Source organism: Apteryx mantelli, chromosome Z, assembly GCF_036417845.1.
Source record: "Apteryx mantelli isolate bAptMan1 chromosome Z, bAptMan1.hap1, whole genome shotgun sequence".
Classification (NCBI taxonomy): Eukaryota; Metazoa; Chordata; class Aves; order Apterygiformes; family Apterygidae; genus Apteryx; species Apteryx mantelli.
Window position 1 is genome coordinate 18,603,676 of NC_090020.1, and position 122,118 is coordinate 18,725,793.

At 37.7% G+C, this 122,118-nt stretch overlaps 2 protein-coding genes across 3 annotated transcripts; one reads left to right on the forward strand and one right to left on the reverse strand.

Annotated features, from left to right (window-relative positions):
• Positions 1–1,928: 1,928 nt before the first annotated feature.
• BRD10 (bromodomain containing 10) lies at positions 1,929–58,373 on the reverse strand. The gene is made up of 8 exons (XM_067316024.1): positions 57,787–58,373; positions 47,662–47,862; positions 39,415–40,844; positions 27,691–27,767; positions 21,491–21,580; positions 9,194–9,309; positions 6,632–6,819; positions 1,929–6,154 (listed from the first exon to the last, which is right to left on the reverse strand). Exons 1-8 carry the CDS (start codon positions 58,371–58,373, stop codon positions 2,541–2,543), a joined length of 6,303 nt encoding a protein of 2,100 aa, XP_067172125.1. The 3' UTR covers positions 1,929–2,540.
• Positions 58,374–75,297: 16,924 nt separating this feature from the next.
• On the forward strand, positions 75,298–96,253 carry LOC106496774 (uncharacterized). Of its 2 annotated transcripts, none has more exons than XM_013957531.2 (7): positions 75,298–75,374; positions 78,261–78,425; positions 80,921–81,043; positions 82,627–82,719; positions 84,311–84,399; positions 85,830–85,922; positions 93,456–96,253. In XM_013957531.2, exons 2-7 carry the CDS (start codon positions 78,314–78,316, stop codon positions 93,633–93,635), a joined length of 690 nt encoding a protein of 229 aa, XP_013812985.1. In that variant the 5' UTR covers positions 75,298–75,374; positions 78,261–78,313; the 3' UTR covers positions 93,636–96,253. The 2 variants fall into 2 exon arrangements, with proteins under 2 accessions (XP_013812985.1, XP_067171850.1); XM_067315749.1 differs by having other exon boundaries at positions 80,993–81,043.
• The last annotated feature ends 25,865 nt before the right edge of the window (positions 96,254–122,118 follow it).

Consider the following 122,118-nt stretch of genomic DNA (forward strand, 5'->3'; position numbering starts at 1 on the left):
GAGCTATATATAGCATAAATGTTCCTCTTGCATCAGCAGATGAAAAAATGTCATGCAAAATTTCTTTCTCCATCTGAGCAGCCTGCAATAGCAGAACCTATTTCTAAGCTTTCCAGACAAGGTAGGTATTCACTCTACCACAACACTGAAAGGTAAAAATCCATATCCTCAGAGAAAAATCCAAGAAAGTCAATCTCAAGATTCCACCAGGGAAATGGGAATAAAATCTGATTTTCTTGCACACATATAAAGTTTTAGAGAATCTAAAGTGTCTGTGAAGAAACTGCCACTTTAAATCTTCCTTTGTCTGTTCGGATAAGAAGTCACTTGTAACCTGTAGCATTTAACTGCAGAATGGAGACAGATTCAAAAAGCCTTAATACTGTAAACACTAGCATACAGACCTCATTTACTACTGGATATCTCCAAAATCAATTACATCAAGCCTGTAATGAAATGTAGGTAAAGCATAACAGGTAGTTGTTTTCTAAAATAAAAGCTCTTTTGTCCAAAAAGTGACAACTTTCCTTTTTTTCAGCCTTAAACTAAGATGGAGATTACTGATCCAGAAAGGGGTAACTCCCTAATTCAATTTTTTGCTTAGTTAGTGAAAAAATCTATGAAAGGTAACAAGCTTTCACTCTCCCCACCCCCACCTCTGGTTATCTAGTTACCAGATTACTTCTCCAAAAGATAGGCAGGGAAGGTGACACAGTGGGAGGAATCCATTGCTTTATTCCTCAATCCAAGATGTAAACCAAACTGTGTGTAGAGAATGAGTAGGGAAAGGAGAAAACTTGAGAGGATGAGGAGCAAAAGTTTAAGCCTCATCTCAATGAAAATCAAGCTCAGATTTCTGCTGAAGACAGATTATCTAAGCTCTTCAATCCCTTTGAAACCACAACTATTAGAACTAACATCCATGAATGCTTCTGAGATCTTCCTTTGGAGTTCCTAAAAAATTACAAAGATGTTCAGCCTCTGACTGGATCTTCCATGCAACTAACAAACTACAACATCAGATACTAAAACAACATTTCTAAAATTATCTTCTTCAAAGAAAACAGAAGTTGCTAGAAAGACACTTGTGCTTTATATGCTAAGGGTCCTGCGAAAATCTCCAAGATACCAGAAGACTTCTCCATTTCAGTAATCACTGCATCAGGCACCACCTGTAAAGTCAGATGACCTGCAGAAAATGACTCAAGGATTTTAGCAAATCAAAAGCTGAACCTACATCAACACATACTGCATACATTGAAAAATAAAGGGGGTGGGGTGGGAAGTTTTGTGTATGATGTGAATTACTCCCACTGAAAGGAATAATAAGGCCTCCTTTAGTACTCTATGGCGTTTTAGCACTATCCTTCCATTAAGATCCGGACCAATGGAAAGACTACCCCCAAAACAGATCTAGAAAACAAGACTGGTGGAAAAAAAATGGGTATGTTCTGACTCAACAGAAGACTGAAGAGACAGCTGGTTACAGTCTCCAAATATGTATAAACGCATGTAAGGCTGCAAAAAAAAGAGTATAATGAACTGTTCATCAGATATATGAGGTATACAACAAAACATGGTTGTCCTGAACAGCAGTCAGTGTGATTTAGGCTGGTGACTGGGAAACCATTCTTAGCCTTAGCCTGTCATTGAAGATTTTAGGCAATTTAAGCAAACATCTATTAGGAATGGATGAAACATGGGTCATCCTACCCTGTATCAGCAGGATCAACAAGACCTTCCTTCCAACACCTATTAAATCACATGAAATGTAAACTACATAGAACAGCACAAGAGATTAAATAATTTCATTTCACAAAATTCCACAAACTGGAATGCATCTGCATTAAATAGAAAGATGTGTGTGTGCGTGTGTGTATTCTGCTCTGGTTTAACAGACGTACACATTTTTTAACTATTGCCAACACAAAGCAGTACAGCAACTTGATTTATTATATGCAGATTTTTCTGCATTGTTGCTAAACAGTACACTGGTCCAGAGTTACTAAAATACTTAAAAAACTATACATTATGTAAACAAAACATAAATAAGACAGCATAGTTCTTTGTACATATAGTTTAGTACAGATTGTTAGGAATTCATGAATATGTACAATTTTATACCATAAACTGCATTTTTACAATGCATAAATATTTTTTACAGAAACAAATCAAACAAAAATAAGATTTGACAAATAAAAAGGAGACACATACTGTCATAAACACACTGCCAAACTGTCCATATTGTAAGATGGAACGTGCGCAAAAGCTAGATTTCTCTGAACTAACAACGTTTATGAACTCACTGGTCATCTTTGACCATTTTATCAAACAGCCCTCTGAAAGCATACCTCTGACTTAAACTGAATATATTGTTCCTCCTCATAAGCCCCACAAGTAAACAAAAAAGAACTATAAGAAGTAATTTTAAGTAAATCAACCATTTCAAACAATGTAAGAAATGATTTAACAGTTACAACAACAACTTCTTAAGCCAAAAGAATGCCCCAAAATTTCAAAGTGGCTCATTTGCTCTAAATTCAGGATGCAGCTTCGTCAGGTTTATCAAGGCAAGATGACTGAAGATTAGGGAATAGAGTGGTGGGATCTCTGCTTGTGGACACTACAGCAGGAGGCAGTGATGAAGAGAGGGAAGAAACTTTTGATGCTGGAGTATTTATAGCATTCAAAATGGCTCCCTCCGGACTGACCAACAATTTTTTTATAGATGTGTCTAAGTGAAACACTGAAGTGTTACTTGGTAACTGAGAGTTCCCAGTTTGAATGGCAGAAACCACAGAAGATGTAGCTAAAATGTTAGCAGATTTTATCACTGATGACATAGACACTGTTGTTGCAGGTGGTGGAGTAGATGAGCTAGCTGGAGTATTTAATATCTGGGGTGTTGCATGTACAGTTGGTAAAGCATCTGCAGACCCAAAGGAGTTTACAATTTTTGTAGAGCTTTTCAAAGGATGTTTTGATGTTTGCCAACTTAATAAATTACTTGGTGCTAGGGTGATCTTTGAGGGTACTTGATTAACAATTGGGGCACCTTGAGCCTCTTGACCATGGTTAATAGTTAAAGGAGGAATTGGTTTTGTATTACAAGAGAGAAAAAGAACATGGCTGCCAGCTCCAAGGCCTTGTGGTGGAACAACAAAACAAGTACCATTAATCATTATCTGAGTTCCGGGTGCCAAAGACACACAGGTGTTAATGACTATCTTCTGTTGAATACAAGGTTCATTCAGCTGACCTCCTGCCTTGCTTGTTACAGTTGGTAAAGCTGTAGATGTCTGAATGTTAGAAGAACAAGTTTGAGCATGAGTTTGTTTCACTGTACTGGGAGGCATCTGCTGGCATTGTAGGGAAGAAAAATTGGGAAAACTAATGACTTTGCCTGCATTTGGTGATGCAGGATGCAAGACAGTTTGAGGTTTTTGAATATTTGCATTACTTGGCACAGCAGCTGAAATTCCTGATGGTTGAAACTGAAGTAGTGTGGGTGGAGGAGGTACTGGAGGAGGAGCTGAAACTGCTGCCAGCTGAGGAACTGTAGGTAACACTTTAGCAGGGGTGACTACAGATCCAGGCAAGCTAATGACTGGAAACTGCAAAGCAGATGGTAAATTTTGAGGAGATACTGTTGGCTGTGTAGTTGAAATTAGCACAGATGAAGCAAGATGACCGGTTTTCACAGTTGATAAACCCATTGTATTTGATGTACATGGTCGATTACCCAGAATTGGCCTTATTCTTGAGGTATCATTTCCACCAACCAAAACAGTAGGCCATGTCCCAGAAGAAGTCCCACTTGGTGTTACTGAAACAGACTCCAGACATGCATTTGCTGATGTCACTGTAAAAGCAGTTGCAGCTTTTGTTGCAACACATACAGATTCATTAACGGACGTAACACTTTGATTCACAAAACTTGAACACACAGGAACCAAACTACCACTACTTGACAAAGACAAAGCCATGCCCTTTTTATCTTCTCCCTTAGAAATGGCAGACTGTAATAAATTAATTGGTGGAGCCTGTTGTGCATTGCCTTTAGTATTTACAATAGTCTGACCTATATTTAGTCCAATTTTCACATCTTTAACTTGAGCAACAGTAGGTGATGAATTTATTCTTATTGGTGTACCTACCGTAGATGGGATCAGAACCAACTGTGTTTGTTCTGTGGCACTAACAAAGGTTTTGCTTAGGGAAGAAGGAAGGCTATGTTTCAATGACTCTGCAACTAGATTAGTGTTTGATGGGCCATTGGCAATTTGAGTATTAATGAAAACGAATTTCTGGGCACTAACACCAGTGGACGCTGGAGAAGGTATAATATTGACCCCTGACACCCCACAGGGGGGCAAAATAGGTGGATTTGTGACTAACATAAGTTTTTGGATGGGATTACCACTGATCAGATCTCCATTTGTTGCTGAATTCAACTCAGATTGTATAACAGGCTGTTTTTTACTATCATCTTGTTGCTGCACTAAAGAATCTGGACTAATGACAGTGTTATTCTGTCCAATGCTAATTATATTAACAGGACTGCTTGGAGTTGCTGACAAAGTGCTAGCTGATGAAATGGAGGACAAAGGAGGAGAGGACACATGGCAGTTTTTCTCTATTACTTGACCCAAAGTGCCCCCATAAGTAGCCTGCTCTAATGTGAATTTGAGATTTTTCTCCATTGTCTGGTTTAAATCAGCAGGGAAAGCTGGAATGCTGATGGCTGAAACTGTTGAGGAGGCAAACCCAGAAACAGAGGACTGTCCAAAATGTGGGAGACCAGATGTGGCTGTTGCTACAGATGGAAGAGTAGAAGATGATAATGTGGATTTTGGCACCAAAAACGCCTGAAGTTGAGGTGCATAAGTGAAAACTGAACTAGGAGACAAACTATTAGGTGAAAATTGCTCTGGGTTTGTTTGCACTTTAACAATTCCTGTATTACCACCTCGTGTTGTGACCAGAATAGACTGTGATTCTCTTATACACATGGTTTTCAGTTCTTGCCTAATTTCAAGGGGGTCACTTGCCTGCTGTGATGTGAGATTATGAAAGGCAGAAGCAGTGTTTGTAGATCCACTTAATGTTGTTGCTGATATTAGAGACTGACTAGCTGTGGAAATAGTATGGGAAGTCAAAGATACAGGGAATGTGGCAGTTGAAACTGTAGTCTTGGTTTTGTCAGTTTCAGTTTGGCTCACCGTAATTGTTGATGATAATAAATTACTTGCTGAAGTTGTAGAGGGCAATGGTTGTGTTCTGTTCATAGGATCAGTCACTTGTGACAAGTGCGTGACGCTCTTGTTAAAAATTGCACTAGACAGCTGAGTGGTAGGATTTGTGGGTGCTGTTACCAGGACAGGCGTTAAAGAAACACTGACATTTGATGCTTGCGGGAAACTTGTACAGTGCAGCTCAGGAGACTTTTGTTGCAGTGACTGAATGTCTTTGGATACAGTTTTTCCATCTTTCTGCTGAATGAGAAAATTCTTAGGTAAAATAAGAACTTGTTGCATGACTTTTTCTCCAGTTTTAGGGTCAATCACAGGTTGCATTTGAATTTTCACAGAGCTGTTGTGAAGGTCTATTGGTACACAATGGCCATTTGGCATTTTGTATACCATTTGTAAAGGATTCTTTGAACTGGTCTGGCAGGGCAATGCTGGTTTTATTGATGACGATTCCAAAGGTGATACAACTGGCTTTTCAGAAGCGGATATATTAACGCTTGGGGGAGGTGACAGTTGATTTGTTAAGGTCACTTTGTTCCCAATATTCTTGGCAAGCAAGGCCTGGATGGGTTTGGTCCCTTTTGGAAAGTTTGATATTGATGTTGCAGGATCTGCCAGGGAAAATGATTCTGGAGGTGATGCTTCAAATTGTTTTGGCTCAGTCAAACAACTGTCTGTCTTTATGTTACCTTCTGAACTGTGGATCACAGCCTCACTAGTGCTCAGCTTAGCTTTCTTCCTTGGTGAAAGCTCATTAGTGCTTTGATCCAGACAACTGTTTTGCTTGGACTGTCGTTTAACAGATTTAGGCAGTGTCTTCTGTATTTCTTTAGCAGTTGAGTCTTTTTTCAGAAGTCTGCTTTTTCCTGCAGGTAAATTCATCTCTAACAGTTTCATTTCTTCTGCAAGTATATTAAAACAGAAATTGCGTTTTAGAAGGTTGCAACTGATACATCTGTATGATTGTGTTACAGCATTTAGCTAAAGGTGAAATGCTAGTTTGTAAGCATTTGTCATGACAACTATAAAGATTAGTCTCCAAGGTGATCACAGTGTTAATCACCTCTACTATGTCTTCATATTAATTTTTTTTAAACAACATAAGCCACTGCCAATTTTATGTAAATTCTGAGCAGGCCTACTATTATCACAGAAATAATCAACTACAAAAATGGCAAAAGCTTACTTTACACACATCAGAATTCTCATCTCGGTCATGTCTACCACCTTTAGCCTATATCTGCCAGTAGCGCATCACAAAATCTACCCTAATATTGTTACAGTGTTAGCTAAGGTAAAAACCAGGACACAGGCTCATGTGGAAAAACTGGCAGGCTCCTGAATCAAGTTTAGGCTATCAAATAACCATAAACACTTACCATTGTCTGGGTGATCTTTTGGAGGAATTTCCACATGTTCTGCAGACTCTGAACATTTACTGGTTACTACTGCAAAAGAATCTTTGCCAGAGTCACCTTCACTTTCATCATTACTCCACAACTCTCTGGTAAATTTATCAAGCTCTGGGTGTCTTTTAAAGTCATCATAATCCTTCTTCAGTCGAGACCTTGAAAATAACACAGCTAATTTTACTGAAGAGCAACACTCAATTTTTCATGCTTTTGCTTGTATTTGCTGCCACATTAAAAAAGCTGGCATTGAACTGCCCTTCAAAATGTTCAGGGTAGCTCTGCAAGTCTCTAAAATCCAGAAAATGTAAAGTGACAGCAACATCCCTTCCCTTACAAAATCAGATTCTATGCACTAAAGTCCTCTAACAATAAGCAACAAGACTTAGTCAAACCTGACCACCACTTTTTTCCTGCCTCCATTTTCTGCTTCTTCCTACACCCTTCATTGTGACAGATGTACCTATATGGATACAGGTATTAATTGCAACAAGTCTACAGTACTCTTTCCTCTGAAGACAGTTCAGTCTAAAGAAAGAAGTCGATCTTGTTTTCTGGAATGCATCATGTTTTTGGACCAGCTATTGGACCACAATGTACCTTTCTCCGCTAAGATAACTTTCTAATTTCAAGGCCATTAGAACAGGTGCCACTGCCATTTCCATAGGCTCATACTGTTAAGAATGCACATAAGAGAAATATATAGCTGCTTTACTCCATTTAAACACTCTTCAGAAACAGCATCAACAATAACAGCGTCCCTATCTTGATACTCCTGGGCTGCTACTTACTTCCACTGTCCCTTGCTCTATATCATTGTACAGAAAAGATCTAGGGATATTTTAGAATAAAAACACAGTGAACTGCAGGGTTCAGCCAGCAGTAACCAAACACAACATCCAGAAGAATTAATTACCAGAAGAATGAACAGATGCTAGTAATTAGAACCTTGTCTAGAACAGACTCGAGTCCCTAGTCTAGATCTAAACTCAACTCTTATGACAGTAAAAATAAGGTCTTCAACTTACCCATGCTTATGGGTTAAAGTAACAGTTCTTTGTGTCAGGGTGCAGTGAAGGTCATCTGCTCCCTATGGGGCAGGGAGTGGGGAGCTGAATGTGATAACACAGCCTGCAGGTCAGGCGCCGCACCGGACAGGACACCATCTCGCAGCACCAGAGCAAAGCCAGCAGGACTGGGGGAAGTAGCCAGGTTCAGCCAAGGGTCCAGATCAGCAGGCAAGCTCGTGGTGATGAAACAGGTCCGCAGTCAAGCCAGGAAGTCAATCCACAAGTCAGGACCAGGCCCAATGACGGTAATCAGGGTCAAACCCAGCCCAGTGATGGCTGGGTGACAGGTCAAATATCAGGCTAGGAGGTCAGTCTGCGTGTCAGGGTATGGATAAGGCCCGGTGAGGGTAATCAGGGTCAGACACAGCCCTGAAGTGACCTGACAAGTCCATCATGATGGGGTCAGGCTGAGGCTAAGGCTGAGTGGTCACCTGCAGATCAGGGTTGGCAGGGTCTGTGGCTGGGCAGAGGCAGGGCTAGAGTGGTGCACAGACTGATGGCCCTGAGCTGGTCTGAAATGGGGACCTGGGCCTGGGCAGGGTGGTAGGAGGCCCAGCGAGGTGGGCAGGGCCATTTATTGCACTCAGGGCCTTTACACATTGGTCTCTTACTGAATTGGATTACTGAGAGAAAACAACCTTGAAGATCGTGCGTGTGAAGATGTACTGTGGATGATACTTCTTCAACTCTATTGTTGGGATTTTGAACTTTAAGCTCAGGTAAGCAAGAATTGTAGAGGGACACGAGGCAAACGCTATTGCACTAGAGTTTCTGGATGGGAATTTCCTTTTTTCTTTTGACAAATTTGTGCTCAGGGTCTGATCAGTAGGTGCAAGCAACCGCTCCTTTCAAAACTTGCTGCTATTCAAATACCATTCAATGCTATGCTCCTTCACAATTTCAAAAGGACCTCTCAGAAGTAATACTTGTCCTCACTAGGTTTAACCCCGTCACTGCTATACTCATGTTTCTCTGACTTACCTCATCCCAGACACATACAAATTTATACAGCTAGAAAGATTCAAAACAACATTTTAATTACCAATTTAGCTGGTTTTAGATAGTACATAGCACAGTAGTCTGATTTAAAATGTCAAAAAAAGCCCTGGTATAGATTTCTAGATACAGCTTTTCAGATTTGCTCAATCAAACAGCAATATAAACCCTAGATAGACTGTGACATAACTATTGAGACAAGCATGCTTAAGGATTCTAAAGCATGTTAGGAAAAAAACCCCTCAAGGTTAAACCCAAGTTTAGTTAGAGTCACTAAGTTTGCAACATCAAATAACTCTTCAAACTAAAGCACTGCCAATACTTTATTCTAACTCTCACAGTATCTTCATTTGGCTTATTTCAGAAGTCAACTAAGATTGATTAGTTTTTTAAAGGTGTAGTAAGTTTTGTAATTTTGTTGTTTTTCCCATTTCATGAACTATTGTTAAGAAAAGCAGCTAATTACCTGTTTCTTTGAAATGCTTTCAATAGCTTTGGTTCCCATGGTAACAGTTCATTAAGCAGTCGTATCAATGTACCATGCAATTCTTTTACTGCTTGCTTCCGATGATACCATCTTCCCTGCAAACATAAATATAGTTTATTTATCACTGCATTACACCTGATTCTTGTTATACAGAACTAGTCCTACAGTAATCTTGATACATTTTAATACAACATAGAAAAATAATTACTAGACTCATATTTCATAATTATGTCTATCCTCAACCTTGTAAGGCAAACTAATACTCTACAATTTTTATACTACAGAGAGACAATGTCCTAATTAAAAAAGCCATACTAAAAAGATCTACACTTTTTACAGACTGCTACTGTTAAAACTGAAGTAGAATTCTTTGAACACATGATGTGTTTAAAATTACTTACAAGAGTACCTAACATATGTAGTAGTCCTTTCAGGTCAAGGAAACTGAATGTGTATGCAAACTTTTATTAGCTAATACTAAAATTTCTACACAAAAATCTCACAATGATTTCACTTAATATATATAAATTGTATCACCATTTACAAAAATAAAAGATTATTTACTAAAATTTTCAGGGAGAAAAACCCCACAATTTTTGGACTACATATTTGTTGGTATTTTATCCAAGTTCTACATACTTTTTTTTTTTTTTTAAATACAGGAAAGTTCTGTATATTGATCATTTATGAAGTAACAGACTATGGAGCAGGAGCAGTTTGTTAATGTAAAAACTTTACATATTTTAGTTTGGAAAAGAAAAACATTTTTAATTATATGATTGAGTTAAAATCTTAATCTTAATATTTCCCATGAAGAATTCATGTTTTGTTAAGTTTGAATAGGCTGGCTGAGGATAAAAGAAGTTGGGGAAAAAACAGAGCGTATCTACACAGCACAGTTTTCTTTGTTATTCACTTAAACAGGCAACATGCAATACTGAAAAAAAAATATGGTGGACATAATGCTGTGAAACTCTCTCTTAACACTCTTAGACACATATGTTTTACAAGTATTTGCTTCCAAAACTTTATTTTCAATTTACTTTCATAAAGGACAGAACAATGCATATGTATGAGTAGCTAAGAAAAGGGATGAGACGCTTTTGCCACTATACTAACTTAGTGTATTTTCCTTATGATTTTGTCTCATCTCTCATAAAGGACGCTAAGAGAGTAAAGACACTATGTCTCTACAGCAGAAAAAGAAGGAAGACTAAGGAACTTGCTTATATTTGATACACATCTTTAGCTTTGAGTATAGCTCATCTCCTTAACAGCTAGCTGCATTCCAACACACACAAAAAAATTTAGGGCAGGAGAAGCTGGATCAAGCTAGACAAAGCAGCCTTTCATCAGCAGTCTGCAATAATGATCCTTCTATGGATAGTGGAGTAATTCCTTTCTACTCATTCCAGCAGATCTTTCCATCGCACAGCAAGATCAGCTAGGCTGAATACTTGCTTGAAGACCAGACACATTTTTTATTTTTATGGCTTGTCTGTCACATGTTACACAACATGTAATTAATGGCTACTCCTTTAATCTTTAATTAAAATTACAAGAACAAAGCTTTTAAATAGGGAACTATGCCATATTACCATATAACAGTTAATATGGAGGTCACAGACTGGTCAGGAAATTGTGTTCTTAATTTCCTCTATTTGTGGCCATTCATATTGCATGTGTAATGTACTGCAGCAAAAAGGTGCTGTTGAGCACAGAGAATAGCCATGTGTACATTGTAGCCTAACAAGGCATTTGGTGTCACCTTTTAATGATAGTAGTAAACAAAATTAATTGCAAATGGGTAAAAAAACCTGCACAGATTTATTTTTCTCTTAAAGCATATATAACCTTTTTCAGTTTTAGAAGGATGAATTTATATGAAGTATAGTATTAGTGGAATGTATCAAAATAAAAATCAAAATGGCAAAAACCCAATGTCATTACTTTAAGGACACAGAAATGCAGAATATGTATTGGATTTAGGAAAGAATGGGATGTGTGAAAAAAAGAATAAAAAACATACAGAAAATGACTAGAGAGTAAAAGAGAGCAGTGAAAAAGTGAATTTGAGAGACTCATTTACCTCTAAATAAGGCTGAGATCTTGGTTTAGGTAGAAAAAACAGTATTTATGAGCTAGATAAATATGAGCTGAACCACTGAGCAAACTCTGAAGTAATAACTGTATCATGCGTTGAACAGCCAGACACAGGCAGAAGACTTAGTCAAGAACAGACTTCAGGACTTTATTGTATTCATTATCACTTCAAGAAAGAACAGAATGATTACAGGTCACTTTTCTCCTCCCTTAAAAAAAAACCCAAACCAAAAACCCGCAGAATTCTAGAGAGAATTTTTAAAGGAAATTAATGTCCTTCAGCTATAATCTCTGGAAAATTCAGATGTTGTCATAATTGCATATAAGTAATTGGGAAGCAAACAACAACATAATAATGATGAATTTGGAAATGAATTTCCTGTATCTAAACTACTCCTTTTTCTTTCCAGGGCTTAGTAGCTGGCAACAAATGTCAGTGGCAATACATAGAAATTTAAATCATGTGAAGAATTTCCCTTACACAGAAATAGTCAGGGCACAGAGCAAACATGGGCCAAAAATGCTGAAAAAAAGTTATCTTTATCTTTTTAATGATTGTGGTTCAGTTGGTTTTCTGTGCAAACATGAGACTTCTGCAAAGTCCAGATATTACATAAAATCTGCTATTTACCTTAAATATTTAAATAGTAAAAGAAGAGAAAAAAAATAATTATAACTTTGAGACATTGCTACAAATCCAGCATTACCTTATGCAATTTCATTCTCTAATATAGTCTTGTGCTCTTCTGGGAAAAAAAGCAAATCAATTATTGATAAGCCTATGATTTAACTCTCTACTTCAGCATTGCATAGTGGCCTATTAATGTCTATAGAACATAAACTTCCCTTTACAAATGACTGTGTTCCACACTCTTTTCTGTAACATCAGATGGTATCAAAGGAAAGCAGCCACAAATTGAAGCTCAGGAGGTTCAGTTTGGGCATTAGGAAACACATTTTCACTAGAAAGCTACAACATTAGAACAGGTTGCCCAAAAAAGCTGTGGAATTTCCATTCTTCCCAGTTCTCAAGACTCAGCTAGTCAGGCCACAGATGACCTGATACAGCACTGGCAACAGTCCTGCTTCAAGACAGGGAGACCTTCAAATGTCCCTTCCAACCAACAGTTGTAGGATTCCATGATACTCCTTAGAGCTGAAAAGATAAAATCTCTGAACATGACCTGACGTGGTACGGGATTTACAAATAAATGGAATTCAACATGTAAGGGTACAGGTGTTGACCACAGCAGAACAGTCACAACCCTTCTACTCAAAGTAATCAAAATATAGCTGTCCAGGAAACTCCACAAGGAGTGGTTTGGAAGAACACCAGGGTTAGCACAAAGGAATAGCTATTACAGCTCCATACTTCAGCCCATTCATCAGTAAAAGGATGCAGAGAGGGGGACTGGATGCACTGACTTCTAGTTCTGTTGTTGTTTTTTGATCCAATAGGGTTTTATTAGTAGACATGAAATGATGCAACTATGTCAAACCAAGATAGTGCTTCAGAGGTAAAAACACTCTTTCCATATCACTGAGTGAAAGGTTCAACACTTGCTCTTAAAAAATGTGTAAATAAATTGCTGCCTTTATATTTATTTGAGCTAATTCTAAGCCTGATAACATTTTAGAGCCTGCATTCCTAACTGCTAATTATTTTAACTGTGAATTAAACAGAAATATCCAGTACCTAACATGGCTGTGTGCAGAATTATATTCTTACATGGCCTGTAATTCACAATTCCAGTTCCACTGCTTTTATACCTTGGTCTGACTTCTAGTTACCGTCTTGTTTCAGGTAGTGACAAGCAAAACACTATTTTCTTCTGGAAATACAACATATGCTATTAAAAACAAAACAAAGGCCTAGATACAGAACAAGTATAAAAATGTGGCTTAGAGCTATGATGGTAAATTACAACTAAAATAAAATAAATGTAAATACATTTTAGAAATGTGCTGAGTGTTTCCATAAAACTGAAGAGAGACATTCAACACATTCTGAACTGAAAACTTACCTTTCAAAATAAGGTTTCTGACATCCAGAGCAGCCAGGGAATGCTGACTCCACTCTCCGTGATGCCCCAGCATACATTATTCTGGCATATGCATCATGGAACCCCAAAGCAGACTGGAGCCAGGATATGGACATATGGGGTAAGGACTAAACTTGATAGGGGAGTTTTTGTTTTGTTTTGTATTTAAATAAACACACACACACACAACCACAATATTATGCAGTTTTATAAGATTTTCTGTAATCTTTACTTTATATCCTAAGGACATAAAATAAAGAAAATTAGAAATCTTATAAAACCATGCAATATTGTTCAAAAGGGGTGGTGGTGGAGGGAGAAAACTTACCTTACCCTTAATAGGCCTGCTCCATTCTGCAGCGGGGTTCTGTGGTATGTGTGACATCACCAGTCTAGCGTTTTCTAGTGATGTCACACGGAGAGGGAGCTGGTGATCTGCAACTGCTTTGGACATCAGATACCTAAAGAAAAGAGACCGATAACTTTTCAATTCAGATATGGATTGAGATCGAACGTCCCTCTGAACCAGCTTACAGGCCAAATATTAAAATTTCAGACACTTACTCAAAGGCAGCTTTGCCTGAATAAGAATGTGTGATCAGATTACATAAGTGTACAGTATGACCACATCTATGCTTTGAACTGTCTTCATTTTGATAAAGCTTAGTCAGAAGTTACCTTTTACAGTAAAAATTCCTGCAAGTTGATGATTTGTATTTTACTGTCAGCAACATCATTTTGAATATTACAAGTGATCTATCAATAGCTAACCTCTGATATTATTTGAGGACTGGCACAAAACATAGTCAAGAGGAACGATTTGCAGTAATTATAAAACAAATTCACTTATGACCTCTCTTTATCAATTATATCCTTCAGAATTTACCTGTAACTAGTGAAAAGACTGGCAAATCATCTTATTTCAGCCCCCAAACTTTTGGTTTTTTGAACACCTTCAATTTGCACTTCATGACATACAGAGATCTGATCAAACCAAGCTATATCCAGAAATGGTACCCCAGACTCTATTAGCTATTGCAAAAAAAATGAGGTTAAAAAAAGCAATAAATTTCTTGCCACTAAGAGTGTCTATCTCACGATTTAGTTTATTACTATGAAATGACTCTTCAGACAGACATTTAGCCACATGTGCTCATTGTCTTTTGGCAATATAATTGCATAATCGTCACTGCATTGATTAATCTCCCACATTGACTTTAAAGTTATAAAACAAAAACATGGGAGAAAATTTATTATCAGCTAGATCTCACTACCTTTTCCAAACTAACTCAGAACAGTGAAATTATCCAGCACTGAACTGTCACATTTTACTCACCATTAGAGGAACTTTAAGGTATTAAATTACTTATACTACTATAACTCAGGAAGAAACTGGCTGTATGTGTTATGCTAAATTGTTTACAAACAGTTTGTTTTTCTTTTAAACTAATAAGGACCTCATTTAAGTCCATTCCATATAGCTGAATTTTTCATCTTCTTATTCCTGGATATACAATCATTTTTCTATTCTTTCTCTGAACATCTTAAAATTAGTTGTTTTATTATAACTGTGTCTGCTGTCTTGCCCGATTTTTCAAAATAATATATAAATTGACCAGAATCCAAGGCACTGTGAAATGTTCTGAATACACAGCATTATCTATATGATGAAAATATTACAGATTAAAGGTATGAATATGTATTCATGCCTTTGATGCAAAACCTGCACTTTCCCATTTGTAACTGTAAAAAAATAGAAGACAGGAGTGGCTTAAGGGAAGTGTCTTAACAAACATTTATAGTAGGGCTAGACTAAACATAAGGAAAGGCATAAAAGATAATGCAAAGTTTAGAGAAAATTTTTGACAAAAACAGTAGGGCTAAATATACAGAATAAAAGAGGAACTGGAAGAGCTAAGAAGAAACGAAGACTGGGACAAAAATATACAAACATAGTGAGAGCAACAGAAGATAGAAATAACAGAAGAACAACAAATCATTGTGGAGAAGATTTCAAATTTTGAAGCCTAAAGTTGACTTTATTCATTCTTACTAAACAATTAACTGGTTGGACTTCCAAAAGCTCCACATGCTCAAACCTTCCTCAGAACTACAGGAAAGTAGCAGTTACGGACTACACAGTAGTTATGAATGTAAATGTGAACTTACAAGCCTTATTTCAGACTCCAAATTCAACATTTTGGGGTCACACCAGCATTTTCAAAAGGTGAGGTAAAACAAAGGGAAACCAGAAAAAAGCAGTAACAAACTATGTGCAAATGACTAAAGTACAAATCAAATTTTAGGACAAAGAATGGAAAAAGAGCATGCTAGATACATTACAAAATATGATGCACAATGACATACAACCTAAACAATAAATGAAAATGAGTGTTATAGCTGTGTGACTACAAACAGGTCTACTAAAATCCTGTCATTCCAATACAGATTTAGGTCAAGGATCCTTTACTACATCTCCAGTTTAAACCAAAAGCAAGCCTAGATTTCACAGATTGTAATACCATTTGTTGGCATGTAGGTGCAGTAATATAGATGCAAAGAAATATAACAGACAACTCTTTGTATCTGGAAGTCTCAAGCATGATATATGTTTCACTAGTGAGGGAGGAGAGGGGCAGGGAAAGAGAAGTAGTCAACCTTGTGCTAAAAAGCAAAGATTTAACCCTCTAAAAATTAAGCTTCCACAGGGCCCAGATGAGAAAATCCAGTAAGTTTTTCTACATTATCAGTTGTAAAGCTAGTGTCTGATTCACAAAAATAGTAATAGACCTTATCTGTTTTTCAGGGGTGCATGAATTTCTGCTGACCATTTTTGGGAAGTCCCTGTACAGCCTTGCTCAAACACAGTTCCTGAATGAAACAATTTCCCATTTCTTTGCCATATGCAGAGGAAGTATTTTAGAAACCTATGTTTAATAAATGAGCAATTTTGCATTGTTTTTTGCCATATGTTAGTATTTTATTTTGTTAAGTAACATGCAGCAAATCAATAAAAAAAGAAAACAGTCCATTCTCTCTAATTTGGACACTTCCATTTCCTATGAACAAGTTTAACAACAGCCTGTTTGGAATATCACCACCCCCCCCCCCCAAAAAAAAAAAAAAAAAAAAAAACCACAGAGAAAACTTTATTATATTCCATCCTGGCTCAATGTATTCCTCTGGGCAACCTAAGCATTCCTACAAATGAATTTGTCTGCAGTCCTAAATATTTCTGACTTCAGCCTGTTGGTTTTTAACTCTGAATTTTGAGGTGCATTCCCAGATACAGATCTCTGCACTTGACATGGACTTAGGCTTGCAGAAAACCTTAGTTTGCCTTCAGCCCTCCTGAGATCCACCTGCTTACAGATAAATCTACCCACAGACAAAAATATTCACCTGACTTGTGACATACAAACCTTCAAGAACAACGTCAGAAAAGAGCAAAACACAAAGCTTATGTAAAGGAGTTTCTTATCTTTTTCTACTACTAAACCAAGAATACTAGAATGTCACAGATTTCTGCAAAACAATAAAATCTTAAATATATTCCTTCCAAAACATAGTTAGTTGTGAACTTGGTTGGTGTCCTTTGACTAGGCAACCCTCTTTCCTCTCCCCTTTGTTTTTCCTTTCTCTGCCTGCAGGGAGAGTCTGGTTTCCTACTCAAAATAATGTTCTTTATCCATTTTAACCTCGTTTGCTTCACTTGGGGAATCACAGGCTCCAGTTTTCCTTCTCCCTCCCCAGACATCTATGCACTTACCAGACTTGCAGGGAATGACTCAAATCCAACGGTGCTATCAAAATAACGTCTTGTACTTCAGTAAACAAGGAATCTTTCAATATTTATGCTCTCTCCAAGACAATTAGTACTCTAATATGATCGAGACGGTGTCTAGAATTAACCACCCTTGTCACAACCCAGTTGACTTTACAAAAAGCATACTCTCTACAAAGTCAGCTTAAAAAGTGGCATCTGCCAAAAAGCCCAGAGTTCACTATTTGACACAAGCATCTGCAATCCTGTCATAGTCTCCTAATACACAGTGGCAAGAAGAGATCAAAGAAAAATTGAAGTTCTGCTATGACATGGAACAGTTAAATACACACCACTCTATGGAACAGCTTAATTCACAGAGCGATTTGCTACAGTGCATCTCCGTGGCTGGGCAGGATGAAAAAAACATTAGGCTAACACAGGGCAAGAATTACATTACCCTTAAATACATAAAATTTTCTTCACAGCAAAATAAAAAGCCAGAGGGCTTCATCCTTCATTCTATTTTAAGGCAATCTCCCAGGGGTTGGCCTGCTATAACTCCATAGCTAAAAGAGCCATCATTGCATTCCACGGTGTCCAACACAGCAGCATTACAGAACAGGTTACTAGCCAGCCACCTAAATTGCTATTCTGACAACGTCGAGCGCTCAACGACAAGCCAGGGCAACAGATACACTACAGAGCCAAACACATCTATATTCCTGCAACAAACAAGACTACTTAACAGAAGCAGAGATAAAATGGTCTGCTATTTGAGTTCTGGAAGACTTTTGGCTCACCACTATACTCCGTTTCATTTGACTTTCTGAGGTAAGCTTTAAGATAAGATGTGTGCAGTCTGAGACATCCTCTTTGAGAATCACATGCAGAATGAGATAAAAAAATGGCTATATAACATTACTCTGTATACTTTCCTGCAGAGGCAGACTAAACTAAAGACTAAAATCTCCACTAGTCATAACAAACCCTTTACAACCTCAATAACATAAATAATTTCAGAAAGAAGAGTGGCAGATTCTTTGCCCTTTTTCCATTACTTTTGAAAAGGAACTGAACCTTCCCAAAAGGCTCCTCTAGAAGACTCCTCCCAAGTTACAGCATGCTATCTTCTCTTTGTCTCCCTTTCTACAGCTCCTGGCACAAAATGCATAGTGCAAGAAGAGGAAATTTTGAGGCTACCCTCAGCTTTCAAGTGGTCCCTGCCAGTGGTCTGGCAGCTAACATATGTCAGAGCTGCTCACAATGTTTTTTTTTTTTTAAACCTGGGTTAGGACAGAGAACCAGGAAGCTACAATTTCTAGCTTCTCCTCTAGCTTTAGCACATTCCTTAGGACACAGAAGCTACCCTCCATCCTTTTACTAGACAGTACACAGAGCTCAGACTTCCTCAGTTTGACTCAAGTCTCTCAAGTTCCCTTTCTGCATCTCTAGCTTTCTGACCTCCAGTCATCCACAAAATAAAAAAATACATCTGACTACCTGATCCTCTCCTAACCACCTACTACGTTTCAAGAGGGAGAGAAACTGCTTAGTAGATGAAGCAAGAGATAGAAAATTTCTTTCCAGGCTCAGATTGTAATTTGGTACACAATTTCAACTGCCACAAAACAACACTTTTCCTGACAAAAGCAGTTCTATTTTCTTCTGCCCTTAGATGTTCCCTGCTGCCCTTACAATGACCCCTCAAACTGCAGCAGCACAAGCACAAGTTACTTGTGCCACTGCATGGTAAACTGCACTAGGAAACTGATCTGGGTTAAAACTACCTCAGCAGTGGTTAGATTTATCCCAGACCATCTTCCTCATTCAGTTCACCATGCTGTTAAAGAATAAAGTTTGCTATCCTCTCTCATGGGGTGGCACAGAAAACGCAACAAGCTGCCAGGAACACAGACTGGGAACTATTTTTTGGCAGAAGCTTTGGCTTATGTCAGTTGAAAGCACATGTGAAATTGCAGCCTCACATCAGAACTGTGGCCAGGATTTGAAAGAGAAGCAGTCTGGGAAGAGGTAATACTAAGACTGATTTGAACTTTAGTTTAAAATTAAAGGATTGAGGTAAAATTACATGTTCTTCTCTAAATGGTTACTTTCAATGGCACTAAGGCAAATCTCATCATTTTTACAACAAACTCGCCAATAATCAAGTGAAAGTGCAAAATTTTTTTGGATGAATATTATTCATACCTAATTCAAAGGCATTACAATTATACAAAAGAATATGGGATCAAACTTTTTTATTCAGCCAGACAGTGAAAATCCCTTCTAATAAGTTTATTATATCATTGTTATAGGAGGAAGTGATAGAAATGCCTACATTTAAAATTACCCAAGGCTTTCCCTGTTCTAATTTGCTTGCAGCTTGCCAAACAAAGCTTGAGCCTGGGTCACTATTACTAACAAAGCCAAGAGTGATTCCATGAAGTAGTTAAGAAGAATATCATCTTTAGGTCAAAACAAAAGACAAGGTCATGAACAGCCTAAACATGAACATGAATTATCATATAAAAATGAACTTCCACACTAGGTCAGATTTCCATGGCTGAATTAAAACAGAACCTAATAGACTAGGTACTTCAGAGAAACCCAAAAAAACCCTGTTCTGGATTCTTCTGGAACAGCCACTGTCATTTCTGTTAGAGTTTATATGATAAAGAATGAAAACCTGCATCTCTTCTAGTTTTAAAATTATCTAACCTAAATACACGTGGTGTTACCAACATCAAAATACAACTCTGGTGAAACCTCATTTTATCAAGTCAAGTTTGTTGACTATTTATCTAGTTGAACTTTTTTATTTTATTTTATTTTTTTTAAGGGGAGCATGCAGTTTGCCTTCTTCATGACAATTTTTTTTTTATCAATACTTCACTGTTTCCTTACATTCACTTCTAAAGCAATTAATCCTAATCTTTTTTCTTCACATAACATTTCCATAACATAAATGTTCAGAGACCAAAAATCATGATCCGATATATTTATACAAGCACATAGGATGATTGTCCTTACCTCAGACAACTTCTGAATGTTGAATGAGTTGCATCTCAACTCCTCTGCACTTTTTTTTTTTTTAAAGACAGTATGTTTAGAACTAAACATAGTATTCCTGGTGAAGTCATGCAACTTATTTACATAATGACATTATCAGATTTCAGTCCAAAGAGCAATTATGACATATTTAGCATTTGTCTACCCTTGAAGAAGTCTTGTTGGTAGGGTTTTACTCACACTAAAAGTCTCATCTGTACTAAGATTATTGATATGCTTATGTATATACTTTTTTTGCTATTTTTTCCTCTATTGCCAACATAGCCTTTCTAATAACCTCTTTACAATCTTGTCATAAAACCAACCTGCACTTTAGCAGCTGCAAAATAATTTCAAGTGAGGTCCCTTATTACTACTTTGGATATTGTAACAAGTTTTAGGCTAAGTTTTTGCACTGAAATTGGTCTTTCAGAGTCCTAATTTGTATTTCTTTTCACCTACCACATATTTCTCCCTCATTAAAAAAAAAGTTGTTTCTGCATGAGACAAAAGACATTCACAGGAACTAGCAGCTTAATTTCAAGTATGGAAAAATGGACATTTTAAATTGTACTGTTTGTAGAAATGCCACAGAAATGCTAATCAAAGGTTTAATAAACAAGACTGGTATGAACAAGAATCAGTATTAAAAAGAGTTGGCTGCAGATGGCCATTTAAGTGAGTACTACTTTTTGTGTATTTAAAATCAGTCACCTCCTTGATGAGAATGACTCCCTCCTACAAATCCAAAATGCATTGGATTCTCTTGTCTAATGGTTATTATTTTGGGGTTTTCAGCTGCGGTATCACAGACAGGGTATATTAAGTAAAATTTGTATCTAAATCTTGGATCTAGCACCAGATAGCATGCTTTCCTGTAAGCAATTCTAATTACTTGCAAAGAAAATGGAGCTGGAATCATAACAGACAAAAGAATCTGCTCATGAGATCTGATCAGCACTGCATGCACAGATATGAGAACTCTGTCCCGTAACTGCTTGTTGGATCAAAGGTTGGCCTCAAGAAGGAACGTTCACATGATTAATAGAAATGCACTAACCCTTCTACAGTATTACCACTACCCAGGATTTACTTGGCAGTGAAAAGCTGATACAGAGCTACTGATATTATAACAAAACTGTGAACTGAGTAGTACATACAAAAAAAAAATAAAGATAAATATAGTCTTCAGGTATCAAACTTGCAAGGCTTCATACAATTACTGAAAAAGCACAAACCTTCAGGTCTAAAGAGGCCTCAGCAAATGACTGGGATAGTTTTACACCCATACAAGAGGAAGTTTTTAATGTCACATACCGATTTCTTTTTAATGTTCTCCAGATCTTTGAGTTCATTCTCAATCTTTGTGATTAAATCCCTGAGTTCATCAAGATTAGTGCAAATAAGCTAAAAAACAAATGAACACAAACATTTGGTAATATGTCACTTGGAAAACATACAAAAAAGTTAAATAAAATCTAGAGATACACACTATTACTTAATGACACCATTTGATTTTATTTTCTTATAGAAATTTTTATGTAAACACAAAAATAACCAGGACATTATGAAAGGAAATCTAATAAGAAAATACTTCACTCTTCTGATAAAACACATCTGCTTATCAGCTTCCATTTTGAAATGTAGGCATTTTCTTAAAACTGCAGTGAACACCACAGACTATCAAATTTGTTTTACATGTAGCAATGCCTCTGAACAAGTTTGAGTAGCAAGCAATTCCATGGTGAATCAATGCATGGTAGCTTTGTGCTACACTGTGTCTATAACAATTACAATTGCTAAAACTTCTACCTCAATTAAGTTTCATATGGTTACACTTACTATTCCAGAAACATAACCTAATAAATCCAGCCATTTTTATAAAATAATATGGTTTTAACAAGAGTACTATATTTAGTGTATTGCAGCTTCCTCCTATTCATGTCTTTAGAAAACATCTTTTTACATATTTCCTTTGAGAATGGACAAACAAATTTGCCAACAAATAAAAGTAATCTGTAAATTTTGGCTTACCATAATTTAGGGCAATTAAAGACTTCTTAAACTAGAAATTATTAAACTATTAGCTTTCATTCAGGTTATTGTACATTAAAACTTGTTTTTTTCTGAATAACCTTAAGTGGAAAGATTCTTTTATTACCACTGAAAACAACATTGAAATCACTTTAGAAAAATCAAATACAAACAGAACAAAACCAAAAATGCTATTATAATTTTTTTGTTAAATCAGTAATTCATAACAACATTTTTTTTTTTACTTCAATTGCACATTAAGTTTTAGATTTGGAAAAAACTCAAATAATAATAAAAAAAGATCAACCATGTTGTTTCATTATTAAAATACAGAACAGACACCTTTAGCAAAAGGCATGTATTTCAGAAACCTGTAATACATAAACGCAATTATTATTTTTCATAATGCTTGCGTATGTTTGACAGGATTGGGAAAGTGCAACAACACGAAATAAATGTTTACCCTTATCAAGTTTACAGTGTTTACATTTATCAAGCTTAAAATAGAGAATGAATGAGGAAGTTACCACCGTCTTGCTGTAGAAAATATGTGTAAAATCAACTGGCAAAAGATTTCTCTCTTGACCCAGAAAACTGTGTTACTATGTGTAACTCTCTTAGGTTCAATACTGGACCTCTGCCCTGTACACGTTCCAAATATATAAATGTAAACTGGAAGCCACATAATGGCTTGTCTTCTCCCATCTGGTCTGAAGAGAAATCTGTGATACCGTATTATTACACAAAAATGTGAACATTTGTCAGATCAAGCTCTTGACAAAAGCCAAGAAAGGCCCAGATTAAGTTCTCCCCTCTACAACTGTAATTCATCCTGTTGGCTATGTACTTGACAATTCAGTTTTTAATTGTATCACTGCTTTTTATTTTCTTCTGGAGGACCTGCTTAATTCAGTGTACCATGGATCAAAGATAAAGCAGAATTATGATGCTAAGAAGGATACTGCCCATAAAACTCTGTGCTACATGTGCTGCAGAGGTAGAAGTGGATGAACTAAGTAACGCAATAGATTGCAAGAAGGATCACTTCAGTATTACATTAGCTGAATGATGTCCTTGAAATACCAACTCTACCACAGAGCTCCTGCATGACATCAGACAACTCGTGCGGCAAAACTTTTCACAGGTCCCTGTCCTGTTTCATTTTCAGAATAGTCACTTGAGACAGGAGGATTGATCTGCAAAATTGTTTATTGTGTACCAATCCAAACTACAGCAATGGAAAAACAATATCAATATATAAAGCTAAGTTGTCTTGGGGCTGGGGGACAAAGAAAGGTAAACAAACCTCCAAGTCCCAACTTGGCATGAAAACAGGTGGATGTTTGAGCCTAATACCTGTGTGTTAATTCCTCACTGGTAAAACAAGGAAAACAGCAGCAGCTCAGCTAAGACAATTTGTTGTCAAAAGAAATTTAGTGTCTGAAACACATATTATACTGAGAGCATCCACAAAAAGGTCCAAGATAAAAAATTTGTATTTCTTCATTAACATTAGGACTTGAGATGAGGACCAATGATAACTTCTTCCCAATCAGTGTGTACCTCTGAAACTCCTTGCATTTTCCAAACATTTCCCATATTATTTATGGAAAAAAACAAGAATTTTAAGGAATGGATGAAAAGCATAGTTATTTAAAAGTGTATTGTATTTCATATGCAAAAGAGGAGTGAACAAACACAAGGATAAATAATTTAGGGATTTCCCAAATTTTAGAATCTTGACCTCGAAATTTTAACATTTTTGTGGCCAAGATTTTAGGCACAACTAAGACCTAAAAAGATCAATGAAGTTACTATCAATTTTTAAATCACTTTGGATGAAGAACAAATAACAGCTGAAACAGGCTGTTACTTTCTCACTTTGACAGGCTTAACTTATGACTTCATTTAATTTTCAATATATGGCAAAAGAATAAATAATCCCTTTATCATTTTAGGCAGAGAATTCAGAGACAATTTTTTCCCCCCTTTTAATTGTCTACTGATTTACAGTCAGTAACCACAGTAAAAGGAGATTAATTTTCTTCAGATCAATTTGATATGGAGTTTAGCAGCTGTTTCTCATAATGCGACTCCAATGTATGTTGCATACTGTTCTTTGCTCGCGGTTGTTAACTGGCTGAACTTAGATATTCAGTTTTCTGCAAGCAGTGTTGCCTAGACTCGTTTATATGTTTTACCAGGTAAGTTAACATGAATGCAAAAAGGAAGATGATAATGTCAGTTTAATCATTCTGTTGCATTCTGATAGCTCACTGCAGCTTCACATACTGCTCTTGAAGAAGATGCCTTCTAATTAACTATCATGAGAAAAAGAATCTGAAAAAGAAAAAGATGTTTCTTTTATGACTTACCAAAAGTAGTGACATAGTAGTTCCTGTCTCTAGAACACTGTGCAGTTGCTTAAAGTTCCAGGGTGTGAGTATTTCTGTTAAAGGCTATTCATGCATATGCTAACTTCAACACAGGTATTTTCAAATCAGGGTCAGAACTTACTACATATGAGTTAAATTTTCATAGGCACTAAGCGTTGTTTTTTTCAACAGAAAACAACGGAAGCTGCAGGTATTTAGTTTTCCAGTGAGTTTGAAAATTCAGTGTTCAACTTCTTCCACTAAGATGTAGTCTCAGATCTTGGTGACCTCTCAGATATCCTACTGATTACTAAAACCTTCAGGAGGAAAGACAGGAATAAGATATCTCCCCAGATTTTTGTAAGTTCCATTACAACTTGGGAGTCTCCAGTGATGTCTCAGAAATTATAAATAGACTCTTCACCACTATAAAAGAATCTAATTCTGTGGATCTATTCATAAATGCATACCTAACATACACTCCTCTAGATCACTGATGCTCCCTCTTTGGTCCCCTTCAACCAGCCAGAACTTCAGAAAAATTCTTTTTTAGCAATTTTCAGTAACTTTTATGCAATTCAGGTGAGTTATGTGCCTAAATTAGGTTATTTAGGCAATGAGTGTAAATTACTTTTATTTCCTTTTTTTTCCCCCCCCATGAACCTGCTTTATTTATTGCTGTTGTTTCCAACTGGAAAGTAATCATATATCCCCCTTTTGATATTTGTATTCATTATAGACCAGAGATTATAAAAAATGAAATTCTGCTATGACACAGATAAAAAAGCCAGAGATTTACCCCATTTCCTTAAAATGTGTATATTCTTTCTATACTTATCATACATGTAGATATATATAGCTGCATGTATATATTATGTACAGGGAAAAGAGGAAGATTTAGAAAGCACTTATTATCAAACACAAATATACTTTATTACCTGAAGTAAACTGTCTGTATAGCAGTAAATTACTGTAATTTCTTTAAGATACTAAAAAGCAACAAGAATTATAAACTTGGGACTCAGAATTTCTTAATAAATAAATAAATATAAAACAGCTAACTTGCAAAATCATGATCTATGAACCTGTCAAGTCACTTCTCAATCATTTGCATTTTCAAAATATTAAAATCATGTGTTTTTATTCTATAAAGATGACAATTTGCATCCTCAACTCTTCCCTTTTTTTTTAAAGCAGTGTTGAGCTAAGACCTTCATAAAGATTTGAAATCACATACAAATAGAGTGATGATCACCAATTTGTGTTTATTGCTTTGCTCCTGACATTCAAACTACAATAGCAGAAAAATCTGTTGTGTTCCCTCAAGCAGATCTTTACAAACAGCACTCTAAACTTTAGCATTAATTAGTACACTCACCTCTTGAATTTGTTTGTTAATAATTGATTTTAATGCAGAATTGGGGTCACTGCAGATATTAAAAGAGGTATAAATACTAATTTGCTCATCTTTAAAGTTTGATTTTGTTTTTTAGGTAAAAGATTTGTATGTAAGTATAGGATCTGTTCTTATGAAATCATGTGCATTATGGGTTTTAAAATGTGAGGATTTTTCATATTAATAGGCACAGGTATATAAAACAACTTACAGGTTTTCAAAAAGGTTTTGTTTATTAAAGAACTGGCATTTAAGAATGATTAACAGTATTCTTACAGTTATACTCCCTCTTGCATAACTCATAGGGCAAGTAAAGACTTGAGAAGCGTTATCAAATAGTTAAAATTATACTCTCACTCTCAAACAGTTACATAATTTATTAAATTTGGTCACCCAAGTATGTGGAGTAGTAAGCATAAAAAAAAGCATGCTTTATACTTCTCTAAAAGTTTTAGTAGTATTCCAAATACAAATGTTTTAATATTTGCAAATGCTTGCAACAGTCATATTAGTCTCCCCTGCCCTCTTGAAATTTATAGTTAGTAACCTCCTTAGTAAGACTGAACTGCTGGTACTAACAGATCTTAGCTTCACCTAAAACAGATCTAAAGCCCAACTCTTATCAAAAGAGGTTTTTAATCACATTTTAATTAACATAATACATAGGCTAGATATGTAACTGTGCAGTTAACACAGTTTAACTAAAAAGTGAGGCTAAGTTTTAGATATTTTTTTAGACAGAATATTCAGCAGTTTAATAATGTAAAGAAGAATTTATATCTATTAATTGTGAACATCCATGCAATGTAGTTAATGCACTGCGAAAAATACAAATTTTTAAACACTTCAACTATTTCCTGGAGTTGCCAGAAGCAGTTCTAGCACCTACCATGAGGTTATAGACAAAAGTCAATGTACGTTTAAATAGTGTCTAACCAGTTTTATCACCAGGAATTCTACTAGCTCCACCTGAAACACTACATTATCATAGAAGAAACAGATTCAGTTTGAGCATTTTACAGAATAGTTGTGATTTAATGATGGTCTACTGCAGACTGCTTTCTCAAAATAAGTTTTAAATAATCTTATAATCAAAGGAGAATTTCAATCCAAGTAAGCATACACACACAAATTGTGACAACTGAATTACTATAATACTTCTGTTATAGAATCATAAAAAAGAGATGATTTTGATAAGCACTCTCTTCTCTGGTCTAAAGGTCATGTGCAGATAAGAGGTAAAAGTTACAAACAAGATGAGCACATTAGTTTAGATTTTTTTTTTTTTTGCAAGGCCTTCAGTAAATTGAGCTAAATATTCTCAGTTCAAGGATCATAACATCACACCTCATGCAAAACCCTAATAATTTTATTCAGAAATGCATATATTTGGTAGTATCTACCTTATAAAACAGAAGAACCACTATTAGGTTTCCAAGTTTTGTGCTTTATCAAAGTCATTTGTGCTCTTAAATAATACTGGGAAATGCTATGTAAACTGCACGTAGTAAAAATGCTATAACATTCTCTACCAAGAAAAGGTGAAATGCACATTGAAGAGTATTCTAAGATTAAGCCTTTTGATCTGCTGTAACTGGAAAAAGGCAATTTGTCTTCTATTATGATTTCCAAGGTCTCTGCCAAAGACTGAAGGAGTTTAAAGACATTCAGATTTCAAGGGCTTAAAAACAGAAATCAAAAAAATCATTTACCTGAAATTCTGGTATGGTAGACTTTGTGACAGCCTTCCTCTTCTTTGTGATTGCTTTTTTAGATATCGATTTTTTTCCTTTTAAGATTAAAAGAAAAAAGCTTCATAATGTTGTTTATTGCACTTCATTAATAAAACCAAATTACATACAGCCTTGAAAGTTAAATTATAACTAACGGATGGCTGATGGCGAGTCACGTAAACATGATGAATCAGAACTAGACTCAGCAAAAGTAAACATTAAACTACAAACATATGTGCATGGCAGATTTTTTTTTTTAAACAAAAACCAAACCCATTATAATGCCCAAAACATACCACCTAAAAATTAAGACACTACTTCAAGAAATTTATCAAGTCGGAGAAGAAACATTCACACCACTGTTTTGGAAGGAGCAAAATCCAGAACTTATTCCATAAACTTAAGAAATATAGTATCTTACCTGCAAGATTTGTTCTCTGACAGTTCTGCAAGTTATCCACACACTAGGGCCTGGGACCTCTGTATGCTACAGTAAAACACACCCTCAAAGCAGAAGCAATTTCTAGAAATCCCCAAACGGATACATTGAAGTTACCAATGAAATCAGATTACCACTTCATTTATTCTGGCTGTGGCAGAACTTAACATTTCAGAAGAAAGTAAACGCCTTCCTGTAACGCCCTTTCCACCCAATTTTCTTCATATCTCAAGATACGTATCAATCATTAACTAAAACAGGAAAAAAAATCAAAATTCTTTTTTCAATTTATTACACTGTGAGGTTTTCTGAACATCTTACCTGAATCTGAAAATATCCACTTAAGAGATAGGGCACTGGGCTAGATGGACTGCTACTATGAATGTAGATCTGAAACTCCACATACTGAACACATAACAAAATTTAAAGGAGTCCCAAACTACCAAAAAAAACCCTCCCAAACCAAACCAAAACCCCTCACAGATAACAATTCTTGTAAAAGATTTTCAAAAGGGACAAAAACTATATAGGCACCAAAGCTATGTTGAAACTAAATAATTAGTAAATGAAACCAGCATGGAAGAATGTAGCATGCTATTTATCGGAAAATTTTCAAAGTACTCTCCTCAACCTATATGTAAACTCTGAACATGTAAGAGACCTAAAACTATTTGTACATTTCTTTATAGAATAGGGTTGTTTTACTTGCTTACATTTTAGAAAGATAATCCAGCCTTATATGAAGAAAAGTATCCCATTTAATTGACGTAATATTTTGATCCAGTAATTTCCTGCTTTCAACAGAAATCTATTTGAATAGATGTTCAATATTCAATAATGATACTTCAGTAGTAAATAACCTAGTTAAAAGCTTCAAACACTGTTAAAATACATACACACAAATACATTATAATCAGGTAAAATTATATTTGAAAGATCAACTGAGCATCAGCATAGGAGCTATCAACAGCATAAGAATACTGCTATATTTTTCAAGTCCTTTTCCTTAATAAAGGAGAGGTTTACAACAGGACTGAATAGCACATGTAACACTACTGTAACTACTCTGCATTTTGTAAGTTCTTGGTGGGTCATACTCTTTCCTTTCTTTACGTAAAGAGGATATGCTAGAGATGTTTTCATGCTACAGAAGAAGTGATAAAAATGTAGAAGCATGCATATTAAATCAGTGACCAAAACATTTTGATGATGTGTAAAAAAAATTTTGAAATTGTTCCATAATATCAACATTTCTATTATGTATTTCATGGATCCAGTAGGACTGAAAACTTATTTGCTAATATTGAGAACAGTGCTATCCATTAAATGGACTAAAGCACACATCTGGTATGACTTCTGACAAACCAACTCAAAAACAAGTCTGGTCATATGGTTTCTTGTTTTAACATGGTAAAAGAACTTTATCAGATAAGGATATAAAGTGTTAAAAAACAGTGGGGTTGCTAGACTGTCTAGCTTTATCTAAGAAAGATTTGAATACAATTAAAATGAAAACCATTTTTAGCATATCAGATGCTGTGTGATGCAATATACTTTGAAAAAATAGCAGTCAATGGACGTATAGTCTCTTTTTCTCAATATTCCCTTCTGAAAAACAGAAAATCAATTATTAAGAAGAATTAATTGAAAAAAGAAACATAATTCTGCCTTCACAGCAGCATCTGAACAGCATGCAGTAAGGAAGATATAGGGTAATAAAAAGAACAAGAAGAATAAAAAACTGAATAGAAGCACAAGGAAAATGAGTCTCACCTTCACTGTAAACTATATCAAGGAAAAAGTCTTTGAAAATATAATAGGACATCATAAAGGAAATTTACTAGATTACATATAGCAGAGGTCTTGCACAATTATTTCCCAGACTAACATCCTCCACAAGCTAAGAATATATCTGTACAGTGCAACATCATAATCTCTTTCCTACTTTGTGACTATACACAGCAAACATCCTATGGCACAGTCATATATCACATACTGAAGAAAGAAAACACTACAAATGTTTGCACAAAGGGACAGAATTAATGTATGCAGCAAACTAACTTTGACATTTCCTAGTTCTCAACTTCTAACTTAATATCTTTATAAAAGAACAGTTTTACATTCAAACAGAGTTGCAGCAACAGAATTAATAATCTCTTTATTTAAAAAATGTCATCTCTAGCTTCTTGTTAAATACAGAAATAATATTGCATATGTTTTCCAAGTTTTAAAGGAAATTTTTTCTTTAATAGCTTTTTAAAGAAAAATCACCAGAGATCATAAAGATGATGAAGAATGGGTTTAAAGAAATCTATTTGGTTCTTTCTGAGACAACGCAGCTGCACTGTAACACTGCACCTAAGTCCAGTTCCCAAATTGACTGAGTAATAATCTTTAATACCAAAAAATATTCAAGTTTATTTACCTTTAAAGGAAAATTCTTCAGATAAAAATCAACCAAGAATCAGATTTCTCCCTTAAAAATCTATCAAGATCTACTAGTTTAGATTCTCGAACCACAAGCAGACATGTACACCCAAAACAATCCAGGGTTAGGGATGTCATCCTCTCCTGCTGCCTGCTACTGTCTCTGCTGCATGTAGCATGGAACAAGTGGGCACCCTTTACTCATGCCACTGCAAAGCCTCGTCATTTAGCTTAAATTGCTGATGGGTTTAAGCTATACTTGCAGGCTGAGGATGGCACAGATTCTGCGTGGAGAGTAACGTTACTAAGGGGCTGAAAAAGTACCCTGAGTGGCAACTTCTAAAACCACTCCAGTGAGATCTCCTAGAGCTCTTTTGACTATTATCCTAGATGAAGGCTGTTTAAAGTGCCTTAAATCACTTCTGTCAACAAATGAAATAATGTTACGGACAGTAGCTAGAGGTATTTTGAATCATAGCACATAGTACCTTTTAGAACATACTCAGTGTACAAACACACTGAATGAATTGCTGAATTGCTGAGTGAAATTGCTGAATGAAAGCAATTAGAGCTAGAAAAACACATCTAAGAAATAATTAAAATAAACAAATTGATATGCATTATTTCTTCAAATCACCTATTCCTATCCAACATGCCCTGCTTATTTCCTACTTCTTAGTCCACAGCTTTTATTAGTCAAATTTTATAAGCTATTTAACAATAGTTTGACGCATAACGTTCCTTCCTCCCCCAAATCAGTCCAGTACAAAAACTCTCCTGGTATGGGGGGGAAATTAATAAATCTCCATCCTTAGAAGTTTTCAAGGCTTGACTAGACAAAGCCATAGCTGACCTGATATAGCATTTTTGACAGTCCCACTTCAAACAAGAGGTCAGACTAGATGACCTCTGAAAGTTCCTTCCAACCAACATTTCCTATCAAAACTGCTTTACACAGTAAACATACATTAAAAGTAAATAAATAAGAATCAGTAACTCAAGGCTGCACTACACAGATGCAAGATAAAATAGTTAATGCTTTTGCCCATTCTACTTGTTTATACCCCTCCTAACCATGAAGGAGGTAATGATTAAAACACTCCTCACCAAAACAAATTAAGACCTTCCCAAGCTAAAAAATAAAAAAGTAAAAAACAAACAAACAAAAACATAAAACAAAAAAACAAACCCCATGATCTTGAAATATCTGAAGAGGCCACTTCCTTCAATAGCTGCAGCTATATAAAAGCTGTTGTTAGGCCTACCTCCTTGAGACAGTTGCCCCTCTATCCAGCAAGAGCTACAACATTAGATTATTTTTTGCAGGATAGAGAAGTATTTATTTGGACAAGTGTTTGATAAACATTTTATAAATATTGATAAATACTGAATTATTCTGATTCTACTTTCCACTATAAAGCAATACTTGCAATTAAAGCTAAAATTTTACTTTTTTGATTTAAACTTTAATTTGAAATATAGTCAATACTTGCCAAAAAAACCCACAAACAAACAAAAAAACCCTCCCTCATCTCACTTGCCAGAATTATACAATAATGTTATTGTATAAAGAAAATAATTCTTTATTTAAAAATACACACAAAACTTGCTCATTCCTAATGATGTCTCCACACTGCCTTTTCCAACAGACTCCACACCTCACTTGGGTTTTGGGTCAGGAGGAAGAGGAATGAGGTATGAGACAGCTTACCTTGGACAGAAGTTGTGACTCTTACCTCTTTTTGTCTTCCATACTGCAGGAGAGTATTAGCTATCAGTATATTACCTTCAATACCAACAGAGAGCTGAGCTGTCCCTGAGACTGGGGAGGGGACAACTATAGCTATCTAACTCAAGAGCCCTTTTAGGGCTCAGTGAGCAAATCAGGACTGTGTAACAAATAAACAGTCCTTTTCATTCTCTGCCAGAAGATAAAGAGCACGCACACAATTATTTTTTTTCAAGCAAACTACAACAGATATGGTCATAAATTAAACTATAATTCAGTTATGTCTGGATATAGCACAAAAATTCTTCATGAATTTAACGCAATTTTCTTTCTCTCTGCAATAACATGCTACCAACTTGTACACAGAGTTCATAGCAGCATCAAGGACAAATAGTTTAATTTGTACATTTCCAGACTCACCTGCTGACACAAATCACTTGGATATTGATCTGAAACAAAAATACTGGTAAAACACACACCATCTGCAGTGAAAGACAGTGGTTATGCAGCATTTTTGCTACCATACCACTGCTTTTTCTGAATGGAGACAAACTCTGTCTCAGGGCAAGAATGCAGTATGATATGGGTCTTCCACAATTAATTAAATCAAGCAAACCCTTATTCATTTGTAGGGCAAGCTAGAAACTGTATTATGCAGGCACAAGTAACATTAACTTGGAGGATGTCCTGTCCCACCAGGTAACAGTGTTCAGTGACTGAAGAATGACGAAGAAGAAAACCTGCATGGTCAGTGTTAATATAAGCCAATAGCAGCAGTAACAGAAGGTATTAAAACGAATATGAAACAAAGACTGTTCTCAAAAAAGTCTGTTTCAAAGTATGTGAACGTTACATTGGAAGACAACTGAAATATTTCTGCTCATGTTTGAAGTAGGCTATTCAAGGTTTCATGTTTGACTCAGATCAAAGACAGTATTTTAAGTAACAAACCTAAACCAAAATAATCAAATAAACATAATTCAGATATGAATGTGTTTTACACCACTGCTGTTTAATTTTTAATGCTAAAAAGACAGCAGACACAACAGGTCAAGCAGAAGGAATCTGACTCCCCTGAATTAATTGTGTTTTGAGTTATGGACTGTTCTAGTGTCAACTCCTATGGGATTATTTTATCTCTTTGACTGGTATCTTTCACTGGTAGTTTTAAAAGCTGTGTGTTATCAATTTAATAAAAAATTAATAGTAGGTATTTATGATTATTATAAATCATTTGTTAAATTCTGCTGAGATTAAGAAAAAATCAGATCCATAGATCTTTCATATTTGTTCTTTTAAGTATTGACACAACCTTACATCTTATTGGAACACTTCTGTTCTAAGAGGTACTGAGTAGGAAAAAAACAAAACAAACCAAAACATTTTATTACCTAAGAGCTCTGAAAACAACCTCTTAGGTGTTATTTTGAACTTCAATAGGTCCAGAAGATGTTTAGCTACTGTAGTTTTTCCTTTCAAATCAAAACAAATTCCATAGATATTGTGACTGAATAGATTTTCAGGCAATTAATAAACTAACATAAAAAAACAGGGCTTCAATTCTAATTAAGAGTATCAAAAAAAAAAAAAATCCATCAGACAGATTCAGGGTAGATACAACTCAGAAAGAAGCCATCTTCAGAAACGGTTGGTTTTGCTATATGGGCTGAAGAAGGTAGAGGAAATAAGTGATCTTTCAGGTCTCTTCTATCCCTATCTCTCTATGTTTCTTTACCTCCAAAACAAAATAAAACAAAATACTAACCCACAGAAATATTCTTGACATTCATAAATTATCTGAGGGGCAATGTAACTCATTTATCAGTTATCAAAATGTAAATCATTTTGACCTGAAATCAGCAAAATTTCTGAAGATTTGGTAAAACTTTTTGTTATGAAGCATGAAACTTCAGACCTTTTACACTTCAATCTCTCCTTCAAATTACAAAGTGGTAAAATCATAGAGCATACCAATGCAATCTTTGCAGCTTATGCAACAAAGCCTCATTCCCATAGAGAAGGATGAAAAATGGTGTTTTTCCTTTTCATCATGGTAAAATAAAGTTATCTAGTCCTTCAAACTGCAAAAATTCCTGTATTTTCTCATGACTTTCTAGATGCAACTCCACTGTTTTTGAATAGAAAAGCTGACCCAAGCTTTTCTGTTCATTTGCAAGAAACATTTTATGACTTTCAAATGTTTTGCAGCTACAAAGCATGTCTTACTTTTATTTTATTCTCCTGATGTAGGTTTATCCTATCCTGATTCCAACAGTTCTTCCTTTAGAAAAACATACTGTGCAATAATCTGGAAAATGAAGTTGACAAAAGACTTCTGAAGCTTCCATACCGACACAGCATGCACTTGTTTATAGTCAAAACAGCAAAGCAGGTCTCAACAAGCGCATCAATAATGCTGACTTACAGAACAACATAGGCAAATCCAGTAAAACCTCAGTGGTACATGTTTTTGAAGACATTAATGTTGACTGACAAACACTGCATTGTGACGCACTGAGAACTTTGTTACTACTTGCAAAACAGAAGAAACCACAAGTGTTCGCAGAATACCTCATTTAATGCTTTCAACGTGGCTAATGGGCTGTTCCAAATCTAGGGGCTTAACAATACTATGGTAATAACATTTTTATAACTCTGAAGTCAAAGGTGAATATGAAACTCCCAAGGACAGTATAGCAGACACTGCTAAATTGTTGCCAGACTATAAAATTCATTCCTTTACATTCAAGCAATTCTTGATTTCATATACAGAAATAGAGAAAATATACTGTGAAATAGACTTAAAGCAGGTGGATTGCCATGAATCTTTTAGAGCATGAATATAGGGTATAAATTTTACACTGAGGTTCTTGTAGAGGAAATTGTGTCAAGAAATTATTTGAGTTCTGGCCAAGTATGCACGATATCAAAAAGGGTCTATGACACCAAACAGAGTAAGTGTTTCAATTTACAGTTACTTCAACTTCTGCTTCAGGGACATCACAATTATTTCAAGTAGCCTCTGGTCCCTCCTTCCTCCTCTCCCTAGCACCATGTATGTTTCAAACTCATCCAGTCACAAGTTCATTCATGCAGTCACAGAATTCTCACACTTTTACACTGCAATCCTTGCTGCACCTCATGATGTTGTACCTCATGATTTACCTCTGCACAGCTGTCTTTGTCCATATCCTGCAAGGCTATTACCACTGTCACAGTCCAAGTCAAGGATTTATAGCCTAATTTAACTAAAACCAGTAATAAATTACATTTAAAATGGATGCCTTGCACACTAGTTGTTTACCAAACTATTCTGCGAACTTGTCTTTTTGTCAAGGAACAATCAATTGTCAATCCTCTATAACTCATGACCATTTCGAAAGACGAGGATGCTTGCTGTGCAGATGTCTTTTCATATCTAATCTACAAGCACAGTAAAACATAAGTCAATTCAGCCCAGAATTTCATTATTTTCTGAGCGTGGAGACACGCAAGAAGCCAAAACTTACTTCACAGCACAGTTCACACTGAACTTAGATGTTCCATTACATTTATTACAACTCTGACCATTAACGCCGACACAGGACACTGTCACAGTAATAACCTTCAACTTGCTTCAAAGACAGAGATTCAATGAAAGGGTTATATCTTCCTTTTCATAACTTGTAAATCCATCTCACATCTTTGAGCAGGCCCACAACAGGGCAATGTTCTCCAGTAAGTTTTGCTCAGAATAGTTATGGGAAGTTTTCAGCTAAAAAACACACAAGCTGTCTATGTTCAAGAATGAGGTTTTTTTCAGGTACATTCTGGCCACTTTTAACAGCAATTCAGGAAGGTGCTAATCATCTTAACAGAAACATGAACAACTCAAAGTTGCATTTAGCTCCCTTACAGAACCCATAGGAAAAAAGTAATCTTGTTAAAAAAAATTAAAGAAAGGTGCTCACTTTTTACACTCCTGATGATGTCTTCTACCTCCTGTACTTTTAAGAAATGTAGTAAAAAGTGATTATGGCTATAATCAGCTTTAGATCAGCATCTCTGTGAATTTAAAACAGGTATTACCAAATCTCTTTCAGAGTTCTACAACACAGGGACATCTTTAAACTGAAGATGCAACTTAGAAAGAGCTCTATGAGAGTATTATTTAACCTTAAATATGACAAAACAGCGAGACTCAGTTTCTTTAGCATGTCATTAGCATGAAGTCATTCCACCAGTCCAAGCCTATCCATTTTAAGTAACAGCTACAGGACTAATGGAGATTTCACAAGCACAAGATGAAAAGCTCTTTCTCATAATACCGTAACGTTCTGGTGAAATCTTCCTCAGCAAGGACAAAATTTGCAGTGAAGAAGAGGTCAGAATAAGAAAAGTGATTTTCCAAAAAGTATTAACAGATAAAGGACAAGGGAGGACTAAAATAGGATCCTTTTTACAGCCCAGGACAACACTAATTCTACCTCTGCAGTGTTCTCCAATTATGAAAATACGTGTAATTAAAACCAAAGTTCACACAAACAATGACATTATTTCTCAGTAGGTACTGGTTTACAGTTACAGAAATATATTCTTAACACACCTATACAGTAATTATTTTCTACATTAAATCACCACTGACAACCTGAAGCTCCTCGTGATACAATATGCAAAGACAGGTATTCTACTGCTGGATTTACTATTCAGAAATGGAAAAACACAAATTACAACTGAAGTATTCTCACACAGGCAGAGTACTATTTTGTTACAGTAAGCTTTTGAAATATACTGGGTCCTAAAAATTCATGGGTCTAATAAAATTCAACATAAAGAATAAAGGACAATAAAAAACATATTAGCAATATCACCAAGTTTTAACCAGTTTCAACGCAGTATTCCCAAGACTCATGTAAACAAATCCAAACCTATATGCACTTCAGAAAATAAAATATGAATTTATTACAAGAAATCCCCAGAGATTTCTGTCTTCATTTTTAGTATCCAGTGCCTCATATATAAGATACAAAACTGAAAACTGACTGGAGGGAAGTTCCGTCTTGATTTCAGTTTTATTAATGAGCTTCATTTTTCTCCATGGTGTCAATTAAAAGACAGGAATTTTGAACCGAAAGAACTGCCTATATTTAGGTATTGATCTTCACCATATTACAGTGAGTGCTATTTCCACTAACAGTGCAAGATTAAGTCTTTGACCCTTCAAGACCAACAATTTTAGTCTTGAACAGATTAAAAATTAAATATTCAGAATATTAGAATTTTTTCTTCAAAATTACAATGATTTCTATAACTGCAGTTAATGATGCATTTCTCTAGAAGAGTTTAAATAACACTTAAGTATTTATGATTTAACAATACTTTAAAGTTTTTCTCTTCTCATTTTTAAAAACAGAACAATTCATAATTATAAAAAGATGATGTATTTTGAAAGATGTTATTAGGCATATAAAGTATAATGATGGAGGCTATAAAATACCTTTCCTAACTTTTATTTTGTTATTTTCATAAAATGACACACATTTTAAAAAAGCAATAATCACAATAAACATCATTCTTCCTATCAATTAACTTCAAAAGCTACTTCCAAATATTGCCATTCTGTTTTTTCTAAGCAGTAGTTATCTTTCAAAGCAATAATCTATTCAAAACTGAACACATTCTGCTGCATGAACATTGTCTATTTCATAGAAAGTAGATTTTTAAGCATGCATTGTTAAACTAGGGCTACAATTGAGATAACTACATAATTTAAATCCTTTCGCAGAAAAAATAATGAACACTGTCTTCAGTTTTTTTCAATAGTTCTTTAAATGGAGAGGCCCTTATTTTAGGCAAGGGTCATTATTCAATTTTTTTGTTGTTTTTTTCTTAAGACTGAAAATTGGTGATACTTTTGAAGAGTTAACAGTCACAAAACTGAATGTAAAATATGTCACATTACTTGTGCCGAATACCACATACATAAACTGTAGCTCTTAGTATTTATATTTGGATGTGGGCACAGAAATATTTTTGGAAAGAGGAGTTTACGACTCACAGGGTAAAAGAGATGTCTGAGTATTTTGCACAAATACTTGGGATCTAAAATTATTGTTTTATTAGCTACCACTCAAACTGTAGGTAAAATGTATTGGCAACAGTCCTCTGAATTCTTTTACCTTTTTAAAAGATGTTTTGTCACAGAGATTTTTGTTTTCAGCCTCTTGCTTTAAAATTTTGAAGGGATTTCTCCAATATTTACCTGTCAATCCACTCTGTTCTAAAATAAACCAGTTGTATCCTAACATGCACTGTTTGAAGCAGTCTGCTAAGACCTAACACATATACCTCAGCCTATGACTTAACAAGATGGCAGATCAAGTTTTAGGGTGCTTTATACAACATCAAAAAAATCCAGCAGCAACTGACAACTTGTACTGTCTTAAGCACTTTAAAATTATTTTAAAATTTTTCAGTAACTGGAAAACTTGCTGGATCAGGTATCACCTATCCGTGACCCTCAACTAGACACTGTCCACATCTGTGATAAAAAAATACCATCTGCTAAAATACTGTATTTGAGTTGTTTGACTAAGTTGGCTGAAACATGATCAGGCCCACAGTCAAAGCATTATTGTTTGGTGACCTAAGACTGAACAGTTCTAGTAAAAATGATTTTAGAATCATGACCTTATGCAATCACTCTGCATTCTCTGTAACTTGGATGAGGTAAATTATCAGAAAAAGGAGAAATATTTCCACAATTGCTATGAGAGCATGAAGCCACTTCAAGCCACACTCTCTGGAGCAGACTGGTGGGTCAGATTCATTCTCCCTAAGAATTTTTAAAAACAAACAAAAACTCCCCCAATGATTTATGTTCTCTCTAGATAAATTCTGCAAATCAGTCATGGTTTAATCAACCAATAAGCCTGTTTCATATACTTGTGTTATTGAATGGGAAACCTTTACATCAAAATTAATGTCAGAAAAGTGTAATGCAATAATGCTGTCCCATTTCACAATTTGAAACATGACCTAATCAGCTAAGGAGTCAATTTCAAGCACACAAACACATACAAAATCAGTATCTCACTAATTTTTAATATGAATAAAAATGTCAACTTACCAGATTTGTGCTTCTTGTGTTTTGCTTTCTTTTTGATGATAAACAACTTGTTCTGGATCTCAGATTTATAAGATTTGAATGAATGAAAATGAATCTCACGCTTTCTTTGTAAGTCATCAAGTTTTCTCTGTAGATTTTCATTCAAAATGTCTTTCAATTTCTTTTTTTTCTTTTTTTTCTTTTTTGCTCGCAACTTGTTAAGCTTTAGTTTCTTATTATTTCGCAGTGAGTTCTCCAACATTGTTTCTTTACTAAATTTGTGGCGATTCATGTCTGGATTGTCATTATGACTGCCATTAGTATGTATTTGGCAAGTTTTCAGGGTGTTCTCCTGGAATGAGCTGATCTCAGATTTCACTCTGGTAGCTTCAGCACAACTTTGTCCATTCTCTACAGCCCATATTTCTTCTGGGCTAAGGTGATCACCAACAGTTTCTCCTGAACTAATCAACTTCTCCAAGTTCTCTTTACAGCAAGCAGTTTTTTTGATGTCACAGACTCCTGAAGTTTTGATTTCACAGTTAAGTTTCATCTCTTCTGTGGTGACTGTAAACCTATCTGAGTGGATTTTTTTTTTTGGACAGCTAACAACGGAATCCACATTTTTGCCCAGTTCTGTCTTGGAACGAGCTATCAGCTCTTCTCTGCCACCAGAGCTGACGTCCCCATTGCTTTTGCTTATGTGTTTTACTCTCTCCAATTTGATCCGTGGTACTTTTTTTACTTTGATGGGAGGAGATGGAAATTCAGGAGCCTGAAAAGGTTTTTGTTTGTAAATCCGAACATCTGCACCACAGAACTGTGGAAAATGAACATATGCATTCTCCAGGTAGTCATAACCAAGAATTACTTCTCTGCATTCATGGATAGGCTGACCTAGCACAGCATCCTGAACATCTTTTTGTGTTTCATACACAAAGTCACAGAGACCTTTTAGTAGCCACACTTTTTGGTAGAATGGAAGTTCATGAAATGGTTTTTCCTGCAAGGGATTAACTTCTCCAAGAACTTTAAAAAACTGGGGACACAATCCAAGTTTTTCTGCACAGCTATTAGGATTGTCAGTCTGCCCTACAACAGTATACCAGTGTTGTACTTTCTGCCTAAGTGCTGCTTCCCAAGCTCTGTAAGGAAGTGTTGGTCTTCGATGTAAGGTAGATCTGCGATGAGGAGGACTTAACAAAGAAGTCATTATTTTAGATAAAAAAGCATTACACTGAGGCATTAAAAGACAACGTTCCAATTCATAGAACACTATTTCAGGTAAGTTTAAAATCTGCTGTGCTAAACAAAGGAAGTGACCAATAGCTGGAATCTCCCACATTGTCTCCATCCTTGTAGGTGCTGCTTGAGCTAAAAGTGCCTTTTCCCATTCTTCTACTTCTTTCTGACTAGCTTCTTCTGCTTCTTTTCTTTCTTGTTCTTTCAGCCTATCGAAAGAAAGTTCACGAATATTCAGATATCATGTGAACTAAAAGAAACAGTGATGGAAAAAATTAGGACTACAGCATGAAATACATACATATCTTAAAGTAACAAAGAACACAGCATAAAAAAAATGTAATTTTTGTCTTATTTTATATTACACAGTGCATCATAGCACCAAAACAGGAAATTAGATTCCCTTATTTCTCATCACAACTAGTTTAGGAAAGTGAAAACAGAAGAAAAACTTGACAGATACCAATAGTTTGGGGGTTTTGAGTTTTTTTTTTTTTTTTAATGTATGTTCCCCCACCCCCCCACCCCTACTTTTCAGCACTTATTCAATATTTTTACAGTCCTGAACCAAACAACAATGCTTTTGCTAATCAACTACCCATATGAATATCTCTTAAATAGCAGAGAAATCTCATTTTCAAACTGTTGTGTCACCTACCTGGTAACTCCCTTCTTTGCTACAAGTACACATGCCTAACTAAGTGCCTCACTTATTTACAAAAGCCCTTCCCCCTCCCACCCTTAGGTGGGTTACTAGTAAGTGCACAATGGTGGTCAAAAAGGAAACAAATTTTAGGATGCATGAAGAATGTGATGGAAAATAACACTAAAAATAAAATGTCATTACATTAATAAATGGTTTACCCTCACCTGGAAAACTGTATTCAGTTCTGGTCCCCCTATCTAAAAAAAGGATAGAGCAGAAATAGTGGATATTCAGAGAAAGATGTTATTAATAATCAGAGGCCTGTAAAAAATTCCACAGAAAGAGAGGTTGAGAAACCTGGACTCTAGACAAAACACTAGCAAGAGGAAACATGACAGCAGTATACAAAACTATCATGAAGAGGTATTTTAGACTGGGCACCTCAGTTTACTTTTTTAGTAAATTCATTGTAAAATTCAAAGGCAACATATTTAAGAGGTGGAAATGCTTCCACTTCAGATCAATCACCTTTAGCTTACTAGCTAACTTACTAGAATACAAGAAATGTTAAGTTAGCTCCAAAATGAAAAATGAGACATCTCTAAGGGTCACTAGAAATGGAATGGATTTTTCCTTAATGTTTCAAGGATAAACAAATATTTCTGCCTCAAGGAAAGAGCAGACAGGAAAATTTTTTCTGGAAAATTTTCACAGCTTCCCCCCCCCGAAGCTTCTACCAGTCACTGGTGTAGACAGATCACTGAGGTGATCTAATACTGGAAATCAGATTGCATTATTTTCAGATTTTCAAATTCTTTCTCTTCATCTATAAATAGCAAATAAATGCTATGTATCAATTCAAAGCATCAATGCTTTCAAATTCAGCCAAAAAATAAAATAATATTAAAATCTTTTGACAACATGAAGCTAAAAATGGCCTTCTAGCATGAAGAATGTGCATTTGAAAGTATAAAGTAATGTTTAGATATCTCAATAATATCAAAAAATGTGACAAAGCTAGCCTAAGCCACATTTCGGTACTGGTGCAGGAGAAATACTCCATGATCACAAACTATCATAATTTGCATCCTTTCTATGTGGGTAGTTAAGATGAGATATAGTAATAAGATCCCAGTGAGAGTTTCATCTGAAATAAATAATTAAAATAAAGTTCAAGTGGCTTGTTACCATATCTTGAACAAGAATTTTTAATATCATATATGTGCACGCTTGTTATTTATGTACCTAACAAGAACAGAAATACAGATTCATGCAAAATAATGCAAATACAAACAGGTCAGTCAATTCTCAAATCAACTCTCCCAATGCAACACTAATTTAACCGTATTATGACTGTGATCTAAGGACAAAAATCCCATTTGCCAACATCCCATTTGAACAATCCAGTAAAGTCAACAGGACTACTTGCATAGGTAAAGTGAGCAATTCTTTTATTCTGACTTTTGTCCTACTTTCCAATGTTTTAATATTGCATTACTATAACAAATGAAAAATGCTCTTACAAATGTAGCAGGAGAAAAGAAAGAAGGTAAAAAGTGTTCTAGAAAAAAAAAAAAGCTAAGCACTCCTGAATTCTACTGTTTTTTCCCTCTTAACTGTACAACAGACTTCCAGATGCCCTGCTGCCCCCAAAGAGTGTGAGTACTTTTACAATAATATGTGAATAAGTTTTAATATCAATAGGTATACACTGACATAAAACATATGTAGAAACAATTACCTATTTTAGCATAGTTAACTATAAATGTAGGAGGTAAATGATACAATCTTCACAAACAGTTTCACCATCAATGTTAAACTTAAATTAAGGTAGAACTCTCAAAATAAACAGAATATTCTAGACAGACCTTTGCCTAGAGCGTCACAAAATGGTATTCATTATGTTACTTTTTTAGACTGTTTGGAAAAGCAAAACATAAGTTATTCCACTTGTAAAAAGTTTACTGTTTTAAGGGCACCATTTTATCACACTAGCAGCAGACATTCAAGAAAAAAAACGTAAAAAATGGCACACATCTTCATTACTGAGTTCTTCTACTAGGTGCCCATCTTTCAGATCACACAGCATTTTCCTGGGCCTTTTTGGGGGAGTAGAGAAGGGAGAGGGAAAGGGAAGGAGGAAAAGTGAGAAACATTTGATATCTAACGGAACAAATATCCTTATACTGAGAAACTCTCTGGACAAAGACTTTGACTTTTGTGCTGACAGAACATTAAAAAATTTGTTGTCTCCTACTTTTATTTACATTTATCAGGAATATGTTTGCAGACTTATGTTTGCAATAATAACACACAACTATTCTAAGGTCAAGCTGACATTTCCAGACTAATGGAAGACAAAAATATTCTTGGAACATATCGTCTGCTGCAGTTGTTTTGCAGCTCTTGAGTGGATAAAAGCATGGTACATGACCTTAAAACTCAGTGATCATGCTCCCAGAGTAGAGATACCATGCAGAACAGAGTGCAGGCATAACTCCCCTGTTTTCTTATCATTTTCTTCCCTAAACCAGCAGACACATCTCACCAGCTAACTCCTCCTCACTTCCAACAAAAGATTTCACCTTGGAGGGAGGAAGAGACAGACTAGATTACACTGTTTTCCAGCAATTACCACTCCTAAACCACTTAAATGGTTGCATCCTTTTTCACAGCTATCTCTTCAGCTGCCCACCAAAATCGTCTGTCTGATAGTTCAAAAGGTAGTGCTGTTATGCTTTACACCAAAAGGTGAGGCATTGAAACTCTGATGACAAGGTACAGGGAACTGTTTTAATTACCCACAAATTTGTTTCTACAAACTTTAAAAGAAATGTAGAAAATGGCATATAAAATAGTAATGTGAAGTATTATTCATATTATTAAATCAACATTCAATAGTCAGAAGAAACTGAACTTGGCGATGCCCATGTGAGCTTAATTCTATACCTGTATAATCTTAAATCACATTATCACATACTATGAATCTTTCTGTAAGATCCAGTTCACCCCATACCCAAAGGCAAAACTGAGTGCCTTGCAACTCAGTGACTTGCAACTTAAATTGAATTCTTCAAATGGTTGCATACAAATGTAAAAAAAAAAAAAAAAAAAAAAAGTACTTTAGCTGCTATGCAGGAAGTATTAGCTGCAAAAAACTGAAACAAACTTTGCAAAGACATTTTCTAAGATTTTCCATGCTGGGTCTACCATGATAACTATATCACTTCAGGGATGTTATTTAAAAAATTAAATAGAAGAAAAAATATGATTGTGCAAGAAATGGATAAGTTACAAAAAAGGAAAAGAGAACTTTCTGTAAAGAATACCTACATAACATAAATGACAAAAGGATTAGGAATAAGATTTCCACAGAAGTTAAAGAAAACAGAAAACCACACTTCAGGATATTCTTCCAAAATATGCATCTGAAGAAAAGCTTGTTAAAAAAAAAAAAATCAACAAAAAAACCCACAAAATTTTAAGGATTTTGTGGAAGAAAAACCAAAATAAAATCTAAACTGCTATTTGAAGGATTTCATTTACTGGAATTCTTTCTACTCATGATAAGGTGTTAGTGATTTACAGGAATATCTAAAAGCAAAGGATTAGATTTGAACTTGGACTTCAATGGGCAATTTCTTTAGACTTGACCTGAGTTTTGCAGATAGGCACCAGCACAGGCAACTTTACGCATCTGGGACTGGAAGTATGCATCTCCTGGTCAGGCAGATCAACAGTCTAAACAGAGATGCTTGTTAGCTGGAAAGTACATGTAAGCTGGATGGGCAGAAAATGAGCATATTTTTGTTTTTCTAACTTCCCACCTGCAAGCAAGCTAAACAGCAAGCACTGTCTACCCAAACACAACTCATTTCCCAGCGAACAGTTTCATGGAAAATCAGCAGCAGAGCAAGGTTGGGAGGGAAGGAGAAAGGCAAGATGTCTGGTAGGGTGCATATTAAAATACTAAACAATTTACCCACTCATTTGAGTTGAATTTCACAGTCAATAATTATACTGTGTTCACTGGATAGCTTATCCATCTTACAGAAACAGATCTGAACAGTCATTCTTTTACAGCTGTGATAAAAGAGTCAGTGAAACAAACAAATAATGATAATAATCACTAGAACAATCTCTATCCTCTTAAGTAGTGTTTTAATACCAAGAATACAGTTTATACCATGAATTTCTAAATTTAAATAAATAGAAATTCTGTGTTAACTTTTCAGGGCCTGAGAAAGATGGGAGTAATTAGTCAGGATCACATAACTTCATCTGAATTTTCCTTGAAGATGAGCTTTAAACAGATGCAAATGCAATTTCAATTCAGCAAACTCCACTGTTTATTACAAAAACAGAGTGAGAGAAAACCAAATTCAGTGATGAAAATCTGTACATACTGATGGATCAAGTCTGCAGCCCTAACAAATACTGCAATGGGATTATTAAAAGGAAGGTGCCATACACTCCAATTATGCTACCTAGGGGTTGCAGTCTTGCACCTACTTTTGAAATGAGTCTATTCTGTGCTAACCTCAGTGTATCAGATTTCTAAAAAAGAAGCTGAATAAACTTCTGTTCTTCATAACAATTAACTATATATTCAGCATTGTCTATATTTTAGTAATAATCCAAAATAACTTCAGGAAGTTGCAAAACTTTTTTCAATAAAAGTGAATGAGGTCTTATCTTAGTGTTGCTAATGTATGTTTTTATATAAATTCAACACTATGAATGTTCATTTAAGTTGTCAATAGTAATGTGTGATCCTAACTAGTAATGTTTCATTAATTATATAGGCCTTCCAATTTCCAAGTTTTTTTTGTAAGCATATTAAAAAAAGAAAAATCTTCAAAATTTAAATGCTGAATGTTTGCACTATGGTGAGCAGGGAAGTAATTGATATAGAGAGGTCCATGTTACTTTGAAAACATGGTGGATCTATTAGTAAAGAAGAAAAATGAAGAAGAAAAAACATAATTATTTTCAGTGTAGTCAAAGCAATACCTAAGACCAGCTATCTACTGCCACATTTCTAATTCTTCCTATTAAGTGACATAGTGCAAAATCTTAGAGCACAAAGAGGCAAACTGGTTTTGATTCCTTTCTGTTCTTGTAGAACATTCTGTAGAATCAACCACTGTGGACTCTCTTTCAAAGAGAATCTGGAACTTTTGAGTATGATCAGATACATGTATAATTGTTAATTACTATGTTTTTGTAGAAAAGTGCTTAATATAGGTATATAAAAGCAAATTTTTTTATTGGAGTAGGTAATACACTCTATGGACTCTATAGATTAATTAAAAACCTACCAAAATAACCTTTTTCACAACTGCGTTATCAAGTTCAGAGGTCAAGAGCACAGACTTGAACACAGCTCAGGTAAATTTTACTAAAGAAACAATAACCCTAGTGACCTTTGCTTTTTTGCAGTGTGCAAAGTATGAGGTGAATTAGAGGAAGAGAATACAGACTTAACAGTTTCTAAGGGAAAAAGTACTGGCTAGCACCCAAATCAACCAAAACTGTACAGCTTCAAATGATTTGAAAATGAAGAATACCTGCAAAGTCTGAGTAAACTGATTATATATGGAAAAAAACTCCAAAACTGTACAGTGTGGAAAAAAAGCTGGAAGTATTTTGACTTTCAAAGCTAACAGTCTTACCATCACCCTCCACATTCAGACAGTCTCTCAAGTTACTGAGCTTCTGAGCTTCACTCTCTCAACCAAAGTGAAACATATCACAACCAACATCAGATGCTGCCTGGAAATATATGCCTCAGATTTATGGACTTTAAAAAACACAGAAGTCGCACATAGTTAATTACACATAGCTTCTAAATGCGTTACCTAATGAACAAGGTGAAATGACACATTGAGGTAACGGAAGCCGTACTGGTAGAGATGATTTGTCTCTGACTATTAGTGAGAGTAGCACCGACAGGATCACAGAGCTAGACTGTATGCATTTTGGTTGTTTTTATGTAACTGTTGTATGGAAAACAGTCCAAGCAGAGGTATGATAAATCATGACTGAGCTAACAGGAAATGTGGCTGTAGATGCCTTCAGTTGCTGTTAGAAGTTTCATAACGCTAAATAACAGCAGCCTTAAATCATTTAAATCTTATAGCGCTTTAGAATTCTTTTTCAATAAGGTGTAAACCAAAAACTAATTTCTTGCTTTGTGGCTGCACTGTATTGAAGTCCTGGGTTCATAAGTGAACTCAGGATAAGGAGCAGCACAAAGTTTAGTGACCTAAAGGAGCCTTAAAAAGCTGCTTTGGAGAATCAGGAAGACAAGATTATTAAACAAACAAACAAAACAAACTCCCCACACCACACCAACCCTTTCCAGTTTCTCCTATTACCTTTTTTCTTCTTTTGCTCTCAGCTGCTCCTCCTGCCTCAGAACCTGAACCATTACAGACTCAAACATGCCTGTTGACAGGCCTACTAAACTGCGAGCTGTGGAACGACGTCTTGTTGAAGTGCATGCTGTTCCTTTCTCATCTTCCAGCCCATAGCATCCTCTAGATGTTATAGCTATTGATGTTTTCTCTCTCAAATGCCTAGAAGGAAAAATCAAGTCAATTCACAATTACAGTTTCCCTTACCAAAGGCAGTTTAATGCCTACACTTCCAACCACAGATCAAGCATATTTGCTCATAGGAAAGCAGTTATTGTTCATCTGTCATTATTAGGATTGCAAAAATATATCACTCTGAAGGTTCCTTTACAAAATTTTAAACTTAAAAATCGTAAACTGAAATAAGTTACATTTTTATGTCAGTTAAAAATAGTGGATATCTATCTCAAGTAGCCAGATATCAACTGGAGATAGAATTTCCTATATTATATTATTATTAATTCCAAAATATTTGGAAAGAAAATAGTTTCACAAGCCTTGAGGTAAGGAACTACCATTTTTAGAAAATGCATAAAAATACTGAGACAAAATAAGGGTGGGAGGGGGACTGTTTTAAACAGCGTGATTAAAAATTGTCTGAAAGAAGTTTAGGTCTGTTAAAAAAATAAAAAAGAAAAAAAAAATCAACCCCCCCCAAACCCACAGACTTTTGAAGTTACATTTCAGACTATACCATGTTTTGAATTACTCTAGCAGACATAGTATCAGAAGAGTGACACTATCACACAAACTTTGAAAACAACTGGCAGAAAAGACAATAAACAAAACCCTCTCTATTTTCCAGAGCCACACAATGTGAATCAAATTTTTCATGGGAATATTAAAGCTGGAAATTGTCCACAGTGAATAGCTGTCCCAACACGGAGTCTATATGAGTGTATACATCTCTTTCCCTGCCCCTAGAAGATACACAATCAAGACTAATATGGAAAAAACTCAGAGTCCCATACCACAAAGATTCTAGATCACAGATTAATCTGCAGACTGCCAGAAGAATGCTAGTAGACACAGTAGCCTGAGGATCAGCACTATCATATGCCAGAGGCCACTTAAAATACAAAGAATCTGGAGAGAAGAAAAATGTAGGTTCAAGTTCAAAGGGGGAAAACTGACTTGTGCTGTTGTTTCAAGAACTACAGCCCAAAATCTGCGTAGAATTATAAAGCTAGCATGTACTGAAATACCACAACAAACACTACAAAGACTGAAGGTACTAGTGCAGACAAGTTACCAAAAGATAAATGAAAACAGGCAGTCACACGTACTCCATGGTAAGCCAGCAGGTGCAGTGTCTTATCACTTTACATATAATCTTCCTTACTAAAAAAAATTAACTGGTTGCTAATATGGCTTAGAAACATTAAAAAAAGGGGGGAGGTAGAATGGTGGCAATTGCTTCAGCAAACACTGTACTTCAGTTTGGACATTATTTGAATATTAGATCAGCATGTTGATGGTCTGGATACAAGGACAGGTCTTTAATTTTCTCTTCTGATGTCTCACCCAGGGCACGTCCTCTTCCTCAGAAACAAAATTCACTCATTACTCCAAGACTTCCAGCAGTAGCATGCAGCATGTCTGGGTATAGTTATGTAACAGTTTTTTGTTGGCTAGCTTAATATATGATCCCTGGCCTACTTCTCCTACTACTACTCCCTGTTACACCTCCTGTTGTGAAACCCAGATCACTGAAACAACCCAGGTGAATCCCTCCCAAACAAACCTTCACCCTCCTTAAAAAAATTTACAAAAAGTTCCTTTGGCACAACTGAGAGGGCAGCTAAACTTGGTATGGCAGAAAGAATGAATAACCAGTGACTGGAACTGCTAAAACAATCTTTCTTCACCAGTGAACTAAACACCTCACAATACTACATTTCAAAGTCTTATGCAAGCACTACCATATAATATAGATAATTTAAATTCTATAAATCTGAAAGATTTTCTTCAACACCTTCTTCTCATAATAATTAAAAACATGCTATCTATTTAGCTAATCTTCAAACAAAGAGCTCAAATACAAGTTTAAGATACATAGTTTTTTCATTATGTTTAAATAGAAGTGTGTTCTACATAAAGCAATCATATAAAGGACCTATGAATTATGTTCTATAATGATACCTTGGAGTTAATTTGGAATTGTTTTGTGATATCTGAAACACTTGATTTGAATATCAAAATACTTAATTGATGTTCTTTTAAATCACAAAAACCACAAAACTCTTTTGGCGTTTTTCCACACCAAAGGCCTCAACCTCAACCCCCAAATTCCACTCTTCTGTTGTCTTTGCTCCAGACATGAAGGCAACCATGGAGTACCATCCCCACATAAAAAATTATTAGGGAAGCACAGGGTTTTCACTGGACAAAAAAAGACTTTTTGGTAGCCTGAGCACATGTGGTCAACTTGTTACACTGGAAACACTAAGGAGCACACCAGCTACCTTACCACCCAGGACTCTACCACAAGTTCTTATTTCTCCAGCTTCAAGAGTCAAAAGATAAGAGGGTGCCTTCCAGATGAACTCACAGGATGTTTCTAAGTAGTTTCAAAGCCATATTTGAAAACATAGCTTACAAAGAATAAATACTGGAAGACACATGAAGTATCCTATGATTAAAGACTGTTAAAAAAAAAAAAAACAAAACCCACACCTGTAACTGGAGCAACTGAAGTACCATCTTCCTCCCACTCCCATCTTCTCTTACGTTAAATCTAATGATAGCTTTGCTGCAAGGCAAGTTTGATTAACAAGCTAAGGCACCAGAAAGGATCCTAGAGCACTCTTAAACCATCTTTTCACATTGGAGTTGTTCATGCCTGGTTTCTGTTTCATGCTGAAAAGTCATCTCTTTTTCATGAGAAAGCTTCAGCCATGTTCTTGGGGAACAGGCTACCTAGAGAAAAAAGCAGTAAAATTAAAATGCAGTGCTCTCATGCTCTCAAGCTAGTATTTGAGACTGAACCAGCTTTCGCTTTTCTTTCTCCTTGCATTTCACTCCACCTGTAGAAATCCATACAAATTTGTCCAATTTTTAAGGTTTTATGAAATAAAGGTGCCCCCTCTCAGCTGTTAAAAACATTAATCGTTAAATTCCAAAGTATTTCAAGCCCCGTATAAATTCAGGTGTGACAAGGCTATGCATGCATCAGAAGGTAAAAAGGGGAATATGAAGAATACAGAAGTTCTCAGAATGAGTTTGATCTGGGTAAGGAACGAGACTTGTCTTCACAACCTCTGCCTCATGTTTTGAGGAAGCTGTGTGGTAGACAGCTAAGCAGAAGGAAGAGAATGGACACAATTAAGAAAGATGAACGATGCACTTCGACATCCGCAATCTATTCCTATTTCTGCATTAATTCCCTGTGATTCTTGCCAGATTACTTAGTTCAGACTTTTCATAAACATCTAATTGCAGATTCCTTATTTTCTGAAGAAGGAAAAGGAAGAGCCTACCATAGGACTCAGAAAAGTACATTTTTGTGGCAGAGGGAGGGGGATGGAAAGTAGGTGGGAGTAGGGAACATGAGCAGTTATTAAGACGAAGGCTGTCACTACATCCCAGAAACTTCAAAGAGGAAATAGTTCGGCCTCCACTTCATTCTCCAGCTTCTTATTTGTAAAATCGGGGCAATAATATTCCTTCAAATCTTACAGAAACATTGCAACACCGTGTGACACTGTACTGAATAGCAGAAAAGTGTAAATATCAAATGCATCCAACAGTTTGCAAAATAATAATCATACTGAACAGTAAGAGGAAAATACTGTGCAACTTGCACCTGTGATGCACACAGGAGGTTGGGAAGGGGACAGTCAGGGAGGAAGCAAAGTGGACAAACAGTGCTACCTAAGTACAAGGATTATGAACAAAGAAAAACCAGGAATATAGTCAATTAATTCTGACTTTAAGTTTGAAGCACTAGACACTACATTATGAATAGTATTTTTTAATTAACTATTTAGGTTGTGGTTTCATGACCTGTTGAAGCCAACCCACATGCTGGCTGGCACCTACCAAAGGGAAATCCCACCCAATCAAATCCTGACCCCAATTACCACAACTCCCTTATCTAGTTCAAAAAATTGGTCTTACTGAATTTTTTCAAGCTGTCTAATCAATTTTCATCAAGAATACATTTTTCAGTAGCTGTGTGCTTCGATACAACTTAAATGAATCAGGAAATTGCAATTTTAGAAGTGCAAATGATTTATAAGAGACAGGCAAGTGGGTAGATTTCTGCTTGCCTTCTTAACTCTGGGTGTATTAGAGAGAGCTGAAGTCTGAATTAGTTTACCTTGCAAAAGACTTTCAAGATTACTTTCATTTGCTGTAGGTAAAAGCATGCACCTACACAATTACTGTAGAATCAGCCAACACACAGTAACACGTGTGTTCACGTTCTCAGGTTATACTAGAAGTATAATGTAAATTAAACCTAGCATCTTCTCCTTTGAAGAAGATGGTTTCACCTATATAAGTTTCTAAAGAAAACAAGCTTTGAAGATTTCATGCTTTCCTTGACAGGACTCATAAGTCAACGCCTCTGATAAAATCTGTATTAGCACAACTAAATTTTAATCTGTCCAGTTTTTACAGACTGAAATGTTAAATCAGAAGATTCTTTGGATAATCATGAATATTTTTCTGGTTCTAAATCTGCAAAAGCTTCATGCAGTCTTTTATGATTAAACAGAATTATTTGACAGTTAATGAAATCGTAGAAACACAGTAAGCCTCTCAAATTCCAATGCAGAATCAAGGTCTAAGAATATAACAAATAAATTCAGATCTGAATATATCATTTTAATCCAAAAAACAATATTTGGATTTGAAATGAATCCAAACATTTAATTTCAAGAGTGTATTTAGTATAATAATGCTATATTTGGATTTGATCATGCTTGTATTGATGCCAGTAACAGAAGGGATTTGGTCTTCCTAATACAATTTCCCTATGGGGATGCACACAAAAACTTTTGCATATTATAAATAGAATCAAGCTTGCAAATTAGAGAAAGAACACTAAAAGATTAAAAGAAGTCCTTACCAGCAGAAAAGTGAATTGAGTCTTTTAATGGAAACACTTCTGGCCAACTGTATTTTGGGAGATACAACTAGTTGTGATGGAACAGAAATTCCAGAATTACAAATAAGGCAGAAAGACTATTTTTGATAATTCCAACTTTTAGACTGCCATTAATAGATGTTTCAAGATTAATCCAATCCCTATCAAACACAAAGAGGCTTTATTAAAAATGTGATTAGATTCTCATTTGATAGTGGGTAAGAAGACACAATGGTAGACAAATTATTTTAGAATAATGCCAATACCTAATATACTAGATATGCAAGGTACACTTGATAAATATTTCTGATGAGCAGTGTATTTTCAAGACACAACTCAACTGCAAAACAAAGACAAAGTTTGGGTTCCTAAAGTAAAGGAGAAAGAGTTGTTCTGTTGTTTTAAGGAATCCAATCTTAACATCTCAGGTACAATTTTTCTTGTCTGAGACACTTTTTGGGAAAGTGATATTGCACTGCAGTATAAAGCTTACATTTAGTTCATGTCACAGTTTAGATAAGAACTACATTTAAAAAAACCTGAAAAACATTATTAAACAATTTTGCCTTGGAATCAACAGGACAAATAAAATTTTAATATACTCAACTAATAACATATCTTGGTAAATAAATATTTTCAACTGCAAAAGATTTTTATGAAAAGTTCAAGAACACTTATGCATGAGTAATTATGCTGAAATAAAATAATTTTAACAGGCTTATATTTGCTTTTGATAGCTTTTTGTGCAAACGCAGCCTTAATATTATTATATACGTAACCATGCAGCTAATCATGGTTGTGCAGTTATACCTGCTGGAATGGTTGCACTGGATTAAAATGTTACAGCTCTCAACTGGGAAACATTGCCTAAGTCTGGTGAATGTTCTTATTCCACTTCAGCACAAGATGAAGCAATTTTGCTTACACCACTGTGGAAGAACCTTAAGACCTTAAAGCTGCTAGGAATGTTTTAGAAAAGGTAATACATAATTTTACTGATGCTTACTACCAAGCAAAACAGCAGCTGCATTGACAGTTCTGAAGTATGGCAACATGAAAGCCACTAGTTGTTCCACATACAATCATCACAACAATCTTTGGTTTAAAAAGAAAGAAAAAAAATATTTAAAATTAGCATCTTTACAACTTAAAAATGAACATTAACTTCCTAAAAGTAACTACTCCCATTATGTTGCACATTATGAGTAAATAACAAATAGGCAAGCATATCACAGCTGTAGTAGTTTACACAGGAAGAGCTGAAAGGGCCAGTAGTTTGGCTAATGGTCATTGGCTAATGCAGCAAAAGATTCAGTTCCTTGCAATGGTCATGGCTTTGAAGCCTTCCTAACATGCATAAAAGGATGTAACCTTGCTACTACATTTTCCCTGGAAGACTGTACTTGATTTTTGATGATACAGAGATAACTTATTCACAAACTTGCTTTCTTCTCTCTCTCTCTGGGTTGCAGTTTCTCTCTCTCTAAAAGCACTGATTACTACTGATCCATTTAGTTTGTCAAACTACTTCAAAACCACTGTCTTAAAGCAGTTATAGTAATGAAAAAAATGACTACAGATTCTATCATTCCTGGTCAAACAATCACAAATATTTATTTTTCAATTACTGCAGGTAACAGAAGACCATTATAAACTTGCACTGTTTTTAGCAATATGAAATATGTTTGTATATACTACAATTTTCATGACTAAACTGCTCCCTCAATATGTTACTCTCACAGAATATCTACAGACAACCCTTCACACAAAACAACTGTCTGCTTGTCCTTGTCCAATAATAGCATGCAATAACAGCATGCAGATAACGTACCGTGGATAACATTACACCCATTTCATCTTCTGGGTGAGTTTACATTAGTATCTTGCCTCAGATCAGGAGTATGCTTTGAAGCAAGCCACCTGAATGCCCCCACTTACCATACATACCTTGGTTCACATCTCAGAGCAGTCTTCAACTGTACCAACAGAACTCTTTTTGAACATAACTGAACTGAAAGGTACATTCCAGCAAAACACTTACTGGGCTCGAACTGCTAATAAGCACTTGGTCCCTACAAACATACCAGAGCTGGACCAAAATAAATTGCCCTAAAACACAAATAGCATGGATATCAAGTCTTTAGAAGGAAATTTTTTTGCATTGTTCTCACCACATCAATCCACTTGGTAATAAAGAAATAGCCCTTGTAAACAAGGATCATAAGAGCAACCTCCATTCTAAGAAAATTTTCTGTGGTTTGAAAGACCTGAGAATCTTAAAGGCAACATTGCTGCCCAGAAGCCACCTCATGGGGATCATTGAGCTAACAACTACACTGAAGTGAAGCAAGAATGATTATTCCAAGGAGCAGTTGTTGCATGTCATTTTTACTAATAAAATTAGTTGTGCTAAACACTTAAAATGTCTGCTCTCTTCCCCAAAATTGTAAAAGAACTTTGAGACTTTTAGATTCCACAGTCCTTTTCATTAAAAATTTTTAGAAACTTCTACCAAGCTAATATACACAAATATTTTAAAAGTCTTTAAAAATCTCTTAAATGTTAAAATAAGAGATTTATTATATGTTGAAGTAGAATAATTTCTAGCCTGTTTAATATTTCCTGTTTATTTGAACAAAGATTGTCTGTGTGTGAACGAACAGCAAGAGCAACTGTATTTTTTTTTTTCAGGAAACACAAACATTGATGTTTAATACCACAATATATAGATTGGCTTCACTTTCTATAAAGTCTCAAATAAAAAGGCTCAGACCACCCCTGTGTCATACCAAATCCAACACGTGTTCCTTATTCTTCAGCATTTTCAGCTACTTCACTGAATCTCACCTGCTGTCGCAGAATTCCTTCCATTTCTAACAGACATTTCAATGCAGAGTGAGGAAAAAGAAATACAACAAAGCAAAACTAAGCAGATTACTTCACCGTGCACTAGCTGTCTGAAATACTGAACTGTTATTCCAACACATACCAAGCACTGTGAAAACAACAGTTAACAAGAAAAATGATGCAGCATGCCACAACAAAGAGGTGAATACCCTTCAGTTTAATACTGTTGAGATGTTGCAGTCACAGCAAATTAAGTAGTTTGATGAAATATCCCTATACAGACAGCTTTTAAGCAGAATGCTGGGATGCAAATTCAAAGCATAATCAGTCCTTGCACAGAAAATCATTCAACTTTTATAATGCTGTAACATACTCTTCCAAGAAGTAGTTTTCTGACTGGGAAAGATTATATATATAGTTGGTAGGAGACAACATACAGAAATGAACTCGGGATTAATCTTCCAAGATATATTTGGTTAGCTATTCATTTGTCAGCAGCAATTCTTTTGAGCCAGGAATTCTCTATCCTTTTTAAGAACAAATTTTACTCAAGAAAGCTAGCAATATTCATTCCCCTTTGGGTTCAGCTTCTACTCCTCTACTTCCAGCCTGACCCAAAGCTGCTTTTATGCAGAACAAGTTCACAGTGGCTTATTCAGCTAAGTTCTGCAACACTCTCCTCAAGCATTCCCTCTACACAAGCAAGGTTCTTCTTATAGCCAGCAATACCACTCTGCATCACTAGCAAGTTTGAGGTTGATGGACACATACAGCTTCAGATATTTCTTCATACCTCCTTGTTCTTCTCCTTAACCCCCCCCCCCCAAAATTACTTTTTTTATATGCAAGATAGTAAGTCATACAGAAGACTGGTGGACCTTTCACTGTAAAAAGCTTCCATGGTTTATGAATACAACTGAACCATGCACATGCCAAACACAGGAGAAAATGTGTATTGCAGTTGTGACTTAAATGGGGCCTTCTACTATATAATCTGAAATTTTTCATGCTCCAGCTGTTTTGGCTGAAAAGGTAGTTCTTGCCAGGGACTTATGTTTAAATATATCACAGTTTCCATTTTGCCATTTAAAAGTACAACAAGCACGTGCCAGTGCTCATCTTCCATTTTATCATTATCAAAAACTATTCTGACACTAAATAGCAGTGTCAAAACAGGTACTTTCACCTGAATGTTTTATTCTTATATTACCAACGGTAAAAAATTTGTGCAGACCAATCATGTAAAATGTGTCATCTGCTTCTAACAGAGAAGGCTGTTTTAGCCTTTAAAGAGGCAGTCCACAGAAGTTAGGCAGTTTCACTTGCTTCTGCCTGCATAAAATCACAAGAGCTACATCTGACAACTTTTCCAAAAAAGTCCTGCTACACGTTCATAAAAGGCTTTTTTTTTCCTGCATCCAATTCTGGGCTCCTTAGTACAAGAGAGATACAAATCTACAGCAGTGAGACCAGCAAAGGGCCATGAAGATGATCAAAGCACTGGAGCATCTCTCATAGGAGGGGAGGCTGCAAGAGCTGGGACTGCTTAGCCTGGAAAAGAGAAGGCTCAAGGGGGATCTGATCAATGTGCATAAATATCTGAGGGGAGGGTGTAAAGAAGACAAAGCCGGACTCTTCCCAGTCATGACCAGTGACAGGATTAAAGGCAATTGGCACAAATGAAAACACAGGAAATTCTGTTTGAATATAAAAAAAGCATTCTTCACTGTGAGAGTGGTTGAACACTGGAACAGGCTGCCCAGTGAGGCTGTGGAGTCTCCATCCTACTCAAAACCTGACTGGATATGGTCTTGGACAACCTGCTGTAGATGACCCTGCCTGGGGAGTGGTGTTGGACGAGATGATCTCCAGAGATCCCTGCTCCAGAGATCCCTGTCAACCTTAAGAAGTCTGTGATTCTATCAGAAATAAAATCCTTAGCAAGGAAACACTGAGCACTATTTTGCATTTTGATGTTTTCATTACCTCCTTGGCACCTCCAAAAAATTTTAAGTTAAAAATAAGATTTGAATGATTCTCAGAAGAAGCAAACAAACACTCTAAAACTGCACAAATAAATATACCTTCCTTCTTCCCTTTATGTAAAAGGCACCTGCCAGAGCAAGCGCAGAGTTTGCTACACCTACCGGGACAGCAGTGCCAGCTTCTGTTCCAGCATCATCTCCAGTTTCTGGGCCTGTTTGGAGAGCCAGTGATCCACACCGTGCAGCCGGTAACATGTCTCCAGCATCAGCCGGAAGTCAGCCACGAAATCCGTTATCCCTGCGTACTGCCCGCTGGAAAATTTCTCTTCCATCTTCAGCAGCCACATTCCAGCGGGTGAGCGCTGAAAGGAGTGACTGCTGCTGCGACCTGACAGGGAGCCAGCTCCTGCTTCGTCCCCGACGGATGCCTGATCTGCGAGCGGCTTCAGGAAAGGTGCTGTCAGAGGCCGGTGCTTCTCCAGCAGAAACTCGCGGAGGATGCGGTAGCCCTGCTGCAGCTCGGGGCTCAGGCTCTGCTCCCAGGGGCTCGCGCCTCCCGCACCGCCTCGCTCCTCCGCCCTGCGCGGCGGGCAGCTGGCCGGGGCCGGGGCGAGGGGCGGCGGGTGCGCGGCGGCGCCCGCGGGCTGCGCCGCCTCCATGTCTCCGCCGCCGCCGCCGCCGCCGCGGCGCACGCACGGGGCCCCTCCGGCGCCAGGGGGGCTGCGAGCCGCGGGCCGGCTCCGCAGCATCGGCTAGGCACGGCCGCACTCGCCCTCGCCCGGCGGGCGCACCGACATGGGCCTCACCTGCGCACGGAGACACCGATCAGCGCCGCGCTGCCCCGCGCCGGCCCCGGCGCTGGCCCCGGCGGCGGGGAGGGGCGGCGGCAGCCGGCGGCAGCCAGCGGCCCGCCGCCGTGGCGGGGCCTCCCTCCTCCCCCCGCCCCGTGGAGGGGTGGCGGAGGGGTGGCGGCGGGGAGCCGGGCGGCCGGCACCGTCCCCCGCGGCGGCGGCCCGCGCCCCCTCCTCGCCTGGCAGCGCGGCGGCGGCGGCGGGGGAGGGGGCGGCGCTGTCAGTTAACGGCAAGCGGCGGGGCGGGGAGGGAGGCCGGCGGTCGGCCCGGCCCCCGGCGGCCTGGGAGAAGGGCCAGAGAAAGGGACGGGGTTCCTCACCTAGCGCGCATGCGCACGCGCCCGCGGCGCCGGCGCCGGCGCCGTGGTGGTTTTGGACGCCAGGTGCGGTGGCGTCATCAGAGGGCGCCCCGCTGGCGGCCCGCGCGTGAGGCTGAGGGCGCCTGCGCCGCCGGCGAAGGGGGAGGGGGCGGTGGCCGTTGCCGCGCGTGCGCGGTGCGGGGCGTTGTGGGCGGGCGGCGGGGAGAGGGCGAGGGGGCCGTTGTGTGGAAAGGTCGTGTAGTGTAACGGGCGCGGGGACGGCGCACGGCACAGGGATCTCCTCTTTTGCGTTAGGCACAGTTGTCAAAGTGTGGTGTGTGATAGATGCACCAAACCGTAATACTGAAGCATAAATGTGGCTTCTCTCTTGCATTATGGACAGACAGGCGTTCTTGCAGACGACACGTAGATAACAGTTTGGCCAAATGTGAAGGTGTCTTGTTCAAGAGGCTCAGTGGTTACACTGAACAAGTAATGCAAAAGTTGTACTTACCTGAAATGTTACCATTTTCTGAAGGGAAACAAGTAGTAAGCAGAAACATGGAACCATCCTAGGGAGTACACCTGCAGGTTTTCCAACTTTGCCCTTATGTACCCTCCTGTTCCACTCACCACTGCAAAAAGCAGCAGCGATGTACAGGGGAAAATCACCTACCTGGGCTCCAGAGAATTCCCCAGTATCTGGGGAGATTTGTCTTTGTGTGCAGTTTTGAGCTAATCCCCTTCAACATCCACAATTCTGTGAAGAGCTCAGGGTACCTCATTAAGGTAGAGACAATCAATGCAAGAAAAAGAATGAAAAAATTCAGGAACATCTACTTTAATCAGCCCTCTAGACCTTTTGAGCATTCTTGTCCTTTCTGCAAGGTAAGAGATCACTCTGGAGCCCTTGTTCATGACACTGTGTTGATAGGAATCAATCAGACTTTGTGACGTGAAGAAATGTGCCATTCCCCTACCATTATGGCACTTTCTCATTCTAAGGACATGAAGAAATTTCCCTCCATTCATCCTTGTTTCGTTGCAGACAGCTTTCATCAATGCTTCTGTCAAGCTGTTTTCCTAGATGTGATCTCAGCAGGGGCCATGGGAGTGGTACCCAGTTCACAGTGCTATGGTTTCCATGGTTATAGCTACAGGACAGAATGGGACCCAAAAGATTAGTGAAAGTGCTGTTCATTGTGAAATTAGAACATACCAAGAACATTGTGGCCAAGAAGGCCAATGGTATCTTGGGCTGCATTAGGAAGAGTGTTGCCAGCAGGTCGAGGGAGGTGATCCTTCCCCTCTACTCAGCCCTGGGGAGGCTGCATCTGGAGTACTGTGTCCAGTTCTGGGCTCCCCAGTACAAGAGAGACATGGAACTACTGGAGAGGGTCCAGTGAAGGGTTACGAAGATGATGAAAGGACTGGAGCATGTCTCCTATGAGGAAAGGCTGCGAGGGCTGGGCCTGTTCAGCCTGGAGAAGAGAAGGCTGAGAGGGGATCTTATCAATGTACACAAATATCTGAAGGGAGGGTGTCAAGAGGATGGGGCCAGACTCTTTTCAGTGGTGCCCAGCAACAGCACAAGAGGCAACGGGCACAACCTGAAACACAGGAAGATCCATCTGAACATGAGGAAAAACTTCTTCACTGTGAGGGTGACAGAGCACTGGAACAGGTTGCCCAGAGAGGTTGTGGAGTCTCCTTCTCTGGAGATATTCAAAACCCGCCTGGATGCGATCCTGTGCAAGGTGCTCTAGGTGACCCTGCTTGAGCAGGGGGTTTTGACTGGATGGTTTCCAGAGATCTCTTCCAACCTCAACCATTCTGTGATTCTGTGATACCACAGTGTTTTAGCTCTCCCCTAGTTCTCCCCAACTACACATGGCACAATCCAGCCTATTTCCCTCTAGCCCCTTTTTCCAAATATAATCTATGAAGGGCCCCAGTACAACCTATGCACTAAGGTTTGTCCCCAAAGTCATCCCCATCTCCCCATCTCCCTTAATTACTGGTAGTATCACTGAAGGTGATACTATAGCTATCCAATATTATCCTCCAAAACCTCCTCTTGAAAAGCAGACTCTGAAGGAATGAGATCAGACACCTTAGGATGCAGGGTTTAGTAATGGAACGGAGGCTGCAGCATGTCTCCAAATTGTAGGACAGAATGGTTTTGTCTTGTGTCTTCTCCACAGGCTTATCTTGATAACAGTCCTCAGCATATCTAATTATGAGTCTGCATCCAAGCTGCTTGTGAAGAGGCATCATCAGAGGGCCAGAAGTGGTAGAGGGCTTCTTGCAGCTAGCTGTGTTACGCTGGGAATTTCTGGCTCACAAATTAAATAGTTTGGACTGACAGCCTTTGCAGCAGCTTTGTGACTATTGAATGGCCAGGTCCTGAGCTGCCAGCCACACTCAGTATCTTGTGCTGATCAGTCAATCAGATTGGAATAGTCCTGGCAGGTCTCTTGGGCCTCCTCCCACAGTACACTCAGGCACTGCCTTGGATTAGGGAGCACTAGCTCTCTAATAATCTGCAAAATAAGTTTTTTCTTTCTTGAGGATGGTGCATGTCTGTGTCCTAGTCCCTTTCCTCCTGCATCCAGCCCCACTGAGTTGTCCTGAGTGCTGGTTATACAGTCTCACTACTGAGGGCCCTACAGAGAGCCAGACACTTGGCAAGAAATCTGTTAGTCAGAGGAAGAGCTTTGCAAGACCACAGGTAGTAGCCAATTTCAGGCAGACCGGACAACTACTGTGGGAGGAGAGAGGAAGTTATAGCCCTAACATGAGATGAAAGAAAAGCTTTAAGAGTCTTTAAGAGAGTCTTTAAGGGAGCAACACTTGCAGCTGTGCAACCCTTGGCTTTGTGACTTACAAGCATAGTGCAATTCTCTGCCAGAGAGTGAGGGCATATATGGTCTCACAAATATACAATTCCTCTTAGAAAACACCATACCGATGCTTTCCAATGGCTTTGTATTGTGTGAATGCATCTGTAAGACAAATCTGTAAGACTGGAATCCGGGTGAAATGATTTCCCCAGCCTCAGTAAGTATGCTACAGGTAGTGATAATAAATGTCATCCAGAATGCTGACATCTAGGTAGTCTTTCGATAGTGCTTGAACACACTCTTTGCAGCACCTGTAGCTATGGTTGTGCTTGAAGAGCCCCATGAATGGAACATCTGGTGTGCATGTTTACATATATATATGCTTGTAATCAATGTCATGCCACCAACATACGACTAAGGAACACGAGATCCAGAAGGCATGGGGCAGTGTGTAGCCATCCTGCATAGCTAATATCCAGGAGGAGGCCCAGTGTTTCATAGCACTGAAATAGAGCAGTAGTCTTCTTTTTTTAAAACATCTTACGTGGAATGGGCAGCAGACTGGTATGTGAGAGCCAGCTACGATCTATGGTTTAGAGAAGCTCTTTTCAGCAAAGGTGATGACACAGTCATTTGAAAAAACAGGATGTTCCTGAATGCAGTTCGCTCTGGTTACTCTGATGACAGACTTCCTCTGTCTGACCTCACTGCCCACTGAGTGGTAGGAGTCAGCTGTAGTTAGATTACAAAAGGCAATGGCCAGACTGCATTTAAGTTCATGCCATAACCCTTCGTCCCTGCCTGAGCTATGCTGTAGGCATGCCAGGCCTTTTACTGGGCTGATCCTGACCTTGCCTTGCTGACTTGACTTTCCATCTTGACCTGGACCTACCTCCTCACTGTTAGTGACTCTGGTGATCTCTGGGCTGTTCACTGAACCTGTTACTGTTAACAGGTCACTGTTCTGCTCTGTTCTGCTTGTTTGGGTACTGTGGGACTGCACCCCTTGTCAAGTGAGAGCTCTGCCCTGCCTGCCTTGCTGTCATCCTCAGCTCCTGGCTCGCCTTCATTTGAAGAGCAGCCACTGCTGCTGTTCCCTGTCATTGTACAGATCTCCACCCACTTGTGATTGTCGTAATTGTGGAAGATGTGCTCCAGAGGGCCTCTTTCCTCCTGAAACACAAACAAGGGTAGAAATGGCAAGAGTAAACTTTATCTGACTTGTATCAGCTAACCATTTGTCATCTCCCCAACTGACTAAAAACTCTCTGTCTACAGGTGCCTGCTATCATTTCCTTCAGACGATTGTCTTCTTAATGAAAGAAAAAGAATTCGTAGTCTCTGGGATATGCAAGTTAGTGACAGGGAGAGAGGTTGTAACATGCTACAAAACCAGTATCTATTTTCCAGTATCTTTTTTTGGTATTCCAACAAGTTATGACTTTTAGTTCCGATGCTTATCTCTTTAAGGTTTTGTAGGCCTCCCTCGAGAGTCAGGAATGAGATATTGCAGATGGTTATATTGCATGTTCCTAATTAAATAAGAGCCATTGTTTTCAGTGTGTGTTTAGCTTTCAAGTTTGCCATTTCTTTGTCAGACTTGAAGAGGGACTTGTGTGCCTCGAAGCTCATTTATACTTTAATCAACATTACCAGGTACTCTGATAAAAATTATTACTTCTAGCTACACATCTGGTCTTGCCTTCAGGCTATGAGAATTTATAGTCAGACTTCTGAATACAGTTCATTGGCCAGTAGCTGAGAAGCCGTAAGAAGTGGTATTCCCAGATTGTTCTTTGATAGCATCTTAGCTATAGTCAGGTCCCTGTTAGAAAAATAGATGTGTAGTCTGTGGTGATAAATGCAATAAAAATATCAAGATTACACTCTGAAATTAAGTTTACAGCAAAGAATGAAGTCATACTGAAGAAACAGACATCACAAAACAAGATAATATTCTCTGTTTGAAACCCTGACTTGTCTCACCAAAACTATTTGAAAGAGGATATTTTTCTAAGTATGCAAACAAAGAAGGATAAAAGAATGATAAGAAAAGTGTCTAAGGTGGATTATACTGGAGAACAGAATTATAGTATCTACATATAATAGTTTGAATGTGTTATTTTGTCTTCTGTATTGAAAAAAATACATTGCATTGAGCTAATACAGAAATATACTATGTACGCACTTTCTAAGTTTTGCCACATGATTGCACTGTTGCATAAAAACCATACCCTGGCTCTACTTTAAGTCAGAGACAGAACTCTGTTTCGATGTAACAAGGATATAACTACAAGTACAAAAACAAGCAAACAAATACCCTAGACAATATATAAGAGGTAAAATGGAGTTGTGTTTTGCCACATTATTTGTACATTATTTACATTATACATTATTTATATACATTATTTATAATAGTAACTACATATTAGAACAAATATAGTTCAGAATAAATATAGTTGATGAACTTAACACTTGATTAAGCCTTATACTAGTCTCTCTAATAAGCCTTATACTAACCTCTTTCCGTAGGTTCTGTAAATTCATATATCTGAATTTGATAGACAATTTTTGTAAAATAGCATCACATAGATTTACATCTTTTAACTGTAAGTAATCACAAGTGTGGATCTGCATGATCTTCTCGAAGACAGAATATAACACTAAATGCACCTCTGCCTTCAGGTTGTCACAAAAATGGCAAGACATTTTGCAGTGATAATGTTATCCACAGTGTGTAAGGTTTGTTATCCACAAATATTAAGCAGCTAATGGTACATCCTAGGGGAGAAATGGGTAGATACGGCTGGGTAAGAATAATCTTCCATATACAATTCACAGAGGATAGGATAATCTTGCAAAGGAATAGAGGGGACTGTCAGATGTGACCAGTATCCCCTGTCTCGGATACAGTTTTGTGAGGGAAATTTAGCAGATTGCATAGGTCAAATTCAGGGTTCTGAAGTTAGGAGAGTATTTTAGGCTGACTTTGAAACCACCTATAATTTCTACAGACACCCACTGACTATGCACGTATTAAGTCTCTTTAGAAATCAGGACACTTCCTGAAAATTGGTTTGGGTATTATTATAATGTTTCTGTAGTATGCCCTAACCTGATATATATACTCTGCCTTTTACATTAACTCTCAAATTGAAATCAGTATTATTAGACTATAAATGAACATCTAATGGCTACAAATATCAGACAAGAGTAAGATAAACAAGGCAAAAAAAAGTGTTAAGTCCCTAATTTCCTTGCTGCCACTGTCTATCTTTAATAACAGATTATATACATGTACTCACAAATTATACATAATTCTCAGAAACTGTTTGAAATATTTTCCAAAAGCTATTTGAAGCTTCCTGAATCGAAAAGCCCTCTAATTCCTGTTGTAATCTGTTCTAACCTTTTTAAAGAACTATAGCATTTTTATAAAGGAAGGAAACACTGTTCCACCACAGTGAAAGAATCATTAGGCTGGCACATATTATAATATGTGTATGAGTACGCTGGGAGATTTGAGTGCTGCAGGTCAGAAGCTGCCTGTGTCAGGGTGTGGGATGAAGAAAAAAGACTAATTTCTGCAGCAGCAGAACAGAAACATTGGTTAAGGAGAAGAATAAATGTATATATTTCTTTCCCTGTATTCCCTTTACATGAACCATAAAATAATGTTATCTGCTTGCTTCTCTAGCAGTAAAAGAAGATGAAAAAATATACCTCACCTTCAACTTTAAGTTATGCTCTACATATCAGAAAAAAATGCTCTTTATGTAGCACACATCCACTCAGCATCATTGTCTTCTCCTCCTGTGTCATAAATAGTCATAAATAGTGACTGATTAGCTTGCTATTGCCTCGGTTCTGCATCTTTCAGATCATGCATTAAACCCAGAGGTCGCGGATTCAGTTTTCTGCTACTGATGACCCGCACGGTGACATATCTGAGCAGCCCACACCAGGCTCTCCCTTGTACCCCTCTGTGGGGTGACTGAACTAGCGTTGCCAGCAGAAACAGCCAAACTGTGTGCCCCCAAACTACGTATTCCTTATGTGCTATAAACTAACTGTAAATAAAAACAACACCAAACTCCAAAAGCACTGGCCAAGTTCTTTTCTTTTTGGTGTCTGCCATATGAAGTTTCTGTTTTATTAGTGCTGTTTTATTATTCTTAAGGAACAGGGCCTCTGGCAAGAGAAGAAAACAAGCAGTCTTTGAAATGTTCCATATGAATTCTCCTGATCCTTTCATCCTCTCACACATCCCACCACCATTATTTAGATCTCTCCATTTGTGGGGACAGTTCTACTTTTTATTGCTAATGCTGTCCTCATTGCAAATTAGTTATATAAGCTGACAGAAAACAGAGAAACCATCCTTGAATTTTACATGTTAAAGACATTGAGTTCACAAAACTGTAAGCTGTTTTGTACCCAAAACAGTACAGAGCAGTAAATAGTTCTGAAAAACAGCAGTTCTCCTTAAAATAAGACTTTTCTTGAGGGCTTAAACTTAAAGCCTAAGAATAAGAAGTGATTAGAATTTTACAGTGTATTCTAATGCATCAAAAATCCATTATCTAGCAAACAAAGAGCAGAAATAAATATTTAGTTTCTTATTAATATGAAGTGTTATGACTCAAAAAATGTGTTATGGTCTTTTTTCAGAACTAAAGTAAAACATTTGAACAAATTCAAATGTTTTTTTCTTGATTCCAGATTGCTAATAATGTCCCCTCAATGAGCTAGCTACTTCTGTTTAGACTGCTAAACCAGGCTCTTCCTGAACAGCAGTGTGACGGAATTTGTCATCTTTATTCTATTCTAAAAGTCTAAAATTTTATTTTTTTTTCTGATTACTATGTTTTATAATTCAATTACCTAGTGCCAGCTACTTTTTTCCACAATGCTGCATTGAAGTTACTTTTTGTCAACTAAATTTTGTCACCTGCCACCTGACAGGCATAACAGACACATAACTCTAACATTGGCTCTTGAGCTGCACAGTTAATCTCATCTGGTTACCAATGATTTGATGGTCTGTACTGATGCATAGTGTGAAGCTACACTGCCACAGTATCTTTGGTTTGCTCACACATCCTTAAAACTTCCCTCATTCCCACCTCTGTCTTCATTAACAGCAAGGTTAGAGGCAAGCTCAGTGCTGTTCAGCTACATACATCCTGGCTAGTGTCATAGGTGAAAAAAAATAGGTTAAACTGTGAACCCTAAAAGGCAGCAGATAACTGGGTGTATGTGTGTATGGGGGGTGAATGTCAGAAATTAAACCTCTGAACTCTCAAGCCCAAGTCTGCTAGTCACAAGCAGCTGGTATGGGCTGGTTATAAATTTTGATAACACCTTCTGAGTCCTCTAACTAATAAAGAGACAGACCCACTGACTAGGAGGTGGTTCACACATTGTGCTTCCACACATAGACTATTTAGATTTAGAAAACCAGGGACTTTGGGACCTGGAAATAACAGCTGGTGCCAAAAAGAAGAGTTTGTGAAAAGTGGTCTCAGAGAGAAGAATGGGGCTGGGAAAGAAGATGGTAGAGATCCTGGCTGGAAGAAAGATCCTGGAAATGGGGGAAGATACTGGAGATTGGGGAGCTGCACGGACGCAAACGCTGGGTGTGTTCAGGGACCCTGGTCAGTAACTCCCAAGGCCAGTAGCTGTGACAGCAACACAGCAGGAACTGACCCAGCTTTTTGCCTGACTATCCCAGATGGGCAGAGACCTCTCTGTGGGGAAGGAAAGTCCAGACCTAGTGAACGTAACGCTGCAGGCAAGTGAGTGAGTGAGTGTGTGAGGTAATCAGGTAGGGTAAAAGCTCCAGTCTCTTTGGTTCTTAAATATTCCAGTATTCAGATCCACTGTAGGTTGTCATTTACTCTGTGTCACCTGTGACAGATGGCTAGGCAGTACAAACAGGTTAAATGACTAGCTCCTCGGCCAAAAAGAAAACCTGTTGAGGTCAGGCTTAAGTTTTTCATTTAGCAAGGCATTTCAATCTTTCTCTTCTATTCAGCTGCTGATTTTCACAAAACTTCAAAGAAAGTATGTTTTTTCCACCAAGCTTCCTCCTTCTTTTGTGCCCTCACCAGATGTGGCCAAAATTATCCAGCAGGTTCAAAAGTTACTGGAGAGGAAATACAGACAGACAGCACAATTGCATAAGCCTCATTTCCTTAGAAAACCAGACTAAAAGGAATTTATTAACAGTCATCCCTAATAACGTATATTCTGAATCTTTTGTCTGTAGTTGTGCAACACAAGAAAGTTGCCTCACACAAACTTACTATTATTTATTTAAATGGAAGTTTTTGCAGTCATACATTTCAATGTCTAATTGCAGTTCTGTAATTGTTTTTCATTGTTCTACTATTATAGAAATTGTAAATATTTCCCTTTTTCATCACAGAAGAGTGGAGGAAAAATACCAATATATAATATTAATAGCAAAGACAGATTTTGAGAGAGGCTAGATCTGGACATTAAAAGTGCAGAAAGAGGCAATTTTTCAAAGATATCAATTGACAGATGCAGAAATAAAGGGGACTGCAGATAGAGGAAGCTCAAGTTCAAATGTGTCTCCAGCAGACTATTGCACATTAATATAGTGCTTTTATTTCTCACTGGTTTCTGACATGTTCTCCTATCTCCTAGGAGTGAATGGCAGTGAATTCTGAGCTTATTGAAATGAACAAGTGTAGTGAATAAAAAATTTGCTCTATTCACTGCCAGTTCAGTTCCTATGTAATCATTAATCATAAAGACCATATTCTACAGTAACCTGAGAAGATGTATCACATATGGACCAAGATTAAAACTGCACAGTCACTCAAATATGAATGTCTGCTTCAGACAGAAGAAAAGAGAACTCTTCCCAACATGTTCACAAAATCAAAAATTATACAGTATGTATTGTATCTCATTGTGTCTATCTGTAGGCTGGTGATACATAAAAGAAGCCTTGACAGTGTCTAGTCAGTTCAAAACCTACACTTTGAACACAAATATAGGATGATACCATCCCTACTGTACCATTCCAGCAGTGAAGAATAGTTCGAATGGTGTTCAGACTGGGCAATACTTAAAAGATATAAACTTAAAGGATGATCCCTTTGTTTGAATAACTTCAAATATTGACTCTTGAGTTCTTGAGTGTTTTCACAAAAGCTATAGGAAGATACCTGTAAAATTTGTTTAAAATCAAACAATCTTCATTCTTATCTGACTGCATCTCAGCTTGATAGCTGTTTTGACTCCATCTATCCAGAGAAAACCCCCCAACTACTTCCAAACAGGAGATTTAGAAAAACTGAAATATAGTTCTGTAGTGTAAATAATTTATAACTTTTTGGAATAATAATTTCACAGAATTACAGGATAGTTCAGAATTGGAAGGGATCTTTGGAGGTCTCCAGTCCAACCCTCACCTCCCTTCATGCTCAGAGCAGGGTCAACAACAGCAGGTTGCTCAGGGCCATGTCCAGTCAGCTTTTGAATATCTCCAAGGATGGAGTCTCCACAGCCTCTCCTGGCAACCTGTTCCAGGGCTGGATCACCTTCTGAGGTTTAAGTGGAATTTTCTGTGTTTCAATTTATGCCTTTCATTCTTTCATGGGATACCACTCAGAAACATCTGCCTCTTTCAGCAAAGGGAAGTGCAGGGTCCTGCCCCTGGGGAGGAACAACCCCATGCAGCAGTACACGCTGGGGGCTGACCTGCTGGAAAGCAACTCTGTGAAGAAGGATCTGGGAGTCCTGGTGGGCAAGAAGTTGACCATGAGCCAGCAATGTGCCCTTGTGGCCAAGAAGGCCAATGCTATCCTGGAATGCATTAGGAAGAGAATTGCCAACATATGGAGGGAGGTGATCCTCCCCCTCCACTCAGCCCTGGTGAGGCCACATCTGGAGTGCTAGATGCAGTTCTGGGCTCCCCAATATGAGAGAGACACGGAACTACTGGAGTGAGTCCAGCAAAGGGCTACTAAGGTGTTGAAGGGACTGAAGCAGCTCTCCTGTGAGGAAAGGCTGCAAGAGCTGGGTCTGTCCAGCCTGGAGAAGAGATGGCTGAGGAGGGATCTTATCAATGTGTATAAGTATCTGAAGGGAGGTTGTAAAGAGGTTGGAGCCAGACTCTTTTCAGTGGCGCTCAGCAATAGGTCTAGAGGCAAAAGGCACAAACTGAAACATAGGAAGGTCCATCTGAACCTAAGGAAAAACTTCTTTATTGTGAGGGTGACAGAGCACTGGAACAGGTTGCCCAGAGAGGTTGTGGAGTCTCCTTCCTTGGAGATATTCAAAAGCCATCTGGATAGGGTCCTGGGCAGTGTGCTCTAGGTGACCCTTCTTGAGCAGGGGGGTTGAACTAGATGATTTCCAGAAGCCCCTTCCCACCTCAACCATTCTGTGATTCTGTGAAACTTGCTGAGGGTGCATTTGGTCCCATCATCCAGGTCATAAATGACGAGGTTAAAAAGTACTGGATCCAGTATCAATGCTTGGGGGACACCACCATTGACTGGCCTCCAGCTGGACTTTATGCCACTGATCACAACCTTCTGAGACCAGCAGTTCAGCCAGTTTTCAGTCCACCTCACTGTCCATGTATTTAGTCTGTACTTAATTAGCTTGTCTATGTCAAGAGCCTTACCAAAGTCAAGGTGAACAACATCCACTGTTCCCCCCTCATCCATCCAGCCAGTCATCTCATTTTAGGCGACTATCAGGTTGGTTAACCCTGATTTCCCCTTCACAAATCCATGCTGACTGCTCCCAGTCACCTTCTTGTCCTTCATATGTTTGGAAATGGTATCCAGGATTAGTTGCTCCATCACCTTTCCAGGGATTGAGGTGAAGCTGATCAGCTTATTGTTCCCTGGATCTTCTTTTCTTGCCCTTTTTGAGCACAGGAGAGACACTTGCTTTCTTCCAGTTCTCAGGAACCTCTCCTGATCGTCACAGCCTGTCAGAGCTAATTAAGAATGGCTTCACAGTGGCATCTGCCAGGTCCCTCACACTCATGGGTGCATGCCATCAGGTCCCATGGGCTTCTGTAGGTCCAGTTTGTTTAAATGTTTCCTAAATGGATCCTCCTCTACTGAGGATAATTCTTCATTGCTTTTCATTGAAAATCCTCTTTGAAATCAAGAGAACTCAACTAAAAGATAAGAATTGGTCTCCTTTTAAAGATACATCATGGCTTCCATTCATGTAATTTTTAATATGAAGGCATGAACTTCTGAAATACCCCTTTATACTGTGTCACTCCCATCTTCTTTTTGAGTTAACGCTACTCTCCTTTGGAACAGAAGGGCTAAAGCCAGACTTAATGCAACTCAATTGTGCCCTTAAGACAAAGAATCTGTTGTAGTCTGAGGAGGTGTCCTGACTCCCTCTAGGTTTTTCTCAATATGCAATGAAATTTCATGGCTTACAACACTGATATATGGACTGCAGCATATAACTGTGCAGTGGAACACTTATACCTGACCCCACCTGTGGACCTCTGTCCCCCCCTAGAGAATTAAGAGAGCGCAGCTTTTGTGGCCTCAAGTTCAAGAGACTTCACATTTTTACAGTTCTTGGAAGCATCCAAAATGATGTAACCTATAATGAGTGAAAAACAATTATAGTAACATTCAGTATGAGCAGTGTAGACTCTGAGTAGTATTAAAAAATGGTAAAATAGCATTTGGGGCAGAAATGGCTTCCTTTTATACATATTTTCGCCCACTTTTTAGTATGTGTTTTTAAGAACAGAGGTTTCTTAAAAATGGGTAGCCTTGGCAGCAGTGGTCAGCATAAGTATTACTGTGTCATTAGTCTTCAGTTGTGTACAGCAACACTTAGAAATTTTCCTCAGCACCTGCAATTTCAAGTGGAATGAAAACTTCATTATACAGTAAAATAGAATTAGTTAATGATTGTTTGAAAGTAATAGGGGAAATAGGCTACTGTAGACTCAATTTAGTCCTATATATGTCTTTAGCATGCCATGTGAACAGGATGTGAAATAAGGTAAAGTTGCTTGCTATATGCTCATGTTAAAATGTTCTCAGAATATTAGAAAAGCTCTATACTTTTCAAGAGAAAACATATTGATAGACTTGTTATGTCAGTTTGTTTCAGTAAGGTGCTAAATATATTAAAATTAGGGTCCGTCTTAATGTCTTTGGGGGGAAAAAGACCTCAAATTGAAGAAAAACAGGAATTTCTGATACAAATATTAATATGCATCCTGGTATAATGAAAATATTACATAATAATTTAATCCATATTCTCTAATAGTAAATGACCAGATTTTAGGTGAGAAACTCCACAGCCAAAACTATAGCCAGTATTTTATATCTGACATCTCCAAAATCTGAAAGTCCTGTCTTTCACATCAAATTGAATGTTTTCAATCATTTTTACTGAAAATGTTTACAATAGGCTTTCTCTAGGATGGTACTATTTGTGATCAAACTTGTCTCCTGCATAAAGTTGGCAGTACACCAGAGTGAAAATTAGAATTAAGTTTTTATATCTGATCTTTTTCCTGGTACAGGCCATTGTCTATGCCCCAATTTTATAACTGTTTGAACTAGGTCTCTTGGACATTCTTTGCAAATGAGCTGACTGGTAAAACGTAATTGTTGGTATTTATTTTATGCTGTATATTATTCAAACAATAGCATCTGATACCAGGAAATTGTTTCCTTCTTTTCTGGTCACTGCTGCAAAGAATATTGATTTTCTGCAGAAGATTATCCTTTTATCTTAGAAAAAGGAGTATTGGAGTCTGTGCCTACCAAACAATAGGTAGTTGTTTTCTTTGTTAGTTTCCATGCCATCATCCTACATCTCACTCTATCTTGTAGATGTAGCTCAGGCTGAGCTGTTTCTGCCACTCTATTGGGATCAGTACAAAGCTAAATGTTACCTGGCATAATAACATAAGCAAGAATGATAAGTTTTTAACAGGCTTTTACAAGAGCTTTGTTTAAAAAGACTATATAATACAAATAATTTAGACACTAATAACTATACTGAAACAAAGTTTAAAAGAATTTTGTTGAAGTTTTCCTCAATATAAACTGTTTTCTAGTTCTGAGTGTGTGGGATTAACTAGGTCCTTTAATAATAACTTAATAAGAGATGTTAATTTGAATGTGGGTATTTCATCTTTAATTATGGGAAAAATTTGAAAACGTGTCCAGTCGTGGACTAGACCTAATATTGTAACTGTTGTGATGCAGAAAGTATGGTAAGACAAGTTCAAAGACAAACAGGGAGAAGATGAGAGAGAGAGGGAAGAGAAGGGAGGGGGAAGAGGGAAAGGGAAAACTCTTGAAACTCTTGAAAATAGAACTCTTGAAAATAGCAATTGCAATGGCTAAACAACTGCATCTTATTACTGTACTAGGCTACTCTTAGCTTTAGTGAGGATAGGTAAGCATCACAGTTTTTTAAAATGAGGCTTACTTTGATACTGCAACATGGAGGAAATTATATGCCACCCACTTTTAAAGAACATAATCTTAGATATTTACCCATGAAACTTGAACAGCTTCTCAGTTGCTTCCAAGTTGTTAATTTTATTTGTTGACTTCAACAAGCTCTTCAGGTTTCACATATTTTGTGGAAAAAAGTGTGCTTTGGATACACTACAGTCTTTCTTTTATTGTCTGTGAAGACAACAGCACACACATCATCATTTTCGCAACTTATTTCAGTGAGTCAAGTCAGGAAAACAAATATTCAGGGAAACTTGATATTCCCAATACTCCAGCATTCCCATAATTGTACTCTGCTCACATTTTCTGTTTTGTAATCTTTGCTGTAAACTTAACTTTTTTTCCCCAGTTTTTTTATGCAGAATTCATTTCCTGATCTATATTGTCCAGGGAAATTATTTCATTATTCATCTGTCATTAAACTAAAAGCTCCATTTATTGTTGAAAACATCTGCTGATTTGAATTTAGAAAAACTCTTCAGATTTAGAAATGCTGAATGACGTAGCTAATTACAGCCAAATAAAAATGTACTTTACAATCTACTGTGAAGGTTAAGATGGAAATCAGCTGTGTCTTTGATGTGTCTTCAGGATTTACATGGCTTTAATCTACTTGTATCAATTACTGTGACTTTTGTGGCCACTAATGGTGTGTGTTATTAGCTATTCTACAGTAGTGTCAGTGTAGCGCATTATAATGTTCATGTAATATGTTTTGTAAAATCAAATTTTTTCTGTTCTGTGGCTGTAGTGATCACTGTAAAACAGTACACTTAAACGTGGGTTGCTACCTTATGGCCCAAATTCAGATACAGCCTGTAAGAGTTGTTCACATGACGTACAGTCTACACCTTGCAAACTGGATCCATCGACTCTTTACCAACAACTTCTCTGCTGCAGTTTTATCAGATCTGGCCCCCATGTAGCCTCTGAAGAACTATATTGAAATAAAAAAAAAGTTTTTTGCTCTGTCATACATTTTCCATTGTGTTTCTCCTGTGCTGAAATGACTGTTGTCTGTCATATGACATGTTGAAACATGCCTACATTTTTCTACCTGCTTGAGTACTAGCCAGAGACTTGAGATTTCAATGTTTCTCATTGCTTTGTCAGTTATAAGTGTATCTCCTAACAGAGTCTTCCTATTCAGATGCTTCCATAGAGCCCAGTGAGGGCTTAACGAACTAAAAAGGACATTTTCTAAACCAAATATAGGTAATATATAAAACTTTCTTGACATAAGATACAAACGGTAGGTAAAAGCAATAGCTCCATTCAAATTTGCTAAATCTTGATTGTAAGAAAGCTCTGGCAAAAAGAAAGGTGTAATTGTTTTTAGAGAGGTTTCATCATTTTATCAAGTTATGTAAAAGCCTGGTTCATTCCTTTAAACATAATATTCAAGGTTCACCTATTAAAAGAAATTTAATGTGTGTGAAGAGAGAGGTGAGTGGAGGGATAGGAAGGCAGATAGGCAGAAAGATAAAGCCAAATGAACGTGCCAAATGTGAAGAATGAAAAAACTGATCCTTGTATGATGAAAGTGTTATCTGTGCCTTATGGGCAAAGAGATACAGCACACGTGCTTTAATCGATTTGGCTCACATAACAGAAGCAGTCCAGCTATTGCAGTTGGAGCACAGTATAGGCTGCAAAGCCCATTCAAATAACGGGTAAATGTTTAAGCAGTTAACCTGTTTTGAGCTCTTTGCAACTGAGGCTACACTCTGAGTTTTAGTCTGTCTATATTTCCATAAACGCAGCATATGCCCATTAAACATCCTTGGAAGGAAGCGTAAGAGGCCTTATTTAAGAAATGACTGTGGAATAATCTAACAAGTCTCCTCCAGCATATCGATGACATAAAATATCATCCTGATATTCATGGAGAGTCAGGGACTACACAGAAATACTGGCTAAAAATTTGCATACAATTCCAGGGAAGACAGCTTCTATGGCAACTTAGAGAAATAAAAGTTAAAAAGTTTGTTTTTGATACTTCCAGCATTCACAGAATTCTGTCACCAGTCAGAACCACAAAAATATAGATATCAATGAGTGGATGAAGAGATCTGAAACAAATTTTCACTTGGTAAAAAGACTAGGTCCATGTCAGGCTTTTCTTCTATTCAGAGGTTTGGCTGCCTGCCATATGTTCAGGCAATAAATTGGTTGTAACAGAGCTGCTTCCAGTACTCTGCTGAGTAGAAGTATTCCAACTGAGGCAATAGCTGGCACAATAAGGTAAGCAAGAGGGGAAAATTAAGAAGATTTTACCATACTGCTTGTTTAGAATCTGACAAGTAATGATTTTTCAACTGAATTTAAAGTTTTCTTTTGAAATTTCTTCCTTAATCTGAACTTATATCTAGTTTAGAGCCTGTAGCTTTCTTAAAGGTTAAATGATCTGAAAAAATAACCACATTATTTATTAATTATAGGATAACAGAATTTCTTTCAATTTACTGTTAAATTGTAACAGACTTTCATGATCTTTGACAAGCAAGATTGTCAGCTTCAACCCCAAAACACATCTGATCCCTTGAGAAAGTCTTTGAGATATGTGTTATAAATGTGCCGGTGTAGTGTCAGATAATATTTGGATCATGCTACTTTTAGAGTGAATCCAAAGTTTTTAAATCCTGTTTTCAGGTATTGAATTTAATTTACTTTTATGATCACATGTGTGGGGATAAGTGGAAGAAAGAATGATGGCTGAGAACAAAAGAGATCAGTAAGGGGGCAAGAAAAGTCACGTAGCAGACTTTCTGTGCTGCCTTCATAGAAGTGCATTGATATAGTTTATGTAGCAGGAAAATTCTTCAAATTCTCTATTCAAATTCCCAAAAGTCAGCTTGTTGATGTTGACCACAAATGTGCTCAAGTATATCCAATTTCAGCATTTTAAATGGCCATACATCAACTTATCTGCTTCCCTGGTACTTAGCTCAGATGTGAAACAAAACAAAACAGACTGAAGTCTCCAAAACACACAGTGGTGGACTAGGTCTCTAGCCAAGAACTATTTACAGTTCTTCCCAAACCTCCTCAAGCAGCATATATCTAATAGAAGAGAGGAAGAAACTGAAGAAATGGTCTTGAAAAGATGTTAAAAAAAAAATAAGAAAATAGATGTAAGGGCACAAGAAACAGTAACAAGTACACATGAAAATAAAAAAGCAAGAGTAGGCGATACCTATCTAAGCACATGGCATGAAAGGAAAGGGTTATCAGAAGAGGGGCATTTACATTTCAGTCAGTCTTAAAGGACATATAAGGAGGTTCCAGCTATGAAGCTTGGTAACGCATCTTTGCTATTTATTCTAGAGAGATTTATTTATTTTAGAGAGCTGAGGTGAAATTCTAATGTAAATGATCTTCCATTTCCTCCAGTTTAAACTTGTCTGCTTGTTCAAACAAGCCTCAGTTCAGAACACTTGAAATTAAGTACAGTACTTCAGAGTTTCGAGAGTAGTTTCTTATCTTTCTCAATACCAAGTTTCTTAAGAATTTGTCCAGTCCAAAAATATGCTTTTGAAAATTAATTAGAAATGCCCTGCCCTCTTCAGGAATTCTTCAGGGTCCTAGCTTGTAATAATTTTCCTTCTTTTCTTACAGAGGTGGTGAGGTGTAAATAACACAGATGCAGGACTGAATCTAGGCAATTTGTGTGCTATTACATTGGTTCTCCATAAAAGCAAATTTTATTTCATTAAGCATTTAAGACTAACTTCAACCTAAACTGGCATTAGTAACTGCAGTAAATGAAGGCCAGATCCAGGGCCACTTCCCTGACTGCTTCACTAGGTGTAAAAATCCAGAATTTGGATCTTCAGATCCTCTGTTCAAGTGCTGCCAAACTAAACTTATGTTTTCATTAGAAATGTTCTGTAAGGGGTTAAATGCCTGTTTTCTGGGCATCCCTAGATTTGATTAAGTCTTGATGCTTTGTTAATGTTGAATACCTAGAACGCTAGTGTCTTTCAAGGTCTACAGGCTAGTGTTACCTGCCCATATACATTGCAGATCCTTATTGGGTTAGGCATTTTCAGAGGTCAGCTCCTAGACAGGACATGACAGAAAACCACAGAGAGTCTTCTCTTTTGTTTAGCCCTCAGTGGAAAAGCAACAGCAGCAAGATGAGGGAATCAGCTTTTTACCACTCACTACAAGGTGTTATGCATTTGAAAAATAAAACTTCTTTAACAGGAAGAATAAGTTAATTCTTTCTGACAAAGATGTTTCACTTTTCAACGTCAGAAATGAATGTTCAGTTATATAAACTGAGCTAAAGACAGTGAAAAAGAGCATTAGTTAGACTTCTTAGTCCAGTAACAAGAAAATTGCCAGTGAGAGAAGTCCTTCATTTCTGTCATTTCACAGAAGTATTTAATGTGAAATTCTGAATCAGAGAACTGAAACAGACTAGAAGACAGCACTCTCCTCCCCTAAAAAGAATTCACAAATTGTAAAGAAGACACTAATCACCTGAAAATATGAATAGTCGCTTATAGTAGGAAACTAATTTTTTTAGTCACCTCTGGTATTCATGAATGATTCTAATATACTCCTCAAATTTACAAACTATGGTCCCCATTCACTGATAAAGTTACCTGAATCTCAGTTTAAGACTACAGTATGGTAAGTGTAAGTGCATGTCTTTAATGAAAGTCTGATCATGCTATGTTGAAATTAGCATAATTTTCTATCTTTCATGAATGCTTGGAAAGTTATAATGACAAGAAGAAAATGATTTTTCAATCCAGCTAGCAAAGACTAGCTAGCTTCCTTTGAATGAAAAGCAAAGCATAAATAAATAAATAGAACTGAAGTCATGTAAACTGATTATATTTTATCAAGAGGATGTCTTTAAAAGACATTCCTGTACCACAACTTTTCTGCATGCTAATCTGCACCTTATTGAAAATTAAGATAAATCCAATGATTTACCATCATTGGAAACACAGCATTTTGTCTTTCAAGATGGAGACTTGGGTGATGCAAGCAGTCAAGAATTTATTGAGTTTATCCCACTTTCTTCAACTGTTATTAATCAAAATTATACACTTTGTAAACATGTCTCTGATATGAAATATGAACTATTGTGACAAATTCTAACTTATACTTTAGGACTGGAAAGCAGTGGCAACTCAGGTTACCAGGATTTCTCAAGTACTTCCACAATGCTGCTCCGCTCGGGCCGCCAAAAGCTGTACGAAGTACCTATCAGGAGAAGGCAATCTGTTAAAAAGAAAACTCTACTGAAGATTAGCAAAACAGCTTCAGAAAAGTCAGGTAAACCTTTCTTTCCTGTGAATGTAAGGTATATCTGTAATCTGGGAAAGGTGACAAAAAAGGCAGAATTAAGCATCTGGAAGAGCATATGCATAGTGAGTTCAAAAATGAAAATACCTGAAGGGACAGAAATAAAAGCTGAATTTATAATAACCAGCACAAAAATACTCCTCAATGTAGTGGCATTAGATTTGTCATATCACTAAATGCAGACCAGTACTTTCTGGAGTATGTCTGTATCTCACTGGAGGGGAATGAGTGACATAGCAGGCCGGCCAAATGCTTTATTTCTGGTACTCTACTAATTATTATACTATACCACAATTATTATACTATACAATAACAATTTTTAGAGTTTTTCTGTATTAATTATGCTAGCTGTTATTCTGTTGCTTTTTAAAATAACCCATTCCTATTCTGGAAATCTGACAGGCTAGGTTGCCAGACCCCTGAAGAGAAGGGCTTTTCCTGTGCGTAGATCAATCATGCACATGCAGAAGGTACAGCACGGGACATGTCAGACCTGCCAGTGCTGGGGTTATGCCTCAGGTCCTCAGCGTGTGCACAGTTAGTCTGCTTTGTTCACATTATGTACAAAGTTTCTGCTCACCCTGAACAGAGTCCTTTCTGAGAAGTATGGCTCTCAGAAACAACTCTATTTTCAAAATGCCTGCTAAGACGCAGATGTTTCAGAGCATCTGCATCAATATAATGCGAGTGAAGTTTTCAGTGAGGCCAAGCATTCCCGGAAGATTATGTCACTGTTAGTGGCTGCTGGGTATGCTGTTGTTTTGCTTGCCTAATTTTTCTGGCCAAGAAAGGTCAGTTTATCTTCCAGCGCTTGCTTATTCTAGAAGTCTGTGTTGTCTCAGGAATGTCTAAGGTTTGTATTGCATTTGCAAGTAGAAAATCTATTCCAGGAAGACAATGCTTGGTCTAATATATTGTGCCTTATAGTGTTATTCAGTAGAGGTTTGACACCCATGTGGCTGGACTATGTCCTTTCAACATCCAGAACTGCAGAGTTACGTTCAGTAGTGATAGTGAACAAACAGTAAGACACCCAGACAAATCATAAAATGAAAAGTGGTCTACGGCAAATGCTTTCTCCCTTAGGCTTTTTCCCCCCTGTATTTTACCTTTTCAGTTTACATTTTCACTGTTTGTGTTAATACTGGAAACACTATTTCAAAGTCTGTGGATAACCACAGTTGCTCCAGCATTTTCCCTAAATGCTGTCTCCCTCTTTTGCTCTGTACTGCTCTCTGTGCCCAGGATGCTGATTGTTAGTATGTTCCTACAGGCACGTCTCTCACTCTTAGTTTTCACTGCTCTGCATGTTCTCCCCCTCCCTTCTAATCTGGTCATACACAAGTCCCTGAGCTTTTAGTGGGCTTTCTAGCCAATGATAAAGGAAGCAAGAAGGAGGCTGGTGAAATATGTGCAATTGCTGGAAGCTAATATGCTTCTGAGCAATGTCAGTGCTACTTCTGTGCTCTAACAGTCTTACATACTGATTTACTGATAACCCTTGGCTCAAAAAAATTGCCACCATAATCTCTGGCCATGTCCTGTTGTTGTGCTTACCTCCTTTGACTTGCCTTTTTATGCCTAGCTCCCAGTCTCCTGGCCTAATAATTTCCAATAGCTCAGTTTCCCTCCTGACGATTACCTAAGAATATGTTTTCTTTTCTGTAAGAAATGACTGGTGTCCAAATTAAATGCAGCTATTTTAGTTAGCCATATGCACCCTGAAACTGTTCTCTGCAAGCAGATTTAATTTTCCAAGGACAAAATCAGGAAACAGGCAAGTACTTATCTATGAAATAAAGGAAATTAGTCTGTGTGTAAACAGTATGCTGCAGAGGTACTTTTTGTGCTTTACTTTTTCCCTCTTCCAGAATGAAAACTTGTAACTTAGCCCTGTCTGTTGTCCTCTCTAAGTGCAGGCCCCTGCGTACAACCCTGCTTGGGCTCTGTCTCCCCACAGGACTGTCTTCCCTGCCGTAAGACTATCCATTCACCAGCCAATGGATAATTCAGGCCCTGCCTCTTTTGCTCAAATTCCCCCTAGCCCCATCAATCTCTTCCAACACAGCTCCCTGCAAGGTGGCCAGAAGCCTCCTTCATTCATTCTCCCTCAGGCTTAACCAGTCCTCTTGAGTTGGGAGCCACTTTTTCAAGTTCAAGGTTTCACAGACATTAACTCTCCAGAAGGCTCAGCACACATTTCTTCTTTTTACTGAGACAATCTTCTAAGCGCTGGCTCTTTGTCTTCCTACCTGACAGAATTAGCAACCCCCCCAAAAGACCTGCTTAAGCCCACTCTATAATTTTTATTATATGTCGCCTGTACTGCTCTAAAGTACATTTAGTTTTTGTGAAATATACAGAGATTATCAAGCAAAGGTTGCTGTAAAAATATACTTTTTTATTATGGAATTTTGCCATTTTTCTGTTACTACTAAAACTAATTAAAACTCATTTATGATTAGTGTTTAGTCTACGAGAAACACTAAAATGTTACATACTGACAGAAGATTCAAAAACTGTGCATTTTGACTTAGATGAACATGGTCATCATGAAATATCCACCAAGGATTCACAATCCCATGAAGGTACAGTGTGCTTTTTATACCAAAACTCACCAACTGCATGTATAGTACTGTAGGGCATTGTTGAATGTACTGTTATGGTTTCTGTCTATCAGCCAGTAGAGGTAACATTTTATTGCCTCTTTATGAAGTACTGAGAGTGACATAAGAGAATTTATTTCCAGGTTACAGTAGGCAACAGGTTACAGTTTACATAACACACTTGAATGAAAAGGAGATTAACTTGTTTGCTACCATCTGAATTAATGGCATGTCTGCATGTTTGCCTATTAAGACATAGAAAACAAAGGTAATCCTCAGGGACAAGGGCAAAATGAAGAAAAAAAAAAAAAGAAAATTTTGGAACTTGTGGGTTTATTTTATATTTCATGGAATGCTTCTATTGCCTCAGCTAGGGCTTCTCTAATTGACATGAAAAATGATACCACAACTAACATGACAAAAATAGTTGTTAGAAGGTATGCTTTTGGCAGGGAAGATCCAAATAACAATGAATGCAATTATTTTAGAATTAGACATTTTACAGAGATATGAAAGTAGGGAGAAAAAGCAAAAGTTATAACCAAAATATAAGGGAAAGTTGAAATCTCTAAGATAGCTACTTACTCCATGAAAATTTATTTTCTTATAGAAACTCAACTTTTATAGGAATGAGAAGTCCCTTATATATTCTTCAGATAAAGGCACAGGAAGGCTTGTTTGATATATTTAGAAACTAAATTATGGAATTTTATTTTATTAAACTGTGACTAATGACAACTGCACAGACCAGTAAGGTATTTAAGTGTGCTTTCTGTCCTTCAAAGTATCTCTTATACATATGATAACTTCATACAGTTTTGAAGTAACTCCAACAATTAGTATTGCTAATTTTTGAACAGCAATCAAAGCTGTACTTGTATATAACAGAAGCAGTCTGTGGATAGATTTTTAGTGTTACAATCCAGATGTAGAAGATACCAATGTGCCGAAAGAAAAAAATTGGAAATGTATGTGATATCCTTATACATGTAAACACAAACAAACACAAACTAGCATATTCATTATAATACAGTTTAGACAGCAGCATATTAGGAACCAGCAGTGAACTGGCCACTTCTGACTTTAAGCTGAAGTGGTAATACCTTCCCCAGACGGTTGCCTGGCATAACGCAGGCCCATGTTAGAAAAGCCAGAAAAACCGTGCCATTGCTATCTGTTACCTTCCAGTCATATTCACTTTGTACGAGGGTCCCAGCATCTGTTGCTAAAGCCTTCCAGGCTTGTCTTTCATAGCATTTAAGGCCTTACATTTCATTACCAATCTCTGTTTTCTTGGATGAATGCTCTTTTGTGAAAGATAATTAATCAATACATTTATTAGATTCTGAATTCAGACTTGAGAGTACATGTGTACAAGTCTAACTGTAGTCTGATCAGGATTTTATGAATTCAGATACCTGCAGGAAATGAAGTCTGATACTTAATGCTATTACACAGTTTCTCAGATTATGCTTTAAAACAATTCTTTAAATTGTTTCTGATGCTTTTAAGTTTGAAGAATAACTGTCCAATTCCTGATATTTATTAAATATGTTTTATTTTAGATATTGCATGGTTAAGCATGTTCACATGCAGTGGATCAACGGTTTGTGGTAAGACTCGGATGACTCAAGTGGAAACAAAATTATCTCGGGAAAGTAAGGAACCTCTCCAGAATTTCATACGTGATACTTCCACTTTTCAGGGGCATTGTGGAAAGACTCCTTCAAATTTACTCTGACTAAACAATGTATAAGCAATTTGCAATAAACTTTAGAAACAGAGAAAGCCAAAGATAATTAGGATGTAATGCATACTAACTTACATCATTGGTTACCTGCTGGATTTCCACATCCCTCTTTTGTTGCTACTCTTATACATAAGTCAGACACTCTTATGACTTGCATATAAAATCTCTCTTGGCTACTGATGTGCCACTTACACACTACAGCTGAGGTTGAACAATTGCAGCTGAGGTGATCTAAACTGATGTCACCAAAAGTATCAAAATTGGCAGACTTTTAGTCTCTCTATATTCTACTACATTTATCTGATTTATATATAGAGAGAGGCATACTGGGTAAAATAAAGTAGGCTGGAGTGTGTCTCAAATTCTAACAAGGATTTTTGTGCTATTTCATGCAGTAGGTGGCTCAGACAAAATTCCTTGCAGAGGCTTCCACAAAAACATTATGGTTAGGGTAAGTTGGGTGACTAAAACTGGGGCTAGGATTAGAGCAGCTAAAATCAGCCAGGTGGAATGAATATGTGCTGCTGGTTCAGAATACCCTTCAAAGGATAAAAAATACCTTCAGGAACATGAAAAAAACCTCTTTAATTGCAACAGCTGGTGATGTTAATGCATAGTTATGTAATATCTTTAAAGATACTGTATTGATGGGCATATAGACAAACAGCTGTATTTTTTTTTCTTTTTTGACTTAAACAGTATGCCTGAGATATTTTTAAAAGCACAGGTAGTATTATTTGAAGTATATCTGGAAGCTAGTCATATAGTTATGCCATCACTGGATATTAATGTATTAATGTCATTGACTTTGCTAGGTAACAGCAGCCCTTAAGCAGCTCTTGTATGCCGTATCAGTTGACAAAGGGTATCTTAATTTATTTACTTTTTGCTTTTAATCTAAGATCTGGATTTGGACTTGAGCTACATTGGTATGAATATCGTCAGCCTATCAGGTTGAGGATTACCCTGTACTATTGACCTACTGTTATTTTCTGCTGCTAAGAAAATAACGTTATCTCCAAAAGGAGTAAATCCAATAGCTCACAACTATGATATTGAAAACACTTTTACCCTAGAAAGCAGGCAGGAAAAAACAGGGGGAAAATCCTACATTTTGCATAGTGACATGTACATATTAATGTATATTCCATGAGCATGTACATTACATGTTTTTGTAATTATTAATATATATGTCCTGTAGTTCATATTATGTGTTTTCATTTATAATTCATACTCAATTCATATACATATTTTCATATACATATATAGATGAATAAACTATGTATATCTGGCAAATTTAAAGCTTCATAAAGGCATAGGTCTTTCAATACTTTACAGAAGAGGATTGTATCAGCATTGTTTATATTTATTTCTCTTCCTATGCCTATCAATATAAAGTGAACCTGAATGTTGTCTCTTTACAATATATTTCTTTACTTATGCTTAATTTTAAAAAGTGATAAGCATTTTATTACAAAATTATCCTCTTGATAAAACAGGTTCTAAAAATCTGGTGATCCTCACGCAGAGATCAAGGCTTAATGAATTTGTCCTATTGTGCAAGGGTGAAAAGCAGCACTCTCTAAAGGTAAGAAGTATTCATTTTCTTATAACTAGTAGGTCCTCTTTCTCACTGTAGAACAACTTCCCCCACAGTCCTTTCTCAAATTCATTTTCCTTTCTTACTGCCTTCTACATTTCACAGCTTCTGACTACCTTGTGTGCTATCTGAGGAAATATTTGGAATGGGTTACTGCAAAAAGCATTGGGTTATGTGGGTGACTACTGGCAAGTTGGGGTTCAACTTCCATGGAAAGAGAGGGGGCTTCCTCCCTAAAAAACATGCAGGAAATAAAAGGGAGGGGAAGCAGGAATGTTGCCTGGGGGAAAGGTGAGATTAAGAGGGGAATTATTTTCTCATAATACACCTGAATTACAAGGTGATGAAAGGAATATTTATGATGAAAAGAAATTACAGCTGCATCTAGTAACCTGCTTTAAACATTTGCCATCTGTTGTTGGAACATTCTCATTTTCGCCAGTCTTGTCAATGTTTGTTTATGGTAAAAAGAATTGGCAAGGTTAAGTTTCCCTAACATAGGTTAAAACCTTTACTGCAACCTGTCTCATGAAGTTGGAGTTTACCTTCTAAAATTGGTGAAAGGTCTAAGAAGCTCTGTTTACACAGGTTGTATGAGATAAAAAATGATGCTTAATCTAACCTTGGCCATTTATGATGATGTAAATCATCAAATGCTTTCTCAAATCTAATCTTCAAAGTTTTCCATTTATTTTTAATTTGTAGATGACTTTCCATCAAATTCATTTCCTGAAATTATCTGGGGAAATGTGTGCTATAAGATATATTAATTATGATTATAACATATTATCCCACTGGGATTTTCCTTTCTCTCCTTGCAAGAGCAGCTATTTATACAGGATTTAACTGGTTCCGAGATTAACTTTTCTTGAATGAATTCTTTGAAAGGTGTACTATAGAATCAGAGAAAGAACTGTGTTGAACCATAGTAGATTTTACTTTTCAATTGCCTATTTTAAAGTACTAGATTGTACTAGGTAATGTTCCTTGACATGATTAAAAATAACTCTTATCTGAAAATGAGGTAAAATATAGTGTCTCCCAACTATGTAAAAGCCTTGGAAAGCTCATGAACCTTTTGTTTCCCAGCCAAATATGGATGATTTTCTTAATCTCAACAAGAATTCTCATATGGAAGAAGACAAAGCTCCTTGTCTACAACAGAATCTGAGCTTTAAACAGTTTGACGGACTGTCTTTGGTGTTGGTTCATTTTGCATTGCCAATGATAAGAAAGGGATGTACTCACGGAACTGTGTTGAGAACTTAACAACCTAGTCATTTTGGATAATTTGAATTTAATCGTTTATGAGATTTATAAAAATTAGTGTTTTCTTTACAATTAATAGTACATATGGTGGTTTAAAACAGACCAAAATATCAAGACAAAATTACTGATCTGCGTGGTTGTAAACACAGGTCTTAAAAGCATGCTGTTCAGAACCAGATTATTCTCAAGTGAGAAGATACAACTTGAAAACATGCAAGCATGAAGATCCTGACTTCAAGCAGGTATGTAATCATGATCAGCCAAATAAAAATTCATGTGCATGAGAAAGTGTGTATGCAGGCATATGTGTAAAAAGAGGTGGAGCTTAATGCTGTTACTCTTTAAATGCCTAACTATTTACGTTCATATTTTTGTTGATTTTTAGAATTTTACTCAGAAAACAGAAAATAAGGAATGGACAACTTGTCCATACTTTTGCCTTGACTTCTGTATGCAAACACATCTTTCAGTCTACAAGCAAAATATCTAAGCTTAAATTAAAACTCAGAGGACAAAGAGATCTTTCCCACAGTATTGTGCTTGTATAAAATCAGGGAGATGTATAGAATATGGATATATTAGAAGCTCTTGAAAGATTAATTTAAAAGAGTATTAACATTTTTATGAATAGCAAATCCATCAATCAAAAATCAGAGCTTCTGAGAAGTAGTAAAAACTCAAAAGAGAAAGTGCTAAACACTGAATATAATTAAGAAATTAAAAATAAGCAGTTTCTGAAGCACTGTCAGAATGAATTCTGTATCAGCAGAAGATTGTAAATCAAGAATAATGCATTAGGTATAGGAATACAGGTAGCCAGGTGGTTTCTTAACACATTTTTTGTGATGGAAGCTTGATTTTGTTGGCTATTCTCTAGATAGAAATAATAAAACATTGTGAATACAGAAATAAAACTAGTTTAGTTGTATTATAATTTATTTTTAAATGGATGCTATAACCTAGAGGAAATTAAAAACTAAGAAGATGTAGCTAATAATCATTTCTGTAGGGTCATGCTCTAGCTGACTTACTCAGGGGGATTAAAAAGACAATCTTTCCAATTTCCGTAAGCAAAATTAAAGTTGTCTGGGATCAGATGCAGAACTTCACAAAATCAAAACTGAAAAGTTGAAAGTTGAAGTTCACAGCCTAATATTTCTAACATTTCTCCTAAATCAGAAAGGAAATCTGGTAGTTTGAGATTACTGGAAGTTTCCTGTCTAAAGTTTTTTTGAAATAAATTTTCAAAGGTAAGAGCTGCAATACTATTCAAAAATTTTTTTGAATAATAAATGAGAAAATTTGCTTACCAGGACTGGGAAATCCCAATGGGTCCTTCAGTTCAAGTTCTTGCCACAAAAATTCCTTCGTTCTATACAGAAGGAGAAATAATGAGGCTCAGAAAATTTATAAGACAACTTTTAGTCTCCTCTTTACATGATATATACTATCACAGTCACACTGCATTCTTAAAAATGTATTCCATAGTTTTTTTAAAGAAAAGTTATGCGGTTTGCTGTAGTACTCTTCATAGGAAAAAAATTGTGATGGCTCCAAGTTTTGGGGAATTGCTAGACAAAAGAACTATAACACTTGCCTGGAGAGACCTATTCATCACTTTGGGTTTCTAAACAGAAGATTAAAATGAAGAATTAATTCTGAGAACTTATTCATTATGAGCCCAAAGGACAGATAATGAGCAACCTATCATGGTTTCTTGCTGATACTTTCAAGTAGAAAAATAGAAATGTTACTAATTTGTGTGAGGAGGAATCAGCAGCCTGCATTTGAGCCGCATCCAGCAGACCCCAAGGCAAAACGACAGTCAAATGTAAACCATAAGATTCTTATAAACCTAGAATGACTGGACTGATCAGGAAATAATTCTTTATGGGAAGAATTAGGCCTCCATTGTCCAGAGAATGAAAAAATGCAGGAGCAGTTGAATGGGGATATACCTCTCATGACTGAACACAAAGCTACGTGGTACTACAATGTGATATTTAGTCTGCTAGCTTTTAACAAAAAATCTTAAAGACAGACATTTTCCTTTTTTACTGAAAGACTGTCAGTATTACCAGAAATATGAGACATCTGTGAGGCCTGTTGTTATCCCAGCAGGAAGTTACATGTAGTGTTTTAAATTTGTTTCCCTAATAAAGTTGGAAGGAGACACAGTTAACAACCGATCTTTATTGACCAATAAACATCCTTTATTAATTAAGTTGTTGTTATTACAATAAAATAATACAGCTTATAACAACAAATAACAGCCTATAATAAAGGCTTCTTGTAACAGGAATTGATTTGGGACAGGGACAGAGATTACAACCAATATTTATTAAATTACCATGTTTTTAAAAGCTGAATAGCTATTCCCACAGCACATTCAGTCATTCCCTCAGTCACTCACTGATGGTTACTCAGCCAGAGCAGCAGCGGGGAGACTAATTGCCCTGTTAGGCAATATGGTCTCTTAGGACAAGTAAGATTAACTTTGTCACTCACTGTAGCCTAAGCCCATGAATAGTGCTATCCAAGGTCATTTCCGGAAAAAAACATCTGGTTATAATATTTAGACCAGTTTCATTTAGCATTCCATGTTGACATTAATGGCTTGATCTGATCCAAAGATCTGAGCTAGACTCCTCCAGCTTTACACCCTTCCTATATTTTTGTAAGCTATTTCATCACTTGGCAGTTTTCTCAGAAGTTTGGCCCAGGATATGCAGCTGTGTAGTATCAGGGCTCAGCCCTGGATCCTTGGGACACAGGCAGCAAAACAGATAAGAGGAGGAGGCAGTGTGGGGGGAAGAAATAGCAGTGAGGGAAATTACTCAAATTGAGTTGTTTACCTTCTCAGTTGTTACATATATGTATAGACTTTTACCATTCTTATTTTACCATTCTCATTTATTATGTATAAATCTTTACCATTTGTTTTTTACTCTTCAAGAAATGCTGAGTTTAATGAGGTTTATTGGTTATCAGATGTATCTTCTCCAGTACTTATCCTACTGTCTCTTTTCAATGCTACTTCTCTTCTGGTTCAATCATAATGTTTTAGTATTCATTTTATGTTACTCCCTCCCAGACCTTCTCATACATATCCTTAACCCCCAATTCTCTCAGCTTTTATTTACTTAAGTGCTGACAGCACTCAATATCCCTTAAGTTTCAAACCTCCCTTGCTCTTCCCTTTCTTGGTTGATACTCTCTCTAAAAGCCTTCTTGACTTTTACACTTGCTTAAAAGAAAAGTCTATCTGACTGAAGTCAACAATTCTGTGACTAGGCTTGGCTGCTTCTCTTCAAGTTTTTGGCCCTCGGAGGATTAAAACTAACTAAATAAAACTACTGATGTTATTAGGTTATTATAACTGCAGCATATTTTCACAAAACTTCGGCTGTGATTCCCCAGCTTAGGTGGACTGAAATCTTAAGAGCTGCAACTCTCCAAGTTCCATTAAGAGCTGTAACAGCTTTTATTCTAGGGTCTTGTCAATTTCACTAAGTAGTTAGACCAAGAGAGACAGATTAGCTATCCAGTAATAAAAAATCTTATTATAGGAATTACTGGTTACTCCAGTTAAACAGACCAAAATAAAGAAAACAAAGCTCCAAATAGTCAAAATCTAATGAGAAGCCCATAGAATTACCCTGGCACAGAACTTTTGGCCTTGTTAGTAATAGTAATGCCATTTTTTCTGGGTAATGGGTCACTTTTCCCCTTCCCTTTTGGTAGTCAGTAAATTAGGGGTTATTACTCACAAGTCCAGGAATGATTCTGCAGACCTTCCTGTGGCACAAGGCTCCTAATCAGGACTGAGATAAAGATCTTCTTCGAGGTGTTTGCTCCCTCCTATTGAGTCTTGCCTTATGATAACTCATAGAAGCCGGTGGCTGGTTACCTGTAGTTCTTCCTAACAGGGCGTAGTCACTAGCTGATTTGCTCAGTGTTAACAGTTTATAGAAACAGCAAAACTGTTAATATAGAGCCAAGATAAAAATGCCAGCAACTGCAGGTAGCTTCTCTGAGTCCGACTGAATGAGCCACCCTCACTGATGCGTGGTGCTCAAGGCCAGCAGCCCCTTCCAAACAGGGTTCTTCAGGTAGGTTGTGTATCTCAGCTCCTCAGTCTCAAATCAGTTTACGTTGCTGCATCACTTGTTGGTAGCACTGCAATGAGACCTGTTGCCCTACAAAACTCCGGGGCAAGCAAAAGCTAAAGCATAAAACAATAACACTAGTATATAACCATATAAAGAGATCTAATACATAGATGCAAGTTAAAATAACGTGGAAGCAACATCCCTTTTCCTTTAGAGGGAGATGATTATATTTGGGCTTGCTCTGAGTAGGAAGGAGTCAGACTAAACAGCCTCTGGAGGCTGAACTTTCAGGCATTTTCTGTGTTCGTATTCTTGACAAATCCACAGCTGTTTCTGGAGTTATCTACTCTGGGAGGGAGAGATCTGAGAAACATGACCTTGTTTATATTTACTGCTTGCCTCCTTGATTTGATATGTTACAGGACTCATTCTGTTGGTGGTGTAGTAGGTCCCCTTCCATTTTGGCAGGTTCCCTTCCACCCAGTTTCAATTCTTGGTCCCCTATTTTATGATACCTAAGAATTTGGTTCTTCCTTTCTCATTTTCCCTATTTTTTCCTGTATTGCTTCTTCCACCTAGGCCTTGGTTTCTTCTTTAGCCTGCTGTAATATTTTCATCTGTTCCTACTGATCTCCTTTCAGGTCTTGGGCATGGGGCCAGCAAGGCATGGACCGTACAGACATAATTCTGTACAGCTGTAAATCAATACCTGCTCGCTCAGTACTCCTTAAAACTGCTAATATCAGGGGTAATTTTTCAGTTCATGGTTTTGAATATTGTCCTACCACATTGTTTAGACTATTTTTACAAGTTGGGTACATTCTTCCTGTTGCTCTGGAGCATTGTATATATATTGAGGGTATCTGCAGTCATTGTTTTAACCCCACATTACTTATTAAGGCCTGAGTTCCTTCATTTACAAAAGCCCCTCTTTTATCAGATCCTATCCCTATCAGTGTTCCATATCTACAGATATTTCCTGACACAGTAATTTTACTATTATCATGGCTGTGTTCCCTTTTCTGAGAAAAGCTCCAGCCTGCCTGAAAAGATACCTTTGGTGACAAGGAAATACTGATATGCTTCTTTAGTTCATGGCAGTTGGTCTATATAATTGTCTGACATGTTGGCCAAGGTCTACAGCTTCTCTGATGCAATTCAGGTGGTGGCTCAGTTTTACTAGTTTGCTTTTGCACCATTGTGTGCCTCATGCAGTTTATAGCTATGTGCTCATTTTCTTGCTTCATTTGGGGCCAAATACATATTTTAGAGTACCCTGTACTCCTTTGTTTAACATATCATGATGGTGTAAGATGATTCATTCTCTTTCAGCTGGCCCTGATATCCATTCCTAATCTTTTAGCTATTTTCTGCAGCAGTTAAACTTAATATGGAGTTGCCTTAGTTGTGCCTTATTCATAATAACTTTAAATCCTGTTGGGCCTATTTATTTTAGAACTTGGATACTTCTCTCTCAAATCTTTTCCTTTGCAGCTCATTCACGTATGACATTAATTTTACTTTATCCTGTGGAGATAACAGTGCTAGCATTTTTCTAACATGAGCATGTGCTATTGAAAGTTTGTTGTGAAATTCTTCTGGGTCATGGATAAAGGCATATCTTTTGTCACTAAGCAAATCTGCTAATTAGTTCTTCATTTAATGCTCCCAATCTAATTCTCCATCATGTCATGTAGATACAGCAGCTGTTTTAATTTTTGCATCTAAATTTGCTTTTACAAGCAGCTAATTTGAGCTTCACATTTACCAGGTCCCCTTGCAATCTCCCTGGCTCTAGGGTGCTAACTCCATAATAACTCCTCTCCTTGCTTCTGCAGTTTTTTTCTTTTTTTCTGAATTCATCTGGTTCTCTTACTCCAGTAGTGTCTCTTTATTACTTATTGGGTCCCTAAAGGGTATTCTTTTCCTAAAGACAAATTAGCTTCAACTTTCTTAATAATTATTTTTAAAACACAGTTTTCAGATCAAGGCTGCAATATATTATACTGTTTCATTGGCTCCATCAGCACAAAATGTTTTAGCTGACCCCCATTATAGTCTCACTAGCAGAGGAAGTCTATCCTCAAGTTTCACTTCATGTGCTCTCGAACATTCACTCTCTATCATCTGTTGTCCTACGGGCTGAAGTGACACAGTCCTCCTCCCACGGAATATTGCCAATGCTGTAACATCCAGCATGGTGGGGGGCCTTTAATATCCTCTTGCTGAGGCATTTCCTGAGCCTGAGCTTTTAGTTTTTCCCAAACATTCAGTTGCAATTTACAGTTGCACTTAAGAATTGTGTGCAATGATATTACACCAGACTGGTCAGATATATAGAACTGTCTTGAAAGTAGGATTAGAGCATTACAACAGGTCACTCACAAGAGAAGAAGAAGAAGAAGAAGAAGAAGAAGAGGAGGAAGAGGAAGAAGAAGAAGAAGAAGAAGAAGAAGAAGAAACAATTTGGTTATGATGTATTCTTCACCATCTCAATCTTCTGCAAAAGATGTGGTAAATTCCCTGCTCCCTGATAGGGGATGGAGTTGAGTGAGACACAGATGTCAACCTTTTATTAATTAAGCCCTTATTATTAATATCAGAGTAGCTATTGCCGTAGCACGTTCAGTCGCTCGCTCACACTCGCTCACAGTTAGGCAGCCGGAGCAGCAGTGGGGCGGCCAGCCCCAGCAGCTTACTTGGAGGCAGAGGGTCGTACCCACCTGCCGGCGGCTTTGGGCAGCCGTTCAGAAAGCCCCTCGCGGGACGCCTCGCTGTGTCTGCTGCACGCATGCTACCCCATGGTGTTGGTCCCCACAAAGCAGCCACGGCCTTCTCGGATGTGCGGTGGGTTGCACAGCCCCGTGTTGGTGCTGGCAGGAGCTGGAGGCTTTGGACAGAGGCGGCGGCGCCTTGGTGTCCTCAGTTTATTGGCTCTTGCTCTAAGACCAGCCTGAGCTCCTGGGAGACCTTCAGATGCCTCCTCTCAGCACGTACTTTTCCTCTCTTCAGCCTGATGTTTTCTGGTAACTATTTCTCTATCCACACCCAGAGGTGCCTACAGAGCCCTTTCGTATGCATTCAGAGAGGTGGCTGTTACAACAATAGCCGTTCCTCAAAAGATGGATCCTAAAAAAACGTATTGGAAACTTGAGATATATACAAAATCATATGTAATAGAACAGTTGTTTAAGAGTAACTGATACTTATAACATTCTAACTTTACTATAAAGTAGGCAAGGATGGTACCTTAACTTAACAGAAACTGTGGCTTGACATTATTTTCCAGAGGCAACTGGCTGGAAATATTTGGTAAGAAAATAACAAGATAAAAACATAAGTGGTCCCAATGAGAGGTGTACTGCAAAGGAAAACTGTGCTAGTCTTTTTTGTGAAGCAAGGGAATGCAGCTATGTGTCTGGAAATACCCAGTCTTTTGAGGGGGGCAGGTATTTTTTTCATTTACAGTCACCATTGAATCTGTTGCAAGATGATTAGGTGTTTCTAAAGATTTATCATATAAATATGGTAAATATATTCCACTGCAGAAGAATATTCAGAATATAACAAGCTTTCAACTTCTCTGAATTGTCTTCATATATGAATTCCTACAGAAATGCTTTAGAAAATAACTTAATGTTCTTTGTTTTGTGTATTTCATAGCTGAGTGAAGACAATCTCTTTTTCATCATGCATTACCAAGGAGATTCGGTGAAGTTCCAATGCTATGAAGACACAAGTTACTATCTGCATGTGAATGAGGACTCACTTGACATACGCAAGCTGGAAGACACAGGACCTGATGGGGAGAAAAATTTTTACTTCAAGGTGTCATATTTGTAGTATTTGTCTACCTTTCAGTGGCCTAAGTGTCCATACAACTCCTATAATAAGCTAACAGAAAAGAAGGAAGATTGAGATCATATAGAACTAATCTCTATTTTGCCTTTTTTATTACTTTTTTGTACCATCTTGAGTCACAATTTTCCATTTTATGAGTAACATCCTTTAGTTCTGTTCTATACAATAGGAAGAGAAAATGGCTAAGTTTGGAAAGCAAAGTCTGTTGGCATCTTACCTGCACAATTATTGTTTTAAGTAGCTGAGTTCTTCCTGAAGGGGAAAAATACACAGGGCCTATCTCAAAAACAGAGATACAAGAGGGTATCACACATAGGTATGAAATATAAAGCACAATTAGTATTCCATGTTGTAAACATTTTCCTCTTTTAAAATGTCTCTTAAGAGCTCATCTGAGCTCAAGAAGAAAACATTCAGATGTCATTAAATGCATAAGTGCATGTACACCCACACTGACTGACTTTAGGAAAGGAGTGAAGAGGGTGTCTCAGATCTGCAGGAAAACAAAAGAACAGAGCTACTAGTTAGACAGAAGAGCTCTTCTACCTCCTCTGTAGCTCATGCAAGATAATATAGTCCATTATGCAATTCAGCATTTGTCCAGCACCCTAGCTCTGTAAGAAAACCTATATATAGCCTGAGACTCACAATGTGTTAGGCAAAAGAAGGTGGGCAAATAGGACTGACTGTGCTTAACAGATGCCTCTGAACACCGGCAGCAAAATTACTCTGATTGACCTACTGGCTTCCATCTCTGAATCCTAGAAGGAAACACACTGCAGTGTTCACCTGCAAAGCAGAGTGCAGGACAATGCTTGAACAATAATTAAATGTTCAAAATGACTGAAAAATCAAAATAAACTCCATGTGCTTATCTCATGTATGCTAGAGGTGCGGTAAGAGTAGCTGCCTTTCAGCAACAGGGTCTGGCAATGTGAAATGAAAGATGCTGACACTCAGTGTCCATACATTATACCCTCTGAGGCACAAAACATTTGAAATAGGAGAGGAAACAAACCTAAATATTACACAGGATCACTAGGTGTGGAAGATCTGGTTCCCCATTCTTCTGGAGTCAAGTTTCCCACTGTGATTTGGTGGCAATTTTCCCTGGTGCAATGCATTCAGGCACATATGTAGACATGAATGCTAGACATCATGCACTGATGTCAAGAAGTTGTGGCTTAGCTGCAGTGGAGCAATCTGTAAGCTACTCAGCACTAGCAGGAACTGCTCTCTGTAAATATAATAGACAATGCATACCTTAAATAGGAATCCTAATGTCAGTCAAGCACACCAATGCACATGGCAGTAAAGCAATTTATCTAGAATAGACAAAACCTCACAGGTTTGTGAGTCCTTAAAAGAAATTTTGTTTTTTCCCAAGAGCCATGCAGAGTTTCACTGCTGGACTCACTGTTTTGTTCTCCAGACAGTGAAAATCATTTTGTTGATTTCAATGCTGAGTGAACAGAAGAAAGCTTTTGACTTTTCCCTAAATAATACTCATGGCTTCTGGATCTGTTAAGTGGTCGCTGAAGTCAGTGGAAAAAAAAGTTATTGACTGCAGCATATATTCCACTAGAACTATCTATTATGTTGCACAAGGAATAAATTCAATTGTGTCTCAGGTAAAACTTCATTAATTGATACACTAATATATTATAATCATACATTTATTTCTGGTAGTGTGATCACCTAACTAAATTACAGAACATGCCCTCTAGGAATAAGTTGATAAAACCACTACAACTCAACATAAAGCTCATACAAAGCATATTAATGTCAGAAAAAAGTCTCTTTGACCTCTGCAAATTTCAAAACTATTTTTTAGTTAAAGCTCAAATTATGTTCATATGCATATAAGCATATGCATATGTTCATATTTACCATCTATCTATATCTATATCTATATATATATATATACACACTCTGATAAGGTTTTTTAATACTTTAATCTAAGGGACAAAAGCCAGTATGGAAAGCTGCAATGGTAATTTTTGTAAAGTTTTAAATTTTAGATATAAAAGACAAAAATTACATTTGAATTTATTGAAAACTTATCAGTCAGCTCTGCATCTATAAATTTATATAGAAAAAGATTAACAATTTCTGGATCCTATTCTTTCCTAAACTCTTATTTCACTTGTACAAAAATTACATAGAAACAACATAGAAAATATTTATCCAGTGTATCTAAAAGCTGACTGTGAAATATAATGAGTATTTTGCAATTTGTTTTGAAAACAGTACTGATATTCTGTAACTTTTACTTTACAGATATAATAATTATTAATGTTAACACAAATATTTTATGTTCTTCAAAAGCTGTGCCTTAACAGAAATATTATGTTCTATTTGCTGCAGAACAATATGCTGTAAGTATTCTGTATAATGTAACCTCATGTACATCTAGTACTCAGACCATGATTGCAACTTGTTGGAATAAAACTTGTGAAAATGTTAAAACAATCAATACAGAATAAACAGAAAAAATGTTTTAATGCCAGGACATCAAGTTTGCTAGTTAATCTGTCAGAAGCTAACCAAATAGTGTATGTGAAAGAGGTAATCAAATCTTCCTACACTCTATGGGTTAATTTTTCTAGGCACCAGAGTTCTTTCATTCACAGAGGTATGCACCCATTTAAATTAAAAAACACTGAAGAGTAATAAAGGATTCACTGCATTTAAGTGTCTGTTTAAACTAGAAGGAGAAATTGTCACAAGCTAAAGCAGGAGATTGGTGGCCAGCCCTGGTAGACCTGAAATATGTGCCTAGCATACTCATTACATACTCAACTTCACTATGTGTAACCATAAGAACTAGAAATTAAAATTAGAAATTGTTAGTCTAATAAATATTTTTACAGTCTAAGCAAAATATAACAATTTGGCATTACACACAGAATCACAGAATGGTTGAGGTTGGAAGAGATCTCTGGAGACCATCCACTCAAAACCCCCTGCTCAAGCAGGGTCACCTAGAGCACCTTGCACAGGATCGCATCCAGGCGAGTTTTGAATATCTCCAGAGAAGGAGACTCCACAACCTCTCTGGGCAACCTGTTCCAGTGCTCTGTCACCCTCACAGTGAAGAAGTTTTTCCTCATGTTCAGATGGAACTTCCTGTGTTCAGTTTGTGCCCGTTGCCTCTTGTGCTGTTGCTGGGCACCACTGAAAAGACTCTGGTCCCATCCTCTTGACACCCTCCCTTCAGATATTTGTGTACATTGATAAGATCCCCTCTCAGCCTTCTCTTCTCTAGGCTGAACAGGCCCAGCTCTCTCAGCCTTTCCTCATAAGAGAGATGCTCCAGTCCTTTCATCATCTTAGTAGCCCTTCGCTGGACTCTCTCCAGTAGTTCCATGTCTCTCTTGTACTGGGGAGCCCAGAACTGGACACAGCACTCCAGATGTGGCCTCACTAGCGCTGAGTAGAGGGGGAGGATCACCTCCCTCGACCTGCTGGCAACACTCTTCCTGATGCACCCCAGGATACCATTGGCCTTCTTGGCCACAAGGGCACATTGCTGTGCCATTGCTCATGGTTAACTTGGTGTCCACCAGGTCTCCCAGGTCCTTCTCTGCAGAGCTGCTTTCCAGCAGGTCAACCCCCAGCCTGTACTGGTGCCCCCAGGGGGTTGTTCCTCCCTAGGTGCAGGACCCTGCACTTGTCTTTGTTGAACTTCATGAGGTTCCTCTCTGTCCAGCTCTCCAGCCTGTCCAGGTCTCTCTGAATGGCAGCACAGCCCTCTGGCGTATCAGCCACTCCTCCTGGTTTTGTATCGTCAGCAAACTTGCTGAGGGTGCACTCTGTCCCTTCATCCAGGTCTTTGATGAAGAAGTTGAACAAGACTGGACCCAGGACTGACCCCTGGGGGACACCGCTAGCTACAGGCCTCCAACTAGGCTCTGCGCCGCTGATCACAACTCTCTGAGCTCTGCCATTCAGCCAGTTCTCAATCCACCTCACTGTCCACTCATCCAGCCCACACTTCCTGAGCTTGTCTATGAGGATGTTATGGGAGACAGTGTCAAAAGCCTTGCTGAAGTCTAGGTAGACAACACCCACTGCTCTCCCCTCATCTACCCAGCCAGTCATTCCATCATAGAAGGCTATCAGATTGGTTAGGCATGATTTCCCCTTGGTGAAGCCATGCTGACTACTCCTGATCACCTTCTTTTCCTCCACATGCTTGGAGATGGCCTCCAGGATGAGCTGCTCCATCACCTTTCCAGGGACGGAGGTGAGGCTGACTGGCCTGTAGTTCCCTGGGTCCTCCTTCTTGCCCTTTTTGAAGACTGGGGGACATTGGCTTTCTTCCAGTCCTCAGGCACCTCTCCTGTTCTCCATGACCTTTCAAAGATGATGGAGAGCGGCTTAGCAATAACATCCGCCAGCTCCCTCAGCACTCGTGGGTGCATCCCATCAGGGCCCATGGATTTGTGGGTGTCAAGTTTTGCCTAAATGATCTCTAACCCACTCCTCCTCGACCAAGGGAAAGTCTTCCTCTCTCCAGACTTTCTCTCTTGCCTCCAGGGTCTGGAGTTCCTGAGGGCTGGCCTGAGCAGTAAAGACTGAAGCAAAGGCGGCATTCAGCAACTCTGCCTTCTCTGCATCCTTCGTCACCAGTGCACCCACCCCATTCAGCAAAGGGCCCATGTTTTCCCTAGTCTTCCTCTTGCTACTGATGTATTTGAAGAAGCCCTTCTTGTTGTCCTTGACATCTCTAGCCAGATTTAATTCCAAACGGGCCTTAGCCTTCCTCGTCGCATCCCTGCATGCTCTGATAACGTTCCTATATTCCTCCCAAGTGGCCTGTCCCCCTTTCCACATTCTGTAGACTTCCTCCTTCTGTTTGAGTTTTGCCAGGAGCTCCTTGCTCATCCATGCAGGTCTCCTGCCCCCTTTGCTTGACTTCCTACTCATAGGGATGCTCTGATCTTGAGCTTGGAGGAGGTGATGCTTGAATACTAACCAGCTCCCTTGGACCTCCCCCTTCCTTCTAGGGCCCTAACCCATGGGATTCCTCCAAGTAGGTCCCTGAAGAGGCCAAAGTTTGCTCTCCTGAAGTCCAGGGCTGCGATCCTACTTATTGCCCTGCCTCCTCCTCGCAGGATCCTCAGCTCCACCATCTCATGGTCACTGCAGCCAAGGCTGCCCCAACCTTCACATCTCCAGCCAGTCCTTCTTTGTTAGTACAAGGTCCAGCAGCACACTTCTCCTCATTGGCTCCTCCACCACCTGCGTCAAGAAGTTATCATCAATGCTCTGCAGGAACCTCCGGGACTGTTTGTGCCTAGCTGTGTTGCCTCTCCAGCAGATATCAGGGTGGTTGAAGGCCCCCATGAGAACCAGGGCCTGGGATCGTGAGGCTACTTCCAGCTGTCTGTAGAAGGCCTCATCGACTTCCTCTTCCTGATCAGATGGCCTGTAGTAAACACCCACAACAGTGTCACCTCTATTAGCCTGCCCTTTGATCCTTACCCATAAGCTCTCGACTCGCTCTTCATCCACCCCTAGGCACAGCTCAATACATTCCAGTTGCTCTCTCACATAAAGAGCAACTCCACCACCTCGCTTTCCTGGCCTGTCTTTCCTAAAAAGCGTGTAGCCATCCATGACAGCACTCTAGTCATGTGAGCTATCCCACCATGTCTCTGTAACTGCAGTGAGATCATGGCCCTGTGACCGCACACAGATCTCTAGTTCTTCCTGTTTGTTCCCCATGCTGCGTGCGTTGGTGTACAGACATTTCAGAGAGGTGATTGAGCATGCAGGTTTCCCGGGAAGGGTACAAGAGGATCCTCCATAACCATGTCCCATGCGCACTTCCCCGGCTGCATGCACCCACTGGAGGCATCCCGACTTGAGCCGTGTTTTGCCAACTACCTTGTCTCTATAACTCTTCCCTTCCCCCATCTTTCCTAGTTTAAAGCCCTTCTTACGAGGCTGGCCAACCTGTTGGCAAAGACACGCATGCCCCACCTAGTGAAGTGGATCCCATCTCTTCCAAGCAGCTGTCAATCTTCAAACAGGGTCCCACGGTCGTAGAAACCAAAATTCTGTTGCCAACACCAGCAGTGCAGCCAGTTGTTAACTTGGAAAATCCATCTCCTCCTCCTCTCATCCATCCCCCTCACTGGCAGGATTGAGGAGAAAATGACCTGGGCTCCCAGACCCTTGATCATTAGTGCAGTAACAACAATACTGACAGTTATAAATCATCCCAATCAGTTTCTATTAAGGATCTTTAGTAATATAATAAATCAACAGAAAAAGGTCTCCTTTATGCCTCTTCCCTGATGTGATGTTCTCACCCTTCCAATCATTCACAATCTGAAGTCAAGGACCCTTTTTTACTTAGAAAGGATGATGTGGTGAATGTTAATGTTACACTGAATATTAATATTAATATACATATTAATATTGTAACAATAGATAATAATCAAATGGTTACCCACTGGTTTTAACAGAACAGTATTCTGAGTGATGGTTTTAGATACATGTATGTATTTTAAACTAGAACGTGTGTACAGAAATTTTTTTTTTAACCCAGCATTAGTCTTGTTTCTATTTGTCCAGGGTTTGTCTAGCCAAAGAAATCATAGGCAATCTAAATCCCTCTGACATTTGTGTCTTTGAAATGCTACTCCTCACATTCCCTCTTTTGGGAATAGGTGCAGAATAGCAGATTCCCCTCTAGCTCCTCTCTCCATTTTCTCTGCCAAATTACATGGGCTCACTAGTATCGCAGAGGAAAGAGTAGCTGTTCATGTACCTAGGCACAGTTCATTGAAAGCCATCATTCTCTAGCACCATCTCGTGGACACCAGGTAAATGGTAGCAAAATTGTTTCCAAATTGTACCACACCAGCAAGCCACAAAAAAGGTCTCACCAGCTGAAAAACAAAACATTCTTCCTTTTTGAAACACTGATAGTTAATTCCAACTCACACAGGGCCTACATCTTCCGGACACAGGTCTGGAATGATAGAAGAGGGCAGCCATGAAGGTCAAGGGAAGTGATTATTCTCCTCTGTGTGGCATTTGCAAAGTGCCATCTGGAGTACTGCCTTCTGTTTTGGGCTCCCCAGTACAAGAGAGTAGTTAAAAAGCTGGAGCAAGCGTGCAGGAGAGGCTCTGGGATGGTTAGGAGGCTGGAGCACTGGAGGAGGAGATGCTACAGCAGCAGGGTTTGTTTAGGTTGGAGAAGAGGTTAAGCCTTCACCTAGCTAAAGCAGGATTATGGAGAAGATAAAGCCAAACTTTCCTTAGAGGTGCACAGCAAAAGAACATAAAGCAGTGGTCACTAGTTGCAGCCAGGAAAATTTCATCTGTGAAGAAAGAAAAATTCATGAGGATAGTTAAGAATTGGAACAGGTTGCCCAGAGGGACTACAGCTATATGACATATGACATAGCTTTAGAGATTTTATGACATTTAGGTATATGTTCATACACAAAAGAAACTTTAATCTGTCACCTTTTGTTTGCAGGCATTAGCTCCACAGTAGTGACTGTTTTAAGTGTCTCTTTGAAGTGACATATACAGTGACTTCGCAGAAAAGGGTATATAGAATTAGACATAGTTATCCACAGATTTGCACTACTTAGTTTTGGCTACTTAGAGAGTTGTGTGTTCTTCATGATTCACTGCAGCTTCACAAAAGAATTTGCAGAATCTCTCAAGCAGTTTGCAACCTTTTTATTTGTAGCTTAGATAGTAATTAAATAGCAATCAATTAGACAAAGTAATTAATTAGTAATTATGACTTGCTTGCTTTCAGACTGAGCTTCTGTATGTCAAGCTATTCTTTAGAAACAAATATATACAATTAAAAGGTATTGTTTAAGAAGACTTGGGTATTCTGTCCTTTGCTGCTTCCTTTACTGGAAGCTCCACATTTCCTGGAATCTGAAATTAACTTAGTGTTTTCTTCAAAATTATTTTATTCTCTTGTGTAAGGCAATACTAAATACTATGAGTCATACTAATACTTTAGTACTGATATCAGAGAACTGATATTAACTGTCATCAAATGCTGCCTACTAACATCATTGATAAAGAACTATACTTTGTAAATACAGAATATATTTAAGGTGTTTCTTCTTGACAATTAAGCTTCACTCTTAAGATAAGCCTTAAAGCTACTTTATGGGTTTGGAATTTCAAGAGTAGAGACATTAATATTTCACCATGTTACACTGAGGTGCTCTTGTTATAAATCATATTTCTAAACCATGTAATCAAGATGGTAAGGATCAGCTATGTTACTAAACACCATCTGACAAAGTATCTAGAGGCATTCCAGTATCTGGACAGTAATTACTCTTCCCATTTATCTATCATTTGAATGAGTCTAATAATTAACAGGGATAATTGTTCAATAGTTTTTAAAATTAGAGCTTACACAATGTAATCTGGCACAAAAATCAGCCCCTATAGTTTTGGTAGATGAAAACAAGAACTTCAAGATTTGTTGCGGATAATCAAATGGATCTCATGATCAGCCATGAATTAGGTAAAAAGTGATGATGTTCATCTCAAGTGATGAATGACTTGCTCTAGTTGACCCTTCTTTGAGCAGGGGGGTTTGGACTACACAGTCTATAGAGATCCGTTCTGACGTCAACTACTCTGTAATTCTGTGATAATTCATGACCTCTATGCTGCAAGAGAAATTTATTCCTGGAAATATTGCATCTGAGAAAAGCATCAGACTTACCAGCATTATGTTATGAAGTTTCATATGTGATTGTAGTTGTCTTAAACTGATTAGGAAGCTTGTCTGCCTTTACTGAAATGCTTAAATTAATACAGAAGAAACTTCAGACACTAGAGAATTGGTGAGTTTATCAGCAGATTCATAATTGTTTTTCAGAAGGCAACTGAAATTTGCTATGGTATTAGTAGTTGCCAGTGTTCTGATTACACCTATTCTGGCAAATACTATTGGAGTAAACCCAATCTCTTCTTTCAAACAGAGCTTTCAATTTCAGAGAGACCAAGATGACTAACTTGCTGCAAACCTTTTCTTTGGGTCTATCCTAAGCTCTTAAAATCAGTAAGACTTTGACTAATTTATTTAGGCTAACTTGATTGCCAGACCTACATAAAAAGCTCCGGAATTTGCATTTATTCTAATAAAAAATGAAGAAACAGTTTTGAGACACTAGTAACACAGATATTCGGAGGAAGAAATGGCAGACAACCTGTTGGGAAGCAGCAAGGGTTGTCTATTCTGCCAGGGACGGTGAGTCAGAAGCCCCGAGTGCTGGGGGACCCTCCCTGGCAAGGGCACATTCCCACAGCAGCTGAGAGTCCAGGGATCACTGGGGTATCCCACTGCAATGAGGTGGCTTGGAGGTCAAGCCAGCAAGGCCCGGTCAGGATCAGCAATGTACTCATTCAGGCAAGGAGCTGCAACACAAGCCTGAATGCAGCCCCGCTGGGCCAAGGGTGCAAGGTGGAGGTCCTGAGTGAGGCTTCTCTTAGCTCTTTCTCTCAGTTCAGCTATTTCAGCTTCTCATACCTCTTTCTCGCAATTTAGCTGTTTTCACAGAAGTCTCATCCAAGGTTACACAGTCGCATCATGTCAGAGATGACCTGAAATAAAGGCAGCCAAGTACCTGGTGAATGGAAGAGGTTGCAAGAGGGGATTACAGAGAAAGGCGGTTACAGCCTGCTGATTCATTCAGGGCCCTTCTTCACAGAGACATAGAAGAACATTTGGTTTATTAGAGGAAATTAGCTGATCATGTGAAAGCATATAGAAATATATGTATAAGATAAAGCACATTATATTTCTTTAATTCTATTTTGCTTTAATTTTATGCATAAAATTTAATTTACATATATTTATTCAAAGTCTGCCACAGTATATTTTTTAATAGGGGGCAATGATCAGGAAAAATGAGCTACTTTACCCAGCTTTCCTCTTGATTATTCAAAACACATTTAAGGTTTTGATAGATTTGAAGCAATAATTTAGAAATAAAGAAACATCATTTTTTCATAATAAGCCGTCTGAAAAGTGTCAGTATACTTAGCTTCACATTGTAGAGGGTATATCTTGGGCCTCTGTCCTGTAGTCCTCAAATGGCAGGACAGGGTTCTGCATTTTTATGGGCAAATAGACAGTATGACAATGTTCTGTTTTGTCTTTCAGTTGTCTGTTCAGTTTCTGAAGCATTACTTTTATTCCTGATAACGAACTAAACTTTTTCTTTTTATTCCAGATTAATCTCAAGATATTTGTCTTATTTTTCAGCTTCCATCTGATAAAACCCTAACCCTAGTAACATAACTTGAAAATGACTTTGAAATTCATTTCATAGGGCCCGGAATTTACCATGGATTGCTGAAAGCTACCAAATAATGCACTACCTGGGCAACATGGATGTGGAAGGGATCTGCTGAGTCATAAAACCTGGTTGCTGAAATTAGAAGCAAAATGGACACAGAGGCATAATTTAGTATCTAGTCATTTAGCCCAGAAGAACTTTTACTTCCTCTGCTTCCTTCTTACATCCCAAATACATCAAAAAACACAAAAAATATAATGCTCCAGAGAAGAGAGCATGTCATACATGAGGTATACCATAACTCTTTTCTTGCCTGTAATCCTTTTCTTGTTATTGTTTGTTATATTCTCTTCTCATGCCACACCTCAAATGGAAATCTAAACAAAATGTGTTTGAGTAAATTGAAGTCCCAGTTCTGACTACAGATCCTTAACTACTAAATAGATACAAAGAACATACTGAATACTACAACCACTTAGTCTTTTATTAACTTTAATAATAATGATTTTTAACTATAAGGTTGAAGTAGTTCATTGATGAGCAATTCTCCCACTCCCAGTTTGGAATTAGTGCAGGAATTTTTTGCTGGCAATTCCATGGTATAACATTTATCTAGAAAGTTGCTAATATCAGAATCCACAGATGTAACAGCATAAATTCACAGTTAGTGTAATTCCATTGTTATGCCTAATGATACATTATATCACAATGGGATATGCATTTGGCAAACAAATGAGATTATTAGTACAGTGAGCTGCCAATCTACAAATGATTAACATTAAAATAATTTTATTGAATAAATTTATAGTATAAATTACTTAACTCTAGACGAGGGCAGTTTTGGGGGTAAAGCTGAGAGAGATCCCAATGTAAGCTATCATCTGACATGCAACAGTGTCATCTGTGATGCTTTTTGGCTGCTCCCCACCTCCCTGAGTGCTACAGTGCAGTGTGTTTCCTTTTCTGTGGGCAAGATGCTAGGCTTGGTGCTGGCGTTTGGGCTGCTGCCGTCCGCGCTCAGCACAAAGAAAGATTTTGCCAAGGTTAAGTTGTGCTGGCGATGGACCCCATTGTGCCTAATGGAAGAGCTGTCTCTGAATCCTGCATGTTCTTCTGCTGAACTGTAAAGTTCAGCTATATTCAAAAATATTAGGTACAATTCTGTGCTGTTGAATGCGGTGGTAGTACTGCAATCACCCTGCCTGGGTTTGAATGTCATGCTTCATCTTGCGTTAGAACAGTTGCTGCTTTTCATGCTACTCTTACTCTGGTCTAAATAGGTGACTATTTTAAACCAATTACTTTTCAAAACATAGTGTACAATCTGGAGCACAAGCCCCTGACATAATAAGAAAAGAAAGGCATATCAATTTCTGGGCCAAATTAACCTGGAGTGAGGTGGTGGTGGTGGGGAATTGGCCTTAAGAAAAATGTGTCTCTAAGGTTTTTCACTTGGAACATGCTGATTTTGGCTGGGGCAGACTCTAGGACGGCTTAGGACTATCCTGAATTATTGTTTCCTAGATCTCCTAGTAACTGTTCTGTTGCTTGAAAACTGTGCAGATTCAGCTGCAGAATGAAGACTGCATTTCAGCCTCTTTCGTTTGAATGGGTCTTTGACATAGCAACAAGAAAATAACCTTGTTTAAAACAGAAAAATATAACACTAAACCCTCATATATGGCAGAAGAAGGCCAGAGGCAGATGTAAAACCTGAAAGTAATTTTAATTTATGTTTTGAAACTAATCAGCTTTCAGAATTGGTCCCTGACTGGAATAAACTTTCATGGGCTGAAAATTTCATCTCAAAAATAAAGTGTTAGTCTCTGATAATATTTGATTCAGGAATTTAACTACTTGACAAAATACAATAATTTATTTTTGCATGATACTGTCATTTTTAAGGGTTTCAAACTCTTTACAAGAGGTAAAATAGAGAATGGTATGCAGTTCTAGGTATAGCTGTTATGGCAACAGAAAAATAAAGTATGGAAAAGAAATTTAAAAAGATATTGAAAATGATATTATAAGTAATCATTTCTGATTTATATATTAGTTATGGAGGAATAAGTGCTACAGAACATAGATCTGTGAAAAAAGTAGAAAGCCACAGAGTACACACAAGAGTGGTCATCACTAAAATGTCTTTTCACTCCTTAGACCTTCTGTTTTGCTGTCGTGTATGACAGGTACAGGATTGTCCAGTTAAATTAACTCTTGGAGAAAAAGCGATGTTTAACTAAGAACCTGATGTGTTTTATATTCTCTTAGGTATAACAAAATACATAATTCTGTAAATCCACCCGCACATCTTTCTCAGGGTGCACTAAGAGAATGTTTTGCATAGCCCAGTACCTGTTAAATTCAGCAAACAAATGAATCAAATATAGCTTGGTGCTGCCTCAGTAAACAATATAATCAAAGCCTAGAAACAGATCTGCTATTCCTTCTTATTGTTAACAACTGTACAGGAGGATGACATAAAAACTTGAATCCCTAGCTGGGAAGATTTGTCCCTTTTTGCTTTAGATACTAAAAGAGACTGTATGGAGGATTGGTTCTACAGTCTCATCTAGCAGTCTAGTTTCTATAAAAAAGATGCTCACACAGTAGCTGTGAATCTTATAAAATACTGCTGTATTTATAACAGTAAAAATAAGCCAATGAAATATATTCTGTAACAGAACAGGCATTTTAGTTTATTTTACTTATCAGCACTATCATGGAAAATGCAGAGTGATGACATCTTAAATTAACATGTTATTGAACAGAGAAAGATAGACTTCTTTGCCACCCCAAAACATTACAGACACATACAAGAAAGATAGGCTTTGGATTACTTCCTCTTAGTTCTCCTGGAACTCAGTACAGAAGGTCTATTTGTTGATCTTTCCTCCCCCAACACACACAAAAAACAGCTTTGGCAAGAAACTGTATTCTTCTGTCCAATACTATAAAAAATGAATAGAAACAGAAAAACAAGAAGAAAGGAGGCCAAGGAATAGAATTACCATGAGAAAAGAGAAAACACCATTTCCTATCTGGTTTGAATTAGTAGGAAATATGGCATGCAATGTATACTATATCTGGTCTGAAAGTCTAATATCTTGTAGAAGAAGGAATTGTTTTCCCAGCATTAATTAAAGTAACAAATTTTCCTTTTTAACTAAGTTTAAATAGGTGTACACTCAGTTAAAAATTCTTCACACTTCCTTAATGTTTGCTGTTAAAAATACTTATTTTGCATAAAATATACTTTAAAACAGACTAAATTGGTTTTTACTGGAATATCAGAAAGAAAGGAAAAGATAAAACGGCACTGTTATATTCAAAATACAGAACTGGGCTTCCTGTGAGATAAGCATCTGAAATATGATCACTTTGCACCATATTTCAAGAAGACTGGTCTTACAGCGTGGCTAAATAACTATGGGACGCTGCTCATTGCACAGAGGATCCTGCAGTAACGTGACTGATAGGCAACTGCACTTCTTTTAAATTAAAGGAGAGAATTCAGCACAGGATGGATGAATCACACATGTGAAATGAACTCTTTGCTCTCTCTCCAGTGTCAAAGAATAACACGAAAGATTAGTATGTTTCTGCATAATTCTGTCTAAAATGCAATCTACGTCTAGCACCACAACTATTTGGAAGGTAATGCTCTTCCCTGTTAAAGGCATCAGCCTACATACAGTGGTTTTCCTACAGAAATGTCAGTTTGTACAAAACTGTTTTTCCAGTTTGGACTTCTGGAATCTCAGCAAGCTACCTAAGCTGGATCTGGCATTAATTTGCTGTTCACATAAAGAATAGCAGCCAATATTCATTTAAGGATAGCACTTGATCAGTTTTCTCTGTTAACAGTCAGTCATCCCCAGACAACAGGACTGGAAGGAGAAAAAATGAGAAATGTGACTTTCAAATACTTTAATTCCTCTATGAAAAGAAATTATTACTATTAGCACACACATAATTATCCAATTATATGTGCAATAGAATCCATACAATATTATCCAATCCAGTCTTTCTCTCTTTCTCTCTTCTGAAAAATAAAATGACAATCTGTATTTAAAATGCAACAGCAGCAAACACACTTTCATAAACTCACAAGGTACTCCCAGCAGTACAGCCTGGGATGGCAAAGAATCAGAAAAACCTGACTGTAAAGATTTAACACAGTTCTGAGCACAGCTTTCAGCCAGCACAAAATAATGTAAGTTGTCTTTCATTTGTCTAACAGGCACATTTGCATAGGTGTGTAAGACAAAACCCACAAGGGAAAAATGCTGATGGGACTGAAGTAAGGCACAATACTACGTCAGCCAGAGCTACAGTTCCTATAGTACAGCATTAAGAAATTATACCCGAACTACTACGTACCTAGTGTGTGCATTTGTTTCAGACCCATATGAGACTTAAGTGCTTCTGGATTCTGTACTAAAATAAACAAGCAAGCTTAAAAGACTGATTAGAACATCATTACAGAGCTCAGATTTTTATACCAAAAAGTGAAGTAACAAATCATATTATGTACAGCTCTCATTATATTGTAATAAAATTAAATTTTATACACACCTTCTTGATATAATTTTGTTTGCTATGGAACTACATCAATGGCCTGTGTAACTTCTCTAAATACTGAGTTTTGTCACTTTTTTATTTAAACTACTCTTGACTATTACACCAAATTTGCTTTGCTTATCTTTTTGTAAAAGGTAAATAAAAAAAGTACAAAACACTTCAAGTTACCTCAAGGAAAAAGAAAAGTAAGAAGGATTGGATTCCTTCACAGACTACACTAGCTTTTATGTCAGCAAAAGATCCCATTTTATACTGACAGTCTTTCATGGTGGTCAGAAGAGAAAAAAGTCTTGTAGAAGCATGCTATACAGGGAAGAATAAAAATCTGAAAGCTATCTCTGATACAGTGCCAAATTCCTCTTTCCTTCCCAAATTACAGATGCTCAATTGCACCTTTTGTTGACTTTGTGCTTACATGACTGTATTGTAACTGCTCAAGCCTCTCTTCCTTTTTATTTTCCCAAGGAACAAAGTCAAGGGTTTTTACTGAAAATCAATCAAACTGAAAATGATCCAGTTTCAAGTTCCGATCAATAAGAATCATAGCAGAAATCCACAAAGTGCTATGTCAAGAGTGAATAAAGATCAATTTTCAATTTATTTTCGATCAACATTTTCTTCAAGCTTAGGAAACACTGGAAATTCCTTTTTATTCCTTGTATAGTCTAAACTTTTCTGACTCACAGATCTTGCATTGCTATGAACATTAAGAGACATATTTTCCATCCCTATTCAGTTTATTCCAGTAAGTGAACAAATCATCTGTAAAAACCTCTGATAGGTCTCTAAATAAATCTCCAATGAGTAATTTAGAAAGCATTAAAATTCATTTAAAATATCACACATTTAGAATGAAAAACATTATGATAAAATTGTATTTCAGAATAGAATTCAAAGAGATGAGTTAACATCTTCCTATCTCACTGTTCTACGGTATGTTTCTCTTTCCACCATATAAACTGAAGAAAATGGAGCCCAGTGCTCAGGCTTTAATTGAATGATTCTAGTGAATACAGCTCCATCTCCTGATCTTCAAAAACTTTAAAATTGATTTTGGGACAATTAGTTCTTTACAATGAACACAACAGGTGAAAGAACTTGGCATTAAATGGTACAAACATGTTTTGCACAAAAGGAACAAAACCCAACATCTTGAAGTCAAAAAGGCAGAAAAACCTCTGAAACGATTTAATTTGGATTTGTCTTGTCTGAGTGTTTCACATTAGCCCACTGGATGGCTCCCTTAGCACTCTCTGTTTTTGAATTTCATAACCATCGCATTACCAAGGTGTCCTTCTATCTTATGGATTCATGACCAGGGAAACTTTGCTCAGAATAACTGAAAAAGTTTATCCATTTGTAGTCTACAGACTTGTAAACGCAAAGTGTCCTCCCAGAGCAGTGAAATTGTTTCCTGTGCAAAAGAGCCAATGATAACCTATGAGTGTAAAAGAAGGTGGAACTGATACATAATTAGGAAAAGACCCACACAATATGCTGGCAAACAATTAAAATGAATTGGGTTAGATTCTGTGCCATATTCTTATAATTCACTACAGCAAATGACAGACATAATCATCCTAACACTAAGTAATCCATCGTACTTAGAAACCCTTGTAAAGGCAACGTGGCAAAGAAAAATCAGGAGTAGAGGCATGTTCAAAATGCTCAGCCTTGTGGGAGTCTAGAATGATAAAAATGAAAGGTGTCTGCCAGTGTACGGTTTGGTCCCTGCAGCAGCTTGTATTTGAAGTCATAGATTCACATTAAATTTAGTCATATGTAACAGCAGGCTGACCCTAAAATAGGCAGTCCTGCTCACTGCTTTCTTCAGTTAGATTTAACAATAGTGTTACTGCAGGATGCGTTCAATCAACCAGCTGATTGCATGAAATTTTTCTGATGTATTAGTTCTAGATCAGAGGGTAAAATCTGTGACTGCAGGACCTCTTACAAGGCATGGTGTTCAGTTATAGTGGGTAACATGAAACTGCATCTTCTGTGGTGTAAAGCATTAGATTTACAGCCCTCTTATTTCTCCATTTTTCCATGTTGGTTGCATTTTTTAGCTGTATTTCTAAGGAAATCTTATTGCAAAGCCTATTACTCGATAAAATCACCTACATGAGTTCTAAAATTCCTGTATGTCTCCTAAAAAATCCTAAAATGTCTTAGAGTTCTATTGTCCATATCCTATAGATATTTGTTTGAAAGAAGGGAACTCCTACTCAACAAAACAGGGTTGAAGTGGAATTGCCCCAAACATATGCATGCAAATAAGGAAGAGTCTATGGGACCATATTATGGAGAAAGATCTCATGCCCTTCCTAGGAGGTCAGCATGCTGAGGTGCCTCTCTGAAGCGCATGTGCACTAATGCATGCAGCCTGGGAAACAAACAGGAGGAATTAGAGGTTTGCGCACAGTTGCAGCACTATGATTTCACTGGGATCATAGAGACATGGCTCATTTGCCATTTTGGCAATTGCCATTGCTGGGATCACAGGGTCATAGGTCAAATGACTGGAGTGCTGCCATGGATGGGCATGAGCCCTTTAGGAAGGGCAAGCCAGGAAGGCAAGGAGGGTGAGTGGCCGTTTATGAGAGAGAGCAGTGGGAATGTATGGAGCTCTGCCTGGGGGTGGGCGATGCGCTGGCTGAGAGCTTAGGGATAAGGATTAAAGGGCAGACTAACATGGGTGACATTATTGTGGGCGTTTGCTATAGGTTGCCTGATCAGGAAGAAGTAGATGAGACTTTCTTCAGACAACTGGAAGAAGCTTCATGTTCACAGGCCCTAGCCCTCATGGGGGACTTGAACCACCTTGATACCTGCTGGAGGGACAGCACAGCAGGGCACAGGCAACCCAGGAGGTTCCTGGAGTGCATTGATTTACCTCCTAACACAAGTGAATGAGGAATTGATGAGGAGAGATACCCTGTTGGACCTCATACTTACAAACAAGGAACTTCTCAGGGATGTGAATGCCAGGGACAGCCTTGGCTGCAGTGACTATGAGATGGTGGAACTCAGGATCCTGTGAGGAGGGAGCAGGGCAAAAAGCAAGACCACAGTCCAGGAACTGAGGAGAGAAGATTTTGGCCTGCTCAGGGACCTGCTTGGGACAATCCCATAGGATATGGCCCTGGATGGAAGAAAGGTCCAGAAGATATGGTTGACACTCAAGGATCCCCTTCTCTAAGCTCAAGAATGGCCAATTCCAACAAACAGGAAATAAGTCAAGGCAGCAGGAGGCCTGCATGGATGAACAAGGAGCTCTTGACAAAACTCAGACAATAAAAAGAAGTGTACAGGAGTTGGAAGCAGGGACAGGTGACCCAGAAGGAATATAGAGCCACTGTCCCAGCAGGCAGGGATGGGGTTAGAAAAGCCCATCTGGAGTGGCTGGCAAGAGATGTTAAGGACAAGAAAGGCTTTTACAAGCACATAAGCAGTAAAAGGAAGGCTAAGAAAAAAGTGAGCCCACTGCTAAATGGGGTAGCGGCCATGGTGACAACGGACACAGAAATGGTCAAGGTACTCAATGCCTTCTTCGCCTCAGTCTCTACTGGTAAGACAAGCCTTCAAGAATCCCAAGCCCCTGAGATCAGAGGAGAAGTCTGGAGCAAGGAAGACTTGCCTTTATAAAGAAGGTTCAGATCAGGGAACACTTAAACTGGACCTACAGAAATCCATGGGACCTGATAGTATGCACCCATGAGTGTGAGGGACCTGGCAGATGCCACTGTGAAGCCATTCTCAATTAGCTCTGACAGGCTGTGACGATCAGGAGAGGTTCCTGAGAACTGGAAGAAAGCAAGTGTCTCTCCTGTGCTCAAAAAGGGCAAGAAAAGAAGATCCAGGGAACAATAGGCTGATCAGCCTCACCTCGATCCCTGGAAAGGTGATGGAGCAACTAATCCTGGATACCATTTCCAAACATATGAAGGACAAGAAGGTGACTGGGAGTAGTCAGCATGGATTTCTGAAGAGGAAATCAGGGTTAACCAACCTGATAGTTGCCTAAAATGAGATGACTGGCTGGATGGATAAGGGGGGAACAGTGGATGTTGTTTACCTTGACTTTGGTAAGGCTCTTGACATTGTGTCCCATAACACCCACATAGACAAGCTAATTAAGTACAGACTAAATACATGGACAGTGAGGTGGACTGAAAACTGGCTGAACTGCTGGTCTCAGAAAGTTGTGATCAGTGGCACAAAGTCCAGCTGGAGGCCAGTCAGTGCTAGTATCCCCGAAGCATTGATACAAAGTTCAATACTATTTAACCTCTTCATTTATGACCTGGATGATGGGACCAAATGCACCCTCAGAAAGTTTGCAGAGGATTCAAAACTGGGAGGAGTGGCTGACATACCAGCTGGTTGTGCTGCCGTTCAGAGGAACCTTAACAGGCTGGAGAAATGGGCAGAGAGGACACTCATGAAGTTCAACAAAGGGAAGCACCAAACCCCTGGGGAGCAATACCCCATGCACCAGGACAGGTTATGGGCTAACCAGCTGGAGAGCAGCCCTGCAGAGACCCCAGGTCCTGGCAGACACCAAGTTGACCATGAGCCAGCAATGTGCCCTTGTGGTGAAGAAGGCCAATAGCATCTTGGGCTCCATCAGACAGAGGTTTGCCAGCAGGTGGAGGGAGGTGATCCTTTCCCTCTGCTCAGCACTGGTGAGACACACCTGGAGTGCTGGGTCCAGTCCTGGGGTCCCCAATACAAGAGAGATAAGGCCATACTAGAGCGAGTCCAGCAAAGGGCCACAAAGATGATTAAGGGGTTGGAGCACCTGTCATATGAAGAGAGATTGAGAGAGCTGGGACTGCGTAGCCTGGAGAAGAGAAGGCTGAGGGGGGATCTTATCAATGTGTAAAAACGTCTGAAGGGAGGATGTAAAGAAGACAGAATCAGACTCTTCTCAGTGGTGCCCAGTGACAGAACAGGAGGCACTGGGCACAAATTGAAACACACAGAGTTTTGTCTCAACATAAGAAAACACTTCCACACTGTGAGGGTGACTGAGCACTGGAATTGGTTGCCCAGAGAGGTTGTGGAGTCTCCATTCTTGGACATACTTAAAACCTGACTGGACATGGTCCTGGGCAACCTGCTGTAGCTGACCTTGCTTGAGCAGCGGTGTTGGACCAGATGATCTCCAGAGGTACCTGCCAGGCTCATTTCTGTGATTCTGTGAAATGTCTTAGTTCCTCCTTTTTCTCTCAGCTAACTCCCTTCAAAATCAGACAATAAAACAACATCTTATAGTGCTGTCACCATAAAAACAACAGAAAAAGTGAATTGATTCTGCCACCAGTAGCAAAATCACTCTGTTGAAAACCCATCTTACAAGCCTATAAACCTTGCTCAGATAAAACTCCACTGATGTCCCAGAGCTATTTTACTGAATGTAGAAAGGTCACTATAACATTCAACCTTTACTCTTTTTTTTCGGTTTTAATTATTTTAATATATTATAGTTACTATCTGATATGTTGAATATGTCACTGTGTGTGTTGAATGAACTGAACACATAACTGTGTGCATTGGAATTTCAAAAGCGTACTTTTTTGCAGAAACATAAGACGACAGCCATAGTTTTCACACCACTCTGGCATACTTAAATGCTCAGGATGCCATCACAGCAAGCAAGAATCAAAATCACTCATACAGGGTCAATTCATTGGCTAGGAGAACTGTTTTACATTGCCTTCAGGAAGTGATATTTTATTGTACCCAGACAGAGATTTTATTTCAACTAAACTTTAAACACTACTTATTGTAAACTGCCAGGTTCCACAGAAAGTGAGCAGAGCTCTCTGAATGACCAGCTCAGCTACAGAGTTAGGCTGAACCTGAGTTTGATCTCCTTCAGTTTACAAGGCAGACTACTTTAAAATAAGATAACTGAAGAGGGAAACAGAAGATCAATGTTACTATAATACAAACGAAGGCAAAATCTTGTCTCCCTGCATACAGTTGGGTCAGTGTGTACCAAATACAAGTTCAGGCACTGTCTTTATGCCTTCATGGAATGGCTGGAGCAACAGTGGCAAGGACTTGATTCTTTCATGAAATAAAACCCTTTATTTTCCACTGTGGGACAGACAGACTTACAATAAAACAGGACCAAGCCCCAGGGGCCCACAGGCAGAACAGAAGCACAGAAGGTCCAACAATGGGGCAGGAATAGCACGCACGTTCTACTACAAGCAGTCAATATCTATTTTGGGGCAAGAGGTTGATATGATATCTGCACTTGTAGCTAAGACCGTTTGCAAAATATTTCAACTGCTAATTTTTATTATTGGATACAGTGATTAAAGACTAACATTGCTGCTATCCAAAGTCAGAGGGAAATAACAGGATCAACTTATATAAATTCTGCTTAGCACCAATGATATTAATCAGCCATTTTATAGATACACGTTTCGAATACTATCTTGTAATACAGAATTCCACTTAATCTGGATGTGCACAGGATGTGTTGCACACATTTGTGTATACATCCATACACTCTCTGCTAACTGGCAATATTACTCCCTATTCTCTTCTTACTAACTTGGCTTATACTATGTCCCAAATATGAAAAGACTCAAGCAAAAGACTTACTATAGTATAAATAACATTATAGATAGCTATGAAAGTTTCACATATGTAAGCTTATGATCAGATTGTAGAACAATGTACAGTGACCTTAAATGCAGGCAATAATCAGAACAGCCATCTGTAACACAAAACAAGGTGCTTAATTTTGTCTCTCTCACAGAGTCTTTTAAAATGTCATGGAGTGCAAACTAATATTCTGTAAGTACTAAGACACTTAAATATTTAAGATTTATATAATAAAATTATATTTGCAGTTTCAGACAAAGAAAATGCCCAACTTAATCTGCATGGCCACTGGAGTACTAACATCCCATGGCCCTGACAGAGGAATATCCTCCTGATTCTCAACTGATAATTTATATCCTGAACACATGACGCCTGCAAATGCTCCTAATTCTAATATTTGTTAGAGCAATTGCAAATGTTATTCTAATTAATCTAATTTAGCATTACATATGCTTGCCTTATCTTTTAGTTACATTTAAGTTGTAGCCTTGAAGCCCAGTAAAGCTGGTGTTGCCATTGCTTGTAATAAGACACAAACTTTGTTTCAAGATAAAACTCAGGACTTGTCTGGATTTGTCTTGGCCAACTTGGAGCTCTATTTTAGCTTGTTTTGTTTTAAGAGCAATAATCTAACTATTTTGGTAATTATCTAGTATCAGGTGATAGGTGACTATTATCCAATATATTTTAGCATTTGCTTAGCTTTGCACTATAGTGTATTGTAATGCCTATTGTAACTAACTGTCTCCTTTTTGTAACTAATAGATAGCAATAACTAGTAATTTTTTTCTGTTGAATGAAGTATCAAAGCAACTTAGAAGAGCAGAGAAATTAGATGATAGCAGAGGCCATGAAAGTCCAGGTACAGAATGATACTAGAGGCTCAAGGCTATAAACAACAACTGGTTACTGGTCACTAAAGGAGTGCAATCTTGGGAGCTGGGTAAAACCAGTCTCCCTGGTAACAAAGAGATCCAAGCACAAGCATCCAACATATGTAAAATATACTTAAGGTCAATTTCAATCTACCCTCGACTTGCAGACTTGTGGAGTAAGAGAAAGGCATAGAACGTGCTAGCAAACATATAAGAATGATCCCAAACATCCTAAAGTCAGGAGAAAGAAATCGTCAACATGAACATTTTATCCCTCCTCGCAAGGAGGAGGAAGAAACCCGATCATCAGTACTATACTCCCCACAGTGGAGGATTCAAGACACTGGTAGCTTGCTAAAACCAGCCTCCAGACTGAAATCATTAATGTTTCAGACCCAAAGTGTCAGCTGAAAGATTAGCATCAGATAAAAGAAAGGGGTAGATACTAGAAAGGTTTTGTGTATCAATTTTAACTGTACAAAGTTTGAACTATAAGTTTTATTATCAACCTAAATGGACTAATCTCGACTAGACTGTTAAGACTTTACTTAGACTAACAGTAGATTCTTGGCTTTACATATATTAAGTATGTTCTTTGACTCACAGAAGTTGCAGAAGTTGTGCAACAAATTAAAGGAGAATTAAACTAGTCTGTAACTTGGATGCAATAAATCAATAACAATATACACACATATATACAGACATAAAAACACATCCCATGTCCCAGAAAATTTCTTCTTGCAAAAGAATCCCATTTTTTTTCTTTCTCAGTAAATGCAGTAACGAGATGCACTGTTCTTCCTCATGGACTAGGAGGTAAGCCCCCTTGCCTTTGCTCTTAACTAGCTGTGAAAGGTCTGCTAAACAGATACTAATCCATTTACAGTAAAAAACAGTGAAAAGATAGTTCAGAAGAATGAAATTGAAAACAACAGTATGTCTTGCCATTCTCAAATCTGATTTTTTTGTAGAAAAAAAAAAAAGTGAGTTGTGTCCATATCATTGAAAGAAATGAAATAAGCATTTGTCTTTAGAAGTCAGTTCCAGTGACTGACTAACTGGGGATCCAGATTTAGCTGTTTGTATATCTGCAAAATAGAATTTGAGGTCCCTCTTATTGTTTCTGTGCTTCTGGATCTAGACAGCTACAAAGTGTCCATACTTACAGCTACTCATCACACTCCCTGTTTTGGATGTCCTTCTTGGGTGTCTAATTTTAGCATGTACTCTGTGCAGGAAATTTAAATGGTATTGCATTGCTGTGAGGTAATTCCCACTTATTGCACATTATGAACTTTTGAATGTTTTGTGCAGTTCAATGATTCCTAAACTATTGGCTCAACAGACCCTCCAATTTTCTTATAGGCCACTGGGACAGCCATAAAGGACAAGAATCTTCTGCATATTCTGTTTAATGAGGACTAAATGTGAATCTCTTAGAAAGGCCTTGCACATTGCTGGTTTTGGGTTGTTCGTGGTCCAGGAATCATTGCTGTGATGTAGAGTCAGGAGTGGAAATCTTTCTGAAAAGATACACTCTATTGCTACTACTAATTACTTGACAAAATTATAAAGCTCTTCAAGAGGTAATATAGCTTGTCATATAGTTTATTTATAACTTTATAATGCAATATCTTTCAGATAATCTGTATTTGTAGCTAGTGCCACAACAGATCCACCACTACAAAAATGTACAATAATAGTTTTACTCATAGGTATAGTATAATTCAACTGATCTTACATTACTTACACATTTGTAGAACTTAGTCATTTTTAGTAGTCCTCCTCTTCATTTTGATTGCTGTTTATTTCCTTATATTGAAGCAATATACAGTAGTGGCAAATTGATTATGAAAGAAATTGTAGTTCCATTGTTAAGTTATATTTTCCGGAGCTTATGTTACTGAGAAAAACAACTATTTCTGGCCTTAGTACAAAAGGTTTCAGCCTTGACATTTCTCCCCACATTTTGTTAATAGTCTGACCATTATGTAAGGAAAAATACATCCTCACAAATGAACATATTTTAGCAGATCAAACCTGGTATTTTATGTAACTAAAAATAGCTGTATTTAAAAAAATAATAATGTGGCAAGCATATGCTCCTTATCGAGGACTAATTGCGTCAGCTTTTACAAATACATATTTCTACAACAAAGATATAATTACCTGTAATCTATTTTGCCTTTTTATGTACTTTTCACTTAGGTTGCTAATCAAATAGCATCAAAAAAATGTACACAGCATGAATTTGATTTTTCAAGCGTTTTTTATGCTTGTTTCTGGGTTAACTGGTAAAGGTTGAAAGTATTCATTTGAGAGCTATAAACTTTATCCTCAGTTTTTAATGGAACCAAACAGGTCCAGCTTTTTTTACTGGACCAGGAAAAATTTTCAGAATTGAGGATACGCATTAATATGATTGTAACATCAGAGCCTTCACTCCTGGGTTAATAGAAGAAAAGAAGAGAAGAAATTTAAGGCAGTAAAGCTAGGGCTAGGGTTAGTATTTGAGTTAGGAAATGGACTAGCAAAGGCTGATGAGCTACAGTTAGGGCTGGGTCTGGTATGGGTGAAAGGCCAAATCAGGCTGAAGTTGGCTCTGCTGGGCTAAGGTTTCAGTGACGGCTAGCAGGCATCGTCAAGCTAGAGAAAGACCTTGAATCAGGTGATGTGATCCATACTAATACCTGCTCATGACATATTTATAAATCACTGAGTCATGTTCTTACACTCAGGTTTAAACCTGGAAGCGGTTGCCTGACGTGCTATGGCTAGTGTTCGCACTGGCAGAGTACGATGTACTGCAATTGTGTTTTATGTAATCTAGGAGTAAGGTGTGGGACTGATGATCTGAGGTTAGAGATGGCCTATTGCAAGCTGTAAGCATTAGGGTTAAAATAACTGTTTTGGTTGACCAGACCAATCTGAGCTACAGTTATATCTAGATCCACAACGAACTGCTGAGCTGGTTTAAACATGGTGCCATCAGGTCAAGTTTAGAGCAGAGCAGAGGTTTGAAACAATACAGGTTGATAAGCTAGGGGTTATGGTTGGATGGCAATGCCATAAGGAAGCACGTTTTGAGCATCAGTAGAAATGAAGACTTTCAGACTGAGGTGGAAGATGGTTTTGGGCAGGAGCAGCCTTTACAAAGAGCACTCTTCTTTTAGCTCTTGCACTCTACACACAGTTATGGGAGAGCTTCAGTCCTGCCACCAGTGAGAACTGTCACAGAGAAATGGTGATATCTTAGGCAGTAAGGCTCTGATCTGTTTGAAGAGTTGTAGAGGTAAAGCAGCACTTTAACTTCAAAATGGAAACCAAACCAAAGTCAGTAAAAATCATGATTTTCTAGTGAAATATTTTGCCACAAAGAAATGACAGGTTTCTGCATTTTGCTCCAGCTTAATTTTCTGAATTGATCTGTAGTTAGCTGACAGTCTGATGCAGCAAAGGCTACATCAGAATCATGCAAGTAGTTTCAAAGATGAAATTATCTCAAATGTCTCAGCAAGGTATAGATGTTAAAACATGTTTGATAGATATTTGATAATCTAAAAATGAAGATCTATGAAAAAAAAGAATAATCTAAATTTCTTATAGTTGGAAACATCATCTAGTTTCCAGCCTAAAATTAATTCAAAACTTTCTGAATATTTTATTTGTCCTTCTACAACACTGTCCTTGAACTCATGTAGTTACTGTTCCCTCACAGGTGTTCACTTGCTGTGTTTAGCCTTTATTTTGCTAAGATGAATCAGCCAGCTCTTCTAGTTTTCTAAGACAGATTGTCTATTTTGTAAATTGTCCTAGAAGCAATTTTCTATACCTATGCCTGGTGGAGAGCTTTCCTGACACAGTAAGCAGTGTTTTAGTTAAAGCTTTGTAAGAGCTTTGTACAAATGGGGTCCTCGTTTGAGTCCTTTTGCATGTATCCAAAATTGCTCTATTACAAAAAGTAGGATTTACATAGTGTAAATATACCTGCCTCCCAAACTTTGGAAACATGAGCTTCCTGAGGTGTGGGAGTGACAATGCTGCTGTGCTTCATTTTTCCTTAATATAACCACTGAAAAGATTCTTTTCCAACTTGTTTCTTTAAAAGTTAACTGCAAAACTGGTAAAGTACAATTTTCTTTGCATTTTTGGGAGAGCGAAAGAATGCAGGGGTCCCCCATTAAGTGGATAAAAGGATAATTGTGCAAAAAATCTACATTAGCTTACACCAAATAAATTCTTGAAATTTACTGAGAAATAACACTGGAACTGGACATCACTACATCCAGATTATTCCATTTACCTGTTTCTACTACTAACATATTTTTTGCAGATTTATAGTTTTGCAGTAAAAATTCTCTCTGAGCTCATTTTTCACATGCTCTCAAACTAGAAATATATTTCCATATTTCAGCTATCTAACTAAAATACAGTTTAGCACAGAGTTGTTGATGGTGAGGTAAGTTTCTCTATTGACTATTACAAAAGCTGAATGGTGTCCCAAGAGGTTCAGAAACAGAAAGATCACAAAAGCTTTGGAGTGATCAGCTCCATTCAATGTTGCAGGACATGGTTATTTAATCTAAACTGGAGATTTGGAGGGATCTTTTAACACAATTGGAAAACTGAGGCTTAAAAACCAGTCATTCTACATGTCCCATATATAATAAATCTAGCTGTCAAGTTCTTCTACTTCATGAATTCAACTTTGTTGAAATGAAAGGAGATGAACTATAGATTTGCTAATTGTGAAAATTCAGTAGGAATGCTCCATTGGTTTTCAAGGAGGACTTTTATCAAATGCTAAGTCAAGACAGCATTATAAATGCTCTACTGATTTTAAATGAGCTGTTCTACAAAGCTTGATTCAGATGCGATACTAATTCTCCACTGAACCTAATGGAAGATTTCTTTCACATACAGCATAATTTAGGATTTACTAGAAAAGTTCAAGCAAAACCAAGGGACAACTTGATTCACTAAACTTTCATTAATACATGAAATGCTTCCAGTTCCTAATGTTTCAGAATCAATTATGAAATCACCATAGTGTCTCTTCTACTTATGCAATGCCAACAACAGTGGCGTATATTCTGCTGGGGATGATGAGTTTCTTGCCTAAAGCTAAAGATGTAGTAGCACAATAAAAATCTATTATGTGAATCATATATGTTCAGGTTGAAATAAAAAGGTGTTTTTTAAAAGAAAATTCTCTTCATATTTCTTATAAATTGTGCAATAGAACAGTAGGTTACAATAAGGTTGATGTTTTAGTAACATCAGGGCTCTATTAATTGCTATCCTGATTTTTTAATTTCTTTTGCAAGCTTGAACGATCTTATAAGATTAGCATTTACATATACAAATAGCTTTAATCCTCACCAACAATGGAGTGACATTATTTGGAAAAAAGGCTCTCTATCCTAACACTAGGTCTACCACAAGAAAATCCACAACTTTAGGAAAATTTTAGAGTTTTCCTTTATAAAGCTTTATCTCTTTGGAAAGCATTGCAATGAGAAAAAATTAAGAAAATATTGTAAGACCTGTAAGAAAAAGCTCACATATCTAAGACCATGGACAGAAAGCATACAGACTTCTAAAAAAGCTCAGGATTTAGGTGCTTTTCCTTGTACCAAGTCTCTTAACAGAGCAAGATTTCGAGGACTGGGTATGACTTAGGACAAGACTGTGGTAACACCACTCTGTTTTCTAAAGGGAAATCCCTGCATGCATAAACCATAATAGTACTGTGGAAATTATTAAATGGCCCCATATCACCCTTCTGTTTCCTCTCAAAAACTATAGACACTCAAACTTATGGGAACTGCCTATTCTGAGTTAGAGGAAGACAGGACAATACTGCATAAACTCAGATATGCCTCTCTCCTTCCATATAGCAAAATGTGAGTATTTTTGACCAGGTCTGCTCCAGTTTTTCTGACATATGTGCTTAAACAAAGAGTTGTGATTTTATCCTTAATACTTTAAAACTCTCAGTTGCCCAACTCAGTGTTAGTAGCATTACTTGGCATTTAAATTTCTCAAGTAGTTATTAAAGTACTTAAT

Bases quoted from the DNA above. Each gene is read 5' to 3' on its own strand.
- BRD10 (XM_067316024.1), bottom strand. From the start codon at position 58,373: ATGCTGCGGAGCCGGCCCGCGGCTCGCAGCCCCCCTGGCGCCGGAGGG. The intron at 21,581-27,690 runs GTAAATGATTTT...TTTGTTTTTTAG, and splicing joins CTACCATACCAGAATTTCAG to CTTATTTGCACTAATCTTGA. The intron at 6,155-6,631 runs GTAAGTGTTTAT...ATATACTTGCAG, and splicing joins AAAAGATCACCCAGACAATG to AAGAAATGAAACTGTTAGAG.
- LOC106496774 (XM_013957531.2), top strand. From the start codon at position 78,314: ATGCTGCTCCGCTCGGGCCGCCAAAAGCTGTACGAAGTACCTATCAGG. The intron at 82,720-84,310 runs GTAAGGAACCTC...TTGATAAAACAG, and splicing joins AACAAAATTATCTCGGGAAA to GTTCTAAAAATCTGGTGATC. The intron at 85,923-93,455 runs GTATGTAATCAT...TGTATTTCATAG, and splicing joins AAGATCCTGACTTCAAGCAG to CTGAGTGAAGACAATCTCTT.